The sequence below is a fragment of the Vigna radiata genome, chromosome 5 (assembly GCF_000741045.1).
Source record: "Vigna radiata var. radiata cultivar VC1973A chromosome 5, Vradiata_ver6, whole genome shotgun sequence".
NCBI classification, from domain to species: Eukaryota; Viridiplantae; Streptophyta; class Magnoliopsida; order Fabales; family Fabaceae; genus Vigna; species Vigna radiata.
In genome coordinates this window covers 24021606-24137786 of record NC_028355.1, presented here as the reverse complement: position 1 = coordinate 24137786, position 116181 = coordinate 24021606, and the positions used below count along the sequence as shown (strand labels likewise).

The following is a 116181-nucleotide window of genomic DNA, read 5'->3' as shown; positions in this document are numbered from 1 at the left end:
TTTAAACAAATAATTATTTATATATTTATTCTCATGATCGATTACTACGACTTTTGTATCGTTCAGTTATCTCTCCATATATATATATATATATATATATATATATTGGACAAAACAAATAGTTGATTTTTAATGTATTTCTGAGTCAGATGGTTTTCTATGTTTTTCTTCTTAAAAATACAAGCAACCTTAATGCACATTTTCTTATAAATCCATTTTTAACCTATTTGCAAATCAACATAAATAAACAGGTCACCCATTCTCTTTTCTATCTCAAAATACAAAAATATTTTTTTAATAATATGAAATTTGAAAACAAAAAATACACGAAATACAAATATTAATTATTTTCGTGTATAGAATCGAGATATACACTATCAAAATTTAACTTTAGTTTCCATCTCCCCTTGCTCCTTTATTATTCTTCCAATCTATTTAGTCTTCTTGCATAATTTAAATCTGAATGGTGAGTGTATCTCCTAAAGACATTTTGACGTTCAAATTTCAAAATTATAATTTTTTATATCTTTAGACCCGTTGATTTGTACTGTGCATTAATTATTAATCATTTACCATTTGATAATACAAAATTTGTCTCGTTTTATTAGTTATCATATTTGATTATGAATAATTAAAAATGTTATGTTTATTTACGATATGGTATGGTATGAAAAATGTGTTAAAAGTGGGTTTTAAGCCTAACTCAACTCCACAAAACCGGTTTATAAGGTGAGGTCTGCACCCCAGTTATATATATTATAAACTGGTCTTATCTCTAGTCGATGTGAGACTTCCAACAAAATGTGTGTCGGAAAAGCAAATGATAATGGTTGTAGCATTATATTGACGTATACGATGATGCATGACCAGAAAAAATTAGGACAGAATTTCGTTTGATGTTCTTTTATTTTGGATAACATAAACAAACATGTCCAATATACCTCAAGTGGGTTTTACGCTTTTTCCTTCTTTTCCATCTTTTTCTTCGCTATGTTTTCTTCCACATATGTGCATGCCAAATCATAAAGTCTCTATGCATCTGCGTCACCCTTCTTTGTTTTATTCACTTTAATTTCATATTTTTTCTCTGAATCATTACTACCAACCATTTTCTTTTAATTTATAATCACAGTTCTTTTAGAACGATTTAGCAGCAAATCCAGTGCAATCTTTTGTTGAATGATTAAAGGTCTTTTGAATATACTTCTTTTTCGTTTTTATTAGGTCTCAAAATCCAGATAAATAAATAAATAAATTACTAAGTCATATTTCTTACAATAAGTTTCAATTTATTTTTGTGAATCTCATTGTATGAAATAAATTAGATTGTACATAAGTTTTAAACTTATGTATATCTTGAAATGAAGATGTTTTGTGAGCTTCAAACATTAGTTTATGTTTCTAAATGAACTTATATTAGTATTATTTTGAACTTTAACATTTCAATTATTGATATTTCAAAATTTATTGACCATTTTACATTATATAATTTTTTATATTAAATCAAAAGAATAATACAAAGCATGAGATCATACATCTACCTTTAAAAATAATGTATAATTTTAACTATATCAGATTTCAAATTTATCAAACATTTATTTTAATCAACTTTCTATAATCAAACTATAATTGCTTTAAAATTTTTATAATAATTACTTTTCTAAGACTTTGGTTTTAGTGGTTCAGTAGATTCGTATCATTTATGAGTGAATATCAAACTATGTTTCCCTCCTTTTAAATGGATTTTTAAAGATAAAACTAAACTAAAATTATTAAATTTCAAAGTAGACAATATTTAAATATAATAATTTATTCTGATAATATTATTTTTAATAGAATTGAGGTTAAAAGAATTTATTTGTCATTCATAAATTAAGTTATAACGATGATGTTGAAATAATTTTATTTATATTCATTCATGAAATTAGCTTACATTATTTTATTTTGTAGATATATCCGTATATTCAGTCTCTAATGGAAAATCACCCTCTCGATCACTAATATCACCACTTGCATGCTAATTAATGACACGTGTACCTCTTATCTTGATTATTTATATGGGCTTTTTATAGTGTCTTCTTGTAGTCAATTTTTTTATATATATTCTTCTTTATTCTATAGAAAATAAAGTTAGAGAGAGTTTAATTAAATTAAAGTGATACAAGTTAGTTGATTTGAAGGTAAAATAGAGGAACTTTAACACAAATCAAAAACATATAGACCCTCTTATTGTTTACTTTATGGATTAATTTACTTTAAAATAATTGAAACTTAATTACTTTTGTGACTTGTGTGGGCCCGTATTCTATGAAATAATAAAATATCATATTAAAATTAGGATTGAAATTATTTTATTCATACACTAACTTATGTGGGCCCATATTTAATAAAATCGAGGTTTTTATAATTCATAAATAGGTTACTAACAATGAGGTTGAAATTAATTTTTTATAATTCATAAAATTAGGTTACATTCCTTTCTTGTTTGTAGCTGTATCCATATAATTAGTCTGCTATTAATATCACCACTTGCATGCTAATTAATGACCCAAGTATACTCTTATCCTTTGCTTTATGGATTTATTTACTTTAAAATGGTTAACTTTTAATATTTATAATAACTTATTTGGGTCCATTTTTTAAAAATAAGAAATTATCATATTAAAAATAAGGGTTGGGAATGTAGATTGGTTTATCTAAAGTTTACTTGAGTGAATTTGAGCAAGAGTAATTAAGCGGATTTAAGAGGATTTAAAAATAATTTTTATTTATTTATTTAAGTGAATTTATAAGTAAATTTTTTTAATCTCTTACATAAATTAAATACTAAACTAATTATAACAAACTTTATTTCCAAATTCACTCTGTTTACTTTCAAATTCACTCAAATAAAAGAAAAAAATGATCTTAAAATCTTCTTAAATCTACTCAATTACTATCTCTCAAATCCACTCAAATGAACAAAACCTTAATATTTTATTTATTATGTATAACACAGAATATAATGGAATGATCTTTATAAGTTAATAAACTAATATGCGTAAATATAGATAGAATCCTCATAAATTTTCTAAAATTTGTAAAATTTTTCAGCCACTCATTTATAATTTTTAATTCAAAATCGAGTCTCTTATAAAAAAATTTAAAAAGTTCTTTAAATATAAAGTGGTATTCTTTATTTGCTATAAGTAAATAAAAAATACATTATGGAAAAAAAAGTAAACCATAAAATTAATTTTATATTTTGGTAAACTTACTAACCAGCAAACTTAAATACTCAATTCTCCTTATATATATATATATATAATCTCTAATGAGTTGTTTTACATGATCGTCATAATTAAAATATTACTATAATAAAAGTACAATTATAAACTATTAATCCACTAAAAATAAAAAAAATAAAAATCGGTGTTCGTTATATATAATAATAATTAAATAATATTGATACAATTTTTTTTTTCTATATTTAAAATAATTGATTTTAGTAATTTTATTTTTATAACGAAATTTGTAATTGTTTTCTAGATCTGTTAAATTCATATGGATTAAAAGAAATTACAGATATATATTAAAACGAAATTTTTTTACATATTAGATTAATACATAAAATTTGTTATCAAAAGTACTAATTTAACTATAAAAAAAGTAAGAATATACTAAAGTATTAAAAAGACATAAATTATACGGACACGCAAGTGAGAAATTTGTTTATTTATTTGTGACTTTTTATCAGCTTTCGTCATGGTTTGTTTAGTATTGCAAAAAGCTAACCCAAAGAACGAATCTTATTATTGAAATGGATGCAATCAATCTGAGGACCTTTTAAGTTATGAAAGAACAAAAACAAAATGTGGATACCGTCAGAACAATTGTTAGGTATAGAATTGAAAGGGCTGCAAAAGAGAAAATAAATAAATAAAAACTAGACAATATTAAAACATTAACTCAATTTTTCATTAGCTTTCGGTAAATAAATTATCAAAGCATAACAATATTTTTTTTTACCGTTTTAAGACTATTTATATCTCATTACGTGACTGATACAAAATTATTTTATAATTAATAATAATAATAATTATAAACATAAACATAAACATTGATCAATCATAAAATGATACATGATTGTGTTAAAATGTTATCAAAGAATTTGGTTAAAGTATCATTATCCTAATAAATAACATATAAAACATAATCTTTTGATATATTTATATTTTAAATGTTATGTGTTTTTGTTTCTGTCAATACATGCTATGTGTATAATTTTATTATTGGACAATAAAATGATCTAATTTTATTTAAAACCATTGGCAATTTCAACTACTTTTATTCCTTTTATTTTGGAATAAAAGAAAAAAATAATAGCAAAATTAGTAAACGATAAAGATAACAAAACTAATGTAAAGGGGAATGCATTTCTTAATTTTTCTGTAACAACCCTTAAAATTTCTTTCTGAAATACCATTATTTTATAAAGAGATTCTTTAAAATGACAAATGAAAACTAAGATAGGATTCAACTTGATTTTTGGCTTAATGTGATCTTTGGTGAGAGTGTATCAAGTTAATTAATTAGCATTTTTTTAAAATTTTATTGATATTTCAATTTTTGAAAAATGATCTCAATTAGGTATTGTTTGAAAAATAACTACTGACAGTGTTAATATGTGATCTTTTTAAAAGAAATATTTTTTTTATTTTTTTTTTTTGAAAAAAATTATAATTATGTGACATGTTACTTATGTAATTAATATGTGACATTATTAATAGAATATATTAAAACTTTTTTATAATATTAAAATTAATTAAATATAAATAGTTTTACAAAAAACTAAATATTTGAAATTAATATATTATTAATATATGTTTTTATAAGAATAAATTAATTAATACCATTTATACAAGAAATTTGATCTTAGGTCATGTTTATAAAATTTGGATTAATATAATAATATAATATGTTAAAAAGTTGTTTTTTTAAAAAATAGCAATATAATATTTATATAAATAATAAATTTTGTTTAAATTTTGATAATAACAATATTTTCCATTTTGAAAAAAAAAATTAGCACAAGTTAAATAAAAAATACATATATAAACATTAAATTAAAATAATAACACTTAATTAACACGGACTAAAATGACAATACCCTACAATATGATACTAACAATATGGTTTGCCGTAACAAGGATTTTACATATGACAACAAAAATTTTAACAAAAAGAATTTAAAAAATAAATACAAAATAACATGACATATCACGCCTTTAGTATTTTTCCTTAAGACTTGATTTAATTGAAATACTTTCTTAATATATTGACACAAAAGTTACAGCCATTCGACTAATTAAGTCTTGATTTTTCGTAGATTTAAAAATGAGTGTTTAAAAAAATAGGATTAAATATGTCTTTTGTTCCTTAACTTTTAGTTAAAATTGGAATTAGTCTCTTTTTAAAACTTTGGCTTATTTTAGTCTCAACTTTAGAAATGTATGAGTTTAGTCATTTTAAATAAATTTTGTTAGATTTATTTGATGCTTCAAGCACGTTTTGTGATAGCATTTGAGTTGTTTACACTATTTGATACATTTTTGCTTCAATGTTAACTAAGAAAACATGTTTGAAACAACAAATAAAGTTAACCAAATTTAATTAAAAAACACTAAATTCATACATTTCTAGAGTTGGGGGACTAAATTAGGTCAAAGTTTTGAAGATAGACTAATTCCAATTTTCACTGAAAATTAAGGGACAAAAACATATTTAACCAAAAAAATATACATATAAAAAATAAAAAGTTAAAAGAAATATTAAACAATCTAAAAATATAAATATTAGATTATGTAAAGGAGTGTAAAAATTAAATTATGTAAAAGAAGATATAATAAAATATATAAAAATACAAAAGTTAGACAGTGAAAAGAAATTAGATAAATAAATATTCTTTTTTTCTTGTTCAAAACTATTTTATATTATCAATTAGTAAACCACTAAACAAATATTAGCTATTGCTATTTCAAATTATTGCAATCTAGAAAAACACGGATTGAAAAGTGTGTAAAAATATGTCAAATAAATATTGTTGAAAAAATAGTCTGAAATTATGTCATTCAAACTAAATATAACCAACATTAACAGGAAATAATCTTAATTAATGTTAATAAAGAAACATAGAAAAGAAATTTGTATTGATATGTATTTAATATTAAAAGAAGTCTTCAAGTTAATTATATATTGATATTAATTTTTTTTCTTTAATCAAAACGGATAACAATTATTAAAGGCTAATTTACTCCAATTATTTTCTTTTAAGGTTTTTATTCTATTATATCAACTCGGACTTTTTTTTTTCTCATAACATGGAATATTTTCTAAATAGTTCAAACTCTCCCTATATAATCGCCACCTTGAAAGCAATTTCAAATCATGCGTTTTACACTTTCTATCATAACTTTCCGAAAGTATATGCTAAGACTAAAGTTTAGAGCAAAAAGTTAATACTAATTCTAAAATCAAATCAGGTTTGGCATCACAATGCGACCATGCTCATCACAACAGTCCAAAATATGCGCACGTGTGTCTCACTTTTATTATGTTATTTTAATTTTCTTAGTTCAGATTTAATTATTGAGATCTCTTAATATATAAATATAATTTTTAATTTTAATATATAAATATAAATATATAATCATCAAAATCACAACAAAATCAATGTTAAGTTATTAAAGTAATTTTTTTTATCTTTTAAGACAAATATAGATAAACACAAATTATTAAAGTAAATCAATACATCTTAATTAATAAGTAGCAACGAATTACTTTTTCTTTCAAAACCCAAACTACAATAATCACATTAATATACATCTTAGCGACGGATTTTAACAGATAAATTTAAAGAAGTTAAAATCTTAAATAAATAAGAAAATAAATGATAAATAAAAGAAATAAAAACTTTTTTTTCTTAAAATATGATCGATTAGAATTATTAGTAATTACATCTTTAATTATAATGAAGTTTGGACAAATTTTGAAATAGATAAAATATAAAAAATATTAAAGAAAAGATTAAAAAAGAGAACCAGAAAAAAGGGAGCACGGGTAAAAAGCTATCTTGATAAAATGTAACTGTAACACATAATTTACCAAATGCATAATGATTAAAGTCGTTAACTTTTAGATATTTACATATCAAATCAAAGTTAAAGTATATTAACTATAATCATAGTAGGACGTTAATAAGTGCATAATAAAGGTATAAAGTGACCTATTTAAATATTAAAGTCAAAATACAATATACTTATACTCATCACAAATCACAAATCACAAATATTCGATTTGTACTATCATATATTGTTATTTATAACCTTTTACGAATAATATTATTCAATCTGAAATATTTACGTTAAATGAACAAATATTCCATAAGATTATAGTTTTTTTTTTCTTATATATAAAAAAAAAATGTCAGACCCGTTCTTCAATTACTAACAGGAAAGAAACATTATCTATTAAAATTAAAAGAAAATAAGTTACATAACTTTCTTTTTAGTATAAAGAAGAAACATTGTTGTAATTCAATGCAACGATTTAAATTTTTATTTTTTAATTGGTATTTAACAGTACATTATAGTTAATTAAGCTTGTAATTTTTAAATTAACAGAAAGTATGGCTTGATATATAAGTTAGGGAACTCCTATTTTGGTTCACGCAATTTTTTTGGTTATATTTTATCATCGTAAATATTATAATCATTACTTTTTGTCTTATAAGTGAAATATTTTTTTTAGTTCTTATAATAAAATATATTTTTACTTGATTTCATTTCCTTAAAATTTGAAATTATTACTTTTTATGTTTAATGTTTATTTTACGATAGATAAGTCATGTTTATTTTGTGATTTTTGAAATTCTTTAAAGATGACAAAAACTTAAATTATGTCAAAAGTGGATACACTTGAGATTGTGAATTGACTTTTTCATTCAACTCACGACTGCCATTTAGTACTAGGAGTTAGAATAATTGTTTTCAATTTTAGAGTACAAAAGATTACAAAAGTTAAAATCAAAATTCTCTTATTTTGTAATAACTAAAAAGATAATTTTAAAGAAAGAAACATAGAATAAATTAATTGTAGATTATCATGAAGATATATTTTCTAACAAAACACAAAAAAACTACCGAAAAAAATAATATCTAATATAGAGTTTATATAGAATTTTTAACATTAAATCTAATTGTAACATAACTCACATATAATGTGTAATGATAAAAATTGAGCAAAAATAATATGATTTTGGCTTATAAGCCTTTTCAAATACAGTTTGAAAAGAATCTCCATCTAAATCTACTCGTGTACATGATATATTTATAGTAAGTTACTAAATAAGCAACAAACACTAAACTGCTAAAAATGAATATAAAGACCACTACAATTTTATATTATTACATTTAACAACAGAGTTTACAATATAATTGAATCCATCATATTTTAATGACACGTATATGAACATGAATATTGAGAATGTTTTTTAAAAAAATATTTATTAATATTTTTTGAAATGTTTGTATAAAATATATTTTATCTTATATTATGGTTAAGAAATAGACTTTAAGTATAATTTATCTTCAAAAAATTAGTTCGTAAGATAAATTTTACATTCATTTATATGCTCTAAATTGATTTTATATTTAACTGATGTAAGACTTTCAACATATTCACATCTTAGGTATATATATACTGAACATGGACTAAATATTATAATAAGTTATACGATAACAGTTTGATAACAAGTAAAATGATATATCCAACAAAGATATTTTACTATAATAAACTTTAATTCACTGTTTTGATAGGTTAAAAATTGATTTTGAACATGATTTAGTCAATAACTTATAATATACAAACTTATATTATCTAAACTGGTTTTATATTTACGTGAGACTTCAAACTATTGTTAATTTTTCATAGAAGCATCTAGTACTTTAACTCTATATATACAAAGCTAAGTTTAAAATGTCTAAATTTCGACACTCATAATACGTCGTATTTACAATAACTCCCTTTCGAATGTTGTCAATTATGATAATCTTCAATTGCATGACTAATGAATTAATTAATTGTATATGCATATATTTAACTTAATTTTGAAAATTATGGTAGGAAGTCAATGTGTTATAGTTTTATAAAAGAATAAGTGAATACTTTAATAGGAGGTCAAAGGGTGTTGGTGTACGAGACTGTTGTCGAAAAAAAAAATATTTTGAAACGTTTGATTAGTGGCTGTGTGCGTTTTGGTACAAGGAGATGAGATGATGACACGTGGAGGATATGACGGAACGAAAGGCGGAAACTAAAAATAGATTTGAAATCCGCGAGAAGAATTTGAAGAGTGGGCCTAATGGAACATAGAGGAAAATTCATATCCCCTGGGGCCCACAGTTTCTTTTATTATTCTGCTTCTGGTCCACCAAAATTATTATTATTCACTGGAAGATTAAATAATTAATATTTATTATGGTTGAAAAATAGGAAAAGAAAAGAAGGAGGGTTGGGTTGTCTATGATTCCTACGCGATCATTACACGCTGCCACCTTGCTACAGACACTGCATTCTATACATCATGACCGTTGAGATTCCATTTTATCTTCAATCCTCAAATTCTACCCTTCTCCATCATTACCTTACCCTATTACATCATTCCTTTCATCTTATAATATGCTTCATTCGCCCTCCACATACATCATTTATCATTTTATTATTATTATTTATATCAAATACAAAAAAACAACCACAAACGTACCCAGTTTTAATTTAGGATGTTGTGTCATTGAAGTACTTGCATTTAAATAATTTATTAGTCTAAAGTTTTGAAAAAGGGGAAGCAAAAGCAAAATTGAGAAACTGATGAGTGGTACATTCTGTGACATATTCAATGAGTGTGCAGAATCCGGTGGTCAAATAGTCAACGAGCACGACCAGCTTATCGTGGAGAAGAAGCATTTACGTCTGACACGGCTCGTGGACCAATCGTCAATTTAAAATCAAATCAAATTAACTAATTTATTACTTATAATTCAAGGACGACATATAAATATTTAATATTTGCTATCCTTTTTTTCTATAAATATATTATTCTAAATAAATGAATCTGGTAAAACATGTCCTGTCATTTGTAAATCAGGATTCTTTTATGTTACTTGTTTTTGACTTTTTATTCACGCCGCTTTCAGCGTCATGTGCTTCCGATGCAATCCGTTTTTTATATACTAAAAATGGTAATTTGGTCGAAAAAACTATTTTTTTCCAACTTTATTCTACTTCGATAACAGTTGTGAACATTAACGTTATTTATAAAAGCAAATCAGGTACAAATCGTTTAAAAGAAGTTTTATAAAATGATACGAAAAAAAAATTATAAGAGTTTGATCGTGAATAATATCTTATATGTGAAAAAAAAATTATTTTTATACAAAACTCTTTTCTTATTGAAGAATGTATAAATGGTGTTTTTTCTAAGAGATATGAAAGTGGTTTTCGTGAAATGATTGAATTTCGTATGATTTCAATGGAGATAGATTGATAACTTCTTTTTTAACGGAAGATCAAATTGAACTTAAATTCTTAATTCACTATTAAACGGTTTTCAATTGGATTAAAGGTAAATTAACTTGTAATTTACCAATAATAATTTTTTCATCGATTTTTCGTTTACTTTCTTTTTAATTATATAGATTGGCAATTTGTTTTTTATCAACTATTTTTTAATAATGTTTAAACAATTTTTTGTGTTTTATTTATTTTTTAATAAGTAGATAAATATTTTAATTTTTTAATAATTATCTTTATTAAAATATTTAGTAAAATAAATTAACCTTGTAAGTATACTTATATAAAATAACGAAGTCATTCTATTCTTATTTTAATAAATATATAAAATAAATTAAAAAATCCTTAATAAATAAATGAACCTGGAATCCATCGACAATCATGATTCAAATCAGAGTTACAATAGTCTTTTACTTAAACAAATAAATCAAATTAAACATAGTGATTTTTAGCTTTAACATATAATAAATTAGGTTGGCTCATTTTGATTAACGATAATTTAAATTATGAGACACTTTTTTTCTTTCTCGTGTTTATCACAAATAAGTGATTATTTTTTATTTTTTACTTTATTGTGTCGTATTTTAAACTTTCACTTTTAATATCTTAAAAAGTAATTTTAAAATGATTAAACGAGGGCTGTTGATTCCTGAGTGTTGGGAAATAAACGGTGAAATGATGAAAGAGATATAGCGTAGATTTGAACATGTGGGGCCATTGCAGTGTCTGGTCCCCTTAGTGGTAGATAAGGTTGATGAATGTGGGACATAATACTAAAATAACAACAATATCTATGAACCTCATTTTCCACCCACGGTACGTGAATAACCCACACCATCCTTACCTGCCCGGTTAACAACGCCCCCATGCACACCTCTGTTATCATTTTAGGTTTTGAAATTTTAAAAATTGTAATATATTTATTATATTAATTTAAATTTATAAAACTATAAATAAAACTTAATACGAGTATTTTATTTTCTATATAATAAAATATACTTTATATAATTATTTTAAATAATGTATCATTATCGAGTTAATTAAAATTAAGAATTCAAATTCAATTTTAAAAGTAATAAACAATATATAAAAATATAAATAATGGACTCTAATACAAGAAAAGATGAATTATTGTAAAAATACAAATGTTAGATGATTAAAAAAAAAATTATGAGAGTAGATGATATAGGATTATAAATGATGGACCATGTATATACGTAGAAAAATGTAAAAAGTTGACTCTGAAATATATAAATGTTACAATAAAAAAAAATGTAAATAATAAATCTAAAACCACTGATGGTAAACTCTGCAGGAAAAACATAAATAATTGACTCTTTAAAATTACAAAGATTAAATTTTGGAGAATTGGTCCTTTAAAAGAGTCATCAAGTTTTAGCATTAATTCGTAATTCAAACTCATATTTACAGGTTTTTTCTTTAAAAGACAAATTATAAACAGTTTAGTTGACTTTAGTTAGACATGTGACTATATTAATTTTATATATATATATATATATATATATATATATATATTTAGTTTTAATTTGTGTATAATCTATATTTTAATTTATAAAACAATATTTTCTTAAAAGAATATTCTTTCATAAAAATATTTTGAGGTATTAATCTAAACAGACTGTAATATTTAATAGAACAGAATAGTTTTCTGTACATTTTATAAACATCAAAAGCTCATGTACTTTACTTAAACTCAGGAATTAAATTGCAAGTGACCTAACTTTTGAACATTAATACGCACTTCCCCTTTTGCATAATTATTTGTTTAACTTCAAATTATTTAATATTCTGCAAGTTTTAATTTATTTCTCTTAAAAATATTTCTCTGTTTAGAAAACTGAGAAAACACTCAGTTCCAGTCGCTTTTAATTTAGTTGGTTTCTTAATTGAATGACTAACAATTATGTTTGAATTCTATACAAGGTATTTTATTTATTTTTTAAATATTCTTTATATTTTTTTACATGCACACCGTTCACCATTATTTTAATGTTTAAGTCTAACTGAACTCTACTAAACCAGTTTTTAAGATGAGATCTGTATTTATTTATATACTCTAAATTAGTATATAATTTCTTTAATTTAATGAAACAATTTAAATTTACTTAACAATATAATGAGAATTTGAATTCTAAAACAAATTTTTTAAATCAAGCGAAGGTGGTTTTTTTCCAATTCATTGTTAACATTGATTTTATTTTTTAATGTTTTAATAAGGAAATATTTAAAATTTAAGAATCAATTAATAATATCATACTTTAACAATAGTTAGATAACGAAGCCTAAGAAAAAATGCAAGAAATATCGTGTCGAGTATGGTCCATAGGTCATGAGATTTAATACTAAAAATAGCAATAATAAGTGATAATATCAAATGAATCATGTTTCAAGCCAAGACAAGGTGAGAAATGCGTCTATCTAACGTCATCCCCATGCATACTTCGTTTAATCACTGTGTTATTATTGTTGCATTGTCATCCTAAAAAATACCATGTATTTCAATTTTATATTTTATTTCATTTTAATTGTAATGTGCAATAAAACATATGTTTTTACTTTTGAAATGTTAAAATTCTATTCTTCAATCGTAATTAAAATTAAATATTTGTAGGATTCTTAATAAGATAACGAATGCGATACTTAAAATTAAACGTTAAAAATATATATTTTCCAATCGTAAGAAGATTAAAAATGAGATACTTAATTACTATATATAAAACACCGAAAATTCTCATTAATTAAAGTTTTATTTTCGATTCTTTAGTTGAGAAATTAAATTTCTTTATCTACCATTTCAGATCATTTACAACACTATTTTTTTTTATGTAAGCTTTTAAGAATAATAACATATTATCACTAGGCATTTTATTTGGTTGGCCAATTTTTATCAAATACTTTTATTATTGTTAAAGTAACATTACTTAATCATTTTATAAGTAAAGAAACCTTGAGCAGTCATCTTTAAATAAAATATTTATACATATTTTTTCCATTCGACGTATTTATAAATTTATAAACAATTAATTTAAATATCTATGCATATAAAATGTTCTAAATAGTTTGTTTTTAAAGAGAAAAGTAAGATGAAAATGACCTTCTTATCCTAACGTGATTTGTGTTGATAGTGTATCTCACAACTATATATATATATATATATATATATATATATATATATATATATATATCGTCAAAACTTATTTTATTTGGAAATTGTCTAATTTCTTAAAAAACAAATCATCGTATAATATTGAAAATGATAAACTATTTTTTAATTGAAATTTGAAAGTTACATATTTTTGAAACTCACAAAGTTAAAAGTGCACCACTATTTACCTACGAAGAAAATGTTAAAATTTCGTAATATAATATTTTCTATATATATAATATATTAAATTATATTAGTTTTAGATAATTTAAATATATTTTTTTAAGTCTTGTAAGAAAAAAAAATAATGCAACCTTATCTATTTCAAGAGATACAAATTTCTTCTTCATGATTACAACTTGCATTTTTGTTGTTGGTATCGATCATCATACGACGTGTAATATATATTATTGGAAACTCAAGATATTATTTTTTTGGAAATTTTTTCTGTCAAAGCTATACCACACATAGTAAAATTCACATGATGTATTTAAAAAGACAATGGACTTCAAAATACTAAAATTTAAATAACAGAAAAAAAATCATGTTTTATGTGTAACATTGTTGACTTATATTAACTAAAAGTCACACCTTTTGACCACATAGCAACACAATGATACATTGCAAAGTCATACAACAAGATGGTCTTAATTTTAAATGGACCTAGAAACCAGGAAGAAAAGAAAAACATGCACCTTAATTGATGAAAGGGAAATGATTAACATTCCACTCGCATTTACATTATATAAGAATTTTATTACTTAATTGAATGTACCTTAAGAGAATCTTATACTATCTTAACTTACTGTAAATTTGTAATGAGAATATTTCTGTGATGAGTTTTTTGACGAAAATCTTCGTATACATGTCTTTTCATTTCAAAATAGTTTAATTTAGTACGTTTCTCATTTTATTCTCCTTGATCTAGTAAAAGTATTTAAATAAGTTGTGAAAGATGCGTTGTATTCGTTATCTTCTTTATTAAATAAAAAAATAATTATTATAAATAGTTTCAAATAGCATTTATCAAAAATAAGCTTTTATCTCTTACGTGCACAAGTAAACGTTATAGGAGACAATGATATGAATATGTTCTTATTACGTCCACAAGAGACATTGTGTAAATTAATGGAGCCAAACAAGGTTGATTCATAAACAATATGCTAGAATATAATGGAGCATTTTGTCTAGATGTTTTCTTTTTCACTAAGTACAATTACATCTATCATATTATTTAAAAATTATTTGATCTATATAAAGTACAAAAATAAGATATATAGTAAAAGATTTCTCATTTGGTAAATTGTATTTATTGATAAACTTATCTTGTTATCTTCTTCTTGTTGTTTTTTTTTTTCTTTTTTACGCAATTTTCTATTTGATATATAAAAAACTATTAGATTGAGAAAAAAAATTGTTGTTCAAATTTCTAACAGATTAAAGTTATTGATAATTGTAACAATAATTTATCGACTAAAATATCTATCACTAATAAATATTGTAATTTATTGACGAATAATATTAATGACTTTTTACATTATAATTGTAATAAAAAGTTATTTTACAGACAAAAATATCCTTTAGCAATGTAATTTGTAACTTATCGACAAATCTCTTTTGATAAATTCAATATTAACAGAAAGTATCGGTTAATAAATTAAATTATAAAATTTATCAATGAATTTAAATTTATCAACAAATTAATTGGAACATGTAGCTAAGAAAATAATGTCACAACGACAGAATTACTAAAGGAATATTTATATATATATATATATATCATACTATGTCTGATCTTACCACATGAGCTTCAAGTAGATTTGGTAGGACAATCACTTACAATACATATTTAATCACATATCATATGATTAACTATTAAATATGCTTTAAAGACTTCATATTATAATAAATTAGTCATAGTTAAGATGATAAATTAAACAAAGTTTTAATTGGATATTTGAAGTTTTTTTGTCATCATGTTTACCCAAACCTGATATAAACCTATGATTTCAATGTCCATGCGATATGAGAATTGCATTAGATTTTGTCAAACGTTTGCATGAACATATAGATCCCTAGATAGAAAATAAACAGTACATGAATCTATATTAACTCACTGTACCGTTTTTCAAATGTAAGTAATAAATGAGTAACAATATTGTATCATATGGACTGGACGGACCAAACATAAACGTCCAGATGCGATCCCGACATGTAGGGACCGGACACGACGAACGGTCCCACTAGTGTCAACGGTCTTAGAAGACTCCGTTTCGAGGACAACAACCTCTACAGTAAGGGTCTTCACGAATATCTGTATTGTTGCTAAGACTTCCAAGATCGCGAGGTTCCATGAGAGCGACGCGGTCGGAATCACTCCATAGACCAACCGTTCGGAGCGGACGGACCATCACGTGGATTGAGGTGGAAACGAAGGAAACATTAAAGTTAAACTAAGGTAAAACATGATTAACAACGATGGGCCAACGATTGGGCCGTTATTAAGATCTAGTTAATCAAAGGCCCACAACAAAAACTATAAATATAGATCAAATGTGGGTAATTGGTTACATTGCATGCTCATTTATTCCTAGTGTTACTTTCTCTTTCTATCTCTACCCTTTAACCATTTATTGACTTGAGCATCGGAGTGCCTATGACAGGTACCTAGCCGGTCTGAATAGAAGGAGTCCACATCGAGACAGGAGCCAGAGAGCAACCTTTGGAAAATGAATTGACCGAACGTAATACTGATATCACGCCACCGGAACAAATATATAATTTTTCTTTGTAATTAACTTAGTATAATATTGATTATCACTTGAATTAGTTTTGTTAAAGTTTATGAACTTATATTATTTTTGTTAAAATTTATGTACTTATATTATTTTTGTCAATGTTTCTGTACTTATATTATTTTTGTTAACATTTCTGTACTTATATTATTTTTGTTAACATTTCTGTACTTATATTATTTTTGTTAAATTTTCTGTAACAACATTGTGACTTTTATATTATTATTATCATTCCACTGGGACAGTTATCTTACAGAGTCAACAATAACATGAAAATTGCCATTATGTTGACCATAACTTATAAAAAACACTTCAACTTACTAATTTTACTAATTTACTATTAATATGACACGTAACAATTTTTTATAAACACTTTATATTCTCTATTTTATCCTAAAATATTATTTTTATAAATATACGAATTAATTTTTTTGATGATGAAAATACTCTTAAAAATAGATTATCAACTGCTATAAAAAAGCATTTTCATATATTTATAACTACATTTATATTGGTGTTATGATCATCATTATCATTTTTATCATTGTAATTATAATCATTATTATTTTTATTAGGTTAAATTAGTCTTTACATCCCAAATTTTTAAAGTGTGATTTACAGTATCATATTCTTTATTGTTTAATAATAATGTGAGAGTATGAATTACATATGATTTATAATTAAATATGACCAATGAAATTCTTTAAAAATTAGTATTTGACAGAGGGGGGATAATTCTTATGGTTGCCACAAAAAATCATAAATTAAGATTCATTTATAAAATTAATAGTTATCTGGAAATAACTTCTTGATCTATTTAGTTTAAGATAGTGTATTTCTTTTAAATATTTGTCAGTCTTATTTTTCTTAAATTTGAAAACATTTTGTTTTCAAAATACGGCGCCGTTATTCCCTAAAAAAGTTTTTATGAGAAATAACTTGAAAGAATATATAGTTATTATATTGAGTGTTCTTCTTACACGGAATAAAAGAAGTTATTATACTTATGTTCTCTAATAGAATCATTCTTTATCAAAATAAAATTACATATTTTCGTCAAAAAAAGTTGTTTATATTTTACGCAGTAATATTTGGAAATGAAAACTAGTTTTTACATAGTAATAATTCTTCTAGTTCTAAAGAAAAAAAATTTAATTATTAATTAAATTATTGAAGAAAATTTTTGTTTTTCAAATGCTATTTGGTACGAATTTAGGGGGTTTTTGTGACGTTGAATGTGAAGTAGTCAAATAAATACACCTACGTGTTGTTTCAAGTATCACATGTAGTAGATGGTGACGTGAGTCTATCCAGGCCGTCACTTCGATTACACGTTGTTATGTTAACAGCATTCAAATATTGAATCAGACCGGATAAAATATTGAGTTTAATTTATATAAATAAAACTGTTTGATAATTATATTCTTGTTTTTTTAGTTTATACGTTTTGTAAATTGTGATAACTTCTAAATATTTATAAAATATATCTTTAACTGAAACAAAATTTTGCACACTGCAGATTAAGATGTATAAATAATATAATTACCAAGTTATGCTAATTTAAGTTATTTAAAAAGTGTATAATTAATTATTTAATTAATGTGTTATTGATTACGTTATTAATTATAAAATGAAACACGAATGAAGTATGATGAGCATGTATTTGATAGTAAGAGAACAATGGACGAAGTTGAATTATTTGAAAATAAAAAATATTGGAGAGTAATTTATTTTTGGAGGAAAATTACAGGAGAAGATGAAAAGCAGGACACTTAATAGCTTGAAATGGAAATGGCGAGAAAGAAAAGGGTTTAGGAGAGAGGTCCCACAGTGAGAAGACACGCGGCAACTCGACGATGCTAATTGCAATTATGATCCTTATATACTCCAAAAACATAGTAACTACATTTAATTTAAATTTAGTTGAAAGGAAAGCGTAATAGACACGGAGAGGAGGCCCAGGCCCAAAAGCCCATTAAGTGGCTTCCCTAACCAACCCACCCGTCTTCCTAGTTGCTTCCCTCGCTGAAAGACTCTATAAAATGGTGATTACGTTCATGCAATTCTCGCCCAGTCGCACCTTCGTAGGAGCCTTAATTTTCTCTCTCTCCGTTCCTAGTCTGAAATACTGTTAGAGCCTTGTAGTTTGTGTCCTTCCCCTGCTTGCGGTTGCAATTCCAGCATTACAGTTTTAGTTCTCTATCCCGCACCAGATCTGGTGCAAGGGGTGGGTTGTGTTAACAAATTGTGTGAATCTTGCTTCTGAGGGTAGGCGTGGGGATACCGGAGTCTTTTCGGGAAGGAAGAGAGGGGACTCTCCGTTTTCAATAGATCTTCCACTGTCTTCTTTTGAGGGGGAAGCCGGGGCCTCGGCCTCGGCGGCTTTCAAAGCCCCCACCTTCACAGCCCTATCAACAAAACCCTAACCGTATTCTTTTTTTTTTTTTTTCCTTTTTTATATTAATTTTCTAATTCATTTTGATCGTCGCCGCCACTAGAGATGCCTGCCTTGGCTTGTTGCGTGGATGCTGCAGCACCTCCCGGCTATGCATTTGCCGGTGACATCTCTTTTCCGGCGCCGGTCGCCTTTACCGACGTTCCTCTGCCTACGACAGACGACAACACCAGCCATTGGTCACCGTCCCTCTCCGCCGCTCTCTACAACGTCGACGGATGGGGCGGTCCCTACTTTTCCGTCAACGCAGCCGGGAACATCTCGGTGCGCTCCCACGGGTCCGCCACCCTGTCGCACCAGGAGATCGATTTGCTGAAGATTGTGAAGAAGGCCTCCGATCCCAAATCTGTAGGGGGCCTTGGCCTTCAGTTTCCCCTCATTGTCCGTTTCCCGGACGTTCTCAAGAACCGCTTGGAGTGCCTCCAGTCGGCGTTTGATTATGCAATCCAGTCCGAGGGTTACGGTTCTCATTACCAAGGAGTTTACCCAGTGAAATGCAACCAGGACCGATTTGTGGTCGAGGATATCGTCAAATTTGGTTCGCCGTTCCGGTTCGGCCTGGAGGCAGGTTCCAAGCCGGAACTCCTTCTGGCTATGAGCTGTTTGTGCAAAGGCAACCCTGACGCGTTGCTAATATGTAACGGCTTCAAAGACGCGGAGTACATTTCTCTTGCCCTGGTCGCCAACAAGCTGGCTCTCAACACCGTTATTGTTCTGGAACAAGAGGAGGAGGTTGATTTAATCGTTGAATTGAGCAAGAAGCTTTGCATTAAGCCCGTGATTGGGTTGCGTGCGAAGCTCCGAACCAAGCATTCTGGCCATTTTGGTGCGACTTCAGGTGAGAAGGGTAAGTTTGGTCTGACCACCGCACAGATTCTCAGGGTTGTGAAGAAGCTGGACCTTGCTGGCATGCTGGATTGTTTGCAACTGCTGCATTTTCATATTGGTTCTCAGATTCCTTCGACAGCGTTGCTTGCTGATGGCGTGGGAGAAGCCGCGCAGATCTATTGTGAACTGGTTCGGTTAGGGGCGAACATGCGGGTCATCGATATTGGAGGTGGACTGGGCATTGATTACGACGGTTCCAAGTCGTGTGACTCTGATATTTCAGTCGGGTACAGTCTGGATGAGTATGCTGCCGCGGTTGTTCGCGCGGTTCAGTGTGTGTGCGATCGAAGGTCCGTCAAGAATCCTGTTATCTGCAGCGAGAGTGGAAGGGCCATCGTGTCTCATCAGTCGGTCTTGGTTTTTGAGGCTGTTGGCACTAGCAGCACCGTGGGCGGAGCCTCCTCCTTGGCTTTTTCCTCACCATATTTGGCGGGGGATCTGTCGGAGGACTACCGTTTTCTGTCGGAGGCGGCTTTTGGAGGGGATTATGAACGCTGTTTGGTGTACACGGAGGAGCTGAAGGAGCGATGCGTGGAGCAGTTCAAACAGGGGACGGTGTGCATGGAACAACTTGCAGCGGTAGATGGGTTGTGTGAGTTGGTGAGGAAGGCTGTTGGAGCTGGGGAACCTGTTCGAAGATACCACGTGAACCTTTCCGTTTTCACTTCCATTCCGGATGCGTGGGGCATTGAACAGGTGTTTCCCATAATCCCCATTCATCGTCTGGACGAGAAGCCTTCCGTGAGGGGTATTCTCTCGGATTTGACTTGCGACAGCGATGGGAAGATTGACAAATTCATCAACGGGGAGTCCAGCCTGCCGCTGCATGAAGTTGATGGAGGTGGTTACTATTTGGGAATGTTCTTGGGTGGGGCCTACGAGGAGGCGCTCGGTGGATTCCACAACTTGTTCGGCGGTCCCAGCGTTGTGAGGGTGTCGCAGAGCGATGGTCCTCACAGCTTCGCAGTCACGCGGGCCGTGCCGGGTCCATCATGTGGAGATGTTCTTCGAGTGATGCAGCACCAGCCCGAGCTCATGTTCGAAACTCTCAAGCACCGCGCGTACGAGTATGTCAGCCAAGACAATGCTGCGGTTCTGGCCTCTGGCCTTGCTCGCACTTTTGACAGGATGCCTTATCTGGTTCCCCTGTCTTCCTTTGAAGAAGCTGCCTTTCCCGTTTCCGATGAGGACGAGAGCGTGCAGTGGTCTTATTAGGATCGCGTTTGCTTGAAATGGGTTTCGCATTCTCATTCCATTTCTGTCTGTTCGTGTTGCTTGTTTGTTGTCGTTCGTTCGTCGTGGTCGTCGAGCACTTCAATTTTTCTTCTTCAGTTTACGCTGTTTTTAGTTTAGCACAGGATGCAGGACAAGGACAGGTTCAGTCAGTTGTTGTTTTCTGCATTTTGTTTCGAATCAAATGTCTATTACTTTCGCTCAAGTTCTAGAGTAACAAATTTTATTGTTGCCTTGCTTGTTATACTTAGAATAAAAATGTTCTGTTATGGACAATTTCCTTTGTTTTTTTTGGCTTGTTTTTCGTTTTGTGGCTGGAGTTTGAACTGGCTTGATCGTATGTGTGTGTCTTGAGTGCTGTGAGGCGAGGCATGGAGATAGCGTAATAGAAGAAAAAGGGTTTATTCTGATAGTGATGCCATTATTGTTGGTGGGGGCCTTGGGAAGATTTTGGAGTATGTCGCTACTGAAACTAATGGATGTTTAAAATGTGGTTGGTAAAGTATGTTGCATGTGGGTGGTGGTCTTATTCTTCAGAGAGAGAGAGAGAGGCTAAATTTGCATGTTACCTCCTTCGTTCAAGATTGGGATGCCGTGCTGCGTTTGTTAAATTCTTTGCGTGTGGGGTTGTTTGGATTTTCTTATAAAAACATTCACGACACATGTTACTGTTACATGATATCTGTTTCTGTAGAACATTAATATAATTTTCTATATATTAAAAAAAAGGTTCCAATCTCTGTCACAGAAAGACGAAAGGTTTTTAACCAAGAGTTCATCATAATCCTTTCTAGAACTAGGTCAACGTGTACAAGGTTGACCTCAATCAGACTTCTTCCTTTCCTTAAGAAAACATCAATTTCTTATAACCATTTATTGCATTTAGTTCGTGTAAGAGTATTTATTAACCATGTCCTAAAAGTCAGTTACAGCGTTTGTTCAAAGATCATTCACGAACATATTAAAATGTCGGAGAGGTAGGTTTTTTATGTATCCAATGAAAAAAAAGTCACTTAATAGTTTTAGTTGATATACTAAAGATACTATAAGCATTAGAAAATTATCTTTTCAGCTTTTGTTTCAATATCTCTGGTCACTTAACATGCTGGTGGTCATTCAAACAAGAGCATGTATCCTCAGATTTTTTGTACGCTTATTCATTTACACTCAATACTGCGTTTTTGTTAAAAAAAAAAGAGAAAGTTTCGTATTGGTTTCCTTAAAAAAAATAGTTATACTATCAAGATTTTAATGACTTGTATTAAATATATTTATCATGGTAATAGTCGAATGTTGTTATATCTAGATGTGTCAATATATCATTAAAAAATACAATGTATGTTGACAGGTTGAATTCTTGACCAATTCAACTCCGTCCCTCAGTATAGACCAGAAGATACACAGCAGCATTGAGGTGGTCGAAAAACTACTTAGAGGACATATAATATCATAAGCGTTGAAAAGTGAAGAGATTGAATGGTAAGTTGGTAAAGAAACTGGAACACGTAAGTTCTGTTGGCAACTTACCATACACTAACCCAATGCAGATATTTTCGTTGTTGTTTCGTTACCCTACTTGACTAACGGTTATGGTACCATGACAGTGACCTAGCACCACAATACTGCAAAAGCAAAGCCTGCTAATGCACTACTAAGTATCATTGAAACAGAATATTTGAGATGGACTTTGCTCCATTCAATGTATGAAAAAACCCAGTCAAAATAAGAGGCAATCCTTTACAAACAACTCACGAAAAACTATTCCCTAATACACGAATGATATAATACAAGAAAACTAAATAGACAAGTTTTCTTGGGCAACAAAGTGTGACACTATCGATTGTTTGTTGATTAGTTTAGTATGCGCATTGGGTAACAATGCAAGACTTATCCACAGTTTAAGGTTTGCTTGGTCCTTTGTTTTGTCCACGTGTTTTGTGTTGTTTATTTTGTTCTTTCCAATTATAAAATAGACCATAATATTTTGACAACTCTTTTAACAACTTTTTTACAACAGGATATGTGTCATCATTTTATTGGTATGTTTGAATTTATATTTAAAAAGATATTTGAAACGGACCAATCATAAACTGTTACGTATATGTTATCAAAAAGTTATAAAAAAAAAAATTGTTAAAAGAGAGTTTTTCCTTTTAAGATGCACTTGCTTCAACGCTCCTGTCCCACCACATTCTGCTTAATCTTATGAAAAGCAACGGCTCACGAAATATCCCCATCACAAGACAAACAGATTGCCATCAAAAGATAATGTAGACGCTCCACACAAACTCATACATTCATTAGGATTTTCTTCTCATTTTACTTTTTATTAACTTTTTTATTTAATATATACTTATTATTTCATCCCTACAGATTTCCATTTTTATTAGAGATTGTTGCATTTCTTATTCACTACTTTTCTTTTTCATATTTCATACATTCCACTTTGTTTTTTACTCGCAATACAACCTTATATTTTTAATTTTCAAAATTTAAATAAAAGTAAATTAAATTATTATTATATTTGATAAAAATAAATATATACTCAACTCAAATAAAAATTAATACCGCTTTATTTTTATGTTTATTTACTTATTATTTTTTGTTGACTAATTAAAGTTTCGATCATTATGGATAATTACTATTTTTGTCAGTGCAATACAAGAACAAATGTTAATTTTATACAACTAAAACATTTTTACAAATAAAACATAAGAAATAAAAATCATATATATATATATATATATATATATATATATATATATATTAAATTAGAATACTAAATAAAATTTCATAAGAACCAAAACATTGATTATTTGCAAAAATTAATGAAACAAAATTGATAAAATTTAAATTTTTTTTTAAAAGATTACAAAAAGAAAACATATATTCAAATTTAAAAATATTTTAAATGTTTATTTACTATCATCTTCTAAATTCTTATTAATTTTTATGAAATTTTCTTTTTTATACTCTGACAAAAATTATAATACACCCCTTGAATGATATAATACAAAGAGCAAAAAATAAATTAATGATAAATGACATTTAATATAAATATTTCATCTTTTGAAAAGATGATAATAAGAAGATTCATAACATTAACCTTAAATTATTATATAGTAAACACTTTTTTTTATATAATTATAGTGATAAAGTTACATTTACTGAGTTGGAAAATAAAAGTAATTATTAAATGTATGTTAAAAAAAAATTGATACAAATCTATAATATGATAAGGTGAAAATTCTTTATAAATCTAAGAAAATTTTTCAGATATGATACTATCAAAATTTTGAAAGATAATGAAAATTGTTTTATCAAAAGAAAACAAGTTTTTCAGATGAAACAAAAATTAAAAATAAAAGAATAAATTTTTTATATCATGGAATAAATAAAGGATTTATGCTATTAAATATTAAAAGTCAAACATTCTCATACGAAAAAATAAATAATAAACAAAATTATTATAAAAGAATAAAAATATTTAAATATGAGAGATAAAAAAATATTTAATTTATATATATCATTTATGAATTAATTTCATAGTAAACCAAACAATTTGAAAAAAAAAGTGTGTTGTTAATAAAAAAGTTATAAAACTAAAGAATATATATATATATATATATATATATATATATATATTAAATTATGTATATTTTAGTAATTTAAAGGAGAAGAAGATGAAAGCGAAAATGTATAGGGTGAGTATGAGAATGGAGACGAGACAAATATTTATATATTCATTTCTATCGTTATATCCAATTGTGGTATTATATGTACCTAATTAATATGATAATTTTTTGTTAAAATAAGCATAATTTCGGACAATATTAACTGTACGAGTAAATTTGTCATCTCTGTTTAGATGTCTCTATTTTTTTTCTAAATGTATCCAAATGTATTCAAGAATTATACAAGTTCTTAAACATATTTTAAAATAAAAAAAAGACCATTTTTGTTTCTTAAAGCAGAAAAGACGAAGCCAATATAATTCCTTTTGTAGATAAAAAAGGAAAAATACGTGCCCTTTTGAAGATTACAGAATCACATGGAATTGTTTAGAGGCATTAGCCACGGCGGGAACGTTCAAGATTTTAGAGGAATAATAATATATGAATGGAAGAGATAGAAATGCGGAATGAACAAGTTCCATGCTGGGAATAGGCATATAGTGTGTTATCTTTACCATTATGAATAACAACTTTTTGGAACCATTCATTCACTTCACAAAATCAAAATAATCTTTTAATCTGTTTATGTCGGTCAATTAATTTCCCTTAAACTGCTTTCTGAATATTCTCTGTATATTATGTATGCTACATCTTCCTTCTTCCTTCTTCTTTCTTCTTCCTTCTTCTCTTTTCGTCAATGTTTAATAGTAATAATACTTTTACTTTAGCCACTTTCTCTAGCAGGAACAGTTCAAATGTTTGAAAGTGGCCAATTTTAACTGAAACACTGCTCGAGGAACATAATTCTTAGGTGCGTGCATATCATTGTTTGTGTGAAAGGAATTTATGCACACTTTTGCCCTTATCGTCAACGTCGCTTCCTTTTGTTGAATCAATCATACACATAATCTCATTAACAAGCATCTTGGAATCTACGCTTGTTCTTGCGTACTTGTTAAGCACTACAGTAACATATACGATGCAGATAAACATAGTAGTCATCTATAACATTCACCACATGCTTATCTTATCTCCTGTTGATCACCTTCAAAAACTATAGTTTTCTACTTCTTCAAGCTCCCTCTTACTTTCGACTTTCTACCCAACTCGATTGAATTTCGTATCTTTCGTAGAATAGCCCAATTTCCATACGTGTGAGAGCAGGAAACAAAATGGTATTCTTGTATAATATTTATTACAACTTCTTCAACATGTTATTATTTCTCAGTTATTCATTTCAGCTACGTTAGTTGTAACAAAATTTCTTTCAACATCGCCTTTTTTAATCATTCTTACGTCTTCATTTAGCTAATGTTTTCTGTTACAGTTTAATTAACGAGCATGCTTTAACCCGTTTTAACTCTCAAGTTTACAAAGACAGTGAAACAGTAGCTTGATGCAGTTTTTGGTATATTTGCAGTTTATTGACGGATATCACAGGTCTTCATCATTTGAGCAGACATATCGATGTTACTCTGTTTCATTTATTGAAAAGGTCACAGTTTCTTAATTACGTTTAATGGTTAATGTTCGTGCTAATTACCACTCTTATTATGATTACTACCGTGTTTATGAATTTGTTTGTTAATCTAAATTACGTAGTTATTTCGAGTTTCAAAAGTTTAGTAGCATAGATCTTTGCGATACATGAAAATGTTACTAGTTGAGTTTATAGAGTTTCGCTCAATCTGCCCTGTTTCACGAGTGATTTTATTACTATAATTAATGCTTTTAAATAATATACTTAAAAAGTTTTAGTAACTAATTTATAAAATGTAAAAAAAATAAAAGGACAAAGAATAAAAAATTTATGCTGATAAAGGAAAAAAATGTTTAACGTACATCATAATAAGTTACTACATCAAACGTTTGGAGATTTTTGTCTTTACATGTAACATAATATGTAATTCACGACATAAGTCTTCAAGCTATGATTTGTAAAAACCCATATCTTACAGAAAATTATTCTAACTGTCAGTTCTCTTTTCTTCATGAACTCTGCAGCCCGAAATCGAAAATGGCGATAAAAGTAAGTCTCCACATCTGGCCATGTTTGGTTTAATATTATATACTCTTTGTTACTCATCTAATGAACTGAATAAGCTATGATTGTTGCTGTTCCAGTTATAATGCCTGCTTCAGCCCTTGATCATCTAGGTCAGTTTTTCAGATCTAAATGTATATTTGGTGTATATTCTTTCCACTGATGTTGATGTTCAATTGAAAAATACCAAGAATCGAGTGTAATATCTTGCAGCATTTTTACGCATCGATTATCCTATGATGTTTGAACTCACTAATGGTGCTTCTGAGCGGGTTTCTCATTGTGGAGTTCTGGAGTTCACTGCAGATGAAGGAACTATATATATGCCATACTGGGTAGTAACCATATATAACAACTGAAACTTTGTGAATATGCTTGTTAATTACGAGTTGAACTACTAGTTTCTTAATGCACAGTTTTAATGAGATGTTCTATACAGATGATGCAGAATATGCTTTTGCAAGAGGGAGACACCATAAGAGTTAAATATGCATCACTGCCAAAGGGTACATACGTTAAATTACAACCCCACACAAAGGACTTCTTTGATATCTCCAATCCAAAAGCTATGTGAGTTCTCTATTAAAATAACTCTCACATTCGAAACAAGAAAGTAGAGTAGTATACAAAGAAGAAAGCTTATTAATCCATTACTTTAAAATTTTGGATAAAAAGTATAGTGTTAATTCTTTATATGATTAGGTTCAGATGTCATTATCATTTTTATTGCATCTCTTCCGTAACCTCACTCTTGGTTGTCTTAATGCACATGGTCAGATGTTGGTTCATATGGTTTTAATAATGAATGGTTTCGATTGAGTAAGCAGTTCAATTTGTTCTATAGTTTTATCATATTGATTATCATATTTTACAATGCAGCTTAGAGACTACTTTGAGAAAATTTTCATGCTTAACGACTGGAGATACTATCATGGTGACATACAACAACAAAAGGTATTACTTAGATATCATTGAAACAAAGCCTGCTAAAGCTATAAGCATCATCGAGACAGACTGTGAGGTGGACTTTGCTCCTTCCTTGGATTACAAAGATCTTGGAAAGCCTAACATTGCAGACAAAACACAAAACAAAGGTGTATTGATGTTCTTAGTTTGTCTCTTTTTCTTACGTTTCAAGTTATTTTCCCTCAGATAATCTTACTTAAATTTTGGATTCTCCTCACAGGTAAGTTCAATCCATTTTTTGGGACTGCGAGACGCTTGGATGGAAAACCTATTCCTGCTGTTTATTCATCACGGCATAGAAACAAACATGTTCCAAACGTGAATGCACTGTCTTCCACAACATCTCCATCTGGGGGAAAGCTAGTATTTGGATCAAACTTTTACCGTACAAAAGAAACAGGAAAGGTAATTCAGCTGCTTCTCATCAATGCCTTCTTCAGTTTACCCTTTTGAATAGTAATTATCAACTCCAGATTCTCTATTTGAAAAAAAAAACAATACAGAAAAACTCAACAAAGAATTAAAATTCACAGTTATCTTGTGTGGATTAACATATTTGTCCTGTTTATTGCAGGAAGAGATGGAGCCAAAACTAGAATCAAGCCAGCAAAAGCAACCAAAATTTCAGCCTTTCATAGGGAAGAAGTATTCCCTGAGGGGTTGAGTCATATGAAATCAAAGCATAGATTGTAATTTGCTAAGCTGGCCCTGTATGAATCGAATAGAACAATGAACCGAACATCGTTGCCTTGGGTAATCAAAAGTTAAAGAAAATAAGAGAATATTACAATAAAAGCAATAAAAATTATGTTTTGTTTGAGTCTAATCCTATCATTCCAATAAATTTTGTTTTAGTAGAATTGAAAATTAGCCCAAACTCAATCCATCATGGAGACTTGCATTTCTAATTATTTTCAATTTAGGTCTTTAATTTGATCTATTATATTAAATGGTTTGATTCAAATACAATTTAAATTATTTTTACACACTCATGTAACTATAACCTGGTATTGATTTTAGTAATTAATAATAACTACTTAGTCATATTAATAATGATTTAGGTAAGTTAATCTTTTATGTTCTGAAATATTTTTTATTAAATGTTAAAACTTTACTTAAATTAAAACATAATAATTATACTATCTCAATTCTGCAAGATCTTGAGGGGCTATTATTTTCTGTACTTTTCATGTACATTTTGTTGTAGTTAGAAGATTAAATTGCTCCTTTTATTGTTTATATTATGTTATGAATTAATTAATTCAGTGTAATTTAGAAGTTTAAAAAACATCTTAATTTCACAGTGTAAGTATAACAAAAAAAATAATTTTAATATGATTTTTTTTATCATGCAAAAAAATACTGTATAGATTATGTAACTTAACAGATAAAAAAGTTTTAAAAAATTACACAATCTGCAAACTACGAAATAAGTTTCAATCTCTAAAGTTTTTGTTTTACATCAAAAATTAAATTTCCTATTCCTCCATACAAAAATATTTTTTCGAAGAATAAATTGAGAGTTTTAATTTCTATGGGGTGCAAAAGCAAACTACGGGATCAAAAAGAAATGCAGGTAACGAAGCCCGGCCCATATCATATGGCAAGATGTTTTGTTATTAGATTGGATTGGAAAAGCAATAACGGGTGCAGATGAGTTACCATGGCTGCGAATGGTGCGAGCATGATGCAGCGGTGCAGCGTGGCTGCGCGGTGGTTCATGAAGGCGGAGAGTGCGGCAGCTTCGGCGGTGGCGCCTCAATTGTGTGGGCGCGGGGACAAGAAGACGAAGAAAGGGAAGAGATTCAAGGGATCCTACGGTAACGCTCGGCCGAAGAAAGAGAAGATGATAGAGCGCATAAAGGACAAGGTGGAAGTTCCCAGGTCTACACCTTGGCCTCTTCCTTTCAAGCTCATCTGATGTCCATTTCATTTTAGGGTTTGCTGCTCATAAATGTACTTTCACTACTATTTTCTATTCAATACTTTTCTTTACTCTTGGTTTTCCCTTTCTATTAATTTTGAGTAGGGTTTCACATCTAAAATTCCCTCCCAAACTAAAAGTAATTCTAATGCTGGTTGCTTTGTAATAGACATGTTCTTCCCTTAATTATGCAAATGGTCAAATGATCTTATTTAGGATTTGCTGTGAGAGATGTAGGACACTCTGTAGATGCAGATATTGTCATAAGATTGTGGGGAATTCTTATTTTTGGATTTGATTTCCTTAGAAAACATTGGTTTGAGTTGCAGCTTTTCTTGAGAGATTAGAATGCATGATTATTTCAATCGGCTATGGAGGACTCTAGAAGAAGTGTGGATTAGTTTTTTTAATCCCATTTGGGTTTTCTGTCTAGTTTTATACGAAATCAGTGATTTCTTTCCTGTTTATGAACATATGAGACTGACTGAACCGTAATTGGATAGCATTTTATCACAAATTATGAATCAACAACCCTGTCAATAAGGTTTTAGCCCCACAAAAGCGTGCTAGTGTGATCTTATTTAAACAAAAAGAAATTTAGTCGATGATTGTTGATAGTTCCCTCTATTTTGGCAATTTACGTCAAGAAAGTCTTTTATATTCATATAATTACAGTAAGGCCATAGCAATGAGAGTCACAGACACAGTTGAAGCCAATGTTGTTGCCCTGCACCTGAAGAAGTGGTGTTGAGGGACATCTTCCTCCTCTCAGTTATACTTAACTGGTAAGAATTTCCTGACACAAATGAACACAAAGATGTGGAATTTAGAGGTATAGTCTTTATATATATATATATATATTATGTTTGGTAGAGGCCTATCAATTATATTTATATACCGAAGCAAAGTCATACAACTTTGTATGCAAAGGTATTTTTGTGGAGTTCACTGAATATATGTTAAATGAAGTTAGTAACCTATGCACGTTTAACACCAAAAAATGGATTGAACACTGTATTGGGACGGGAAATTCGAGATATTTAATATGCAAACATCTATTCGTCATAGGATATATCTTCAACACAGATAACATTCAAAACTCAGTCTACTTAACTTTTTATTTACTTTTCTTAATAATGACAATGATTTTTAAGACCTCGAATGATAATCAATATTGTTAGGAATCTTGAACAAACATCAGTAGGTACCTCTGTTAATATGATTATTTCATACTTACATTGATGCTACAAAAGTTTGAATACTAAATTACACAATTAATTATAATAATACGAAAATGTTTGTCAATAGATTTACTCTTTTTTTAATATTTTAAAGTAAAATTCTTAATTTTTAAATAGTTTTACGTTTTTGGTACATGCTTCTGCCGTTTAAGTAACCTAATTTTTTTTAACCAACTCATATCCTGTTAATAAGATATTTGTAACTAATTAACAATTGTTTACCATAATTATTGAACAATTTTTTATGTTCTCCTGAAAATACCCTAGTGATTTATAAATTATTTTTTTCTCATCTGACTAATGGGTGAACAAATAATAATAATAGTAATGATAATAATGATACTAATAATAATAATCATCATCGTTGGATTTAAACATTTATTATTTTGACTAACGTTAAGACTTTAACTCCCCCAAACGAATTAGAAGAGGGGAACTAGAAAAACAGAAAACTCAAAAGCATGACTAACTAAAAATCGCTCCTGGGAGAGTATTATAAAACGCGCTTTGTTAAAAATGATACACTAACAGAAATAAAAACAAAGTTAAAACATCGTAAATGAAAATTAAAACATCGTTGATAGTGTAATTAATAGCTAGTGGATTAGGCTGCAATCTAATATCACCGTCCCGGATTCGACCACCACACGCGATATTAAACACTTCCCTTTTTGTGGTAAGGTCACATCTTAATAAAACCAATAGCACTCCCACCAGTTTGATTGTAGACAACTGAGTAGTGTCCCGTGCCAAGTAGATATTAATTCTACGATGTATTGTCACGTATTCTTTGCATAATCAATTCTATGATTCTACTCTTATGTGATACTGCACTAGCCAGCCAGGGAGCCAGAATTCTATTATATAGTAAATTTCTTTGCATAAATTATGTGTTAGATTGTTCTCGTTTCAATAATAGAAACCTTTAAATAAAAATAATGTTCCCAACTCTCATTGGAAGTAAGCCAGCTTTCATTAACCATTGAATGTGCAGACAGCGGTTATAATATGCTTGCAATGATACGGGGGAGAGACCAAAATTCAGATTTGGATAGATGAATTATGCAAATGAAAAGCACTAACATGTATCAATGACAGAATCTTAAAACATTCAATGATCCAAGTACAATCTGTTTCGGAGGTGGTCAAATTTTCCAACATCATAAGCATGGGTGGACTAAATCTGTAGCAGCTTATGCTCATCACATGAGGGTAAATGAGGGTGATTTTTAATCTACAACCCACGTAACAGTTTGATTGCAGAGACCTTTATTCATTACAAAGGTGGTAAAAAAAAATTCAAATTTCAGTTGTTATCTTCACGGCCATAATCGTAAACGATCTCAATCTGCATCAAAAACATTATTTCGAGTCAGTCAGAAATAAGCATATTCCAAATCAATAAATTGGAACAACTTTGGGGATCTCATACAAAAGAAAGCAATGACGAACACAAAAAAAAAGCCTAGAAAGGAACCCTCTAACCACACATGGAGAACATCCTCTCCTATCCCTCATCACATTTTAAGCATATTACCCTATCTCATACGAATTCACCAATACATGAACGACCTTGATATTCTTGCACAGGGGGAGTGAATATCCAAACAGTAGATTATAGAACGATAGGATGAATGATTTCAAAAGCCTATCAACGGAAGTTGGCCATGCACAAGAAATGAAATTCGTAGCAGAATGAATTCTTCATCTTCACGATAAGATTATCACGACCACCTGAGATCTCAATTATCCAGTCTTGAACATTCCATTCCATCACTTATTCAAAAGTGAAAATTACCAATCCACCAATAGTAATCATAGCAGAACTATGGGAGGCGGATAAGATGCAGCGTTAATTTCTAAAATTACCACAAACACACATTGAATATATAATGCCAAGATGAGACACATTCATTCCCAACTACGAGCGCACACCAGATAAATCACCTATGAATCATGAGTTCAGCGCATTTTCTAAACAAAAAGACCAAAAAGTGTATAAAGTGACTAAATACACACACACACACAGATACGAAGCATTTCGTGATATCCTCACACAACAGGTAAGATGAGCCAACTGGATCATCTGATGAGTATTTTGAGAGGTATGGACACAATGTCCGGTGATAAAAGAAAAGTCTGGGGCTTTATGCAGTTATTTTAGGCCTGCTGCACCAGACATTGTGTATATCTCTCATCAAATGAACTTGTCCAGAATTCCACCACACTTAACTACATATATATAATTTGTTAAGTATTAACCAATGATCGAAACAGAATTTCAGAGATGTCCATGAAAGTAGTAAGGCAAATAAGTGGGTCCAACAAAATAATGGAAAAGATAGACATACTGTATAACCATAACGACTTACCCCTTGAGGTGGAGCTGGGTTGCGAGTAAATTTGGAACCACCAGGTGCCCAAGGAACTATTATACACAGAAAATAAGAGTAAAATAGGTCAATATCTGAGGTGGACTGGATAATAAAACAGGAAAGAGAAGGACCAACGAGAGGAATAACATGTGCAGATAAATCTACTACCCAACGCTAGAAAAACTAAAATATGGGCAATACCTGCCTCTGTGCATATGCTCCAAGGCCTACTGTAGCTTAGGTTATCATTCAAAACAAGGCCTTTTTTTCATGGCAAGTTTAACAGTTGGATTGCAGCAAAGATACTTATCACAAAGAAGAATATAGATAATACTCTTATAATGCCAGTCCCCTCTATCTCAATTTCCATGAGGGCTCTTTCAATATGTCCCTCACCAAACAAAATGGAGATACTTTCAATCGTGAAGTTATGTTTAAAGCAATCGTGTTTAGGATTATTTACAATTACAGACATCAACAAAACATTCTCAACAATATCTCTTTGCGCATCATTCGAAACACTACGAAATAGAAAAACATTCACGGTAATAATATTTTCCGGTGGATGTAATATTATAGCCTAGGATCAGTGTTGGCATAGAGATTATATGAGACGCGTGACATGTTTACCTATGTAAGGATCTGGATGACGCCACTTGTTGTAGGAGGCTTCAGCATCCGCTATGAGCCTATCAATTGTATCGGGATCTTCCTGTATATGACATCGAATCAACAAAGAGCAAGCTCAACAGAATGAGACAATAGACGAGAAATCGAATGCAACGATTAAACCGTTAAACAAATCCCTAATCAGAAGATAACAGTCCAAACAGCAAATAGAAATGAATTATGGTATGTGCGGAATTGAGAGAAGAAGGGGAAAACGAACCACGTGTTTGTTTTCCTCGAACCTGTCGCGGAGATTTTCAGCCTGGAGAAAGGGAAAGAAAATACGAGATTACAAGTGAAAATGTGAAAAATGGGAAAGGAATGAATGAATAGCTAATATACGTCGTTGTAGAAGAGGTGGCGATGCACGGCCCAATTAAGAGTGTCTTTGAGCGCCCGGCGGTACAGGATCCGAACCCTCTCCTTCTGCGCCGCGCGCCGAGCAAGGTAAGCTGCCGTCGATGCCATGCGACTTCTCTTCTCTTCTCTGCTTTTTCACTTCACTACTTCTCAGTTAGTTCCTCCGATTGCAAAATGTTGTATCGCAATTGGACCAAACCACAATTGGGCCTTCTCTCGTTTTCCACACTGGGCTTTGGTCCAATTTCTATTTATTCCCTTCACCTCCGTAATGCATTCAAACAAATCCCGCATAAGGAAAAAAGTGAACATCAAATTATGTAAATTATAATATCCCATTTTTATTTTAAAATATAAACCATTATCTTATAAATAAATGTAAACTATACTTTAACCCTTTTCAATATAAACAAACTTGTTTAAGATGATAAATAATATAATATTTTAAAATTATTACTTTAAATATTTTAGGATGGAAATGAAATTTGAGATATATTGGTTATTTCATCTTTTAAGGTGACAAGTTGATAATAAAGTATTGAAAAGATCCTACACAATAATCAAAAGAATAAAAAATTATTTTTCGTGTCTTGAAAATATCTTTACACGTGACAACCAAATAAAACATTAAACATTAGGATATACATTATATAAAATTCTTGCATCAAAATAAAAATTGAAAATAATTGAAATAGCACTAAAAAAATCTCTAAATAAATTAATTAAAGGAACATTCCAAAAGGAGTCTATGTCATATTAAGCTCTAAACATATCCTTCAATATAAGCTTTTCTTTTTTTCTCCTTTTCAGTAAATAGAATTAATTATCTAGAATGTAATAAAAACAATTATTTACTTTTTTATTTTAAACGTGTATTTATAAGTTTTAAAATTAATTTTTAATTGATAATTATCTAATTACAGCCCTTAATAAATATATTTTACTTTCCAAGAATAACCTCTGGACATGAAGGTTGATCGTCTTATCAATTATTGACTTATATAATTAACTTTCTAAATTTGTAAGTCATCCACATATTAATTTTTGAAATCAGCAGAAATTGAAACAAATATTTGAAGATTTTTAAGATTTGAATCTATTATGAGAATTTAATGATAATAATAAGATATGTTTGGCAATAGGCATTAATAAAGAACATTAAAAGTAGAATAATGATACTTAGATAACACTTTTTTAACAATATCTAAATTTTGTTTACTTGGTTCAAAATTACTTCACAATCAATAATAATAATAATAATGATAAACACTACTATAGACCAATTACAAAATGATACGTATACAAAGTTTAAATGTTGTAAAAAAATGTTATGTAAGTATATTATCCTAAAAAGTAACGTAGGGTAAGGAAAGGAGATGGAATTGTAGAGGTTGGTTCCATTTGCATTGCATTGACGATAGATACAATAATAATAATAACAGTAATGTAGTGGATAAATAAAATGGATGAAGAAGGCCTAGAAAAGAGAGGCCCTGGTAGTTTTGGAGGAATATGACATTCGATGAGGTGAGAAGCTGAGGGCAAACATCTCCTTAAGGGCATTATCACCCTGCCAAGTGAACCTCACTAACTTTGCAACAACAGCAGCACTCTCCATGACATGCTTCATATCTGTGTTGCTCCATATGCGATTCGCCAGCTGCTTCCTCCTTCGCTTTGAATCCAATGCAATGCCCCACTTCCTGAACACCTTCCTCCTCTCTTCCTCTGATAGCCTTCTCTTCATAAGCTTCACCAGCGTCTCTCTCTCCCTCTCCACACCCTTTGCACTGTTTCCCCAATACACACAAATTTATGTCAGTCAATCTCAACATTAAACAATCATAATCTCTAAATATTTACGTTAGATGCCCAGAGAACAACCTTGACGCTAATGTAACTGTCGGAGCATCTTTCACCCACTCATTTCCACCATGAAATGTTCCTTTCAGAAAACATAATCTTCTTCGCTCCACCTCCATGTATATAGAGTCTGTCGGATCACCCCTGAACAAAAGAAAGAAGTAAGTCCTGTGGAACAAAGATACATTGCAGGCTTCCCAAAGTTCTAATATTTCTGTCTGCTGCTGTTTGAATTGTAGAGGCCACTCCTCAGGAGATCCAGCTGCCTCTAACGTTGAATCCACTCCGACATCCTTCATATTCTTTTCAAATCTAAAATATGTTGTCTCTGCCTCCTTATCCTACAACTCAGAAACCAGAATTCAGTCAGACAACATCGATAGTCACTTTCCAGATCAGACGGTTGTCTGAAGTTATTACGCATGGCTGCTGCAAGAATGTCTAGATAAAGTGGAAGTTCGTGATGTTTACTATATTTGCCAATGACAAGGAAGAACTTTAAATAATACATAGTTCACAGTTGTATCTCTGCAACTTGCCAATATTGCATACGCAACGCCTTTCCAGAAAAGAAAAATGGAAGAAGCGTATCAACTATTCAATTATTTCAAAGAAAATTGATAAAAGTGTGAACTTTTTTGCTTAAATTTGAAGAAATTAGAAAGGATTTGAAATTACTCATTTGCACCTGATCATCATCAACAAGACGCTTCTCATACTCAAGTTTGACCATTTCCTTCATCCCTGCAACAAAAGTCTGGAGGCTAGTAATATCTTCATTAGTGGATGTTCTTGTGCTGTTGGTTCTTAAATCATCCGTAGACGGAGTACCAATTGAAGGCGGAGAGCCATTCATTGACAATTTTGTGGAAGCACTATAAGTTAATGGAAGGAACTTTCTCGGTAATCCATCTGGTCTTCCAGGGAAGCATTTTTCAAAACTACTGGCCGGAGTCCTCACAATTTCTCCCACATTCCCAGGAGAACCAGTCGTGTAGAATTCTCTACAACTCCAGCTCCTTGTTAATTTAAGATTCCTACAATTTGACACTGTTCCTGACATAGACAGAGGAGAATCATTACTCAACTCTGCATCATCGAGTCTCTGCTCCAAAACATCATTTGTTGCATCGTCTTGGTTCAGTCTATCTTCCCTATCTTCAGCCACAGGAGTCAGTATCTCCTGACTTGTTACATTTTCATCTCCATACCATGTTAATGCCAACACCTCGTTGTATCTTACTGATGGGTCAGGATATTCCAAGCCATCCTTACTCGATTCCTCCAATCCAACACTTTGAATTTCATTGCAGTATTCATCAGGATGTTCTGTACAAACACAACTTATCACATGGTTACATACAGTGCGTTTCTACTCTTAAATGTTATTAACTATGAACTTCTATTAGACTACTTCCTATTGACAAAGGGAAGAAGCAACTTACTATCGGGACTACTTTCGCTGTTTTCATTGATGTAGTGAGGATTGTTGAATTCTCCAATCCGTAAATCAGAAGGATAAATGCTTGATGATTCTGATATTGAATCTTCATCTTCCCAGGTGTCGACCCTTTCCTACATATTTAAAACGATTGTTAATGCTAGGCTGAATTATAACAAGAGAAGAAACAAAATTCAGAGGCCTAATTTCTTATATCAGTTTACTAATTAGAAGAATGAAATTACCGTTTTAGATTTCTGATCATTTCCAACCATGCGCAGCAAATCCTCAACCTGAGATTGAGCAAGATCACGTTGCTTAATTAGCTCCTGAATCTCCCTCTCCATCTGAATAATTGAAAGTTTGAAACCCACGTTACACCATCAAGGAGTAACAAAAATGTAACGTGCACAAGGGTGAAAGATGTTGTGGAATCTAGAACCAAAGTCGATGAGACGAATTTTAGTTATTAGGACATAAGTGTTGTTCGTTAAGACAAACAGACAATTAACCGGTTAAGAGAGACTAACAGACAAAAAAGTTCTAAATCAATATATTCAAAGTTCCTTGTCTAGACATGCCAACAATGAATACAGAATGAATATCGTATGAATTAAAAAAAAAAAAAAAACACACAAATTATGACCTTTTCTATTCGGAGATTTTTCTTTCTCATCATTGCTGCACAATCACAATTTGTTGAAGGTGGACAAGGAGTTCTCAACTCACTCTCTAATCTGGCTACCTCTTTTTGCAACTGTTTGACCAATACTTTATCAGACATCACTACATTAACCTGTGCTTTAGTGGTCACTTGTTTTGCACAACAGGCAAAAAGAAGGGTGTTTCTAGTTTGCTCAACATGACAACGTGCGGGGCTCAAAGTGCAAATGATGGCTGTTCTAGAATTGCCACCTAAGGAAGGCTGCAATATGCGTGTCAGCTTAGAATCTCTGTAATTAATGTGTCCTTGTCTTCCCTTACTGCATTCAAGCACATAATCACATAATGTTAGCCAACAGAAACTACTAAATTTAATATTTGAACAGCTTCATATAATGTGTAGTCCATCAGATAAATTTTGAACATACAGATAGGTTTTCCAGTGAGAAGCTCTCTATTTAGTCTCAACAGAAGGTACAAAACACGTGTTCTGCTTCTTCACAAAAAATTGTGTTTACTGGATATTATTCAAGTCTATAAAAGGAACTCGGTATCTTATAATTAATAAAATGACTATCTCAATAAGAGACAAGCATCCATAAAACTTACAGTTGACTTAAACAATCCCACAGCTGAATTAAACACTCCAGATGTAGGTTTGCTAACAATATTAGAAGCTGAGTAAAGAAGGTAGACAATATAACCTTAAAAAGAAGGGGACAACCTAAGTTTACGAATGACTGTTCCAAGAGTGAGTAAACTCCGGTTTATATGACAGCCTTCTTTCAATCTGGACCCAGCAGATAATGCCTGAGATGCACGCTCACTCCCTGCCAAATCAACAAAATTCTGCAGAGAAAAGAAACAAAAATAACAGTAAATTCTTATAAACATTTTATATTGAATGAAACGAAGAATTTTAAAATGTAAACATACCACACTAGCAGCTAGGGTGGTTGAGCTGCTTTTACCCATGAATTCTCTGGCAGAACTTTCAATTGTCTACACAATGACAATTCAAATAATAAAGTTCTACACGTACAATGTAAAAAACACAACATTCTAAACAGCATGGGGAAGGCACACGCACCAGTCTGATGATTTGGTGAGATCGAGAACTCTTGTCATTGAGGTATGTCTCTCCTACCTGTCTCTGTGCTGCAAGAACATAGTCGGAAATGTAATGCTATAGACCAACCTGTATATCAAGCATGTTGTGCAAATTTCTTTTACCTTCACAGAATGATAGAAGCTCTTTCAAATGCGTCCAGTCCCGCAGAGTCTCTTCTATAAGTTTCTCTATAATAGGTCCTCTCTGAAAAATCATGAAACAGATAAATAAACAACGTCATTTATTTCAATTCAATAACATACTCATTCACCTCAGGATCATCACGCAGCCTTAGTGGCGTGTTCTCACTGCTGAGGAGGTCCCTAATATTTTCGTTGTAAATTTCAATTGCTGAGAACTTCAATACAAATGCTCTTTCTTCATGCTAAAAAGGTCACAGTAACCTTGTATCAGCAAGCTTGTAATATTAGAAACAAGAATTACCGTGAAAAGTAACAGTGAAGAATTAAACAGCTAGATCAATAAATTTTCTCTCCGACTACCTTTCTTATATAGTCAAAAATATCTGCAACAGCATATTCAGTTACTCCAATCATCGTATATGTCTTTCCACTACTTGTTTGCCCATACGCAAAAATACTTGCTGAAAGAATTATGAATAGGTATTAGAGTCCAAGTAAGGAATCTGAGCAGAAGTGAATCATGAGAAAAAGTTATATGCTTACAGTTGATTCCACCAACAACTGAAAGAGCAATTGCTTTGACCCCTTCTTCATATACCTGCTTTGTGGAACAGTCACCCCGAAATACTCTGTCTACAACCAAATCATAGTAAAAATTAAGAAACATTTTGTCCATACAATGATACATCATGTCTTAAACTTCCTCAACAATGCTTCCAAACACAATCATGACAAAAGAAAACTAGGTAAAATGCGTTTCGCAGACAGCAAATTACAGCATTTTTAAAATTAAAGAGAAGGGAAATATTGGCATCTTAGCTAAATATGACAATTCATTCAACCAAACAAGCAAAAATAATTACCAAACTTTTGTATCACCGGTTCACCAAAGTACTTTCACAAGTTGGATCAAGGTAAATTACAAAAAAATAAAAATAAAAATAGCATCCCTGTCGATGAAAGTCAAAGCAAAACAACATCAAATTACTCAAAGCAACTAAACCTCGTTCTCCAGGCAAAGGAATCAACGGATCCAATAAATGTACTTTATGAATCAAAGCCATGTTCTAAGATTCCAATTCTAGTCAATAAAATGCAAACATAGAATTGTTTGATTTTGATTACCGAAGGTGTAGGCGCTTGGGAATGTAGAACCTTCCCGAAGGGTATTCCGGTATAAGATGGTACTGTCATTGATGCATTCCCAATCTGCTACTTCATTCGCATCAACTTCTTTCTGATTCAAAGGCCTCAGCCTCACTAACACCAGAATCTTCTCTTCATGGCCTCCAATTCCTCCCATCTTCTCCCATTTAACCAACTCCTCTCCAGTAACAGCTCTCATTTCTCACTTTTAAAACTGAAAACAAGTGATGTAGTTAACTATAAAAATCAGTATTTCTTTCCAAAGAAATGCAAGATAGTTATAGGAAAACAGCTGGCAGTTCACAAAAATACCAAACCCTTCAATTTAAGCATTATCCACGGGAAGCAAACCATGAATGAGAAGACAACAACCCATTAACTTAAGCTCATAAATAAATAGGCAATAACAGCAACAACAATCTAACTTTAGAAAGACCAAGATAAACAGAATACTAACTAATTACTATTATATCACAAGAACTTCTCTTCAATCTATTAAAAACAGAAAGAGAAAGTAAAGCAACAAAGGTAGATGATGAACCATCATCCAGAGAGAAGAGGAACGTGATGTGTAAATAAAAAATATTTTAATCCTTCCTTCACCAAACCAATTGTGGTTCAAGAATAAAAAAAACTTTCATCGTGGCAACCACTTAATGCCTCAGACCTGAGAACGAAGTCCAACAAGACAAGAACATGAATCGTTTCGTTTGTTACACGGAGGGCTGGTCCCAACAAACAAGACCATCCCTTTCACTCCCCCCTCTTTTTCTTCTTTCCAACAAACACGTACGGTCTCATATTCTTGTAGAAATTAATGTTTCACGACCCGATTAAATTACCTTCAGCTTTTTTCTCCCTTTAACGTCTTCCTCTGACTGTGAGCGAACTGCAACTGAAAGCTTAACCAGAAATGCGAATCAATAAGTCACAACAACGTAATGGAACAGCCCAAGAGTAAAGCAAACTAAAATCAACGCAAGCATCGATCTCTCCATTCAGATTTCTCTACATGGCACCTCAATGCCAATTACTCAACACAAGTAACTTCCTCAGAGTTCAAAGTTTAGTGCTTTGAGTAAACTAGAGACACTAAAAACCCATAGTATAGATCATAGTAACGTAGCGTCCAAATTCATATTTTTTTTACAGAAAAGGAGAAAATTTGTTTTTTTCTTTTCTGTGAATGAGATTCTAAATAAAATAATAGAGTAAGGGGTGAAAACAGAAAAATGAAAAATTGCACCAGTTTAACGACCCACGATCTCAAAAAGAAAACCTGCAACGCCTCCTAACCATACAGTGTGTGAGAAAAAGAGAGAGACAGTGTGGTCGGTTTCTTTTCTTCGTTTGGTTTGGCATGACAGCATATGTTGTGTCTGTCTCTTACCTGAAACTTGGTGCAGACTGAACCAACTAACTGGCCATTGAACCTCAATTTCCACGCCAACCTTATTCCATCTTCTCTGTCTCTTATTCTAACCTTCCCAACTAAATCAACCTTCACATTTCACTCAGATCATATACGCATTTATTTTACTCCTCTTAGTAACGTTGCTGATTGCTGCATTATGTTGGTTTTACATCAACTCATTCTAGCATTATTCTTACATGTTATTAGATTTTGTTTTTAAGTCCTAAATTTATTTATTTATTTTGTTTTCAATAATGCATAACCGTTATTGAAAAAGTGGCGTGAATGATCGAACATGGGTGTGGCGTAATGTTTGGTAGTTAGAAAAAAGTGAAAATGTGAGTGTTGTACTTGTATGGATGGAAGCACCACGCATTTCTTCTTTTCACTTTCTACTTTCCAGTGAGTGAGGAAATGAGTTCACGATATCTGTAGGCGCAGTTATTTTCATCTGCCTTTTCCCCTAACACGTTAACACATCCAATCAATTATACAACTATATTACTGTTTCAGAGCAGAGGAGATAAATAAGGGAAGGATAATAGTAAGATGATACACTTTTTCATATATCATAAAAATAAAATAATTATAAAATAAATAAATTTTTCTATTTCTTTTGTATATCACAACAATAATATTATTGAAACTAAAATGAAAAGTTATATAAATAAATAAAAAAATAACAATATGGATGTAGGTATGGAAGAAACAAAATGAAAAGGTTACCACATCCTTTCCCGCAGCCATGGATCCAACAAGAATAGAAGAAAGCTTTTTCTTAAAAAAAAAAAAATACTTGGAATGAATAAAAAGATGAAAAAAATGAAAAAAAAAATTAAACATAGAAGATTAATATTAATGACGGAAAATAAAAAGCTAAAAATAGATGTAAAAAAAATTAATAAAATAGACTATACATTATTTGCTAAATTTTGTAATAAAATATTTCCAAAATATACTAACAATTATATATGATTTATTATTCGTGTAATTTTATTCCACCGAAGTATAAAAACTATATATATAAAAAAAAAACCTAAGAATTTAGGCTATCTTTAACCGTATACATTATTCACATTATTTTTCTTTCCTTTCATTTTATAGTAATATCAGCTTTTTATAAATAGCTAGTAACTATTGTAAAAGAAAGAAGAAGAAAATGTATATACTCTAATTAAGACTATAGCTTAAAATGTGTAGAGAGAATGAAAATATGTTTTCTCTAATACTGACAGACCCACCAAAAATTTATGAAACTTCTTTCATGGAATCCTAAATTCATCCATCATCTATGAAATCAATGATAATACTATATGAATGCCGTAGATTAGCCAAGTTTAAAGTGCACCTTTAAGATGAAAATAATTTATTAAATAATACTATATGATTCAGAAATTGCTTATAAAAAAAGAAAATAAATATAGATGTACAGATGCTTAAATACCAAACTAACAAATTTAATAAATTTTATATATATCTAGGGTAAACATAAACATTATATATATATATTTATATATATATATATATATATATATATATTATATGTATATATTAAATATTATTAAATGAAAATAACATAATTTGTGTGTATATGTTTGGGTGGATAGTCGATTTGCAGTAATAGTCCATTTGGTTGGGACAATAACATAAACAAATTGACCTTGTATCTACCTGTTGCAGTTACCGTGTTTGAAAAATTAAAGAGAATGAAGTTTAATTACTAATTAAGTATCTGAGTAGCTTGTTAATGAATCCATAATTAACCACATGCAAAAGTGCTAAGGCTTAAGATAATAAAGTGTAAAACTAATATAAAGAGACTTTGAAAAGGGTCCCCTTCCATTCCATTCGTTATTGCGTAAATTACGTAACTTTTGTTTCATTTTGGGTCATTATCAAATAATTAATAGGCATTTTAAGTGGCAAATTTGTTTCATCATGTTTCCTTCGTTTTGGCCTTGTATGATATTAACATAACTACAAGTATTTCATAAAAATTTTAAAATTAAAATTATAAATTACTATCATAATTATAAACAAATTATTTGCATGTTTTAAAAATAATAACAAATAAAATGAATTCTCATTGCTAAAAAAAACAAACATTTTTATCTTGTTCCATGAAATAAATTAAAATTAAGACTTTTAACTGTTCTTACTATTCCTAAGTTGTTTGTTTGCTCTGCAGGTCCAATATGCAGGAGCAAACAATGAAATATTGAGTTATTGTATCATTGGAAATATATAGTTGTATCATTGACTTAAGCACTAATTTATTTGATGAACTGTATTATTGTCTATGAACATGAATTCGGATAAAATATGTATTAAATGATGAATTGGATGATGAATATGAATAAGAAAATGATATTTTAACATCAATTTTTTTTGACATGACACTACACACATTTCAAAATATGGTTAGACAATTTAAAATTAAAAAAATAACTTTGGTTTTTATCTTCCAAATATGTCGTTGCTTCTTATTTTTTTAATCGTCCTACCACGTTTTGACACGTGTGCAGTGTCAAAATGTTGTCAAAAATTGGTGTTAAAATGTCATTTTCCACGTGAATACGATATGAAATTGGTTAAGGATTTCATTCAGAGATTCTATGTTTGTAATTGATTAATGGATAATGATATTTAGACAACATTTTTTTGACAACATTTAAACATTGATTATGTGTCAATATGTGATTGGTAAAAAATTACTCTACGATCAATAATAATAATCATAAACATTAATGTAGAGTAATTTTTTACCAATCACATATTGACACATAATCAATATTTAAATGTTGTCAAAAAAATGTTGTCTAAATATCATTATCCTTGATTAATATATACATTGGGAGTTACGTTGAAGGTTATCTTAATAGTCTAATATTGATACATTGCTTGATTCTGTCACGAACATGGTCAGAGATGCTACTCTGTTTTGTTGTTGATATGATACTGTTATAATGTGTTGGCTGTTTCTGATGAACGAGTTTCATTTCTTTTGGGTTTTATGGTGCTGTCTTGTTCGTTGCCATGTTCTGAGTATATATGATAATCCTAATTCTGACCGAAAATGGTGTTAACCTGCGTCCTATAATTGTATCTGTAATAAGTTTGGTGCAGAGGTAAGAAATTATGTTCGAATGCTATTGATTTTTGCCATATGTTCTGATGCTTTAATGGAATTTGTGAGATGTTCTGCAGTTTGAATTAACTGTAATATCTTCTGCTGTCATGATGATTATGTGCATGGGTGTTGCTCCTTGATTGATGGTGATTGTGTGTGTAAACTGTTACTTACTATTTACCATAAAATTTCTTCAGTTTTAGGTTTTTTTGTTTTGATTTGAGTATATAGATGTGTAGTATAAATTATTTACTTTATAGTAAATTATAATTACAATATTTAGAATACCAGTCAACATCGCTATACCTTTTTCAGAGTTAAACGCAACAAGAGATTGATAATAGTAGTTTTAAGGTTATTTATTTCCATGTAATGAGCAAATGAGTAATCTGCATATTTTCTTTTTGAAAATTTGAGCTACTTTACTCAAGCGCAGCTTTCTAGAAAACCCTAGTTTAGTTTTTTTGACAATTCATTGTTTTTGCTTCATTTCATAATTCGAAAGTTTAATATTCCTCGAACATGACCACCTGAGGAATCATCAAGCCGTCAAAGTAAGTGTTTTGAAGAACGTAAGCACACACCAATTGCCCAGCGGCATTACCAAAACCTATAAGTCTTGAATCCAATTGCCCAACATTACCAAAACCAACAATATATCATGGCAATTCGAAACATCCGCAACAATCTCAGGTTGGTCTCTATTCCTCAATCTTGTAATTCTACTTTTCACTTTTCGTTCTTCTCTAATACCCCACCTTCACCCAACACCCCAACTTCAAATTCAGCTACACTCCTTTCTCCTCCACGTATCTCATTTGGGTGTTCAACTCTTTGTTTCCCCTATCACCCTTTTGCGGGTTCTTCAACTCGTCGTTCTATTGTTGATAATGGGCACTCGCCCTTCAATCTCAATTTGCACTTTCATACGCGCGTGTATTTTTGTACTCGTACGTGTACTCCTTACTGGAGTAGGCCTCTTGCTACTTCAGAGCAGGTTTCTCAAATCATTGCACTGATTCGTGAGGATGGGGATGATTTGGTAACCAAGTTGAATAGTATGAACGTGTCTTTGTCTGATGAGTCAGTTGTTGACATTTTTCAGATATTAGCCCGTGACAGAGTGTCAGCATTGCAGTTCTTTGATTGGCTTAAAGTTTCTGATCCTGATATTTGTTGTGATCCAGATATAGGTAGCTTGTTTGTTAATAACTGTGGGTTATTGTGGAATTTTGAGGCAATGGTTCCTGTTTTGCGTGGATTTAACCTTAAAAGGGTGTTTTTGGGAATAAAGGCTTTTGGTTTTTTGCTGGATTTAGGTTTGGATAAGACTTCTAGTATGGAATGTGTGAAAAAGATTATGGCCGTGTTCAATGAGGTTGGTGGGGTTTATCAAAGTTTTGGAGTTCAGTTGTTGATAGAAATGTTTGGTCTTTCAGGATCGTTTGAGATAGCTGAGTTTGTGATAAGAACATCAGGGAGAAAGATGAAAAACTATCATGTGTTAATGAAGATAATGTGTAAGAGAGGTGATTGTAAAAGAGTACGAGATTTGGTTGAGGAGATGGAGAGAAGTGACTGTGATATGAATGCAAGTACGTATAATTTGCTACTCAGTTGTCTATGCAAGAGTGGTAAGATCGATGAAGCTTGGCAAGTGCTTGAAGATATGGAGAAAAACTATGGTTTAACTGATGTGCATAGCTTTGGTATTCTTATTAACACATTTTGTAAGAGACATCAATTTGATTTAGTTTTGAAGCTTCTTGATAAAATGACTCTGAAGGGTATTGAACCAAGTATTTTGACTCATGCTGCGATAATAAAGTCTTACTTTGAATCAGGAAAGCACGAGGAAGCACATGTGTATGTGATTGGTTCTACCGATAAGCTTTCCTATTCTAGCAATGCAAATTACAGCTTGCTTGCTACGCTTCATTTGAAGAATGGGAATGTGCTGCTTGCCAGTAAGGTTCTTTCTGAGATGATGGACAAGGGTCTTAAACCTAATTTTTCAGCATACAAAAAAATTAGGACGCATCTCGAGAAGAAAGCTGAAAAAGATTTGTCTATGGAATTATCAAGAAGATACTTGAGCTTGATTGAAAAATGAAAGATTTTGGATTTTACATGATCAGATGCTGTAATTCCATTCATGTTTGCTTAATAGTTGCTCTACATACTGAGCGGTTCAATTAATGACGTTTGCTTCTGCCATTTTGCTGGTTTCATCATTGATAAGTCTACATTCTGCCCGTTTGCTCTACATACTTGCTTAAAAATGGTAATTATCCTTTACTGTTTTTATTTTGCCCATTTTCGTTTTCTATACCATGCTTTCAATTCCCTATGTTAAATCTGAATTACAAAACCCAGAACAAGATCATGTGCATTCACAGCATTGCATTGCACTAGTTCCAATTTCTGATTGAAAACTATTTTCTAAGTGGTCTAAAATGATCTTCATGTTCCAAGAATTCAGAAATAAGTACTTGGAGTCAAGGATGAAAGTTGAATGACCATGGTTGTGTTTGAGTTTCTCTAATTTAAGAAAAATTACCCATTTCATCTTCTTTTCTGTTTTACAAACCCATTTTCTGCATTTGCATTTTACTTCTGTTTTTGATTCAGAACTTGGTCTTCAATATGTTTTTGTGATGCGTTTTGTTTTTCTATTTTCTGATTCAAGTTACATCTCAGAATTATCAATTGTTCATCATGGTAGTTAAATTTTGCTCCTGTAATAAATTCATGTTGCAGCAAAGAGAATGCTCTTGGTTTGCCAGTTCATTGAGATCAAGGTCTCAATATTTGTGCCCCAACCCTGGACTTCCCTGTCTACACGAGCAAGCTCAGCCAGATATATCATTTGATCCTTCTACAGGTCCAATTGATGCTTTTTGCCTTCTGGTCCTAGAGCCGCTCATACTGTAACATGAATATGTGTGTTTTGATCTACACATACAGCATCATATCAATGTAGACATCTCAATTGGAACTAGTATAGAGGTGGAACCTTGGAGAGAACAGGAGCCACTATTTATCACTTTGATTTCATGTAATATTAATATCTTTTATTTCTATTTCAGAATTCAGATGGATTAGCAGATATAGATCAAATATAGAGAATAAAATTTGCATTTATCTACTGCATGTCTGGTTCAATTTATTTTAAGGAAATAATCACTTATTTTTTGTTAACTTTCGAAGATAGTTTTTGGAAAATAAGCCATTATTTCTCTAAATTTAATTTCTACCAAACATGCTACAGTCATTTTGTTTTTTTTCTTTTGCATCAGAATTGTTTTTACAAAAATTACAGATTTAATATAATTTCAGCGTTTTTTAAGTCAATATAATTTCACATTTTTTAAAGATTCGTTGTGGTTTCTGCTGATCTCCACCTTGTACAAGGTTTGCAGCTTCCATGTGTTTCAATATAACCAGTATAAAACACAACGTCATTTTTCAAAGTGAAGTTAAACTTGAATGTGACCACAACCCTCCATTTCTAAACAGAAAAAATCACAATAAAGTTTTTTTTTAAAAAATATAAAAAACATATTAAACTAAAAGTAAATTGTATAAAATATTGAATAATTATTATAAATATAGAAATCAAAAGGTATCAAAGCAAAACTATAACGACACTATAGTAAATACATTTTGGTGAAACAAAACGAGATGATTATTTTACCAAAAACAGCATGAAGTAGCTTTTGCTGTTTTTTTTGTTGTCATATTAGATTTTATTGATTGGTTGAAGATAGATATGATATTTAATATTAGTTTGAGTGGTGAAAAGGGTTTTGATTGTGAGATATTATTACGTTTGTAATTTAAATATGAGTATTGAATAAAAATAAAATTAAAAATAAATATCACGATAAAAATTCATTAATTTATATTTTAAAGTTTTGAATCGATAATTATATCATATATTTTTATATTACATCTAATTCATGCCCCCTTATGTTTCTCTAACGCTACTTATAATATTTGTTTTTGTTTTCTATTATTTGCTAATTCTTCAAATTATCATAAACATATTTTTATGTATAATACAAATAAGTTAAATACTAAGTCTGTCAATGCAACAGTGTTATATATAGATTGTGGTCAGACTCGTACTAATAAAATAGTAATAACAAATACTCCTTTGTTTTAAAATAACAAGTTTGGTTAAGAAAATTTAAATTTAAAATTGATAAAATATTTTAAATTTAATTTATAAAATAAAAATCTTAGATAAACCCTGAAAGATTTTTCTTCCCGAAACGAGAACAAAGAGCGCTGAAGTTGTGAAGTTTCCCCATGGCCAAATTCCTCAATCAGGATAGCAATTTTCCTTATTCAGGTACTTGCTAGCTACTTCATGGCGATTGCTTCACATTTTAGAGATATTAGCAACTAATTTCTCACATCTCTTGGAACAGAGAGTACCGAAAAGGTTTCATCTTTTCACCATACTTGTCTCGAAGTTTGGATTTATTTTTGCTCGAGGTTTTCTCGTTCTTATCCGTATCATATTTTAAGGTTTCCTCCAAAGGGTTTTAGCAGCCGATTGTTTTGTCCCATTTGGAGTACGAACAAGACATATACGAGATTGTTCTTTTTTTTTTTTTTTTTTGGTTTGAAAGATGCCAGCTTTGATTTCGTCTAGTTTTCTTCTGCTTGTTGGTGAGTCACTCCACTTGAGAAGGGCTCTGGCCACTTCTAGATCTGTTTTATTGCACACTGGTGTGAAGTGTATGAGCCAGGTGGAACCTAATCATGGTTCCCTCACCCTTTCTAGCATAGGTTTCCAAACTGAAACTGAAGCTGAGAACAGAAGCAAATCTAATAAGGTTAAGTCATTTGGTTCACCCAGTGAGAATCTCAAGAGCAAAGGAAAGCCCTTTGACACTAATGAGAAGAAGAAGAAAGCATTTAGGGTTGTAGAAAAACAACAAATGGAATTTGCTCCTTTTGCTGCAAAGTCATTTTCAGAACTTGGGCTCCCACATGTGTTGATTGAGAGGCTAGAGAAGGAGGGTTTTACTGTTCCGACTGAAGTTCAGTCTGCTGCAGTTCCCTCCATTCTGAACAACCGTGATGTCATAATTCAGTCTTACACTGGTTCAGGGAAGACGCTAGCTTATCTGCTTCCTATTCTCTCGGTTGTTGGACCGCTGAGGGTGAAAGGTGATGATGGTGATGAGAATGGGAAGAAGTTGGGAATCGAGGCAGTGATTGTTGCTCCTTCTAGAGAGCTTGGAATGCAGATAGTGAGGGAGTTTGAGAAGGTGCTAGGAATGGATAACAAGAGAGTGGTTCAGCAGCTTGTGGGGGGTGCGAACCGAACCAGACAGGAAGACGCTCTCAAGAAAAACAAACCTGCAATTGTTGTCGGCACACCTGGTAGGATTGCAGAGCTGAGTGCATCTGGGAAACTTCGCACTCATGGATGTCGATATTTGGTGTTGGATGAAGTTGATGAGCTCTTGTCTTTCAATTTCCGGGAAGACATGCACCGGATATTGGAGCATGTAGGGAGGAGATCAAGTGCAGACCCAAGCTCAAATTCAGCAAAGAGTGAGCGTCAGTTAATCATGGTTTCTGCAACTGTGCCCTTTTCTGTTGTAAGGGCTGCTAGAAGCTGGGGTTGCGACCCTCTTCTAGTCCAAGCTAAGAAAATTGTCCCACTTGAAACTTTCTCTCCCTCTGAGCCTGTCACTTTATCCCGGTCTTCGCCGAGCTCAGCTATGCCATCTCAAGCAGCAGTGGAGAGTCTGCCTCCTGCTCTGAAACACTATTTCTGTGTGACAAGGTTGCAACACAAAGTTGATGTGTTGAGAAGGTGTATTCATGCACTGGATGCCAAATTTGTGATAGCTTTCATGAACCACACTAAGCAGCTAAAGGATGTTGTGTTCAAGCTGGAGGCCCGTGGAATGAAAGCTGTGGAGTTACATGGGGATCTAGGGAAGCTTGCTAGGTCAACAACCCTGAAGAAATTCAAGAACGGTGAGGTGAGAGTTCTGGTGACAAATGAATTGTCTGCAAGAGGGTTGGATGTGGCAGAATGTGATCTTGTGGTTAATCTTGACTTGCCAACAGATTCAATTCATTATGCACACCGGGCTGGCCGAACTGGTCGGCTTGGTAGGAATGGTACAGTGCTAACCATATGTGAAGAACCAGAAGTTTTTGTTGTGAAGAAATTGCAGAAGCAGCTGGGAATTCCAATTGCATCCTGTGATTTTTCAGAGGGGAAACTACTTGTCACTGAAGAAGAGAAAACATTAAGCACTTCTACAAGTTGAGGAGTTGTATTTTACAAGTTATTTATCATTGATGCAGTTTCCATGTTCCATATTTAATAATTCTTCATATTGCCTCTTACCTATTGTACTTAATGACAACTTATACATGAGTGAACACCAGATAAGTGATAAGGGTAGCTGATATTTGTTTCACATAAACCACTTATTGATTCAATTAGTTTTCTCTCTATTGGATAGAGTTATTTTCTTTGTGTTTGTGAACAACTTGGTCACAGATTATGATGGAAACTCATTTAGAGCATTCCATTCAAAGGAGTACTAACTAAAGCTAAGGCTAAGAAAGGGGAGTGAAGAAAGACTTTTTTTTGTTTTTCTTTCTAAGTCTTAGAACGATTTCTTTTTAATACTTATATGGTTGTTTTGTAGGACACCATGGACTAAATCTGAAGTTGGATCTCTGCGTGGATAAATCTGTTTGATTTGAGTGGTTATTCAATAGCTGCACATCGTAAGAGCAATGATTTAAAGAGCTCAAGTGCAGTTTGATTTCCATCAAAGTGCAGTGTCAATTGATGCAGTGTTTCAATTTGATTCAAATCTGGTTTTCAATCTTTTTCTGAAACTGCACCATATAAATATTTGTTTCTGGCTGTGTTGAATGTGCTACAATGGTGATGAATGCAGACCACATGAACTGAGAATTGTCTCCGACAATTCAGCGGGTAGCACCACTCTGCAGAAATTAGACATCACTGTTTCCAGCAGTTAGAACCGAGCTGCACTGTCATTGGAGTCTTATTTTGGTTTTAATCTGGTTTAGCACTTAATTTATTGCTGAGCATCTTTAAGTCATTTCTAGAGTCTTGATTCAAGTCAGTTTTGCTGTCCTAGAGTCCTAAATGTTGAGTCCAAATCAATTTGAATCTGCTGTTAAAATTTGAGTGGTAAATTGGACCACTTTTTATGCTTAAGAGCAACTCATACAGTGAAAATTTGATCTGAGAGCATTTAGCTTTTGCTGGCCGTTTGCACAGGTCTTATTTAGTAACATAAAGTTGCTCATATTATAATATTCAAGGTCCAAAGTCATTTGTGAACATTTGGAGGTAGAGTTGATTGAATTGAATCTAAAAATGGAACTCCACCAGTGAAATTTTGAGCTGCTGTTATTTGACCTCAATTGGCAGCACCTACAAGTTTTAATACGTAAACCAAACTTGCTCGTGCTATTCAATTGTGTATATTAACAGTTTTGTGTCAATTGACCTGTCCAGCCACCAAATTCTAACACTTTTCTTTGAAACAAGTTGCCAAATTCTATTGATTTCATTGTGTGATCTGTGTGCATCTATAGTTGTAAACTGGCAGCAAAAGCTTGGTGCAGTTGTGAATATAAGAAAAAAAACAATGCAAATACAACATTTAAACCATCTTAAAAAGCTGATAAACCAGTGCCAGTCAATTTCTTAAAACTGATGCACCAGAAACTGCACTTCTTTCAAGCATTTTCACAAACAGTTTGCCTATTTTTGAAATTAAGTTCGAATTCTTTGATTATGCAACTTGTATGTGTTTCTTGCTTTTCAAATCTACTCTAGAGCCTTTCGTAAGATCATTTTGAGTGCCACCTTCCATTGAAAACCGTTTAATTGCTTGATTTGAATTGTTTGAAAATTCTGTACATAAACTGTTTGATAAAAAGAAAGTGGTGCATTCTGATTCTGCAATTTTTGGCAGCAGCAGAGCTTGTTTCCTGCATCCGAAACTGATCATTGGTGGCTTGTCTGAGCTCTATTTTGGTGCAGAAATTAGTTCAGATCGTGGCCTAACATTGGTAGCATATTAGGAAGAAGGTTGGAACACGGAAAACCCAAGTGGAAGCTGATTTGCGTGACAGCAGATTGGTGTTTTGATCTGCATAATTTTCCTGGTGCAGCAGTGTCACTGTTTAGACATTTAATTTTTAGACATTTAATTTTCGAAATAAAATTATTTACTCCGGAAATTGGGTGTTGTTTTTTTTTTTTTAATAACATTCTATTACTAGTTGACAATCTTTATAAGGATAAAATGCTGTTATCAATAGTTATTTTTTGTATTTTTAAAGGAAAAGAAATAATCTCAAATAAATGTAAAAAAATTCTGACATCAAAGTTGTCCTTTCTTTTAGCAAGAATAGAAAATTCAGATTTATATCATGGCGCAATTGGTTTGATTGCCCAATTCATAGTTAAGTAGAAAGTACATAATAAATTGGTTTGAATGAGTGCAGATGATGATGGTGCATTTGGAAAATGACAGGGGACAAATTTCTTGTACAACTTGCTCTAATAGTGGCATGTATAAGTTTCAATATGCTGTCGTTTCAAATAAAAACAACTGATCATGTAAGTATATGTTTCATTCGTTTCAAAATTACATATGGGGGTACTGGAAAGTCGACACTGATTTTGTGTAGACGGAAGACATTTCAATGGTGCACGTTGAAGTGCAAGATTCGAATTTCGATGGCGAGAAGTTCATTCATTAAGTTGAAAAGGTACAAGTAATCAATATGAATAAAACTAGTGTCCAAGACCATAAAAAGCACAACACAATTTAGACAGATTAATGTTCCATCCTCCAGCAAACAGCTTGGGTTACTGGAACATGTGTATGACATTGATTGAATTGAGTGCATGAAACATCTTAGTAGACGTAGCCTTTGACGAACATCCCCTTTGTGGCTTCATCAGATTCACCTTCTCCTGTGTACTTTCCAAGTTGAGCGAGAGAGTTGGACTTGGCACGGAAAAGAAGTGCGTCTTGTGCTGCTTTAACGTTCTCTGCCCGCCCTCCCCATGTCTTCAAGGTGGTGTTTTGGAGGGCTCTGGCATAGGAGAACGACACGTGCCATGGGTTTGGAGACTGGTTCATCGCGTTCAAGTTCAACGTTGCTTCAACCTCAGACTGTCCACCAGACAAAAACTGCACAGTTCAACAGAACACAGCACAACTTTGGTCACTACATGAACCAATGTTTTCAGTAACATAACACAGACATTCATGGATGTTGGAATTGGAAGAATGTTTTCGTTTTTTTCTGAGCTCTTACCATGATTCCAGGGACAGCAGGTGGGATTCTCCTGTGAAGGAGCTTGAGGGTGTAGTCAGAAACTTGCTGAGGAGTGGCCCTATCCTTAGACTCAGCTCCTGGAGTAACCATGCTGGGTTTAAGGAGAATACCCTCAAATAGGACATTGTTCTCAGCAAGGTAGAAGAAAACCTCAGCCCACACCTTTTGCGCTACTTCGAATGTCCTGTCAATGCCATGCTCACCATCAAGCAAGATCTCTGGCTCTACAATGGGGACCAATCCGTTCTCCTAATTTCATTGCATTACATAATAAACAAATCAATAACCAACAATTTAAACAATAGAGTCATAATGTACTGAAATGACTAATGAAATTTGAATATGTTTGTTTGTTACCTGTGAAATGGCAGCATAGCGAGCCAGACCCCAGGCAGCTTCCTTGACTGCCAAAGCAGAGGGACCGTTGGGGATGCTCACAACAGTACGCCTATAATTTTAGAGATTAAACACAAATTAAATGAAAGTTTGGTGAGATGTGAAAATGATTAAATTGTGGGAAAAACACTGACCATTTGGCGAAACGGGCACCTTGAGTGTAGTAAGCAGCTGAGCGAGACGCAAGACCATCCAGACCTTGGCACCAGGACTCATCGTTGGAACCAGCCAGAGGAACCAAACCCTAGTTTACAGTACAAGAAACCACCTATACATTAATCTTCATACACACTGCCATGAAAGTGAATAAGAGTGAGATTAAAGTTGCAGAGGGTTACCTTATCGACCTTGATACCGGGAACGATGTTCTGTTGAAGAAGGATGTCTACGATCTTCTCTCCGTCAACGGTGGATTGGTAGAGAGTTTCTTCGAAGAGAATGGCGCCAGAGATGTATTGACCAAGACCGGGTGCTGTAACAAGTAGTGTACGATATGCCTGGCGGTTAGCCTCAGTGTTCTCCAACCCAATCGATGCCAGACGCTTCCCGCAGGTTGCATTTGACTCGTCCATCGCCAAAATACCACGCCCCGGCGATGCAACTGTTTTCTACACTCACCGCATCAATCAAACCGTTATTACTCACCACAACTAATAACGAGTTAGATATATGTTAGTTACGTAATATATAATATATTATATATAATTAATATATATAATATACCGCGGTTTTGACGAGCTCGTCGGCATAGGAAGCTCTGATGGTGAGAGCGGGGTTGCATCTGACGACAGATAGCGGCGGAGTGTGGCGGAGGGTCTGAGCTTTGACCCATTCGCACTTGTCGATAACCGGAGATGACTTGAGAAGAGTGGCGGAAGCAGAGGCCATTGTTGAATGTATGGTATAGAATCTTATCTGAGGCACCACCACCAAGCTTTCTACCACACATCAGATCCCTCTCTCTGCTTTTATAACTCTCCAACTCATCTCTCTTTTGAGGTGAGGCTCCTCGTTTGACACGTGGATGATAATCTCTGCTCACATCGCTTCCCTCTACGGTTCGAATGCATGCAAACGCCAAGATATTTTCTGCTCTTGTCCTCTTCCAGTATCAAAACCTTGGTTCTTTCTATGCAGTGGTGCAGATTCAACGACACCATCGTTCCTTTTCCATCGTTCATATTAGGAGACTGACAAGACAATTCTTAGTTAGCTTCTTCTTCTTCTTTTTTTTGTTTAGCAGTTATTATAAAAACGTTAAACGTGAGAGAGTGCGTCAAAAGGAAGGGAGCCTTTTAATAAGTATCAACCAAACATTTGAAAGAAAGTGAAGCCGTCCATTTCAGGCTTCCTGCAACCCATCAAATGATTTCTATAAAAATAAGGGTGATTGATTTCTGGAAAACAATTTCCAGAATTATTTATTATGTTCTGGAAAATAAATTCTGGAAGTGATAGGGTGTAAGAAGAAAATTATACTGTGCATAAAGTAATTGCGCCCATTAGATATTGGACTTAATTCCTGGTCATGTCAGGGTAGACGAAAATAAAAGCTGGTTCAAACTCTTCTTTTAGTCCTGCAACCAAAAGCTTAATTGATTCTAATATTTATATATTTTTAAATATATTTTTAATTCCTGTATTTTTTTATCACACTTGGTCTTACTTCTTATATTTTTATATTAATAAATTTAATCTTTAAACTCAATAAAATGTGTAATTCTGTTTTTTTTTTTTTTCAAATGTGATTCTCAAAAGTTCACTTTAAATAGAAGGCACAACTAATTTTACAGTTCTTTAAATAGTTTATAGTTTAGCGAATGGTTAATTGTTAGTTGAATCGCGTGAACTCTTTTATTGGGCCCAGTACATAGGAATCCACTAAATGAAAGCACGGGTAATGATTTTCCAAATAATCATGACAGAAATCATAAACTCATACATACTGTGATGTGCTGAGAAAAAACAAAGAAAAAGGAAAATGCACAGTTACTCTTATTTCTTGATAAAAGCAAGAAATAAAAAGGAAAAAAAAAAGTTGATGTTGTCGAGCGATTTGCTCTTCATCCGTCCCAGCCGAAAAAGCCACAAACAGCTTCTGGGACTTGAAATTGTGTAACATTTTGCTGCTATGTATCCAACACAAAGCAAGCCTCTTCACTCTTGCTTTTCTCAAGATGAGAGACGTCTTTTCTGTATATCTTTTATTATTTACAAAAGATAGCAATTATAGTTAGCAATCAAGGATTGGGGTTAGCAACAAAGTATGCTAAAATCCCAACGAATGGTGCATTAATATATGTGGTTGGTTCGGACTTCCTAAAATCAGCCCTATCATCCCCATAGAGATCATCTTCTCCTGGTCCTCCCACAATGGCTCCCACCAGAACATTAGGATTAGGATTGGACGAGTTGAAGTAGATTGAACCTTCTTTACAGGCAATGACTTGAGGATGGTCCTTTATGGAGGGTAAAGAGGAGCCACGATGGTGTATACGCTGTGGATACTTGTTGCCATACCCAACCATGTAGGACATACCCATTGGGTTATCACCCAAAATGTAATCAACTTGTTTCTTAGCAAGCTGGCGAAGTGTTTGTGCATTAACATAGATGTTCCCACAATTGATGGTTTGTGAAGTGCGTGATAGGTAATTAGCGTAAACCAATTCGAGGAAAGCAATTGAAGTTGCATGCTGCAAGTTGCTACCTCCTGGCCTGTATATGAGTCCACCAGGAGTGTACTCTATATGTGAACTTGAAGTTTCGGGTATCAGCGTGCACAGAAAGCTCTCCGCTGAAGTCTTGTACGAATCAAGAGATAGTGCATTTTCTTCTAGAACTTCCTAAAAATTCATGAATATTGTGGGAATGATATATAAGAGTACTTCTCAGAATTTATAATTTGTCATTTAAAGAGTAATTGTATTTATTGCAAGGGTAAATGGGAGACTGACCTTAGAGACAAGAACATTAAGGCCAGCATGCTTGTTGTCCCAACCGAACTCATTTATGTTTTCTTCAGCACCCAGCGTTTTGCCATTGCTTTGAATGTAGTTCAGGAAATTGTCGTCTTGAGTGGCCCTTCTAAGCCATGCAGCTCCCCATAACAATTCGTCCTGTTCATGTTAAGTAAATCACAATTGACATGTCAAAAAATGGACCACAATGCATACATATAATAAATGCATAGATATTGCTTACAAATACTATGATATTTGTCCAATACAGTTTCATGCAGACTGTCCCAAAAATTCTCGTGACCCATGTTATTTTATATCATGCGAATAAATCATATCAAAGCAAACAAGTAATTTTTTATTTATTAAATAAAGTTTAAATAGATTTTGAAACCAACTAATAAACATGGAATTATAGAATTTTACACTATGGCTGGCGTCGTTGTTATTTGTCCTAATCTTTTTCTAGTGTTGTGTAAATAAATATACTTGAATTGTGCAATAAATCTCGTGGACTGAAACTTACAACCAATATCGTGTAAGGCTCTATTATTATGATGCATTGCATCTAAAAAGAAAAGGCAAACACATTGAAAGTAACAAGTGAATTAATTACCTGATATCCATCGAAGTCACAATAATATGGGCAGACACCATCCCTCACATCAACATTATCACTGTAGGCACCCCTATAGTTATCTGCAAGTTGAAATGCCTTGACAGCATTTCGTAACAAAGTCTCTGAATAAGCAGGATCCGATGAACGAAAAGCCATGGACGAAGCAGCTAGTGCCGCAGCAGTTTCACCAGCCACATCTGAAGCTGGATTCGGTGCATCAACGGCATACACAGTCCTTCTTGTGTCCATATCCTCTGGTCTTTCCCAACAGTTGTGGTCAGAGATTGGATCGCCTACCTACACCCACATATGCATTCATACATTCTTAATTAATTCTCATAAATCGATTCTTTAATTATAGTTACTTGTTAAATTCACGGGGAATTGAATACACTGCAATCCTTGGCGCGTTGGTAATGTATATTCTTTCAAAAAATATAAATTAATTAATTAAATTTGGCCTTATGAAATGAGGAAAGGGCAGTCGATAAGCCGTGAAACTCACGGACTTCGAGAAACGGTGCACTCGTGCATCTCCAAAAAGACAAATAATTAGCAAATAATACTCCTACTTTTTAATTTTAGTTATTCTATGAAATTTTATGTCACCACCTACACTGAAAATAAAAACGAAACAAACACCATGAAAAGTTCTTACATTACCTTCACCCACCGCATCCCAAACATTTACGAAAAATCAATATAAAAATACGCCTAATTTATTTCAATTGTGTACCATTTAATAAATAATTTAATGATTTTAAAAAAGGTAAATACATTATCTAAAACAATATATTTTCAAGCGTAGTGCTGAAGTTTACTAAACTTTGCTGAATAGAAAAGTGATCTATATTTCTATAACAGGTGTAAATTTGATGTATTCTTAAGCTATAAATAAACAAACAAAACGAAAAAGTGAAGACATCCTCCATCATTACTGAATAAACTGAAACAAACAGATAGAAATAAATAAATGCAGGGCGATTTAAAGAGAGTGGAATATTAGCACTATTCCCTCTCTTTTTTCGATTAAAATATTCCTCTCATGTCTCTTCGTAACACTTGTCATAATTATAATTAACTAACAAATAATCTATAGATATCATAGTATCAAGCCATAAAAAATACATGAGCATGAAATCCAATCAACATAATACTACTTCTAAGTATGCAAATGATTATGATGTAAAACCAAATTTTAAAAGTTTAAATACTGAAGACTCGTGAATAATATATTTATACAAACTATCGATTATGTAACGAGAAAGAACGAAAACTGACAGTCGTTAAAATAAAAAAAATAGATTGATAAAGTACATTATCAATTAGTAAAAACAAGAAGATGGCATACTTGCGCCCGTGATCCATGGACCCATTACGAGTTAGGAGAATTTACTAAAAAGCCATTGGCATAAAACGTTGGGTAGAAATGAAATAAAGTAAAATGAAGGGTAATGTTGGTAATGTGAGTTGGTGTTAATTTAGTTAGTTACCTGAACGAAAATGCGGTTGGGCTGAGAAACGGTTTTGAGCAAATAATCGGTAGCCCAACGGATTGCCACGAGCGCGTTTCTGTGCTCGTTGGGAGGCATCATGTCTCCGAATTCGATGACACTCCAGGAGAGCATTGTGGTGGTGAATGCCATGGGAAAGCCGAACTTGACGTTGTCGCCGGCGTCGTAGTAGCCGCCGGTGAGGTCGATGTTGTAGGTCCAGCCGTCGCCGAGACCCGAATTGGCGCGCCACTGCATTCTCTGGTCCTGCGGCAAGAATCCGGAGCGTTGGCCCTCGAAGAAGAGGATTGCCTTGGACAATGCCTGCTGGTAATCGTGAGCAGTGACGGTAAAAGAGAGAAGAAGGAGAAGAAGAATCGGAAAAAGGTTGGGAGGTGCCATTGTAGGTTGCGGTAACGGTGAGAAGTGGGTGTTATTTATATGCAGAGGTGGTAGAGAGGGAGTCACGGGGTGAAAACTTGAAAGCAAAGTTTGGAGAAAAGAACACAGTAAGAGAGAGAGAGAAAGAGCGATTTGGAGGGAAGAGGAAGAGTATGTGTGCGATGAAAGCGCCGACAGTGAAAGTAGAGAGTGTCAGTAAGGTCACATGCAAACAGAAACAGTATCGGAGAGAAGAAGAGTAGAGAGGTGTGGGAGCTTTTATTTCTTGTGGGTCCCTTTTTATTTCTTTCTTCTTCTTTCTTAATTAACTTTTATTCTTAACCTAAGGGAAGCCGGACCATTATTATAAATTAATTTTCATTTATAAATTAATTAACTACGGATATTATAATATCCGTATGTATGATAACTATTTATACTCATAAGTTTTAAAATATCAAAACTAATGAATAAATTTTTATCGTAAATTAAATAATAGATAAATATTATTTGTGTCTTTCTTTCTTTTCATAATAACCTACTCTTACTCTCTTTCTAATTTTTTTAATGTAATAAGATTATAATATCTTTTACATTTATTTGAAACTTTTTTTATTTTTATTTTATTTTTCTTTAAAAATATAAGAGTTAATTATTGGTAAAATTATTTTATCCTTATAAAAATTAAGCAATGAAAACCTAATTAGTAGTCAAATGCTATCGTATAATATATTCTATACACCCATCTTAATTACGATGTTTCTGTTACATTCTCGCACATTTATTTCTTGAAAAGAATAAATGTAATATAACATTAAAAACAAAGGTTAGTGTATACACATTTAATATGTATAATTGTAATCCGGATACCTATTTATTGTATAAACGCAACTTTAGCAGAAAGTTATTATCATTGAATACTTAAACGTTCAAAGTTATATACATTTATTGTAATCATAAAGAAATTTCAATGACCTAATATATAGACAATATTTTCCTTTTATTGATGAAAATAAAACAATTTAACTGTATTTTTAAGTCAGCGTAAATATGGTTTCATATGATTTCACTCACTAAAGAAATATTTATTAGTTTGAAAAAATTATATTTTTAATCCTCCTTCTTCAAATTTTACAACTAACTACTTTTAGTTTAAAATACCAAAATATTAATTAGGTTTAATCATTCTGATAATCTTTATTTTCAGTGATTTTTTTTAATTAGGTTCCTCATTTTTTCTTTTTCTCAATTGGGTTCCTATTTTTGAAAAATTTAAGCAATTAAGTCACTGTCGTTAGTTCCGTACTAACACGGTTAAAAAGGGTGACACGTGTCGGCTCATGATTTTTTTGAATTTTTAAATATATTTTAATTATTTTTATTTTTAATTTTAATTTTTAAATATATCACTGTCGTTAGTTCCGTACTAAACTAATGACAGTGACCTAATTGCTTAAATTTTTTAAAAATAGGACCCAGAAAAAGAAAAATGAGGAAGCTAACTGAAAAAGTCACCAAAAATAGGGACTATCAGAATGATTAAACCTATTAATTAATATAATTAAGTTTAATGAGTAACATTTTCAAGTTTAAGAGAATTAAATTATTCACACACATTATGAAACTCATTGTATTTGAATTTATAACATACAGTTTAAATTAAATAAATAAGAAAAATGTCTCTAAAAAAAGGTTCATTTAGATTTAATATAGTTTGTTTTTTTTTATAAATTATATTCTTTTAAGTTAAACTCTTTATACTTTCTCAACATTTTTAAGTTGACCACCTATCGTTTTTAAGACAATATTATACAACTGAGAAGACAGTGAAAAATAAATGGATAGATGGATTAAAAATTTTATTTAGGGATGTTGCTAGTTCTCTTATAATTGAATATATATGAATTAATTGAGAAATAAGAATCATTAGATTATTTTAATAAATAGTGATATTGATTTTATAAGTTGGTTCACCAAAGTTTCAGTGAATAAGAGAAAAGTAGGTAAATTTTTTAATCGAGAAGAGTTTATTTGAGTGTTGTTTCCATAGTTGATTGCCATGAAAAAATTTGCAACATTTGTAAAATAAAATAGACAGAGTAGGTTTGTAAATTTTGTCCACGTATCTTATTAGAATGCACATTTTAGGAGAGTTACTTACAATAGTTAGTTTGAATATACAAGAAACCTTAGGTGTTCAACTCTTATATTGTAAAGAGTGGGTTTTTACTATGAGATAAAATTCAAATTATAATCTTTGTTTGATAGTAAATTTTGTCCTAAACATGTATTAAAGTTCATTAAAATTTTAATCAAACCATTTTTGAATATTAATTTTCTAACACTCACCTTTTACAATAATTTACACTTGTCTTTTATTGTGATTTTTTTATGGAAGTAGTTATTGTGTAGATAACTTTTAATGGTAAAGATGTTACTTTATTTTAACTTTTTTCACATTTTAAAATTAAAAATAAAAATACACAACAAATACAAAAATACCTTATTTTAAATATCTTATGTCCTTGTTTTTTAACAGTTTTAATTTTATTAAAAATTTTGACTAAATAACATATTCAAACATTTTAATTATATACTTTTGTTTTCACATGATCGAGAAATCTCATAATCAAAATGTATTCTTCACATTTTAAAGTGATATATTTTTGGTTTAAACCTCTTTTTGGTCCCTAAGTTATGAGCACAGATGTTCAGTTTAGTCCTCGTTTTTAAAAATGTAAACCTTTGATTCCTAAATTATAAAAAATATATCAAAATAGTCCTTTTTTTATGTTTATGGTCAAAGTACAAAGAGCAATCTAAAGTGTTGTTATTATTAAGAAACAAATCAGAGCAATCTAAAGATGTAGTAGTTGTTAAAAAACAATCAAAAACAGTATTTCAAGTCAAAAAAAGACTCATTTGATACATTTTTTATAATTTAGGGACTAAAGATTTACATTTTTAAAAACGGGGACTAAACTGAACATCCGCTTATAACTTAGAGACCAAAAAGAGGTTTAAACCTATATTTTTTCAATCGACAATGATATTTTGACAATTCTTTTTTAATAATTTTTTGACAACAGGACATGTGTCTGTTTAAATTTATGTTTAAAAAAATATTTAAAATAGACCAATCCTAGACTATCACGTATATGTTAAAAAGTTATCAAAAAAAGAGTTGTTAAAAAAACTTTTTTTTCTTTTATAATATGTTTTCTTCCGGTTTGATTGACATAAAATCGATCTGTTTATCCTGTTTTTAAAAAAATTTCACAATTAATTTTTTTTATTGTAAATAATAACTATTTATAATATTGACTGTACTTGATGAACTGGACGGTCAAATCGTCTGGAAAAGACATTATCGAACGATTAATAAATTAAAGTAGGTTTAATACCTATTTTGGTCCCTCCTTTGGGAGGGTTTGTTCAAAGTGGTCCCTCCTTTTTTTCAAAAGTTCACTTTAGTCTTACCTTTCGCAAAAACTGTTCAAGTTGGTCCTTTTTGGTAACGGCGTTAAGTTCACTACCGGCAGAGCTGCCAGGTGTGTAATGTTTGATGATATGACATTGTAATTTGTTTTAAAAAATATATATAATGATGACGTGTAAATGAATATAATTAGGGTTGGATTAAAAAAGGAATTAGGGTAATCCCAAATGAAACCCTTCAACATCACGGTCACCGCAGTCTAAACCTCCCCTTTTCGTTTTCCATTACACCTTTCTCTTCCCTGTTTTTCAACATCTACCCTTCATGTTCTTCTCTAGGGTTCGAATTAGGGGTTTTATTTTTGGGTTCTGACTTGGGAATTTTTCCTTCGAGAGTTATGTTCTTGTTTCCCAATCGGCGTTTTGAGAATTAGAGTTCTGGTTTGGGAGATCTTGTGTTCTTGGTCTGGTCGCGTTGTCGTTTGGAGAATTTTGGGGATTTTCAGTTCTGTTGTTCGATCTTGAAATTGTTTCTTTTTGAATTGAGAATTCTTCTTTGGGATTTTAGAATCTGTTATGCGAATTGGGGCTTTTGGTTCTTTGGGATTTTAGAATCTATTCTGCGAATTAGGGATTTTATAATCTGTTATGCGAATCTGTTTTGTTGTTCTTACTGGATCTTAAAAATTGGGGATTATTTCCGACCCCGCGTTTTAGGTTTCTGATTTTCACCCTTTGGAGTCTCGCGGTAGTTGCGATGACAGTGGGAACCGTTTCGTAGTGGTCGTCGGGGTTGAGCGAGTGGCGTCGCAGGTGAACGATGTCGAGGCGTTGCAGTGACTACGCTGATTGACCATCCAGAGGCGACAAAATTCTTCTTTGAGCCGAGAGTGAATCTGGGTTGATACGGTGGGAACTCAATTGGGTCGCAGGCCTTGAATAGAGATGAAGTTGTTAATATGCAACAATAAGAATGTTTAGTTGGGTACAGAGAGTAGAATACGTGGCTATCTGCAACTATCTGATAAAATTAAATTGTAAAGAGAGAAGAAGACATTAATAAAGTTGAGTACAACTCTGTTTTGGCATGGGATAAAAGGGTCCTAATTCCTTTTTTAATCCAACCCTAATTATATTCATTTACACGTCATCATTATATATTTTTTTTAAAACAAATTACAATGCAACATCATCAAACATTACACACCTGGCAGCTCTGCCGTTAGTGAACTTAACGCCGTTACCAAAAAGGACCAATTTGAACAGCTTTTGCGAAAGGTATGACTAAAGTGAACTTTGAAAAAAGAGGAACCACTTTGAACAAATCCTCCCAAAGAAGAGACCAAAATAGGTATTAAACCATTAAAGTAAGATGAGATTGGAGTCAGTGAAATGTGATTAAGATTCTGCTATTCATAAATGCATGAATCACCTTTATAAATCTAGATTATAGACTTATTCTGATTTAAACTATTTCAATGACTTTAAAAGATAAAACAGTATAAAGAAAGTAGTAAAACCTACGGGTTCGTGGTCATCCATCTATACCCGACAATGAAAAATGAGAGAATATTCTAAAGAGTATTTATCGTAAAACCATTATCTGTAAAGAATGTTGTATAAGACATTATGTATGGAAGTAGTTAAATTGAAGTTGAGTAGTTTTTTTACAGAAAAAGTTAACAAGTTAGTGCGTATGGTGCAGAGGATTCCAAAGGCACAAAAATATTCTTATCTCTTCATCCAAGATAGCCGAAAGAGACACTGCCCATTATTTTTTGTTCTTTAATTCAAAAATTATATTTTAACAACGCATCAATTTTTTTACTATCTTTTCCTTGTTTTTATTTTTCAAAATATAAAAATTCTTATTTTTATGATATTTTATCTTCATAATGTAAGTTAAATCTATTTAATATTTTAAAATATTTCACGAAAGCATTTGCATAGTTTATATTGTTTGATTTCTTTTTTCAATATTAATCAAAGAATATGTTTAAAATTTAAATAAACTTAATAAATTTTGATTAAAAAATAAATTAACATAATTTAAAAATAAGAGATTAAATTATTCTAAAATTTTTAACAAAAAAAATACACATATTTATTTGGATAATGATATTCAGACAACATTACATTTGAAATTACGTATTAATACGTGATTGGTCAAAAATTATTCCACAATCAATAATAATAATCATAAACATGATTCTGGATTAAAATTTGACCAATCACATATTGACACGTAATCAATGTTCAAATGTTGTCTAATTATCATTATCCTATTTAATACTAGTTTAAATATTCTAAACCCCGTCAAGACTAAGATCAGAAAGGCACCGAACATATGAACAAAATGGAATTTGTTATTCTCATTTTGCTGCATCACTCAAAGAATTTTATTCTGCTTTAACACCCAGCAACCCAATTTCAGTAACTTTAGAACCCACCCCCACCATTTTTTTTTCTTTTTTCCTTTTTAAGATATCTCACCATGAATTCTTTTATTTGTTTCTGTTGCATATTTGTACGAATTTATATTTTCAAGGAAATAATTACTACTTTTTTTATATATATAAAAGGTAATACCAACTAGGCATAATATGGCAAATTTCATATTTATTTACGAAGAGATTATCTTAGTAGGAAGATTGTAATGGACTTAATCAAATATATAGGTTAACAAATAATTACTCACTATTTTTAACAATAAATATTGTAAATTATTATTCTAGATAGTATAATTAAAGTTAATTATCATAGTTAAGATATTGTTTGTTAATTACAAACTATTTGACAATATTATAAATTATTATTTTAACTTCAAGTATATTTAAATAATTTTATTATAATCAAACGCCGTATTTGAAATATTATTTATTTTAAAATTCAGAGATTCATCAAAATTTATAGATTCATCAAAACTTTATACTTATCAAAACAATACTTATTGAAAATATTAAGACATTGCGAATATAATTATAGATTATGTTGGGTTGAAGTTTAAAACATTAACAAAATTGACTAAATTCTCTATTATTAAGCTAATATCAATTAATGTACTAGAAAAAATTACTTAAAAAACAAAAGATCAAACAACTTAATTGTTTTTTTAGTAACAGCTAGCATGAGTGTTATGAAATCTTTTTTTTTTTTTTTACTTTTTTCAAATTTGTTGGAGTGAGTTAGCATTGAATTGGAGAATGTAAGGTATAAATAGATATATATTTATTTTGACTTAATGATTTTATTAACCTATGTTAAAAGGAAACTTTTCCTATAAATCCAAATTTTAAAACTTAAACTATTTTATCTAAAAATAATATTGAGTTGATGTTAGGTTTTTCAGTTATAATATGTAGATTTTAGTCTCTTTTGTTTAAGATTAAGGTGTATTTTAGAAATCGTTGTTTATTGATATTTTTACCCTAAATTATAAATGAATATCTTTTTTTATTCTTTAAACATCGAATTGATCTCCTAACCAGTTTGAAAACACTTTAAGTCAATGTTTTTATATTTCTCTTATGAGATTTTTAGTGATCTCCAAATTCGAAACAAATTTATATTATCCATATATACATGTTATTGTATAAGATTTCAACGTGGAAAACCTGGTGACAAGAAAATCCAAACTCTCAATTTCTTATCAAAACTCGTATTTAATTTTAATAGGAAATATATTTTAGTAAAGGTAATATTGAGTCAAATTAAACTTTTCTTCACAGAAAAATAGGGTCACGGTTGAATTTGATGATGTGCATTAGGAATAAGTGCAATTTTGGATTTACCTAATGGAGTCCGAAGAAAAACATAAACATGGATTTTCATTTTACTCATTAATTTTCTTTATCGGCATTTTGAGTCTCTTCATGACTCAATGCTTTGGTTAATTTCAGTACGAGTATTTATATCCTATTGATACTATTTTCTCAGCCATAACAACTAGCTTATTTTAAAGTCTTTTTTAAAACTCATCTAACGATAATTACGTATTTCTTTAGTTTGATGTAATTTCTTAACGAGTATCTAAAATATGGAATACTGGTTTAAAAAATTAAAATACTGTCTTTACTTTTAAATATTAAAGATAGAAAGGCCAAATTTTTATGATTAAAAAAAGGGTTAAATATGTTTTTAGTCCCTATATTTTGGAGCCATTTTGGTTTTAGTCCATTTTCAAATTATGATATAATTTAGTCCTTCAATTTTAGAAAACTCTGGTTTTAATCTTTTTACCAAATTTTTTAACTTTATTTGTTGTTGCAAGCACGTTTTATAATAGCATTTGGATTGTTTACATTATTTGACACATTTTTGCTTCAATGTTAACTGAGAAACGCGTTTGAAACAACAAATAAAGTTAAAAAAAATTGGTAAAAAAAACTAAAACCAGAGTTAGTTGAAGGACTAAATTGTACCATAGCTTGAAAATGGACTAAAACCAAAATCGTTCAAAAGTATAGGGACTAAAAACATATTTAACCCTTAAAAAAAAGACCTACAAAATTGTAATAATGGTATTAATTAGGTTTAAACCCTTTTTTGTCCCTAAGTGTTCAGTTTAGTCCCCGCTTTTAAAAATATCAACCTTTAGTCCCTATAATATGAAAAATATATCAAATTAATCCTATTCGTTAACAAATCACAAGTTTTTCATTAAGTGATTTGTTGTTCATAATACATTCCGTTAACAAATCACAAAATATTGGATACCTAGGTATGAAAACTTGTGATTTATTGTTTATTAAATGTTGTCATGAGAACTGATTTGATACATTTTTCATATCATAAGAACTAAAGGTTGACATTTTTAAAAACGGAGACTAAACTAAACATCAGAATTTAACTTAGGAAAAAAAAAAAGTTTAAATCTATTAATTATAACATGTATTGTTATTAGAGATAAGTCCATGATTCAAATTTCACAATGCGCATTGATTTCTATAATCTTCCTCTTATCGGCACCTTATAATGCGAAAACTCCACTGTCATTTTCATTGTTTAAAACTATTCATCTATGATTTTGAAAAATATATCTATAGCTAAATGTAAGGTCAGACCGCCTTTAAAACGATTTTCTGCAAAAGAAAAAGGTAACCTCAACTATCTTTCATTATCAATAATCTAAATGCCAGTTCAACTTCTTCAACTACTTAACTCTCGCATAAGACAGACAACTCCCCCAAAAAGACAATTAGGCAAGGCAAATAAACAAGATACTACAATGCACAAGTTCTACATACATGACGCATCCTCGTACAACGTTTAGCCATGAAATTGCAAAATACTGTACAGTAAGAGATGTTTCTCTGCCACTAATTAATTAGAGCCCTACAACTAATTGTGTAGAAAATCACAAGAATCTCCCTTCCTGCAATGTCCACTCTCATGATACTTGCAGACTCCTCGTTGTCCCCCAAAAGGAGGCCTGGAAGGAGCTCCTCTGCCAAATGATGATTGCCTGTTGTTCCAAGATTTACCACCATAACCAGAATCTCTACTTTGGCTACCTCGATCTCCTTGGTTGGGGAACCGGTCTCCATTATGATTTTGCTCACTTCCCCACACGCCTGGATTCCCTGCCGGTGGAACCCAAACAGGGTTGGCATTTCCAGGTGGTACACCCTGACCAGGCCCAACCCATCCTGCATTCACATTTACATGGGAACGGCCTTGACCAGGTCCAACCCAGCCAACTGCATTCACTGGAGGTAGACCCTGACTAGGGGCAGCCCATCCTGGATTTGAATTTCCTGGTGCTGGCCCCTGCGTAGGAATCCAGTTTGCGTTCATATTGGCAGCAGGTACAACGCCACCCCAGTTCATATTCTGATTTCCTGGCATGCCCATTCCCCAAGGCATATTGGGTGGAGCTGGAGAAGGAGCTGTGATGTTTGGCTGACTACTTGAAGCTGGAGGTCTCCAAGGCTCGGGTGTATTCATGCCCAGAAACCCAGGTGTGGGTAAACCTGCAGATGGATTTCCAGTGTTAAAAGAGGCAGTGTTCTGCACAGATGAAGCATCAACCCAGGGGCCATGGGATGCTGGCTGGTTAGGCATAGTAGCAGGATTTGGTTGGGATGATACACCTCCCCAAGCCTGCAGTTCTGGCCTTGGAACCCCAGCAGAACCCCACCCTTGAGCTTCTGCATGAGAGTTGTGGCTACGCACAACCTGGTTTTGCATATTTGTACCTGCCATTTTGAGGTCAAGCCCTGAATGCAGAACAGGTGCCACCGGTGCTGGTTGAGGATGTAACCTAGAATTATCTGAAGACACTGAACTAATACCGGGTTGTGAAGAGCCTTTTTCAGGATTTTGCACAGCACGCTCTGGGTGCACTACCAAAGAGGCCTGCAAACCTCCATGATTGCTTGGGAATGAATTTCCTACGAGAGACCCAGGCAACTGGACAGGTGTTGGTGACCATTTATTTTCAAAAGCCTGCCCCTTAGACACACCAGGGGTAGTCTGAGGTGTAGGTGAAGGAAGATTTGTTGTTTCATTTCTACTACCAGCATCAGAACCCCAGCCGTTTGCAGGGTTCTTGGGGACCTCAACTGCCAATGGAGAGGTTCTACTTGCTACAGAATTCATATTATCTTTAGATCTCCAACTTCCTCCTGGGGTTTGTGCCGGAGAACCCATAGTACTATGTGAATTCAAAGATCCACTATTTTGATCAAATGTTGGTCTTTCTCCAGCTTGACCTTCCATACCCTGAGCAGACTTCCTAGAGTACGAGGCTGGGTAATGTAAATCATGCACCTTTTGAGCCTTATCCACCATCGATAGTTCTTTAGAAAAATTCCCTGCTAAAGCATCAGTCACGAGTATAGAATCATCTTGCTTCTCAGTGGTTCTCCAAATCCTCAAATCAGCGGGAAAGTATCCTGTGTTGCTCCATTTGCGTAACTGCACCATAGAAAATGGTCCCTGAATTTTTCCGGAAGGATCCTGGTAATGCCACATCTTTTCAGTTTCATTAATTTTCAAAGCTGAAGGAGTTATTCCAGCGGACGATGGTGCTGCAGAAGCTTCCAATACAGCAGTGGAGAAAGAATCAGATGTTACCAATGGCTGGGTACTTTTGGCACCACTTTCCAAGCTTGAAGAGAGTTTTTGCCTCTCCCAGCTATTAGATAATTCTCTATCTCTTCCCTGGTGCAAATGAGTATCATTCAGTACCTCATTAACATTAGAAGCATTTTCACCTTTGATTGAAAAACCTTTATTGGCCAAATTTCTGCCAAGTTCCTGATTCGTATTTGAATAATTCCTTGTTCCACTCCAAGATTCATTTGAAATAGAAACACTTCTAGGAGATGCAATATCTTTCCCCCTCCTTCCAAAGGAAGCAGACCCTCTAGGTCTCATGTAGTTTTCTGCAGATGTAGAAAAGAGTTTTCAAGTCCAAACTTAATTTTATTAGGTGAATCCTACAAGTTCAAACTGTTTTAACAACTACCTCGTCTTTTATCGTCCATTTCATCTTCGTCTTCTTCAGATTCATAACTGGGATCCATGTTTGGATCCACGTGTATCTCTGGAATTTCCTCCAACCTACGTTGACGTTCTTCAGGTGTCTTCAAAAGCTGCAGTTTCTCGACACATTCTCTGAGCGTGAGAGCAGTAGGTCAAGGATCAATACAAAATAAAACTCGAGTTTTTTTGTCAATTTAACGAAAAATTGTTTGTTACATATAATATGATAACTAAATTATAAAATTACCTGTAGGACAAAAATTTAAAATGATTATTATCCATTTAAATGCAAGGACAAAAATTTAAAATGATTATTATCCATTTAAATGCAAAGACTGGAGCAAGATAGCATAAAAAAGACAATGAAAAATCCTTATGTAGAAATTGTAAATATCACCACATCGAACACAAACATTGCCAGAGAATTCTTTCAAAGCATTTATCCAACCAACCATCCATTTAAATGAATACAGCCAGAGAAGTTTTAGACTTCATATAAAATAGACAAATCAACTTTAATTTATTTATTTTGGTTACGTTTCACCACGAAGCTAAGCTCCTCAACCCATTACAGAGCAGTTAATAATTCATAATTTACGGATGAACTTTACTAAAAATTTATGAATTATCAATTCCAAATTTATATGGAGCTGTAGCAACAACAAATTTATAGAAGGGAAATACAAAAACAATCCACAGATTTCTATCTCTACATCCCGTTAATGCCATGGATGGGTGTTATAAACATGACTGAAAGTAGAACGTTAAATTGGAGGAAAGGAAATCAAGCAATGACACAAGAAGTCAAAATACATCAAGGAAACGAAAAGCAACAAGGACAAAATACCGCCAGATATCATTATACGTATTTGAATATTAGATAAAAGAAAAGGATATTCTTTCCGGCGTCCTTTCTCACTGGCTCTATCCCGGAGATGACTCAACCGCACTATCTCTGTTTCTAGCCACTGTATTACAAATATAAACATTTGAAATACATTACAAATACCAGGAAATACAATTCCAAAATTCACAGATAACAGGTTGAGTAAAAGACAGTATATCATTAAAAAATGAAATGCAGATTTAATGAAAATACACCAAGAATTCAATTTGATAATCTAAAACTAAATTGGACGATAAGTAAACTTCCAAAGTGAGGTTACCTTCTATTGACATCTAAAGTGAATGTCAGTCTTTTTTTTTTGAAGAGTTTATCATGAATAAGATTTTCCTAATGGTTATTACTAGGCCTAACATATTTAAGCTTGAAATGATCAACGAGAAGTTTTAACAGGAAGCATATCACGAGCCCTCTCCTACTTGTGGTCAATGCAAATTGAAGGATGTAACCAGACAAAACGTATGATTTTCTCAACACTCTTGTTAAACAAGAATTGAGTTCTCATTAATTTAATGACAATTATCACATTCACAGAAACCTATACTTCGATAAAACTGAATTTGTTAATTGAAAGTCATTTTCTAGAATACATCAAACAAATCATGGTATAAACGACACACTGAGAAAGTATGACTTTGAGAAAAAGATGCGAAAGAAAACACATCACAGATCCAAATAAAATGTACAAAAAGCAACTTACATCTTTTACTCTAACTGCCTGAAGCACCAGTGCCTTGTCCTGTATGTCACCCTAGAAGAACAAATTTGAGTCATCAGTACAAAGTATAACATCTGATACCTGAAAGTGAGTGTATTGAACATAAAATTACCACAGTTAGCCGATTTATGAGACCACACTTAATGCTTTGGCGGAGACGTTTGCATTCATCCTAACAGAAAACCAATCAATGTCTTAAAGAAGGAAATACATTAATTAATCTATGCAAAATTTTAATTTTTTCAGATTATCAATTCTGAGAGAATCTAAAACAAACTAATAATTAACTGCCACCATCATATAGTTAAGATTCTACTACCAAATTAGTCATCCAAAGATTCGTTTATCACTTTCAACACATTAGTCACCTACAGGTTTTGTCAGCAAATTAGTCCCTCAAAATCTAAAATAATTCATCAATATGAAGGATTGAAGTGGTGGATACAAAAGGAGAAATTAAGTGTTTTCAAGGGACTAACTTAGTGTAGGTTTCTATTTTGAAAAAGTACTACAACGGCACACTCATTTTGAGAACCAATTTAAAGACTCACTCCATGGTTAAAAGAATGGCTGTAATGTTGTCCCTGTAGCCTACTTTTGACAAATTGAAATGTCACCCTTCTTCATTCGATTAGAATGTACACAAGAGTTTGGGGGTCCATATGACCATTATCATCCCATGTTTTAAAGTGGTAAGATACTATTTTTAAAATAAATTATTTTAATTAAGCATAACAGAATATCTTAAAAAAATGAAAAGATAAAACTGCTGCCATTGAATCACCTCTGTGAACTCCTGATTTGAGATAATATCAATAGATACAATCTCTGTCTTGTTTAAATTTAAGATTTCTAGCAACGTATCTGTCATCCTTTTACCAACTTTATATGGCTCTGCTGCTTTGCATGTACCTGACCGCGTAGATAATTAAAAAGAAAATAAAAAATTAAAGTTTATTCTGTATTGCACATATCAATTGCAATAATGTTATCTAGATATTTACCTACAACCTGAACCAGCCTATATAAGTCTTGCTTCTGACCACTACCAGAAATTCTTATTCTCACAAAAGCACCAACAACTTTATCATGAAACTTCTCTGTATCTTCAAGTAGATCTTCAACCAAATTTCGTCGTAGATAGATTAAATTAATATTATGGTTATCAATAGCTGCATAATCATCAACATTAGTTTGAAGTCCTCTGTCATCACCCTTTTTGCGATTTTTACGCCTCTTATCTTTGCCAGCTTTCGTATATGAATTGGGATTCCCGTCTCCTTCCAAATGACTAACTTCGGTGTCAACAACACTTCCCTGCAGATCTTCGGCCTGGGAATCCTCTTTTAGAAGGAAATGGGACTCAAGAAGCTTTAACATCTCGAAATGTCCCACTCTTGGTTTACCAAAAAGATTTTGAAGTCTCACATCACATATAATCTGACTTTTTCGGCGAGGATCTCGAAGCTTATTTCTTTTAATATACTCAAGCAAAAGAGCCTGCACATCAAACTGAGATAAAACAGATTTGTCTCCATTTCTCATGTGCATAACAAACTCCAGAAGCTCTTTTGAAGCCCACTCAGAGCTGTCATCTCCGGATGGCCCATCAGCACCAGACACTGTCACTGCACCATTCGAATTTCCTTCTTTGGAACGGGGCTTACCCCGTTTCTTTGCCTTTCTTCTTTTAGGGCGATTCGAATCATTTTCATAGGAGCTATCAGAATCTGATCCTTTATCATTAGTGCCATCAAAAAGTTCATCAGGTGATTCCTCCTTAGAATGAAGCATATCAGATCCCTTCCAAGGGTTTTTAGCTTGAGTGATTTCATCAAATGTTAGAGATAGCTTTTCTTTTAGATCTATGTAGTAGTCCTTGAAGAGATACTCCCAGCTGTTTTTGTCATCAAAATCTACTTGTCCCTGCACCAAGCATGAAAAATAATTATTACTATAAAAAAGTAGATGCCCAGTTTAAAATCATTATAATACATCCATATTTTATGCTTGAAATATACTACTCATCAGTGACATGTCAAACTCTAACTGAATGAGGGGAGCCACAGAGGCATGTCAAACTCTGACTGAGTCAAGGGAGCCACTAACAGACCTTACGTATATAAACATTATGATGGTAAAAGCAACCTTTTTACAATGACTAGACCAGACATTACTTTCGTTTCATGGTAACTCGGTTTGTCAATGCTCCTTCCAATAGACTTATGGGGATGCTGTTAGGTACAATAAGTCTGCATCAGGGAAGGACCACCTTGTAGGGACACAGGCTATACTGAAGATGACAGTTATTGTGATGCTGAATAGGTAGGTTCATACATAGAAGATTTGGGTTATTGTGAACTTGTTGAAAGAAACTTGGTTTTTGCTGAAATATTCAAAGCAAAGGCCATGTATAACACCATGGCAGAATCAACCACTGAACATCAACATATGTGGAAAAAGCCGTTGTTTTAGGAGCTTCAAGCCAACCAAAGTCTTTCCTGAGATAATCACAACTACAGAGATTGACAGTCATTCTATGAAATGAAAGGTTCATTCAACAACCAGTTAACTAAGAGATATATTTAATCCCTCCCTTAAATGACTTCAAGTTACTTCATTCATAAACAAGTTTGTTAAACTCTCATACTTAAACTGTTATCCTTCCTGCTTACATTGTATTATTTCTCAAAATTACTCGGTATTGTAATCTGTATTGTAGCACAAATAGGAAAATGCCAATAATTAGAGTAACCAGTCACATGTTAATATGATTAAAAAAATATCCTTTTGAACCTAGTAATATTCAGCCATGTATCAATATTTAAATTCTATAATATGGATCTCCAATCCCCCAACAAATCTGAATAAGTAAGATCTCCAAATCCATCATTTTAACCCCCATAGTCATCAATATTAGATAGCAGCCAGCACCCTAAAAGGCTATAACTGGATACCAGATATTCGAATCACCATAATTCTGAAGACTATAGATACAAGCTAAACTAACACATAAATGTTCAAAAATGTAAAAAGAAGACTTCAATATGTTTTTAGTCCCTTTAAAATTATTGGGTTTTGATTTTGGTCCCTAAAATTTTTTCAATCCTATAAAATATGAAATCAATCCTTTTAGTTCTTATAAAATGTGTGAATTTTAGTTTTAGTCCCAGTAAAAAAAAAAAAAAATCATCGATTTTCATCCCACAACTTTTCGATAACTGTTTTTAATCCATGATACTCATTTTAAGATAGATGAATAACATTTATTTCACGAATTTTAAGAGTTTTTTAGGTGACAGATGTTGACATTATATTACAACACCAGTATTTGCGACTTGGAATGATGATTCAACTTTTTGTTCAACACATAAGTAGTTAGTTACTGTCATATAACAGTGCTCGTAATTTTCAATTTTGCATGGATCAAAACCAGAACTCACTCATTTTTTCAGGAACTAAAAATATATTTAAGCCTATTGGAAAAATATGGAAAGTGAAAGATGTATTTATAATTAATAATTAGAATTCACGTTCTTAAACATAGCATACATGTGAATAACAAAAAAAAAATACATGGGTTTGATTACTCATTGGGTCCCTTCAATTACAATTTTTTTCCTTCTCAGTACCCATAATTAAAAACATCTCTTTTGAGTCTATACACATATCATCTGTAATCCCTTATAGGCCTTAGACATCATTTTCATCTCAGATGAGGACTAAAGGGATTAAAAATTATATGCAGGGACAAAAAAAGGAAGTTTTGTAACTATAGGGACTAAATAAGTAATTAAAACAATTAAATAATCGTAAGCCTCCAAGTGGATGAAACTAAGACAGCTTCAAGTGTTACCGATGAAGTCGTACAAAAAAAAAAAGACAATCAGAACAGAACGGGCAATCAGTAGAACAGAATGAGGATTTGGATACACAAAAGAAACAGAAGGATGAACGATATAACAGAGACAGGGCAAGTACATAACCTTTCCTAGACTTCTGTGAGAACCGGACAGAAAAGAATAGAGAATGAGTTACCAACTGACAGAACAGAAGTGGGAAAATCTAGAGGCAGGTATGCCAAGGCTTTGCAAAAATTGCGGAGCTTGGGTGGCAGAAAAACAGTAAGCATTTGGGCATTAGTAGGTTTGTGTTGAAACAGGAAGGAGAGCATTGCATAAAGCAAACCGATTGGTTAGGAATTAAGAAGTTTGAATAATAAAACATACTGTATGCAGCAATTTTGGCCAGAGCTAAACAGAATTTGATAGGTTAGTAAAATAACGCTTTGGACAAGGTGTCTAAAACCCATCATGGTAGCACAACTATAGCACATAATAAATGCTGCAATTATAGCCACTATTGCTGCTGTGATAGCCTTTACTGAAATCCAATCCATTAAGTGAGCCTCGTATTGCACAACATTGCCAAGTTAATGTGCAAGTACAGGAAAGTGCAAAAATTTTAAAATGTAACCCGAGATAAAACCAGAGAGAGAAGTTAGCAACAGTAGGAGTAAATATTAAAATAACAGACAATACCACTTTGAAACTGCATGAAGCATGGCAAAAGGATATAAACTTGTCATCTCAAAACGCGCATTATTTTCAAATAACAAGAAAAGGAGGTAGGAAGGGATGTTGTACCACATTGCTTCCCTGCACATTCTGTTCAATCAACATTACAGTTCTCATGCATGTCTCACAAAATCCCTTGTTTCCCCTGACACATAAAATAACAGCATCTTTGATGCATCCCTTGCACAGAGAAAAAGTACATGTATAGCACATATAGTTTGCATTCCTCTCACAGTTGCTGCAAAGATGCCAACCTGGGATCAAGTGAATATCAAACATATGGAAAATCAGATACAATAAAGAAATGTATTGCAAAGATTATTTGCAAGTCTGATACCTAGCATTCAAAATAAGTTCAATTATGCTTAGAAGAAAACAAATAAAAATTAATATCAATAACTGTTCCTGCCAAACAAGGCTGTGAAAAAAAAATAATAAAAAAGGGGAGAAGCATGACTATTCATTAATGTGCATTGAAGTTTAACAATTACACTCCAAAGATAAAGTGTACTCATGAGAGAAATTTGCCATAGAATTGATCATACATTTCGTGATTTAGAATCTTTCTAACTTGTCCAATCAAATACAAAAAGAAATAGAATTAGCATAGCACAATAACAGAAACCGTCTTAAAGAATTGACAGTGATAATAGTAATACACCTTGCAACCCAAATAACAAATATCATCAACCAAGATATGAGGAATTTATCCCAATTTGATCCCATGCCGCCTTTAAAATAATCCATGTAAGGAAACAAATTCTAAAATGAGAACTGTATGGACATTTACCCAAGGACATTTCGAATTACCAAAGACACCTTTGTCAACCTCATCATATGACTCAAACAACATGTATAAACAAACATAAGTATGAGGACATCTAGGACTACTGAAAACACCTTGGTAACAAGACTTGTAAAGCAATAGCAATGTTATTACATGTTAAAAAGTGTTTAGATGGTTAATCACATGATTATACAGCTAATAGAAGTTAAGGATAATACGGGTTCATCCCCAAGGCTTATAAAGGTAAGAGCTCATTAAGAATAATATAAATAGGTGACAATTTCAAGGTATACACCATACAACTACTACACATTTACTATGTCATTTATTCCCCCAACTAACTTGAAAGTAGGAGTATCTTCACAAGCACACTCCCCGTCACTTCAAAGTCACGGTCTTGTAAAGGTTATCTTGGCCTTTATAAGAACAAGAACTAAAAGGAAATTTAGGCCTGTTGGGAGCATTTGATACACACTAGATACAACAAGCATAAAAACACAACGAATATCTAAATTACAATAGAATTCTTGTTTGATTAACGATGAAAGCACAAGCAAACTGATTTAAAATATTATTACAAAATAATAAAATTACATGTCCTGTTATATTCATATAAAATGTTCCAATATATAAATATATATTTTATGTATCATTCAGACCCCCCATCTTCCTAAAATATTGTGGCTATTTCTAAATTATGGAAGTTTTATGTGTTGCAGTCATTTTGTCCTTGAAGTCATGCTTAACAGATTCAGGATTGATTTCATACTATGCATCCAACTTTCTATACTGATTTTGGTGGATCATCGCTGGAATCTCCACATAATTTTGTTGCTGAATATGGAATAAGGACATGGATCTTGGTTCCCACGTAGACGACAAAGTTGCCTTGGATTTTTGAACAACCATGTAACTCAACAAGTTGCTTTTTTTATTATTGTAATCCAACGAATGTTGGGCAATGAGTATGTTAATAAAGATGTAAGTCCACATGATAGGATACATAATGATTACATACAAGGAGATGTTGGAGTGGCACTTGTGGAGGAAAAGGTGATGAGTATTGATTAAGGTAGTTAGGACACACAAAATATTATTGGAGACATTGGTGGCGAGAATAGGTAACATGATTTTTAACCATGTGAAAATAGGTACAGAGAGGACCAATCTCTTTGTACATAGTACCCTTGAGAAATTGGTCTGTACTCATCAAGCTAGCCCAGTATTGTCATGTAACCCATATAGTCAATCTTGCCCGATGGAATAGGACTGTTATTGGTGTTATTGAATACTGGACAGAGAAGTGCTAACCAAAGCCAAAAATAATTGTACCAAATATGAGAGTCCAGGAGTGGAAGAGTGAACACAGAAGAAAGAAAAGATACTAAATGTATTCAAGCAAAAGATTGAGTGACACCCATCAACAAAATGAGTTCAGAAACGGATTTATGGTCAGTTGATCATGTGAAAATAAAACTAATAGACACTCGAGTGCCAAAAGTGGGTCAAATGAAAGATAGTTTAACAAAAGAAGGGTAGAGGAGAACCTTAAAATCATTAAAAGAATCCATTAATGGATCCCATATTTTATAAAAAAAATTGTCATCTGATAGAGTGCAATATAATTAACTGAGTTCATATATACAATAACACTTAAGTGGGAGAAGGTTACTACACAAAAAAACCTTCTATCTTATTGATCATGCTCAGCTGCAAGAAAGCACACCGTTTCTTACTTTTTTTTTGAAAAATTTAACCCAAAAAAACTCAACAACTAAGTTCAGGGTGTAAAATGGATTTTTAACCCTATATCATGACAGGGCTGCTGCGGCACGAAAATAGATGGTATCAGAAACTCCTCCAATCTTTGAATCCTATGGCAGCTCCGCTTTGCTTCCGACTATAGAACACTATTGACTACTGTGTAGCAGGCACCGGTAAAAGCCTAGCCAAAATTGCAGTTGTGGACTATATTTTTAAAACCTCAAATTTAATTGATATATACTACCGATGCAAAACATATTTTCCACCTGCATCCAATAATATTTGACAGCTTGACGATAGGATTTTATTCATTAATATGATGGCGATAAAGTAAATTCCTATTGGGTGTTTTAGGCTAACATTACATAGAAAAAAAACTCATCTTAAAATCTTCAAAGTAACTTCACAACTTCAAATCTTACGTATCACCTACATGACACCAACAACTATTCAAACTCCAAGCCCATCTGTGAGTTTGATCTCTCCAACCCTTAAAAGATTTCAAAGAATAACAAGGCTACAACACAATTAGCACATGACAGCGAACATGGAACTGACTGCCCATAGAAAAAAGAGAAATTAAACAGCCACAACTACAACCACTGAGACAATACAGAACAAGGCATGAAACATACCGCAATTCCACTTTCCCTTGGCTCGAAAGAATGCCTCGTCACGATTAACGCAGGAAGGATGGTAAGCCTTGGGACATCCCCTGTTGAACATCAAAAAGAAGGCAAGGAATTTCCGCAACAAACGTAAAAACAATGGATACAACTGGAAAATTAAGAAAAAATGCGGCGACAAGTACAAAACTCGGAGTCACCTGCGGTCACAAAGCACAAGGTCACCTCCATCAAAGCAAATGAAACAAACATCCTCTTCCGTCTTTTTCCTGGACGCAACTCTCCCTGTAGTCTTAGCATTCTTCCCAGCCCCACGCTTCCTCTTCCCACCACTCAAACTCTTCTCCTCCTTCTCCTCTGTATCGTCTGTTTTTGCCATTCCAGCATCAGCATCTTCTTCTGCTTCTTCCCCTTGTTGTTGTTCTTCTTCCTCTTCCTCCTCCTCCTCCTCACCCTGTTGCTGTTCCTCTTCTTCCTCCTCCACTCCTTGTTGCTGTTTTTCTTCCTCCTCCCCCTCGCCCTCCCCCTCCTCATCCTCCTCCTCTCCTTGTTGCCGTTCTTCTTCTTCTTCCATCAAAGCGTCTCCGTTCGCGTCTTCGTCCCCAATTTCGTCCTCTTCCGCATCAATTGCCAAATTCGCTTCCTCTTCGACGTTTTCCATCTCCAAAGCCACGTCGTCCAAATCGGTGACCTCATCCCCCTTCTCCTCAATTACCTCGTCCATCACTTGCGCTCCGACGCCCTCGTCGTACGCAACTACATCCTCCATCGTCGCATCGGGCTCAACAGCGGCGACCTCATGGACGGCGGCGGCTGCGCTCAGCTCCCCTACGGTATCGGGCTCAGGGACTTCCGCGGCAGCGTAGGGGACATTTTGCATGTCGGTGTGGCATTGTGCATCAGAGTGTGGTTGGAGTGAAGCTTCGTCATCTTCGGCGTCCATGGATAACAGAATAGGGATTCCAGGAACAGCAATTTGAATATTTAATTTATGAGTAAAATAAATAAAATTGAGAAAATGAAGAGATTTAGGGTCTGTGTGCGCGTTGAGAGGGTATATAGAAGAAGGTAACGGAAAGAGAATGAGAATGGTGCGAATGCAAAGCGAAGTGCTTCTGTGTCGTGTGTTTCCCAAAGACAAAACTATCCTTCATTCCTCCTCAGAATCACCATCTTGCTGCGCCGTGCCCTAGCAATCACAATACCACCTTCGGCCCGATAACTTGGCCTCAGCTTGCTTTTTGCTACCGTTTCTCAGAACACTTTTTCTATTCGCACCTTCCTTCCATCTGTTTACAAAAATATTTTCTCAACTACTGCTTTCAGGAAGATATCTTCCAAAATATGTAGATTTTTCCGAAACCGGTTTTTCATATATTATTCAAATTTAGTTATGATATGTTTGAATTTTCTATATCACTTTAAGTTATTTTCAAATAAATTTTTACTTAATAAAAAAAAGTCCTTTTAATGAGATATTTATCTAAATACAAAATCTAATTTAATTTTAACAAATACGTCATTAATATGCCAGTCTGTTCACATTTCGTGAGTTATTTGAAACATAACTGAAACAACGTTTTAATTATGCTTTGACCATTGTGAAAATTAGTTACAGTGTTTTTCGTAATTTATCCTATGGTTCAAGATCATAAATATCAGTTGATAAAGCAACAAGAAGAACTCTTGATTTGTAGAATTTGTTTTAGGCGATAGTGATAAGTATATAAGAGGTTTTGCTGTTTTTATTAATAATATATTTGTATATATTATTAAAGTATCATTATTGATTATAATACATTTGTATATGGGTTAAGCTTTTTTATTATTATTAGAAGTACGTTATTTATGTATATATTTTATACAAGAAAATTAAACTTATAATTGATTTTTAATTGTTTTACAGAAATAATGTGTTTGACTTGAAATAAATTATACTTTAATTATATATGCGTTTATGAATGATAACATTATTTTTATGTATGATATACTTTAGTTACAGACAACATCGTAATATCATAAATACATTAAGATATTTAGATAAAATCAATATATTTCATAATTGCACGCGCCTTTCGAGAAGGAACCAAGTGCATGGAAAATTTTGATAAACATTAAAATTGACTTTAAACAAAGTTTATTTGTTACAGATTATTTACAATAAAAATATAAAAAGTATTTATACTTAATTTTATAATAATAATATAGCAATAATAATAATAGTTTTATTACTTTTTACAATAAAGGATGACAAAAAAATCTGCTCTTACAATATAAAATTTGCGATGAATAATCAGTAATAATAAATATTTACTATCCGCAGTTGCAGACAATGAATATTTATTCGCTTATAAATAGTCGAGTGTGAGTAATATATTATATATGCCGATATATGATATCTACCAAAAAAAATTTAATTTATATTTTATTAAATTAAATTTAATTAAAATTAACATTAAATTTATATTTTATAAGATTAAATTTAAGTAAAATTAAATTATATTTATATTTAATTTATATTATATTTTTTATATTTTTGTAATTTTATTTTAAATATTTACAATATTTACATATATTTGTGAATTTTAAAATATCTATAAATATTTTTTAAATGAGTATTTAATGAGTAATTTTTTCTTTTTTCGAATCGAATGGCAAGAGCCGTTGTGATCCTATTAGTAAAACATGCAACGCATCTACTTTGACTGTTCTATCGATAATGAAGTTTAAGAACAAACTTTCATATTACTGTAACATATACATTAACATTTATCACTAAAAACTTCAACGTCTAATATCGTTAAATTTCACAAAACCAAAATACAAAGAACTAAAAATAAATAAACTTCAATATTATTAATGTTTAAAATATGTTTGTAATTAATTAATAAATACTGATATTATTATATGAGAAAACCATACTAAAATCAAATTTTGAAAGTTTCAATTGCCCTTTTGCCTTGCTGATAATACTTGAGATATAACTCAACATAATTTTTCACTGGTTTGTATAACACTGGCCTTGAATCCTTCACGAGCTTATCCACTACTTTAATCTCTTTCTCTGAGTCTGGAACGAAGAACATTGCCACTGTCAGCCTTTCCTTTTCTGCATTTACCACTGCCCTGTGCATTGGACTCTGGAAATTTCCATTGCTCATTATCTGTTATCATCATTCATCCAATCATCACAAGCCTTTACTCTACATAAATCTAAACTATAACAACACTTATTATATATATATTATATATATATAATGTAAATATGTCTTATATTTAACGAATATTGACTAGTATTAACTGTCGACACCGTATCAATTGTCAATATCTATCAACATTATCAACTGTCAACACCTGTCGACAGTATCTATTGTCGATCATCACATTGACAATTGACACTGTCAATAGTTTCACCTGTCGATAATCATTCGATAGAAAATTCCCAATCACAAAACTTACTTATTACCTCTATTTGATCACCAACAATAATGACAATAGCTTCTGGGATGATAGGAACTTTAAACCACTTATCATCTTTGAGGAGTTGGAAACCTTCTACTTCATTGTCTTGCAACAGAAATGTTATGGTGGAACCATCAGAATGTGTCTTCAAACCGAGAACATGATCAGGCAATGGACATGGAGGGTAGTGGTTCAATCTCAGAAAAGTGTCTCCTCTCTCTCCACATTCATTCAGGAAGCAATCCTCTTCCAAGTTCAGTGACTTTGCCATGGCTTTAAGAATTACTTCACTTAGCAGCTTTATGCTTTCAGTATACTGTAAAACAGTACTCCTGCATTCACACATCCACTCATACAATCTAAATACGCAATTCATGACCAAATACTTACAAACAAAATCCCACATTGAATAAAACAAGAAACAAGAAACGAACAAGAATTTATATACACATAAGATAACTAAAAGTATATCATAAACAAATTTGTGACGACTTAGGCTAAAATCAATATTTCATCATTGTAAATATTTATGTATTGTCTCTCTTTACAATTACTTAGGCTAAAAGTTGAAGACCTGAAATCATGGGGGTTTTGAGGCCAAAATTTGAACTTCCTCTGGTCTTCAGGCAGCACCTTTAGGTATACTCTGTCAGTCCAATCAAGCCTTTGATTTGCTGAATATATTACATCATTGCCATACCCTTCAACATCTTTTGGTTCCCTTGCACATTTTTCCTTTTCTTCCTTTGGAAGTTGAAAGAATTGTTTTGAAACTTCTCTCACTTTGTCAAGAAACGAGTTTTCCATTCCATGGTTTATTGCCTGAGAAACCCAAAAAAAATTATTGTACTAGAAAACTATCATCATACTAATTTCAACCTTCACTCTAATACATTTGTATCAAAGATTGCAGTTCATCTAAATTCAGTGTGTTGTGACATTACTGATAAAAGGGATACCTGAAAACAGCCCCATGAATGAAGCGCATGGCGGAGTTTAGCAAGTTCTCGTTGCGCTGTAGATGGAGATGAGAGAAGAAGAAGATCAAACACGGGAACATTTTCATCATCTTGTGATGGAACAAGAGCATCGCGAAATCCAGCACCACCTTCCTCGTACATGTAATTCTTTAGCAGATTTCGAGGATTCAGCAGCAGTTCTTCGACAGGTTTGCCAATTATCTCTACCACACCGGATTCTGCCATAACAAAATGCTGTAGGAATGAAAAGGTCAACGGGATGAACTTGCCTATAGAAACATGTTTTCATGCTTTTATGTGTTTTTTACAACAGTCGAGTTTTTCTATTTTCATTAATTCTTCTTTTTAGATTAAGTAATGATTCTTCTTTTAACACCAATTTTTGGTTTTTGACTTCTATATACTCAATTAAATAAAAAACGAAATGTTTTATTTTCATACATTATTGTTTAGTATAAATATGGCGTTGATTAGTGTATATATGTTTATGTTATTATATATACTAATTAATATGTTAAATTAAAGGGTAAGATACTTTTTTTTTTCTTTAAACTTTGTTGGAAAATTAAAAATAGTCATTCTTTACAATTTGATCTAATTTAATTCTTCAATTAAAATGTTTGAATTTAGTTTTCTAACTAAATTTTATTAAATTTATTTAATATTTCAAATTTATTTTATGACATTATTTAATATAATTTCACTTCAATATTAATTGAAAAAAACATTAGATATATTTAAGAAATTTTAGTTAAGAAAAAGTTAAATTTACAAAGTTCTAAAAGTAATGAATTAAATAAGTTCAAAATTTAAAAGAATGATTAATTTTAATTTTTACTCAAAATTAAGAAATTAAAAATATATTTAATTCTAAATTAAATTATGAGTTAAGAGAAATATTGATTCCGACTAAAAAAGGATTCTCCATTTTTTTTCACATTTTTCAATTTTAGTTATGGTAATTTCAAAAAATTCCTTTTCAAGTGTTACTTTTTTTTTTAAACATATATTATAATCTTTACACAATTTTTTAGTTTATTATGTTAAGATTACGTATACTATTATATAAATAAGAGATTTCTCTTTCTGGTATTTATATTTTTGTTTCAAATTTAACTATTTAATTGATCGTTTTTTAAATTTAATCGTTTTATATTTAATACTTTTTAAATTTAATCATTTTTTAAATTAAATAAATATAAATCATCTGAAAATATCATTTTTAAAAATTATTTATATTTATTTTTATAATTATAATTTTATTTTATTTATTTTTATTGTAAAAAAATAAACAAATATTCGTACTTATAAAGAAAACTGTAAAAATGTATTATTATTATTGTTAAAAGTAAAATATGTGAACATATATTAAAACGAATATGCATTAAAAAAATATTATAACAAGTGGAAAATTTGTATATTAACAAGTGAAAACACATTGTTTTGAGTAGAATTATTTTTCATTATATTAAAATAACATAACTTAAAAAAAAAAAGGAAAAGGAAAAAATAAACAATTATGCATTTACTTATTTTAGTCGATGAAATGTATAATGTTTTTTTAATAAAAGAATTGTAGGATTATATATTTTATCAAATAAAAAAAATTAGTTTAATTTGACAATCTGTAAATTTATCTCATTAAAAAATAAGCTAAAAATAAGGTCGTGGATAAAGAAAATAGTGGTAATAACAAAAGTAAAATATCTTATATCATAAAAGGATACACCCATAATTTTTCTAGTGTCATCTTTTAATTAGATTTTTTTACTTTTCCATAAATAAAATTAAATTAATTATTAATTTAATAAAATAAATAATTGAATGTCTTCTCTTTATTTCAGAATACTATGTAATTTAAAATAAAATTAAATAACATAATTTTTTTACATTATTTTTATAAATTATATATTAAATGATATTCATTTTTTAATTTTATAATTAATTATTCATAAAAGTAATAAGAATATAAAACATAAAATTTATACATAATAAAATTATAGAATACACGTCAACACATTCACAACATGTAAATTATTACTTCAACCCACAATGATATTATTATAGTCATTGATACAATTGTTATTATTATCATCATTTCATTTTACTACTATTATGGTGACAAACGTATAGTCTAGATCTCGACCATCGGTTTGTTCGTATGAAAAAATGAATCTCAATATTTTGAGAATAATATATCAATTGACTTTCAGCATATAGATTCTCTGGTCCAACATAAAAAATTCGTAGAAAGAACATGATGCAAAAGAGTGAAGAGATAAACTGAGAGTGAAGTTGCAGGTAAATGCAGTTATTTTTAAAGGGCTGCTCAGAATAAAACTTGTATACCTTTCATCAAGCATTTAGAATGCAGTTTATAGCAGGGATCATAACTTGAAATTTGGCTGCATCTTTGTTCTGTTTTATTTAACCAAATCAGGAAAAACATTAGACTTAATCAAAACCTAAATCTTTGAAGCTTCCATTGGTCTCTTCCCTTGCTGGTAATATTGGAAATAGATCTCAACATAATTTTTGACGGGTCTGTATAATATTGGCCTTGTCTCGTCCACTAGCTTATCCAACGGTTTGATCACTTTTTCTGGATCCGGGATGCAGAACATTGCTGCTGTTAGCCTTTCCTTCTCTTTATTTATCACTACCCTGTGCACAGGGCTCCGGAAAATCCCATTGCTCATTATCTGTTGTTAGTCACATTCAAACCAATTCTCACTCAATCCTTCCTTTCTGTCATGTTAGCATGCACAAAACTTTCTTTGCATGAATTAAATGATGAAATTTCATTGAAAAATGATGGAACAGTTATAATATGTGCATCAATTAAAAAAAGGTAAAATATATTTTAAGTCTTTAACTAGAATAATCACAAAAGTTTAACTAGAATAAAAAACTTAAAAGCTATTACCTCTATTTGATCACCAACATTAATTAAGAGAGCATTAGGGATGATTGGAACTTTAAACCACTGATCATCTTTGAGGACTTGGAGGCCTTCTACTTCTTTATCTTGCAACAGAAAAGTAATGGTGGATCCATCTGCATGTGGCTTGACGCCTAGAACATGATCAGGGATTGGACATGGAGGGTAATAGTTAAACCTCAGAAACATATTAGATCTCTCTCCGGTTTCATTTAGGAAGGAATTTTCTTCCAAATTCAATGACTTAGCCATGGCCTTAAGGATTACTTCACTTAGCAGCCTTAGGCTTTCGGTATATTGTAGGACAGTACTCCTGCATTGAGATATACCTAGTGTGATTAATAGGAGAGAATGTTTGCGTCGCTAGTACAAGAGAAATGGATGAATTTTCTTATTACTTTTCTAAAACTGATAATGCCATGTACAAGTCTAATTTAATCAGATAAACTCATTAATTATATGAAAATAAAAGAAAAGAATGATGCTTACCATAAGTTAAAACCAATTCACATATATATATTTTTTATATAAATATTTAAGAAGAAATCTTTCATAAACATAAAAGTCTATATGCATTTAAGTTTTTGCTGGAAATAACTGGCTATTGTTATTGAGAGGCAGAAGTGACAAGAATGTATACCTGAAATCATCAGGGCTTTGAGGCCAAAATTTGAACTGCCTCTGATCTTCAGGTAGGACCTTAAGGTACACTCTGTCAGTCCAATCAAGCCTTTGCTGCTTTGAATATATTATATCATTTCCATATCCTTCGATATCGTTTGGTTCCCTTGCACATTTTTTCTTTTCTTCCTTTGGAAGTTCAAAGAACTGCTTTGAAACTTCCCTCACCTTGTCCAGAAATGAGCTTTCCATTCCATGGTTTATTGCCTGAATCCCACAAAATAATTGAGAATAACAGAAAATGAAGTCATCCTTAACTTCAGTGTCTAACTCTAATATTTTCTTTGATATTGTATGATTTTACAAACTCATGAAGAAAGCAACTCGACTACATTTACCCATAACCTGAAATTACTAAATTCTAAGCTTACTCCCCGATACACTTTTACCATAAAATGAACTTTTCTTGTAACTTTGTAGCTTGAAATAAATTTTATTCAATAAACCATTAAAAAAATGGGTATCTTAATTAGTTACACTGTGTTTCTTTCTAGAGTGTTGTGACGATTAAAAGAGATGATGTTTAGATTAGTAGAAAGGGGTACCTGAAAGCAGCCCCATGAATGGAGTGCGTGGTGAAGTTTTGCAAGTTCTTGTTGTGCTGTGAATGGAGATGAGAGGCGATGGAGATCGATCACAGGAATATCGTCATCCTGTGATGGCAAAAGAGCATCTCGAAATCCAGAACCACCTTCCTCGTAAATGTAATTTTTTGGCATATTTTGAGGATTCAACACCAACTCTTGGACGGGTGTCCCAGCTATCTCTACGTCGCCCGATTCCGCCATTACTGGTAATGTTCTGTGGATAGAAAGGTCAACGCGATGAACTTGGGAATGGGCTCGCTTTTATGATGTCTTCGGCCGTCGCTATTGACCCACGTCATGCTTCTCTAATATATCCCTACTTTTTCAAATAACGACACGTATCGTTTGTGTCAATGAATATAAAAAGGAAGAATATCAAGATTTTCTTATCTTTAAAAAAAATTATAAAATAAAATCAGTCTTCTTTTACCACGGTTTTTTTTTTTTCGATAAACATCAATCGGTTGAAAAATAAAACCTAACGAGAAAATGTAAAAAAAGCTGTCACATGTAACCAACATTTATTGAAAAAAATAAAAAATAGGACTGATTTGTGTCCTTGAAGTAGCACGGGTACATGTTAAGCCGTTTTGTTTAATCTCACATTTCTAAAAGAGATTTCAGGTATTCTTTTTGAGATAACTGACGAATGCTTATTTTATTGTTAGAAGCGCTTTAGCGATTTATGGAACAATTTATAGTTGTGAAATCTAATGGATAAATCACTCATATATTTGAAAATAAGAATAGTTATCACCACTAAGTCCAGAGTTTAAAACCACGTCTTACAACCCAATTAACTAATAAGGGCCTCGTACAGTCTTGAAATATATAATATAATGTCAAAGACAAAATGGCTAAAGGAAATTAAAAATTTATTTCATTATTTAGGCTGTTTTTTTGTCTTAAAAATAATTTCATCGGCACACATTGCTTAGGCTAATTTTAAAAAAATTTACATATACTGACAATAAATAAATATAAGCACCCATTAAATACCTGTAATGCCCTAGACAAAAAAAGAAACGTCATTAGGTAACTCTGAAAGCATACAATACCAGGTCTTCCAGAAGTAGCAAATTATTATTCCTAGCACAAGCACGATATCATAAACTATAAATGGCCGATAAATTGGCATCATTGTCATGTCTCTCTAGCAAATTGAAAATAATTAAAAGCCAAACACATACTCTACCAGGACTCATGAATCTGTCTTTGGCAAGAAAATCATAGAAAAAACATCCATATTACGGAACGCATAAATTTCCATCCATCAATACCTCCTGGGGTAGCGATCCATAAACCGACCTGAAGGGCACTCATATGCCAGGTGACCACGACCTCCACAATTGTGGCAAATCATCAAGGGGCCCATGCAATCCCTGCTCATGTGACCTAATTGCTGACAGTTCCTGCAAATAACATCCCGGTAACCACCACCACCACCACCACGAGCTCCACCGCCTCCACCACTACTGCGATCTCCAATAACATTGGCTTTTGGACACTGTCTAGCCACATGCCCAGAAACATTGCACAAGTTACAAATAGGATCGTTAGGACAATCACGTGCCAAGTGGCCTGTCTTCCTACAGTTGTTGCATGCCTTCTCATTCGTACATTCAGCTGCTATGTGGCCCTGCTTATAACAGTTGTTGCACAACCTTAAGTCTCCAGGAGGCATTGGAGGAGCGGTGCATTCCCTAGCACGGTGTCCAGCTTTACCACAGGTATGGCAAATTCCCTCATTTGGACAATTACTGGCCATGTGGCCAGGTTCTTTACAGTTCCAGCAGAGTGACTTTGTGGTACATTCAGAAGCAATGTGCCTGATCAAACATTTAAATCCAGAAAAGTAAGCCCCAGTCACCAGATATGGTATAATTGAGAATTTGAGTTCGCAAAATCCGATAGAAATAGATAAGAAAAAAGATAACCCTTTTTTTAAAATTCGGATTTGAAAGTTGTAAAGTCAAACAACAAAAGTTTCAAAAACGAATCAAAGAGCAGGTAAAGGAAAAGAGAGTCTGGCTACAAGAAGTGGCAGAGGTACCATTACAATGACCAACAAAAAGTCATCATGGCAACACTAAGGCGCTCACGCACATACTACCATCAGATGCCGGAAGCAAAATTATTTTCACCCACAGAAAACATGAAGAACATGTCACATAGTTGCAATATAAATTTGGATAGAACTAATACAATACAATAGTTTACAGATAAACACTTGGAATTTAAAGATGCCGTTGTGAGATGGAACCTAACAGGTGAATTAAGGGAAATAACTTTTAAAAAAAATTCAGACAACATAATAGACACTAAAAGTTGCAATGCTTCGACAATATACAGAAAAAGAAAATTCTTGAAATGAAGTTCAGTGTCATCCTTGAAAAGAAGATAAATGCAGAAAAAAGGAGAAATTGAACTTTAGGAACAGAAGTGAAACCACATTGTCCTAACATATAAATAAAAATAAACAGAAGGTGAATGATAATAGGCATGTTGCTGAAAGTTAACCACAGTCAAATTGAGCAAGAATAAAACTATTACTGCCAGGTAAACGAATTTCACTGCAGAATTATCAGCAGAAGAAGTGTGACTAAAGCATAATCATGTTAATTGAAATCTGAATACTCGAACTTTAAAAAATACTGAATGGATTTCATACCCAGGGAGGCCACAGTTGTGGCAGATTGCAACATTAGGGCATTCCCTTGCATAATGACCAGGCCTCTTGCAGTTCTTGCACAGATTGTCTCGGCTGACAAAAAAAACTCAAATTAGTGTTGCCACTGTAAGAAATGCATGCTGGTGTTTGAAATCCTAAAAGGGTGTGTAAATAACCCCTTCTTCTTGACAGTCAAAAGCCTGTCACTTCAGTTCCAAACTAATCGAAGCAGACAGAACGAGAATGCATACCACAAGAAAAGAAAATAAATGGGGCATAATTAAGGTTTTACAAACAGAATAATAAAGATTCAGAGCCTCTTCTACCAAAAGCATACTCCAATCTTCTTCAACAGTAAGAAATGCATGCTCGTGTTTCAAATCCTAAAAGGCTGTGTAAATACACACCCTTCTGCTTGACATTCAAAAGCCTATCACTTAAGTTCCAAACTAATCAAAGCAGCAGCCAGAACGAAGAATGCACACCACAAGAACAGAAAATAAATGGGATATAATTAGGGTTTTACAAATAGCATAATAAAGATTCAAAGCCTCTTCTACCAAAAGCATACTCCAATCTTCTTCACCTGCCCCTACCAATGCATTTAAGTAGAAAAGAAATACAGCAAATAAATAGTTAAATTCCAAAAGAAAACCTGAAACCCCGACGTGAATCTCTCCTGTAAGGTGCATCACGGTAGGAAAATCGATCAGATCGGATCTTACGGTCCATTGGGCTCCTGCTTCTGCTCCGGCTCCTGCTGCGGCTGTCTGAACTCATTTTCACCTTTTTTCTTTCCTACCCTCAACCACAACTGATCAGCAAAACCACCTCCACCACAACCAACACCACCAGCCACCGCCTCCTTCCTGTCCACATCACAACCAACATCCAATATCATCCTTAAGCCAACTAGCCAAGGCAAACCCCCTACCTCCCCTTCAAAATATAAAAACCGCAAATTCCAACAGTATAGAACATGAAATTTTCAAAATGCAATCCATCTCACATTCACATCAATCAAATACCACTGCACTCAGCACCAAAAAATTGATAGCGAGCCCCTGGGCACCATTCTTCATAATATTCACGTGCTTCCCACAAATAATATATTCCCAACATAAGATCACTCTACCTTTGAAAAAAACAGCAGAAAGCACATCACTTCATCTTTCGGCGAAGCTGACCCAATAGAGAAGAGGGATAAGGTAAAATAATGAACCACAAAGAAAGGCATCTGGAGGCATGGTTTTAGTTTGGTGAATGGTGAAAAACTATTATCCTGTAGAGTCAATGGAGGAATAAAATAAAGAAAATGACCACTGAGAAAAGAAAGGAGACAAACATGGTTATAGACAGCTACATCTTGCTAACGGAAAAATACGGGTGCCTTTAAATGAAAATAAGTTCTTCAGCAGACTTCCCTACTAATAAGAACAACCGTCCCCATGTTGATTAGGAGTTATATGGGACCAGGTGAACCCCATCCAACATTACATCTACCTATTATTTGCATCACCACCATATTTAAAGCGAAAATTGCACAAATCTTTCCCTAGAAGGTCCAGGTTGCCATGAACCAGCATTCCAAAAGACTTAAGGTGTCGAACAAAAGCATGTGAATTGTTTTTATATGTCTAGAATGCCCGTTACCGCAAGAGATTTTCCATCTTGAACATGGACAATGCTCCAGAACTTGTCCCACCTTGTGCAAACATTTGAATTTTATTTAGAAGAAAAGAAAGGAGCTGCTAAGGACCACTGAGCTGACAAAATGGTCATAGAATCTCTGATACTACATCATGAATCAACAACTATAACAATAACTTAAGCTTTAAGTATATGTATGTGAATGGTTCTGAGTCTAACATGGACTTAAAAAGGCAATAATAAAAACTCATTGTGTGGCTATAGGACAGATTCAGTTACACTGCTGGAGAAACCATTGCAGCTGTGGGATTTTTTCCCTTTTTAGTCTATGTACTAGACATAAAATTGAGATGGGAATCCACTAAACAGTTTTTCAGAAATATTTTGATCCTTGTCAATGGACTTATCATAGCGTATAGGACTCATTATATTCGTGAATTAAAACCACAAAATCCATAGTATTGTACAAAGGCGACTGATATTATATATCTGGGCATGTTCAAATTTGGCAAAGTGATGGAAGCAGTTGGACCACAGTATTGTGTGGATCTATTTACTCATTAAATTCTCTGTTATATGAAAGGAAAGTGCAGGAAATAAAAATTAAATTTCATGAAGAGACTTTAAATTTCAAACCAGGTTCCATATTCCATCTAAATGTCTAGAAAAATTATCATAATGTCATGATATTGTTTGTGGGTGGTAATAATAGAATGGGACACAAATATGCAGAGAAATGTACAGAACCATAAAAATACACACAAAAGTCACAAATTACCACACGACAGATTTGCGTAGGACATATACAAATTAAATGTCCTCGATTAGTTATTCCAAATAAAATACTATTCCAAAATTAATCAGCTCCAGAAGTCAAACATTTCATCCCTGGAATTCCACTTACCAGTTCCCACAATCCACCACAGCTTGAAATTAATTTCTCACAAAACGTCACGTGCATACATCCGAGCAAAGTTGTTTTCCGACACTGGGAAAACAATTCAATCTTACACGTAGATCGTCAACCATTACCAGGAAAAAACACAGCAAACATCGTAAATGATTTGCGTTCAAACCTAAATTTACAGATTCGATATCCAAAGCCTGAGAAATTCAGATTACGGTCACGCCACAGGTAATAACAAAAAACGAACTTTCAAGCATCGATGCCGGGAAATGGGGTAAAAGGGAGTAAATCTTAGACGAATCGACAAAGACGTAAGATGAATCAGAAGCGGATTTAAATTTAACCCTAACCCTAACCTAGAGTCACGTCCAATTGAATAAATATTAATAATAAAGCAAAAGTAAAGAGGGATTAAGGGAAGAACCTGAGAGAGCTACGGTCAAAACCCTGGATGAAATCCGTGGATAGGTTATTTGCAACTCTACTTAATCAGAAGTTGATTTATCTAGCGCTCTATTTCCAACAGAGCAGCCGCAAGGGTTTCTTTTGTTCTCTGTTAGAGTCGGGAAGGAGGCATATAAATAGTATCACGTTAGTCACAATGCATGGTCTCCCTTCTCTTAGTTAATTTTTGTTTAATCATAAAAATTACTGTTTTAGATTTTTAGAACTGACATGTATCTATAAAAGTTTGAGTTTATAAGTTTTAATATATATATATATATATATATTAGGAAAACACATGAGTATGGGATTTTTATTTTTAATAAAAGTGATAATAAATTATTATTGTTATTATTATAATTGTAATATTAAATAAAAATAGTTTTTATAATTTATTATATTTTTTTCTTATTTTGTAGCTAATTTTATAATTTAAAAAATAGATAAATATAAAAAGGGGTTAAATCGAAAATATATTAATTTAAAAAAGTCACTTAAATAATAAAATTAATAAAATAATTGTTTTTATTTAAAATATAAACAAATATAAAATTAAAATAACAGTCTTCTATATATAATTATATATAGAAAGTAAAGTTAAAAAACAAATATAAACACAAAAATAAAGTCTTTTACGTGTGTGTATATATATAATAATAATAAAAATAAATAAATAAAAGGTAACGTAAAATAATTTAAAAGTCTATATTGTGATATTTTTAAAAGGAAAATATATAAATATTTTGTATAATAAAAACCTCTCCATTATAGTTTTTTTTATAGGATATGGTATTCTTCTTATTTTCTAAACTTGATTTCGCATGATATTTAAATTAGTATATAATTTAGAAACATTTTTATTTAGATTTTGTAAAAACTGAAAAATAGTTATAAAATTGATAAAGTGTTTTAAATAATGAAATTATATTATTTTAATATTAAATATAAAAAGGATAAATAAAAAGTCAGTTAAAATATTTCATTACTTAAAATACATATTATATATATGTAATTTTTTCTTTCAATATCTTTTTTGTTCTCTTTTCAAATTTTAATACTTAAGTTTTCTCTTTTGAATATTGAAATGTGTCTATGTGATAATAGTAGCAATATTTTTTTTTCAATCTTATCATATTTTTCAAAATAGTATATCGTTTTGATTTTCTTTTTCCTTGATAATGTAAATTTTTTCTATGTAATAAATCTTATGTTGCATATATCTTTGTAGTTTTTTAGTATATTTTATGTTTATTAATGTTTTGAACCTCATATTTGATTATGATTTAGTAATATGTGGTTGTAGATAGAATTCTCTTGATTAAGAGAAATTTTTTTTTTTTTCATTTTATCTCTTGAAGGTGTTTGAGTTTCTATGAGGCATGGAAGATATATGTTTCTTTATGAGGCTTTGAGAAAATCCATTAAATATTAATTAATGTGCTTTTATTAGAAAAATTAACTGAGTCATTGAATATATAAGTTGTTGACAAACCTTATGACATGGTAGTATGATTGAAATATATATAAATGCATATGATCTAAAACTATAAAAGTATTACTATGAAGATTTGTCGAATGTTATCTCTTTTGATCGCTTAAGTTGTTGTGTTTAAGGTTATAATTGGTTAGAAAGTGCTATTAATTTTGAAACAACGAAAATGGACAATCTTTTGTTGCTTTTTGTCTGATTTAGGGATTTTAACATGTGAAATTGCAAAAGAATGTGTTTGGGAATGAACTTGGGGTTTGAAGTATGTTTTCGAGTCATTTAAGACTTGTTTAGCTATTCTGTTCACAAAAACCTGGTTTGAACATATGAAATTTGTTTGGTTGTATTTAGATGGGCTAAATTCTATAACAAGTGAGAAAAATGGTATTCCCTTTGAGTAAAAAACATATTTTCAAATCAATTATCGTGTCAATAATACCAGTTTGGTCATTTGAAAAGGTATCGAGTGCATCTAGATCAAGTGTCACAATTTTGTATCTTCTGGTATAGAGTTGAGCGCCACCTTAGGGTGTTGAGTGTCAAGAAGTCAGTAAGCTCTATAACTTATGGACGCTGAGTAGTGGACTAGGACATTGAGAGTCACTTTTCTCTGTAAATTTGGATGTGATTTTTCCTAGTATTTTGTTAGACAAGCGATATTGCTCACTAAACGAATTATGTTTTATCAAAATGTTTTTCTACATTATTTGATGTATGTTTATTCAAGGTGTGTTGTATGAACTTTATCTTTTTTATATTGGAGATTTAGTATAGATTTAATGAACTATACATGTGAGTTTGATTTTAAGTTAATATAAAATGAGTTATGAATATGAAATGATATATGATATTAAGAGGATTTCAAGAAGAAATTCTTAGTATAATTGTACTTTGTTTCTTAAATCTAAAAATAATTTATTGAACTTTGTTTCTTAAATCCAAAAATAATTTATCGAACTTTTTTTTTTTTTATATTTATTTTATTTTATTGTTATACTTACATTTAGATAACTATAACTGTTTGAGGTATACAATTTTGTTGGACTGTTCTATTTCAAGATTCTTATAACAGTGTTAATTTTATTAAAAATTTGGAGTGTTACATACTTATTCATACATATTTTAAATTTTAAATCAACGTATGATTAGTATGTGGTTAAATTTTAAATCATCGTATAATTAGTGTGTTTTTTTATTTTAAATTTATAAAATTATATATATAATATAAACCTCTTAATCAAATACGATAAATTTTAGTCCAAAGTAAATAGGATAACTTCATTGTTCATCCTGTTAAGATGTCTCATCAACCGAACAAGCTCAATAGTCTAATACAATCAATCAATCAACCTAAACGTGTCTTAGCAATGATAAATCATAAATAAATTAAATAAGCTACATCAGCACATGTTTAGCCTGTAAATAGTTTCATGATAATAAAAGTTACATTATTATGAGTATTATAAATAAATTGTTCGTGTAAGACGGGTTCAATAATTAGAATATTTAAAATAACCTGTATTAAGATAAATATTGACTTACGTATATCGTATGCGTCTTATATAGATATACTTCCAATAGTTTCGAGATCATAAACCTTTTGAGTTGGAAAAGTTGAAAAATAGAAACCGAAATATCTATAAAGTATGAATGTCCAAAAAGCCACATAGAAACATTATATATCAAAGCTATAATTTATCGAAAATATTGAGAAACAGATCAAATAGTAAATTAATTAGTATAAACTTAAACATATCCCATTAAGTAATTATTGATTTTTTCAATTTTTAAAATGACGTTGCAGTCACTCAAAATTTAAAACATATATTTTTATTTTCATTGATTATTAAAAACCTTATCCCAAATTTTAGGACTGAAAGCATTATTAAGATTTTATTTTAATATAAACAATAATAATACGTGATAATTAATGAAGACGAGCTAAAATATTATTAACATTGTATTTTAATATAAACAATAATGACACGTGATAATTAACGAAGACGAACTAAATATTATTAAGATTTTATTTTAATATTAATAAAAATAACAATAAAATAATTAATAATTTCTAGCAACTAATGAAGACGATTATTTTTTTTTATATATTTAGTAATTTTCTTTCTAGTATACATATTTTATGGTTGATTTTAACTTTTACTATAGATTATTTTATTAATTTTTCATTTTAATTTATAATTTCTAACTGTTTTTATAGAATATATGTTTTATAAATGTAATAGTATATTTTATTTTAATAATAATCAGTAAAATTCTTTTTTAGTTTTTTATTATCATAATGTAAAGGTTGCCACTGGCGTTTCTGACAAGCAATATTGGACAAAGAGGCGTTTAATTCGTGCCCGCCTCTGCAGACTGCAGCTTCTTCGTTTTTCTCTCTTTCTGCCCAAATCTCTACATTCCAACTTTGCGTCACGTTTCTGGACTTGCGTCGAATGGCGTTGTGCAAACGCGCTTTTCATTTGTGCTCCAACCATCGTCTCTGCCTGGCCAAGTATCGCGACCTCGATTATGTTGTCCCTTCTATGACGTTGCAGAGTAGCAGGCACCTTTCGCAGGCCATGAACTCCAACCTAAAGCGCGCGTTCCTCGTCGACACACTTGCGCTGGTAGATTTCAATTACTTTTTGTTTGATTCAAAACTTGCTTTCGCGGATTGACTTGTGAGATAAATTGTATTGCCCTAGGTAAGGGGTTTAGAGGCTAAAGGAGTTCCGTCCAAACAAGCCGAAGCGATAACTTCTGCAATCACCCAAGTTCTTAATGATAGTTTGGAAAATGTAGTTAATTCGTTTGTTTCAAAGATCGAAATGCAAAAGGTGAGGGGGTTTTCCTGTTTCTTTTTATCTTCGCGAGGTATGAATTAAGCGTTCTGAGTTTGGAGCTATAATTGATTTACATGCGTTTTCCTTTGGAGTTTCGCAGTCAGAGGTACTTCAAGAATCGAGTCTGTCCAAGTTCAAATCTGAAGTGCAAAGTTCTCAGGTATTTCTTCATCGACTGTGTCGATAAATTTCCCTACGAACCAATTAGTAGTCATTTTGGTATGAATTATCTGGTAGTTATTGTAAGGCTTTCTATATATGAAAGTTTATGATTCGGTGACATTGTAAATTTAAAATCGTTTTAGGTATTAGTGCATATTCAGAAGCAGATTTCACTTTCATCATGTCCTCTGGTTAGCTATAGCTATTATAGATTGAAGAAATTCGTGTATATCCACTATTGCCATGGCCTCTGGTTGGTTATTCCCATGGCAAAAGTTTGGCAGTGGGAATAGATGTCAGCATTGTATACTGAATTCCCACGACTAGCAATCTGTGGAGATTGTAAGAATCTATGTCGCGCAGAATTGCATTTTCTTGGAATTTGGAACCACTATAACACGAAGGGTTCAGCTAATAAATACCCCTGTCCCTTGTTAAGGAATAACAAATAAAATATATTTGATGAAAAGTATGATATTTTGACTACAACAGCCACAACAAAGTCTTATCTCACCAGGTGCAGTTGACTACATAGATCACAGGATGTCATTTGACTCGTTGTAAGAGTAGAAATATGCTGTGAGTGATCCCTGTATCATATAGACAACTTTTGCATTGGCTGCCAAAGGCTTAACACGACCCTCCACCTTTATTCAGGCTTAGGACCAGGTATGGGACCATAGACAGAGTTGAAAAGTATAATATCTTATTAATACCTTTTTGTTTTTAAATCTTCAATAAGTGCTCTATCCCCTGAGTTCACCTGTTAATATTTGCCAAACTCAAAATCTCAGTCTGCAATAACTAAAATCCAAAAGCAAGCACAATAATGTCTAAATTAACAGTGGTTAAGTGCTTTGAGGTGGCACAATTAAGGTGGCCTCTGTCAAGAGACTAATAATTTCAATTTATGTTTTCTGAACATTCAATATATTTTATATTTTGAAATAGGATTTGGAGTTCCCTTTCTATCGTATAACAAAGAGAAGGTGTCGGGTCGAGGATGGGATGCTGAGGTTTGACATATTGGGCAGGCAACCAAAAGTCTGAAATCCCAACCTGTGGGAGATAAATAAAACACCCTTGTGTGTTGGTCTATTTATTTTGTCAATGTATAGATTTTGGAAAATAAAACGCAAGCCATAATGCTAACCCATGGTGTATTATGGTATGCTAACTTAGAAATCCTCTTAGGCATTTACTGCATTATGTTTGCATGGACCTCTCTTTTTACCTTTGTTAAATATTTTAACCTACAATACACGCTATCCAATATGATGATATGCTTATTTTTAAAATTAAGTGGAAAAGATATGTGACAAATACATATTTAAAAGTCTATAAAAAAGATATTTAAACATGATAATTGCAAGTGGGTGGATCCAATTTAAATCACATTTCGACATTTCCAAAATAAAAAATTATAAATCTTTGTTACTGTAGAATTGTTTGAGCTTCATAAATTTCGATATACTTCATTGATATGCATCGGTGAAGTATCCCATAGTATTCTTCGATATGTATTGGATACGTGACATAAATTAAAATATTGGTGCATTAGAGATTTTAACTAAATAGACTATTTGGTAAAGGGCGCTTGAAACTGCAAGCACTGTCACCTATTGTACAACACTGTCATAAGGATTTTGATGTCAATTGTTAACTAGTAAAATCTGGTGTTGGAACAATTGGATGATAAAACAATTTTTCTGAAAGAAAACTTGGAGGAGACCGTCTACATCTAGCAGCTTGAGGAGTTTGTTGGAGATCAAGGAAAGGTGTGCCTCTTGTGGAAATCATGTATGGCTTGAAACAAAGTCTAAGAAAGTGATACAAGAGGTTTGATGATTTACTGAGGTAGATGGGGTTTTAGAGGAGCAATTTTTATACTTGTGTCTACATCTTGAAAAGAGAAAAAAAAAAGGAGTGTTTTGTTCTTTCTCTTGTATGTAGATGATATACCTATAATCAACCAATATAAAGATGAAATAGAAGAGCTCAAAGAAAGATTAAACTAAGAGTTTGAGATGAAAGATCTTGGTCCCTTGAGGCAAATACTTGGGATGGATATACAAAGGGATTGGACTGTTGGGGTTAGTTTGCAGTTAGTGGTGACTTTATCTATTACTTAGGTTTAGTATATCTCACAGAGGGGGTGAAGGAGGCTCTGCAGTTGAAGGGGATGATAAGAGAGCTTCGTATTATGTAGGACTGTGTTACTATTCACTGCAATAATCAAAATGTCATACATGTAGCTAATCCTCAAATCTAACATGATAGAATCAAACACATCAAGGTTAGACTGCACTTCTCTAGATACATTTGTCAGTTCAGGGAGATCGAGATACTGAAGGTAGCTTTGGAGGAGAATCCTACATATGTGTTTACAAAGTCTTTGCCAGAAACAAGATTCAAATGTTACTTGGAGCGGATTAATTTTTTGTTTGAGGATAAAGGAAGATGATGCGAGAGCTTTTCCATGTTTTGTAGTCAAGGTAAAGTGGATAATTGTGCTATATTGAGTCTAGGTCATAATCATTTGATGAAAAGCAAAAAGACCATCTACTATAGAGCGTATAGTAGTGTTAAGTTTAGATAAACCATCTATCCCTACTACCCATATTAGATGATGTTTTGTATTAATTGTCTTGGTGATTTTCCGTTCTTTTTCCTTAGTTCTATATATAGAGAACTTTTGAAACTCTGAGAAAGCAATATATGTTGTGTTCATACTGGGCATGGAACCTTCTGTTGTAATATAGTTGCTTTCTTTCATTCTTGTGATTGTTGCTAATCCAACAAAGTCCTCAAGAGCATTGTCCGTGGGAAGTCGTTTTATACTAGGAAAAGGGAAGAAGAGGAGTAGGTTTGGCGTTATCCTGAGGTCACTGGTGCAGAAGTATGCCATATACAACAGTGGTTTCAAATTTTCTACTGATTCTGCTAATTAAAGTTAAAAGCCCCAGTTTGTGTTTCATGAATATTAGGCCTTCGTCAATTCAGGTGCAGTGTCAGGAGTTGGATTTGTCATCGGAAATTTAAAGTTATTTGTATAATGTGGTGGTCATATTCTATTCTGACCATATCTAATTCTACTGGGAAAAAAAGAAATGTTTTGGTATAGTGTAATCTCATCATGCTATTTGGGCGAAAAGTGTAATTGTTAAAACTCATTTTCAGTGATTGGTGATGCAGGAGCATCATTTTTCTCTGTTGCAACGTGAGACCGAGAAGCTTCGTGGTGACATTGAGAAGATGAGAAGTGAAATGAGGTCCGCACCATGGAGTATTTAACAAAAATATTCTTCCAACTGAATAAATTTAATTTCCACTTTCACAAGTAATAGTTCAATGTCTTTTATTATCTGTTACAGATACGAGATTGACAAAGTCACTGCTGGACAACGTCTAGACCTGAATCTTGAAAGAGGGTAAGTGAAACTATGAAAGCTTATGAGATGTTTTTAAACAGATTCGTTTCGGGGAATACTATTTTCCCCCCTAGAAGCTGTCTCTTAAAGCTATTCAAAATTATAATTTTCTTAAAAAATAAACTTCACTAATCACAATTCTAATTTTTTGGTACTCTTGACGTGGTAATCTGTAGTTGGCTTAACCTAATGTTACTCTCTGATTTATTTATATATCTTTCAAAAACACAGACGCATACGTGATGAGCTTGCTAATCAGAACGCTGAAACCTCCAGTTTGACAAACAAACTCGATCGGGTGAGCTTATGATCATTTTAGTGTTTATCGGAGAATGTTCGGTTTCGATTGAAATCTGAAGTGGGATATTTCTTTCAGGAAATTCATGAATTAAGAGCCCACGTAGAAGCTGCAAAGTATGATGTGATCAAATACTGCATAGGTACTCTTGTTTCCATATCTGCAGTGGGTCTCGCTGTAATCCGCATCATATTATAGTCTTCCGTAAATTGAGCGGAGGGTGAATAGTATTGTATTGACGTCTCTGTTTACCTTTTTCTTAGCAATTTCGTAAAATTCAAGGATCACCCATTTTTATCCATTGCTACCACAAGACTAAAGTTTTTTCAAATTCCACCCTTGACTAAACGTGCAATACAACCCTACCCACACTCCCAAAACAAAATGTTAAATGGTATAGAATTCGTTGGTTAGGATTACTGACCCCAAAAAAAGTTGCTATTGCTCCGTCCGATTGGAAACGGGTTATTGTATGTTAAACGGAAGGAATAGAAACTACGTTGTTATATACGGAATGCCAAAGGATGCACTGTTCCTGAAGGCTTGATGTTGAATTTTTTTCTTTTAAATATAGTTACTGATTTCAATGGTCCTCAGTGATACTTTTACAAGCCCTGCCAAAAGAAATTGTGTACAGAATCATGGAAGATTCGATGGGTTTGATTCTGGGAGCGACATTTGAGATTTAATGAAGTGAGAGGTTAGAGTGTTGTCGTCTCCCAACACAAGATATTTTTTCTATTCATCTGTCCTGTGAGTCTGGGGAATTCTTGTGGTGGTGCCCTAAGGTTGGAGTTCCAGAGTCTGCTCCACCAGTAAAGAAGGTATAGCAAAAGCCACATCTATATCTAGCATTCTAGGATGTATGGTAGAGAATAATTTGGAGAAATAATTATCTATATTTGAATCTTTTATTAATAAATTGATACATAAAAGTGAATGTGTTTTTTTAAAAAGGTAAACGTTTCTGATAAGATCAAGAACGAAGATTATTCTTTGTTGCAACCTCAAGCTTTAACATTACTTACACAAGGTGGCTAAGAATTTTTACACGGACCTACTTTGTTCGGTAGCCGTCATGTCCTTTTTTAAATTCGTTTGATTTTTCTTTCTTTCTTTTTTCTCTTTTTGCAATTTCGTAGTAAGAACATTTGATTGGTGTAAGGTTTTTCTCCTTTATATCTCTAACAGTCCCTTGCTATATCTTAAAGTTGACTTAATTGCATTTTTATGATCACATTTTGGTTTTTTCTTCTTCTTTTTTTTTTTTTTAATTCTTTTGGTTCTAATTGTTTTAATTTACCGTGGTTTGAAATTCGAAATTTGTTTACAGCAGTTTTGCACTTTCTCAATTATTCAAATCAAGTCAACCATCTGAAAATTACATTAATAGTTTAAAAAATTGTAACACAAATACGAACATACTATTAGTTTACACAAGCCAACAAAAACATTTAAGAACTAAAATGTAACAATTCATTTTTTATTTTTATTTAACTATTCTATAAATCATCCTTTGTAAGTCTGTCTATACACAAATTAATAATATGCCAAACCTCTATTACACTTGCATCAATTATTGAATAAAATTTAAAGTGATAAACTTAATTTGAACCATTAGAGTACATAAATTAAAAATACAATTAAGTGGTTTGATTTTCTGTGTTGAGGACATTAAATTATTATAAGGTAGCTTTTATAACATTTTGACATATTTGTTATTTATTGTATCGAACGTGAGATTTTATTATCAATGAAGAGGAAGCATATACATCGTTAAATTATATGTTTTTAATCTGTTTGATTTCTTAATTACTATTTTTAAAACAGCTGATTATTTTACTAAATTAATGTTAACTGACTCTTGCTAAAAGCTTTATGTTAAGCTAAAAAATCATTTTAAGAATGGATGTAACATTTGTTAATGTTTTAAGAGTTTTATGAAAGTAGAATTTCATTTTCGTTATTTAGAATCATAGAATCATTTTAATTCTTACTCTAGTACACTTGTTTCATATAATGTGTAATCTTTGTCTTGCCCTATCATACAATTTACAAATTCTGTAATTCTTTTCTTTTTCTCTCTATCATTGTTGCAAAATTTGTTGTATGAATAACATAATTAGTTTATAAGTATTCCATCACATGCATATTTTAATTGAAACATGTCTGATACCATATACTCTAGAATTTACAAAAACTATGTCATAAATTCATATATAAAAAGTGGAACTCAATAATTGTGTGATTTTCAGTAAATTTCAAACAGTGATGAAAAAACATATTAAAATATATTTTGTTAACCTTTCTTAACCTTCCTTATGCTTATCCATATTCTATACTAACTAGTAAGATTTATGTCAATGACTGTTTTTTTGTACATTTCTATTGTTTTTCACCTTCTAAATTTATGATGGGTAAAAATTATTTGCAATAAGTTGTAGTTATCTTAATAAAAAATTACAAGTAACCCTACTAAATCATTATAATATTACCAAAATTAATATATATTAATAACCACTATTTTCTTTTTATTAATATTTTAATAATGACTAGTTTTAATTATATTCTTATTTTTTTATTAGCCTAAGAAAGTTGACGCATTTAGGGGTGTATGTTTCCAAAGAATTACCGGAAACTGGACTCCACTTTTGACCAAGTCTGATGGGCCAAAACGATGGAAGGATTTTTTAGCAATTGGCAATTTGTTTCAGTCTTGAACAAAATATTAGAATAAGTGGCTCCTTTGTGTTGTTTTCAATGCTTTTTTTGGCTGCTCCCTTCTAAAAGAATGAACCTTTTTTATATAGAAGAAATAAAAAAGAAGTGTTTTTTTTTTTTCTTTTTTCTTGTTGCTTTAAAAATTTGTCTTCCTGTTCGTTTTGCTCCTTTTGTTTCTGCATGTGGTTCTCCTTTTCTACTTTTATTTTAGCTTTCATTCCTATTATTTCCATGGCCAAGCTTCTTATGAGATTGTGTTCTCACAATATCTCAGCTTTCTGAAACAACCAAAATTCTAGATTTCTCGTCAGAACCAAATTCAGCAATGACTTCTTTGCCGTCGTAGTTACATTATAACTACTTTTATTAGTTTGGTAAGACTCCATATTTACGTAATGAATTAGGCCTTTTCTCGTATCTCAATATCGGTAATGTAGAATTTCATAAATATAATTATTTATCCGTGTAAAATTCAACATTAGATTAATTATATGTATTCTGGTTTAAAGGTTGAGGTTAAGTTTACTTCTTTTAATGATTTTCAAATTCTAAACTCACGTTAAAGTTCTATTAGTTTTCATTCGGTTGAAACAGAATGATACATATATAAAACACTCTTATAATAAAGTCAGTGTATGTTTAATAATGTTACATTAAATGTATAATCAATGTAATTAACTATCTGAATATAAAAAATATCTGTATTTATAGCTGATTAGTGTTGATTTAATTATGATGGAAAGGATAATGATTTAATTATAGTTAATATAACTATCTTTAACATTAATTTTATTTTAATTTAATCATCAATTTACCGACCGATTCACATGGATTCAGATGGGTTGATCGTTTGAATTTTTGTTCATTAGATGATCCTATACAATCTTAGTATGTTAATTTTTAAATTATATGTATAGTGTGAGTGTTTATTGAAAAGAAAAAGACATAACATAATTATCTTACTGAAATTAATCAATTTACGACATTTCTTTGGTCTTGCAAAACGATTAAAAACAATTAAAAAAATAAAGGAAGTAAAATATCAAATTTTAATAAACGAGAATAAACATTTTTTAGCAATCACATTTTTAAGAGCAAACAAGTACAGTGATGATTGTATCTAAATTCTCCGCATGTGACAGTAAAACTAAACTATACAACCTTGTATTTTCTAGCTATATATAATGTGAAGGAAAAAAAGGTAATATTTTTTCATCAACCAATAAAAAACTACCATTATTAGAACATCGATAAAATTATTGCAATTTAACAAAAAAAAGATATTTAATTAAAAAACAAAACTTAAAACAATTGTGAAAATTATACTCCCTTTATATACATCTTCATTTTCTAGAAGCTACTAGTGAATTTGAAAGGTTGTAAATGCAAATTATTTTGACTAGTTCATGGAATTGAATAAATTGAGATTATATATTTTTTTTTATTTTTTTTAACCTAAACCAGTAGTGTATATTATTATATCTTTAAAATTAATCGTAAATTAATTGTTTTTTTTAAGAGTTCAAAAAATATTATATATATATTTATAATATTTGCAGTTGGGAAATTCTATACAGCATGTTAAAACTAAGAAATTATAATGGTGGAGGGCCCTTTCTGTTGTAAGTTTGAGGCAAGTGTTGTTGTTGAGTCTCTTGTAAGCAAGAATGGAATAGTCTAAAGATTGAACCTACTAATCAAACATTGAGTGTTTCAATTTAAAAGTTTTGAATAGTTCAGAAAAAGTCTCCATATCACATTCCATGAAATTAGATTTTTATTATGCATATAAAAGGAGGGATATTATTTATTTATTTTTCTTAAAAAATTCCAAAAGAAAAATTAAAAAAAGAAAAAGTATGGTGATTTGAGTGATTGAAGTTAAGCATAGTTAGACCGGGTCCTTATCCACCAAAATCTTATGAATATGTGAGTGAGTGATGCAAGCCACAAACCGTTTCAACGTCACTGTTTGTTTTCAGGACTTTTTGCTTTTTTAGTGCTTCAAACTATTTCTACCTAATTACTCCCTCTTCACTATTCACACTTCCTCCTCTCATTGACTATGCATTTTATTTTCTTTATGTTTTTGCCATAACACCTGTTTAGTTTACATTGGTTGGCTCACTTTACGATCGTCTCATTAGCTATGAATCGAGATTGTCTAGTTAGTTACAAATCGAGTGATCAATATATTCTTTAATTTAACACGAGATAATAAGTGAGCTGATAGCTCGAATTATAGACAAAATTAATAATAAAAATAAGGCTTAAATATGTTTTTCATCTTTTAAGTATTATTGATTTTTTGTTTTAGTTCCTATTCAAACATGTAAAAATAATCTTTAAAAATGGACGTTAACTTTTAGTTAACCTGACAAACAACAATGTTACAACTTCACCGTTCTTATACGTCGTTCAAATCGAAATAAAGTGTAATGAAATAAGTAAAATTGTTATTTGAAGAGAAAATAATTCTTTGACACACCTAAATTTTTTTGACATTATTTTTAAAAAAATACAAAAATTTTTAGTTTTATAATCATTTTACCCTTATGTACTAGTTAGTTAAATGAATGTATTACTCTATTTGAAGTGAGGATCTTAATGGGGTATTGGAACTTGTAGCATTTCTTATTCCTTGCAAAAACGCATTGATTATAAATAAATTGCGGAGAGAGTTACGCAGTGAGGAGCATTGAAAATATTCGGTTTCATTCTTTTTATTTGACCAAGAAGCTATAATGACTTGACTCATAATATCTAAAGGCATGAATGAATGAAGGTCAACACCTGAGTTAACTAAATTTGATAGATTTATTTAGAAGAGAGGAATTAAAAGATGAAAAGGGTAATAATAAGCATTATGTTATGAGTGGTGTGAAGGTTAATGTTATTTGGGTGGTATCCACTTGGTAAGTGGAAATATCATATAGATTGAATGGTTGTTGGAAGTTCATGGCACCTTGTCCCACCACCAACTACAACAAAACCCACATGCACGCACGTTACATATATTGCACTACCACTACTCTCTCTATCTTCTTCTTCTTCTAATAATATCAACCATTTCCCACTAACACTCACTCAATATATATATATAATAATAAAACAAAAAGACTTTGTTGTTGTTTATCTTCACAATTAACTTAAATAAAATCGATATGCTAACGAAAATGGGATACATCGTTACAAACAATCAATGCCTAATTTCTATTTCTCATACTAATATATCCCTCACCTAACTACACCCTACCACTAACTATAACTAAAAAAAAAAACACTAAATAAATATAATACAAAAAACAAACCGGTTCAAACCGGTTTCTGTGTACCTAATCTAAAAATATCAGCAGGTGGGAACCATTTGGGCCTGGGGATGGGCCTCCGCCCCAGACACCCCTTTCTTTTTGCGAATTTCCAACACTTTCCGGTGGCTGTTGGAGTGAATATCGCTGCAGAAGGTTGGGCTACAGGCCGGTCTGTACTCCGAAAAAAGCCGACCCGATTTGTACCGGACCCCGCACGCGTTGCAGAGGGTTTTTGCGCCCAGTGGGCCCGTCCTCCACTGTGGTGTCTTCTGCACTTGACAGTGACTGCACCGCCGCTGAACCTGGGCCCCAACGGGCTGGGCCTCGGCCCGCTTCTTCTGCTTCTTCGCGGGCGGCTCCGTCGAGGAAGAAGAGCACGAAGACGGCGAGGACGGGAGGGAGAGCAACGGGCCCAACGACCACACGCGAGCGTTTGGTTTTCTATTCCGCACGGTTCTCGTCTTGGTTGTTATCTTCGTTTCACAAGGAAAACGAGGCGTTTTCTTCGCTGAGGGTTCCGGTTCGACCCGCCGGTTCACTTCCTCCGAACGAACCGGGTATAAAAGAGACAGCTCCGGGAGAGAATCATCAACAAAGTGTGAAACCCACTCTAGGTCCTCCAAATCACCGGCCTACATAATTTCAATTATCAGAAAACACAATAGAAAAACTAAACCAGGGTTAGAAAAACAGGAAACAGACAAAAAACAGAGAGAGAGAGTTACCGGAACGGCTAGTTCGGCGGAGAAAAGTGAATCGTAGGAAACTCCGGTGGAATTAGAGTTGCTATCGTCTTCTCCACGGTCCTTTGACTGCGACGAGGCGGATAAACTTTTTTTTTCTTCAACGTATTCTTGTGGTTCGTAGTGAAGAGAGCCGTCTGAAAAGTCAAATAGGTCGTCGACGAAGAAATCGTCGCCTCCGGCGACGGTGTTGGCGTTGAGGGAAAAAAAATCCTCGCAGTGCGTTTGCTGGACGATGAACTCCCGCCTTAAACTCGGTTTCAACGCTTTGGCCACTGCTACCTCCATTTCTACGACAAACTGAACCAAAATTTTCAGTTAAAGCTTTGGGAAAGAGAGTTGGACTGTGCTAAAGAGAAAGGAACGTGAAAGTTTACTTTTTTTTATTCAGTCGCTGATTAATTATTGGAGTTTGAGTTACCTGTAAAGAAGAAGAACAGGAGGGAAGTAGGAGAAACTGCAGAGGAGTTTTAAAGGTTTGAACTTTGAAGGAGAGAGAAACAAGACAGGAGGAAGAGAGAGAGAGTTTCTTGGTGAAATTGGTGGTATTTAATTTCTTTAACTTTATCTCTCTTTCCGTCCTCTCTCTCTTATCAGGATCTCTGTTCAATTTGAATAAATAAATAAATAATAAAAAATAGAAATATATGTGCAGAGTACCAAATCTTGGTTGTAAGAGTTTGGAGGAGAGGGTGTGATAGTGGCAAGCGTGTGATATTTGGTCACGTGGTGGGGCTTCACTATTATTAGTCCTTTCCTCTTTCTAATTTTAATTTATTTATTTTTTTAAAAAAATTTGAATGGATCGTTCTTTGATGGCTCCGTAAGTTCAAAAGTTGTGCCCTCGATGATTCTTATTTTTGACCGAACCTAGGATTAAAAAAAACCGAAACTGGTCCAATGTAACCGCATAAAAACAAAAACGTTAAAATCAAACGCCGGTTTTGACTGTTACAATCGCAGGGCAGGCTGAGGGTGTTCCGTTAAGCGCGTTTTGAATAAATGCGAGGGAGTAAATGGTTTGGTTGGGCGCGTCGATCTCGGGCAGTGACGTGGCGCGGTTACTTAACCCTATGGATAATACATGTTATTTTTCTTCCTTAGTTCACATCGCATGCTTTGTTGTTCGCGGGCCTGTGATTGGTGGAATGAAAGACATGCAGACACGTCAGATAGGCGCGTGAAGGTTTCGATGGCGTATTGACTTTTAACAGTGTGATGAGGCGCTTTGATTCATACCTCAACTTTACGTTTGGAGCCATTACTTTCTGTCTTCAACCATCCAAACGCGCGTTTCTTTTCTCAATTATCCCCTCTTAGCTGTCATCCCAAACCCAGATATTGCGTTCTTCTCAATTATTAACCCAATTATTACAATTCAATTTAATCCTAATCTCTTCATATATACCACCACCGCACCCATTGTCTAAAATTTAATAATAATAAAAATGTATTAAGTGCATAAAGTTTTATTTTTCATCAATTATTGTAAGAAATTGTTTACCTTGTCCATCTATCAAAAAACACTTTTAAGGTAAATAATTTTAATTGTATTAACTTAATCTATTGAGTGATCTCAATTTATGTCTGAAATGTCAATTTAATGGTTAAGCTATGTCACATTAATGATAGTGGATTAGCAAACTAATCACTTTTGCCATTTCTATGTGTTTGATACTTTTTTACCACGTTATTTTGTTTTAATAAGTTAAAATTCAATATGTATATTTATATTACAATAGATTAGTGTTTTTTTTTTTGCTGATATAACAGTTTGTTTACTATTTTTTCCATTACTTTTCTTTAAATTTATTTTCTATTTTTAGTTTTTATTTTCATTATGAGTTAGCGGGATATTAAGGATAAAGTAAGGAAATGATTTATATACTTTTACTTGTGATCATTTGTATGGTATATTATTATATATTTCTAAAATAATATAATATTAGCTTTTACTCGTAGCATGTTTGAACTTGATTCCCGTCTTATTGCTTTTTTTTAATATAATTATTTAATGTGCATTAGTTGATTTTTTTTTTACTTTCCTTGAATAAATATTAGATCTCTTATTTCAAGCCTTTCTTTCATCTTATAAACTCAACTCGATTTTACATTTTGCTCTAACCAGTATTTTTTTAATACACTGAATTGTTATTGAATTTATTTGTGATATCATAACTTATCAACAAATTAACTTTGGCACATTATATATATCAAACCAAAATTTCCAACAATTAAATTAATTAATCAAGTCTTTCTTTCATCTTATACTAGTAAAAAAAAAATTCTATAACCATTTTCTGTGACAGATAAAATCCATCTATCTTAATATATTAATATATTAACTAGTGACAATTTTGTAATAAAATTAAAAATAATTATAAACTTAATTCTAATTTTTTTAACTCTTAGTTGAATCTAACATTTTTTATGTAGTTACATTTTTTTCTCTATCCTCTCACTACACTGAACTATTATTAATTTTATTTATCGTATCATAACTTATCCAATGATTATTTTTCACACTCTATGTACATTTCCAACAATTAAGTTAATTAATCAAAAAACTATTTTCTTTCAATATGTCAATTGTAAAATTTGAAATCAACATCTTGTTTATATTATTTAAAATTTATAACCAAGTTAATTTAATGGTTCTAAATTGCTTTATGTGTTTATTCCATTATTTGTTGAGTCCTTAAACTTGGAAGAGAATCAACAATAATCAACTATCAATAGATTATATAAAAATAAAATAAAACCATCACTTAAGATCCAAAACATCGAAATAGTAAATTTATAGCTATTATTTTTTCATATAATACTTATGTTGTTGCCTAGTAAAATATGTAACATTCAAAGTCACTCTAACTGTTGTAATTTAAATATTTCACAAGATATCAAGTTTGTAACGTCTCGACAACTTACAGGGACCGTTGACTGCCCCATACATTATCACGAGACAAGTGTGCTTTGTCCTCACTCGCACACTTTTCGGAAAAAAAAAATGGTATCAGAGCCTAGCCTCTCCCAATACGGTGTGGTTTGAGGACAAACCAGACGGAAGCTGGTGGGCATGTGACACCCGAGCACTGACGAGAGTGGGGAGTGATCGCCGGTGCAAGAAGCATGGTACAGGGGGCACGAACAAGGAGCGGCTCCTGACAGGCTTCGAGTGGAAGGGGCACATGGACGAATCGAACATACACCGGAATGAGAGAGATCTGGAGACTGTATAGGTATGAGACTATACAATTGAAGGATAACTTAAAGGAATTGATTTGGCTACCCATATCACCAAAATACATTTACTTTTCGGAAGCCTATAAATTTTGGGATGGGTCACAAAATTACAGATTACACGATTTATATATTTTCTCAAAATTTACATACTAAGACCTTTTATATATCTTCAAAGGAGATAACAAGTTGTGAATTCTTTATACGAGATTATGAATCTTATTTTGCAGAATGTTTGAAGATATTAATTACATAAATAAAATGTTTTTATTTCTTGTTTAAATAAATATAAAATTGCTTCTCTGTACCAATTTATGAAATAACAAGTCTTATTTGGCAAAATATATATTAATTACGCAAAGAAAATACTTTAGTTTTATTCTTGAAATAAAGTAATAAATAATTTCTTTGTGCTGATGTCAATGTTTTTGTCATATCCTCTTATGAGAATTTGAACCATTTTATAAATGTAAAGACGTGGTTATTCTTCCCGCCTTAAGCATCTGTGTTCTGTTTGTGTGGTAAAAAAACAAAATAAATAAAACAAAGTTAATTTTAAAACACCAGCAAACTGAAAATTAGTCACATTAGTTTAATCATTCCATTTTCAGTTTAAATTAATAATTTGAATAAATAAATAAAAAGTTAACGATCCGTTTTCTTGGCACCATCTTGGTATCAAAATTCTAACCACTCTTTCTTTTACAACCACCTTGTCTACCCACACCATCTCATTTCAAAATCTTAGCTTTTTTTATTAAATTTAATTTAGTAAAGTATAAATTAAATTTTAATTTTTTATAAGTAAGAAATATTTAACATGATACTCACATCTCAATTAACGAATATTAAAATATATATTTATTCCTCACGTATAAATAATAAATATTAAAGAATATTATCTTAGATAAATTTTATTGAAAATATTAGCACATACATAACTCTTGGTTACTAAGTTAGTTACACCTATACATGTAAGAAAAATGAAAACCGGTGACTGTTAATTCGTTAAAAGTTAAGTTTATTTTAATTAGAGATGGCAAATAAGTCAGGTTATTTAATTAATATTTAAAATAGTAAAATAAATTATAATTATTAAATTTGAGATAAAGATAAATTATTTTCGAGGAAATAATAAAATTCAGACAGGTCATACCTGAAACCATGCTAGTCTTAAAGTAAAAAAGTGATTTTTATATTTATTTGGAGAAACAGATGTTGAGACCAAACACAATAGCGTCAGATGGCGGCAATGACGAGAGAAAGCAGCAAGCAAACGCGTGTAAACAGCATTGATACGTGGATGGTCCTGCTCATCTGGGAGGCTTTGCGAGAAATGTTATTAATATTTTATTCTGGTATGACATTTCAAATTAATGGTGAGAAAATTAAAGGTATATATCTGATGACATTAGAAAGATGGGCCAAAAACATGGATTTTGATAATGACTTGAGTTTTCTTCCTTCACAAACTTTGGTGAATTTTACATTAATTTGATATGTATTATAAAAATAAAATAATTACAAATATATTTTAAAAAATAAGATAAAAAAAATAAAAAAAATATAGTATCAAATAAATTAAAAAGTATGTATGCGTCAAAGTATTATTTTTGGAATGCAAAATTTTTCAAGACTTCTAAGTGAGATGATTATTATTCTTGGATGGGTTATAGTGTGAGAGCCTGGCCCAACAGGCCCATTCCTTTATTTCCCTTTTATTCCTTGTATTTTTGTTTTTCTTTCTACACCTCCTTCCAAGTACTATATTTAGTTATTTATGATTAAATTTTTCATTTTTATAAAAACACATCCTATTAACTTAAGGTAGCTGAGTGTACAATATTTTTATCCAATCAAACTTGTTTTTTATTCTAAAATCTGTTCACTCTTAATTTTTAGTTTTGTTGACAAGTGTTTTAATTGATAAATAATATTCTATCAATTAATTAATGAGTTAGGTTAACTTTCAGTTGTGTTGATAATTTTCATTAAGTATCTAAGAGTTTTGATTTTATTTTTTTTAGTTGCCGTATATTTAGAACACAGACAACTTTTAAATAAGGAAAAGTGTCTTAAATTGTAAATTATTTATGTTATACACACACGCATATATATATATATATATATATATATATATATATATATATATATATATATATATATATATATATATTGTCACACCCCATTTAATACCCCTCATTAGTGGGGTACATTTGTCAAATCGTCCGGTCTTCCCTGGTAAGTGGGAGACCAACTCTGCCAAGTTTTAATTCTCTTCTTTCGTGATCCGTGTAGCAGCAGCAAAACTGTGAACTTTCAGGAAGTGGAAGTCAGGTGGCACGCTGGGAGTGGGCCGAATGTTCTTAGTGGAGGCAGTATTTAAGGTAAGATGAAAAATCCCGACGCCACTTTTCCCATGCAAACTTCATCTTCCTCAAACTTGTTTTTCTGAAAGTCTCAAATCCTCCTCCTTCTCTCTAAAACCTCCCAACCTTCTCTCTAGATTTCTAACCTCCAATTCTTCTCCGATCACTTGCATCCGTTCAGGATTATTGCTGCCGACACCAAGACCTTCAAACGGTACCAACCAGAATTTCATTCTAAACTGGTAAGTGTCCGAACCCTTGAAGTTCCTTAGCCTTCCTGCATGCATGCACCATTAAAGCTTGCATGTACCTGTGAAACCATTTCTCTGAACCTACTTTTGGTATTTGACTCTAGACCTTGGGAAACTTAGAAGAGATAGTTGCTACCAACCTACTTTCGAAGTCTT

General features: G+C 31.8%; 15 protein-coding genes across 28 annotated transcripts; 6 read left to right on the top strand and 9 right to left on the bottom strand.

The window, feature by feature from the left end:
- Positions 1–18725: 18725 nt before the first annotated feature.
- On the top strand, positions 18726–21432 carry LOC106762130 (arginine decarboxylase). Its single transcript, XM_014645857.2, has one exon. The coding sequence runs from the start codon at positions 19070–19072 to the stop codon at positions 21125–21127; it is 2058 nt and encodes a 685-aa protein (XP_014501343.1). The 5' UTR covers positions 18726–19069; the 3' UTR covers positions 21128–21432.
- A 3888-nt stretch (positions 21433–25320) lies between these two features.
- On the top strand, positions 25321–28649 carry LOC106759805 (ubiquitin recognition factor in ER-associated degradation protein 1). 2 transcript variants are annotated; one of them, XM_022781085.1, is made up of 10 exons: positions 25321–25459; positions 25548–25630; positions 26240–26314; positions 26824–26848; positions 26944–26976; positions 27077–27198; positions 27303–27433; positions 27743–27957; positions 28050–28234; positions 28404–28649. In XM_022781085.1, the coding sequence occupies exons 5-10, from the start codon at positions 26949–26951 to the stop codon at positions 28491–28493; spliced, it is 771 nt and encodes a 256-aa protein (XP_022636806.1). In that variant the 5' UTR covers positions 25321–25459; positions 25548–25630; positions 26240–26314; positions 26824–26848; positions 26944–26948; the 3' UTR covers positions 28494–28649. The 2 variants fall into 2 exon arrangements, with proteins under 2 accessions (XP_022636806.1, XP_014498635.1); XM_014643149.2 differs by lacking the exons at positions 25321–25459; positions 25548–25630 and adding an exon at positions 25757–25994.
- An 805-nt stretch (positions 28650–29454) lies between these two features.
- On the top strand, positions 29455–29971 carry LOC106759806 (30S ribosomal protein S31, mitochondrial). Its single transcript, XM_014643150.2, has one exon. It carries the CDS (start codon positions 29493–29495, stop codon positions 29748–29750), a length of 258 nt encoding a protein of 85 aa, XP_014498636.1. The 5' UTR covers positions 29455–29492; the 3' UTR covers positions 29751–29971.
- A 2054-nt stretch (positions 29972–32025) lies between these two features.
- On the bottom strand, positions 32026–34590 carry LOC106760947 (NADH dehydrogenase [ubiquinone] 1 beta subcomplex subunit 9). Its single transcript, XM_014644396.2, has 5 exons — positions 34381–34590; positions 34259–34300; positions 34000–34081; positions 33367–33422; positions 32026–32342 (listed from the first exon to the last, which is right to left on the bottom strand). The coding sequence occupies exons 1-5, from the start codon at positions 34504–34506 to the stop codon at positions 32301–32303; spliced, it is 348 nt and encodes a 115-aa protein (XP_014499882.1). The 5' UTR covers positions 34507–34590; the 3' UTR covers positions 32026–32300.
- Positions 34591–35742: 1152 nt separating this feature from the next.
- LOC106761180 (kinesin-like protein KIN-7E) lies at positions 35743–42266 on the bottom strand. 6 transcript variants are annotated; one of them, XM_014644704.2, is made up of 16 exons: positions 42156–42266; positions 41608–41660; positions 40745–40979; positions 40163–40252; positions 39980–40080; positions 39748–39861; positions 39599–39680; positions 39456–39523; positions 39302–39367; positions 39090–39214; positions 38349–38685; positions 37948–38049; positions 37707–37836; positions 36950–37590; positions 36283–36602; positions 35743–36188 (listed from the first exon to the last, which is right to left on the bottom strand). In XM_014644704.2, the coding sequence occupies exons 3-16, from the start codon at positions 40962–40964 to the stop codon at positions 35876–35878; spliced, it is 2709 nt and encodes a 902-aa protein (XP_014500190.1). In that variant the 5' UTR covers positions 40965–40979; positions 41608–41660; positions 42156–42266; the 3' UTR covers positions 35743–35875. The 6 variants fall into 6 exon arrangements, with proteins under 6 accessions (XP_014500190.1, XP_014500189.1, XP_022636802.1 ...); XM_014644703.2 differs by having other exon boundaries at positions 41608–41667; positions 42156–42243; XM_022781081.1 differs by having other exon boundaries at positions 41608–42247.
- A 3435-nt stretch (positions 42267–45701) lies between these two features.
- On the top strand, positions 45702–48452 carry LOC106761097 (putative pentatricopeptide repeat-containing protein At1g12700, mitochondrial). Of its 3 annotated transcripts, none has more exons than XM_022781080.1 (3): positions 45702–46502; positions 46749–47593; positions 48070–48452. In XM_022781080.1, the coding sequence occupies exons 1-2, from the start codon at positions 45971–45973 to the stop codon at positions 47420–47422; spliced, it is 1206 nt and encodes a 401-aa protein (XP_022636801.1). In that variant the 5' UTR covers positions 45702–45970; the 3' UTR covers positions 47423–47593; positions 48070–48452. The 3 variants fall into 3 exon arrangements, with proteins under 3 accessions (XP_022636801.1, XP_022636800.1, XP_014500090.1); XM_022781079.1 differs by having other exon boundaries at positions 46629–47593; XM_014644604.2 differs by having other exon boundaries at positions 45702–47593.
- A 1130-nt stretch (positions 48453–49582) lies between these two features.
- Positions 49583–53928, top strand: LOC106762587 (DEAD-box ATP-dependent RNA helicase 47, mitochondrial-like). 4 transcript variants are annotated; one of them, XR_002667930.1, is made up of 3 exons: positions 49583–49666; positions 52002–52083; positions 53316–53928. XR_002667930.1 is itself a non-coding variant. In XM_022781078.1 (2 exons), exon 2 carries the CDS (start codon positions 49950–49952, stop codon positions 51612–51614), a length of 1665 nt encoding a protein of 554 aa, XP_022636799.1. In that variant the 5' UTR covers positions 49605–49666; positions 49746–49949; the 3' UTR covers positions 51615–51773. The 4 variants fall into 4 exon arrangements, 1 of the variants encoding a protein (XP_022636799.1); XR_002667929.1 differs by having other exon boundaries at positions 53313–53928; XR_002667928.1 differs by lacking the exon at positions 53316–53928 and having other exon boundaries at positions 52002–52498.
- Positions 53929–54077: 149 nt separating this feature from the next.
- LOC106762005 (fructose-bisphosphate aldolase 1, chloroplastic) lies at positions 54078–56043 on the bottom strand. The gene is made up of 6 exons (XM_014645673.2): positions 55810–56043; positions 55425–55694; positions 55221–55330; positions 55048–55138; positions 54670–54939; positions 54078–54542 (listed from the first exon to the last, which is right to left on the bottom strand). Exons 1-6 carry the CDS (start codon positions 55972–55974, stop codon positions 54264–54266), a joined length of 1185 nt encoding a protein of 394 aa, XP_014501159.1. The 5' UTR covers positions 55975–56043; the 3' UTR covers positions 54078–54263.
- Positions 56044–56933: 890 nt separating this feature from the next.
- LOC106762004 (endoglucanase 24) lies at positions 56934–60797 on the bottom strand. Its single transcript, XM_014645672.2, has 4 exons — positions 60159–60797; positions 58663–58962; positions 58044–58205; positions 56934–57932 (listed from the first exon to the last, which is right to left on the bottom strand). The coding sequence occupies exons 1-4, from the start codon at positions 60558–60560 to the stop codon at positions 57327–57329; spliced, it is 1470 nt and encodes a 489-aa protein (XP_014501158.1). The 5' UTR covers positions 60561–60797; the 3' UTR covers positions 56934–57326.
- Positions 60798–69074: 8277 nt separating this feature from the next.
- On the bottom strand, positions 69075–82135 carry LOC106760497 (zinc finger CCCH domain-containing protein 19). 2 transcript variants are annotated; one of them, XM_022781077.1, is made up of 11 exons: positions 81042–82135; positions 80851–80930; positions 77734–77918; positions 74092–75013; positions 73872–73999; positions 73200–73259; positions 73070–73120; positions 72363–72433; positions 71449–71603; positions 70175–71365; positions 69075–69949 (listed from the first exon to the last, which is right to left on the bottom strand). In XM_022781077.1, the coding sequence occupies exons 1-11, from the start codon at positions 81782–81784 to the stop codon at positions 69318–69320; spliced, it is 4218 nt and encodes a 1405-aa protein (XP_022636798.1). In that variant the 5' UTR covers positions 81785–82135; the 3' UTR covers positions 69075–69317. The 2 variants fall into 2 exon arrangements, with proteins under 2 accessions (XP_022636798.1, XP_014499412.1); XM_014643926.2 differs by having other exon boundaries at positions 69075–71365.
- Positions 82136–83741: 1606 nt separating this feature from the next.
- On the bottom strand, positions 83742–85538 carry LOC106761884 (codeine O-demethylase). Its single transcript, XM_014645482.2, has 4 exons — positions 85263–85538; positions 84878–85125; positions 84308–84635; positions 83742–84005 (listed from the first exon to the last, which is right to left on the bottom strand). Exons 1-4 carry the CDS (start codon positions 85506–85508, stop codon positions 83769–83771), a joined length of 1059 nt encoding a protein of 352 aa, XP_014500968.1. The 5' UTR covers positions 85509–85538; the 3' UTR covers positions 83742–83768.
- A 2056-nt stretch (positions 85539–87594) lies between these two features.
- On the bottom strand, positions 87595–89808 carry LOC106761885 (protein SRG1). The gene is made up of 4 exons (XM_014645483.2): positions 89451–89808; positions 88865–89112; positions 88210–88537; positions 87595–87985 (listed from the first exon to the last, which is right to left on the bottom strand). Exons 1-4 carry the CDS (start codon positions 89691–89693, stop codon positions 87749–87751), a joined length of 1056 nt encoding a protein of 351 aa, XP_014500969.1. The 5' UTR covers positions 89694–89808; the 3' UTR covers positions 87595–87748.
- Positions 89809–90473: 665 nt separating this feature from the next.
- On the bottom strand, positions 90474–95300 carry LOC106762205 (zinc finger protein GIS2). The gene is made up of 4 exons (XM_014645976.2): positions 95145–95300; positions 92819–93032; positions 92164–92256; positions 90474–91321 (listed from the first exon to the last, which is right to left on the bottom strand). Exons 2-4 carry the CDS (start codon positions 92941–92943, stop codon positions 90766–90768), a joined length of 774 nt encoding a protein of 257 aa, XP_014501462.1. The 5' UTR covers positions 92944–93032; positions 95145–95300; the 3' UTR covers positions 90474–90765.
- A 3676-nt stretch (positions 95301–98976) lies between these two features.
- LOC106759873 (protein FMP32, mitochondrial) lies at positions 98977–103986 on the top strand. The gene is made up of 7 exons (XM_014643242.2): positions 98977–99283; positions 99362–99493; positions 99600–99659; positions 102857–102933; positions 103036–103092; positions 103324–103390; positions 103469–103986. Exons 1-7 carry the CDS (start codon positions 99110–99112, stop codon positions 103586–103588), a joined length of 687 nt encoding a protein of 228 aa, XP_014498728.1. The 5' UTR covers positions 98977–99109; the 3' UTR covers positions 103589–103986.
- Positions 103987–108987: 5001 nt separating this feature from the next.
- Positions 108988–110787, bottom strand: LOC106762893 (GATA transcription factor 7). 2 transcript variants are annotated; one of them, XM_014647006.2, is made up of 3 exons: positions 110543–110787; positions 110148–110465; positions 108988–110054 (listed from the first exon to the last, which is right to left on the bottom strand). In XM_014647006.2, the coding sequence occupies exons 2-3, from the start codon at positions 110451–110453 to the stop codon at positions 109461–109463; spliced, it is 900 nt and encodes a 299-aa protein (XP_014502492.1). In that variant the 5' UTR covers positions 110454–110465; positions 110543–110787; the 3' UTR covers positions 108988–109460. The 2 variants fall into 2 exon arrangements, with proteins under 2 accessions (XP_014502492.1, XP_014502491.1); XM_014647005.2 differs by having other exon boundaries at positions 110587–110779.
- Positions 110788–116181: the final 5394 nt, after the last annotated feature.

What these genes read in the sequence shown, in the direction of transcription:
- LOC106762587 (XM_022781078.1), top strand. Translation starts at nt 49,950, where the DNA reads ATGCCAGCTTTGATTTCGTCTAGTTTTCTTCTGCTTGTTGGTGAGTCA.
- LOC106762004 (XM_014645672.2), bottom strand. Translation starts at nt 60,560, where the DNA reads ATGGCACCTCCCAACCTTTTTCCGATTCTTCTTCTCCTTCTTCTCTCT. An exon ending in CCAACCGCATTTTCGTTCAG is followed by an intron (nt 58,963 to 60,158) that starts GTAACTAACTAA and finishes ATGTGGGTGTAG; the next exon opens with GTAGGCGATCCAATCTCTGA. An exon ending in GTGACTTCGATGGATATCAG is followed by an intron (nt 58,206 to 58,662) that starts GTAATTAATTCA and finishes TAACATGAACAG; the next exon opens with GACGAATTGTTATGGGGAGC.
- LOC106759806 (XM_014643150.2), top strand. Translation starts at nt 29,493, where the DNA reads ATGGCTGCGAATGGTGCGAGCATGATGCAGCGGTGCAGCGTGGCTGCG.
- LOC106759873 (XM_014643242.2), top strand. Translation starts at nt 99,110, where the DNA reads ATGGCGTTGTGCAAACGCGCTTTTCATTTGTGCTCCAACCATCGTCTC. An exon ending in TCGTCGACACACTTGCGCTG is followed by an intron (nt 99,284 to 99,361) that starts GTAGATTTCAAT and finishes GTATTGCCCTAG; the next exon opens with GTAAGGGGTTTAGAGGCTAA. An exon ending in AAGATGAGAAGTGAAATGAG is followed by an intron (nt 102,934 to 103,035) that starts GTCCGCACCATG and finishes TATCTGTTACAG; the next exon opens with ATACGAGATTGACAAAGTCA.
- LOC106762005 (XM_014645673.2), bottom strand. Translation starts at nt 55,974, where the DNA reads ATGGCCTCTGCTTCCGCCACTCTTCTCAAGTCATCTCCGGTTATCGAC. An exon ending in CCGGTATCAAGGTCGATAAG is followed by an intron (nt 55,331 to 55,424) that starts GTAACCCTCTGC and finishes ACTGTAAACTAG; the next exon opens with GGTTTGGTTCCTCTGGCTGG. An exon ending in GGTGCCCGTTTCGCCAAATG is followed by an intron (nt 55,139 to 55,220) that starts GTCAGTGTTTTT and finishes CTAAAATTATAG; the next exon opens with GCGTACTGTTGTGAGCATCC.
- LOC106761884 (XM_014645482.2), bottom strand. Translation starts at nt 85,508, where the DNA reads ATGGCAGAATCCGGTGTGGTAGAGATAATTGGCAAACCTGTCGAAGAA. An exon ending in ATTCATGGGGCTGTTTTCAG is followed by an intron (nt 85,126 to 85,262) that starts GTATCCCTTTTA and finishes TGGGTTTCTCAG; the next exon opens with GCAATAAACCATGGAATGGA. An exon ending in CAAAACCCCCATGATTTCAG is followed by an intron (nt 84,636 to 84,877) that starts GTCTTCAACTTT and finishes GTGTGAATGCAG; the next exon opens with GAGTACTGTTTTACAGTATA.
- LOC106761885 (XM_014645483.2), bottom strand. Translation starts at nt 89,693, where the DNA reads ATGGCGGAATCGGGCGACGTAGAGATAGCTGGGACACCCGTCCAAGAG. An exon ending in ATTCATGGGGCTGCTTTCAG is followed by an intron (nt 89,113 to 89,450) that starts GTACCCCTTTCT and finishes TGTGGGATTCAG; the next exon opens with GCAATAAACCATGGAATGGA. An exon ending in CAAAGCCCTGATGATTTCAG is followed by an intron (nt 88,538 to 88,864) that starts GTATACATTCTT and finishes ATCTCAATGCAG; the next exon opens with GAGTACTGTCCTACAATATA.
- LOC106762130 (XM_014645857.2), top strand. Translation starts at nt 19,070, where the DNA reads ATGCCTGCCTTGGCTTGTTGCGTGGATGCTGCAGCACCTCCCGGCTAT.
- LOC106760947 (XM_014644396.2), bottom strand. Translation starts at nt 34,506, where the DNA reads ATGGCATCGACGGCAGCTTACCTTGCTCGGCGCGCGGCGCAGAAGGAG. An exon ending in GCCACCTCTTCTACAACGAC is followed by an intron (nt 34,301 to 34,380) that starts GTATATTAGCTA and finishes CCCTTTCTCCAG; the next exon opens with GCTGAAAATCTCCGCGACAG. An exon ending in ACCCAGCTCCACCTCAAGGG is followed by an intron (nt 32,343 to 33,366) that starts GTAAGTCGTTAT and finishes TTTTTGATGCAG; the next exon opens with ATTGAGATCGTTTACGATTA.
- LOC106761180 (XM_014644704.2), bottom strand. Translation starts at nt 40,964, where the DNA reads ATGAGAGCTGTTACTGGAGAGGAGTTGGTTAAATGGGAGAAGATGGGA. An exon ending in AGTTGTTGGTGGAATCAACT is followed by an intron (nt 40,081 to 40,162) that starts GTAAGCATATAA and finishes TAATTCTTTCAG; the next exon opens with CAAGTATTTTTGCGTATGGG. An exon ending in GCTTCTATCATTCTGTGAAG is followed by an intron (nt 39,524 to 39,598) that starts GTAAAAGAAATT and finishes ATGTTCTTGCAG; the next exon opens with CACAGAGACAGGTAGGAGAG.
- LOC106760497 (XM_014643926.2), bottom strand. Translation starts at nt 81,784, where the DNA reads ATGGACGCCGAAGATGACGAAGCTTCACTCCAACCACACTCTGATGCA. An exon ending in CAAATCAGGAGTTCACAGAG is followed by an intron (nt 73,260 to 73,871) that starts GTGATTCAATGG and finishes GTTTTCTGTTAG; the next exon opens with GATGAATGCAAACGTCTCCG. An exon ending in GAGAAAGGACGCCGGAAAGA is followed by an intron (nt 71,604 to 72,362) that starts ATATCCTTTTCT and finishes TACTGCTCTCAC; the next exon opens with GCTCAGAGAATGTGTCGAGA.
- LOC106762205 (XM_014645976.2), bottom strand. Translation starts at nt 92,943, where the DNA reads ATGAGTTCAGACAGCCGCAGCAGGAGCCGGAGCAGAAGCAGGAGCCCA. An exon ending in GATTCACGTCGGGGTTTCAG is followed by an intron (nt 92,257 to 92,818) that starts GTTTTCTTTTGG and finishes TTTTTTTGTCAG; the next exon opens with CCGAGACAATCTGTGCAAGA. An exon ending in CACAACTGTGGCCTCCCTGG is followed by an intron (nt 91,322 to 92,163) that starts GTATGAAATCCA and finishes ATGTTTGATCAG; the next exon opens with GCACATTGCTTCTGAATGTA.
- LOC106761097 (XM_014644604.2), top strand. Translation starts at nt 45,971, where the DNA reads ATGGCAATTCGAAACATCCGCAACAATCTCAGGTTGGTCTCTATTCCT.
- LOC106762893 (XM_014647006.2), bottom strand. Translation starts at nt 110,453, where the DNA reads ATGGAGGTAGCAGTGGCCAAAGCGTTGAAACCGAGTTTAAGGCGGGAG. An exon ending in CCGCCGAACTAGCCGTTCCG is followed by an intron (nt 110,055 to 110,147) that starts GTAACTCTCTCT and finishes GAAATTATGTAG; the next exon opens with GCCGGTGATTTGGAGGACCT.
- LOC106759805 (XM_014643149.2), top strand. An exon ending in AATCGAAAATGGCGATAAAA is followed by an intron (nt 26,849 to 26,943) that starts GTAAGTCTCCAC and finishes TTGCTGTTCCAG; the next exon opens with TTATAATGCCTGCTTCAGCC. An exon ending in CTATATATATGCCATACTGG is followed by an intron (nt 27,199 to 27,302) that starts GTAGTAACCATA and finishes TGTTCTATACAG; the next exon opens with ATGATGCAGAATATGCTTTT.